Source organism: Taudactylus pleione, unplaced genomic scaffold (assembly GCF_031769625.1).
Source record: "Taudactylus pleione unplaced genomic scaffold, aTauple2 ptg000114l, whole genome shotgun sequence".
NCBI classification, from domain to species: domain Eukaryota; kingdom Metazoa; phylum Chordata; class Amphibia; order Anura; family Myobatrachidae; genus Taudactylus; species Taudactylus pleione.
The window spans coordinates 1,588,732-1,709,501 of NW_028284516.1; the positions used below are offsets into that span (position 1 = coordinate 1,588,732).

Genomic DNA, 120,770 nt, shown 5'->3' on the forward strand with positions numbered 1-120,770 from the left:
CATGCACACTTTAACAAAGCAATCATTTCAGTGCCAAGGTCTGCCACACGACTGTGGCTGAAATGATTGGTTCGTTTGGGCCCCCACAAAACAAGCTGGCAATTAATCTGTCCCTGCAGAAACTGGCTCTACGGAGGCAAGATGTCGTCCTCATCCTCCTCATCCACCGATTCCTCACCCTCTTCAGTGTTGTGTACATCCTCATCCTCACAGAGTATTAACTCGTCCCCACTAGAATCCACCACCACAGGTGCCTCTGTACGTTCTGGAGGCTGGTCTCCCTGGAAGAGTTGATAATTCATTTTGATAACATCATCTTCTCCACATTTTGTGGAAGCAACCTCCTACGCCTTTCGCTGACAAGGTTCCCGGCTGCACTAAACACTCTTTCGGAGTACACACTGGAGGGGGGGCAACTCAGGTAAAATAGAGCCAGTTTGTACAGGGGCCTCCAAATTGCCTCTTTTTCCTGCCAGTACAGGTATGGACTGTCTGACATGCCTACTTGGATGCTGTCACCGATGTAATCCTCCACCATTCTGTCAATGGTGACAGTATCATATGTAGTGACAGTAGACATGTCAGAAATTGTTGCCAGGTCCTTCAGTCCGGACCAGATGTCCAAACTTGGTCCTGCCTGCCCTGCATCACCGCCAGCGGGTTCCTTAGGATACCTAAGTTTTTTCCTGGCAGCCCCAGTTGCGGGAGAAAATGAATAAGGAGCTGTTGACGTGTCACGTTCATCTTCAGCTGACAGTGTGTTCACCAGCAGGTCTTTGCACCTCTGCAGGCTTGTGTCGGCCGGAAAGAGAGACACCACATAGGCTTTAAACCTAGGATCGAGCACGGGGGCCAAAATGTAGTGGTCTGATTTCAACAGATTGACCACCCTGGAATCCTGGCAAAGTGAATGAAGGGCTTCATCCACAAGTCCCACATGCCGAGCGGAATCGCTCCGTCTTAGCTCCTCCTTCACTTTCTCCAGCTGCTTCTGCAAAAGCCTGATGAGGGGAATGACCTGACTCAAGCTGGCAGTGTCTGAACTGACTTCACGTGTGGCAAGTTCGAAGGGCTGGAGAACCTTGCACAACACGGAAATCATTCTCCACTGCGCTTGAGTCAGGTGCATACCCCCTCCTTTGCCTATGTCATAGGTGGATGTATAGGCTTGTATGGCCTTTTGCTGCTCCTCCATCCTCTGAAGCATATAGAGGGTTGAGTTCCACCGCGTCACAACCTCTTGCTTCAGGTGATGGCGGGGCAGGTTCAAGAGTGTTTGCTGGCGCTCCAGTCTTCGGCACGCAGTCACTGAATGGCGAAAGTGGCCAGAAATTTTTCGGGCCACCCAAAGCGTCTCCTGCACGCCCCTGTCGCTTTTCAGAAAATTCTGCACCACCAAGTTTATTGTGTGAGCAAAACATGGGACGTGCTGGAATTTGCCCAGATGAAATGCCCGCACAATATTGGTGGCGTTGTCAGATATCACAAATCCCCAGGAGAGTCTAAGTGGGGTAAGCCACTGGGCAATGATTTCCCTCAGTTTCTCTAAGAGGTTGTCGGCGGTGTGCCTCTTACTGAAACCGGTGATACACAGCGCAGCCTGCCTTGGAACGAGCTGGCGTTTCTGAGATGCTGCTACTGGTGACGCTGCTGCTGTTGCTGCGTAAGGTGATACATCTACCCAGTGGGCTGTCACAGTCATATAGTCCTTAGTCTGCCCTGTTCCACTTGTCCACATGTCCGTGGTTAAGTGGACATTGGGTACAACGGCATTTTTCAGGACACTGAGGACACTTTTTCTGACGTTTCTGTACAGTCTCGGTATCGCCTGCCTAGTGAAGTGGAATCTAGACGGGATTTGGAACCGGGGACACACTACCTCCATCAATTGTCTAAATCCCACTGCACTAATGGCGGATACCGGACGCACGTCTAACACCAACATAGCAGTCAAGGCCTCAGTTATATGTTTTGCTTCAGGATGACTGCTGTCGTACTTCATCCTCCTCACTAAGGACTGTTGGAGGGTCAATTGTTTAGTAAAAGTAGTGGTGTTCCTACTTCCTCTTTGGGATGATGAACGACTCCCAGCTGCAGCAACAGCAGCAGCGGCAGCAGGAGGCGTAGCAATGCAGGATCCTCCGGAGGAATCCCGGATAGGAGAGTCAGTCATGCCAGTGACATGGCCTGCAGGACTACTTCCGATCCTGACTAAGGAGGAAATTGACAAGGAGGGAGTTGACGGTGTGGTTTGCAGGCGCTTGGATACAACAGGACAACGGGATTTAGGTGTCCCTGGACTGCTTACGGTCTTAGCCAAAGTTTCTGAACTTGACAGTAACTTTTTATGAACGCGCTGCAGGTGCCGTATAAGGGAGGATGTTCCTAGGTGGTTGACGTCCCTACCCCTACTTATTTCACCTTTACATATGGTACATATGGCAAGACAGTTGTTGTCCGGATTTGGATAGAAATATTGCCAGACCAAAGAGGTGGAATGTTTGGTCTTCTGCCCAGGCATCACCGTGATGGGCTTTTTCATCCCACGGACAACAACTGTCTCCCCCGGAGCCTGATTTAAACAAACCACATCACCATCAGAATCCTCCTCGCCAACTTCCTCCTCAGCGCCAGCTACACCAGTATCCTCATCCTGTTGTACTTCAACAGTGACATCTTCAATTTGCATATCAGCAAGTGGACTGTGGGTGCTCCTTTCAGCACTTGCAGGGGGCGTGCAAATGGTGGAAAGAGCCACCTCTTCCCGTCCAGTGCTGGGAAGGTCAGGCATCGCAACCACCACCACACTTGGACTCTCCTTGGGGATTTGTGATATCTTCTTAGAAAGCACAGTTCTTCGCTGTGCTTTTGCCAGCTTAACTCTTTTGATTTTTTTAGTGGGAGGAGGGCTTCCATCGTCATGTGAAGCTGAACCACTAGTCATGAACATCCTAGGGATCGACCTTAGCCGTTCCTTGCCACTCCGTGTCGTAAATGGCATATTGGCAAGTTTACGTTTCTCTTCAGATGATTTAAATGTTTTTTTCAAGGTCATTTTCCTGAACTTTGTCATTTGGGATTGTATGTGCCCTCTGCTATGACATTGGGCATCGGCCTTGGCAGACGACATTGATGGCATGTTATCGTCTATGTCATGACTAGTGGCAGCAGCTTCAGCACTAGGAGGAAGTGGTTCTAGATCTTTCTCTATTTTATTTTTATCTGAGAAAGTTTGGTCCTCCATTTATGTTATATCGATTTGATATATACGTGCGGCTAAACACAGAAATTTTTTTTTTATTTTTGCTGGAGAGTAGTGCACTTTGTGGGTTACACCACCCTTTAAGAAATGAGCCAGCCGGCTCTTTACTTATGGGACACAGACACACGCTTGGTGCTGCTCCTTTGTTGATGCACGTGCGGCTACTGCGCACACAATTCACAAACACAGAAAATATTTTTTTTTGAGGTTTGGACTGGAGTGTACTTTGGGGGTTACAGCACCCTTTAACGGTCAAGCCAGCCGGCCCTTTACTTATGACACAGGCGCACGCTTGGCACTACTTTGTTGATGCACGTGCGGCTACTGCGCACACAATTCACAAACACAGAAAATTATTTTTTTTTGGTTTGGACTGGAGTGTACTTTGGGGGTTACAGCACCCTTTAACGGTCAAGCCAGCCGGCCCTTTACTTATGACACAGGCGCACGCTTGGCACTACTTTGTTGATGCACGTGCGGCTACTGCGCACACAATTCACAAACACAGAAAATATTTTTTTTTTTGGTTTGGACTGGAGTGTACTTTGGGGGTTACAGCACCCTTTAACGGTCAAGCCAGCCGGCCCTTTACTTATGACACAGGCGCACGCTTGGCACTACTTTGTTGATGCACGTGCGGCTACTGCGCACACAATTCACAAACACAGAATATTTTTTTTTTTTTGGTTTGGACTGGAGTGTACTTTGGGGGTTACAGCACCCTTTAACGGTCAAGCCAGCCGGCCCTTTACTTATGACACAGGCGCACGCTTGGCACTACTTTGTTGATGCACGTGCGGCTACTGCGCACACAATTCACAAACACAGAAAAAATATTATTTTTTTAACACTTGGGGGGAGCACCCCTGATGGACAGAGCACCCCCTGGACAACACTACAGTACCCCTTTAGGACTGGGACACTGCACAGGACTTTGGAGTGGACACAGCCCCTATGGAGAACTGACTGCACAACACAGTCCAGCCAGCCCCTATGGACTTTGAAGTAGTGGACACAGCCCCTATTAACAACAGCAGCACAGCACAACACAGCCAGCCCCTATGGACTTTGAAGTAGTGGACACAGCCCCTATGGACAACAGCAGCACAGCGCAGCACAGCACAGCACAACACTACTCTGCACTACACTACACTACACTACACAGCCCAGCCAGCCCTAACTCCCACCCTCCCTCTTCACTGTCCACAGCCGAGTGAGAAAATGGCGCTGACGCGGGTACCTTATATAGGATCCAAAACCCGCGAGACCCGGAAGGCGGGATGATGACGTTTTGCCTCGATTTCAGATCCGAGTCAGGCGGGAAAAGTCAAGCCTGACTCGGATCTGCCTCAGATCGGGGGGGCTCGGGGGGGTTCGGATTTCAGAAATCCGAACCCGCTCACCCCTACTTCACACGCAGTATGAACACAGAGGCAAACGAAATATGATACCTGGTGACGTGCATAAAGCCACTCAGTTAATTAGTGAGACAACTGGCTTCCAAGTTTTAGTCGCACTGGATCCCACCAGGATCGCTCGGGGTACATTAAATTTTAGATATATTCAGGAATTTGCTAAATTAATAGATAATATCACTGAGATGTATGATGACACATTCAGGTATACAGGGAGAGAATTGCAAGTGTACAAGAAAGAACTGCTGTTACTAGAGGGTATTGCGTAACATTGGTCACTCAATTTGGAGTAAAGTGTTGCACCTATGTCACCAATGATACCAGCGACCCCAAAGAGGTGATAGACCAGAAGATGGACGAAATTCTGCAACTAAAATGGGAGATTCGTAAAAACCATAATGCTTCAGTGGCTGAAGTAGGGGAGAAGATAGAAGGATGGGTCTCATGGTTGAACCCAGTGAAATGGTTCTCAGGCCTAGGGGAATGGGTCCAGGAAGTAATCGCCAGCATAGACAAATTCTTGATCCTTATACTGATTGTCATCATAATAATTGGCATATGTGTCCGGTGTGTTCCTATTGTGTTGAAGTGTGGAAAATGTAAAAATAGAGTAAAACGAGAGAACGAAATTATGATGGTGGTCAGTAATGGCAATATGAATACTGAGGTAAATATAGAACTGCATTACAACCCTGAACTAGGAAATACCATCATCTAATGTATTATATTTAGATGTGCATAGAATGTATTATTGAAATATTACTTTTGAAACACCTCAGATAATGTAAAGTCTCAATTTCCCTTCAAGACTGCCTTTATAGGATTGATGCATCCCCACATCACCCCCATGATCTTCCAAGATCCGCAGTGTGCGTATAATAGTAGTTTTATGTCCCCACTCAGAGACACATTATTGATGGATTAAGAACCACCTTGTGCCATCCCAAAATATCATTAAATAATATATAAATGTAAGCCTAAATTAATTTTTAAAATCAGATTGTGATAGCATGTTGTTCGCTATCAAAGGGTGGACTGTCGAAGCTGGAAATTGGCTGAGACAAGATCAGCTTAAAATTAGATCGTAAAGACGCCATCTTACGACTGGCCGCAAGACGCCATTTTAGAAAATGAGATCGCAAGACGCCATTTTGCGAATGGCCGCCCAAGCGCCATTTTAGGTAAACTCACACTTAAGTACATATGGCGATATTACTATTAGCATCATGCGATTGCATCTTTCACCATTTCTCATACACACATTAATACGCACAATTGCACTGTTAACTAGTCGCATATTAGCAAATGCATAAGATCCTGTATAAAAACGCTGTTTATTAGCTTCATGCGCACGCATCTGCCCCAAGTTAACTAGCGTCTTTATATTAAACCCCAAATACTTACACAGTACATATTCACATAAAAGGTTTCATAAGCTTTAAAGTATAAGATTCAAGTTTGTTCATTTATTATAATTGCTGTGAAATAAGGTTATTTGGTAGCTAAGGTTTAATAAATGATAAGTAAGTCATGTTTGATATTATACTGATCTGCACTCTTTCAACAGCATTCTGGTATCGTCAGTGTGAAGATCGCAACATGCATTCTCAACTTATGGACCGCAGAGACTTAAAAGCACCGAAATGTACATTATATGACCAACTGTTAGGATGTGCATGAGGCAGGAAACCAGAGACAACCAGTTGTTAGAGGCTGGACTGTGTCTATTTGAATCAACCTGTTAAATGCTCTGCAACAGATGCATCCTCCTTGGGAACCAATGTCATCAGCGACAAGCCTCTCTATTGTGTTGTCTGTTTCTGTGAGACTATAAACGTGTGTGTTGTGACTCCAGTCTGAGTCTTCTTGCTGATTGCTGATTGACGGGGTTTTCTTGCTGATGCCTACATCTGGTCCAGAGCACTGCATATGTATAACTGTACTTGGGTCTGTATAATTCTTTGCGCTAAATTGTACTTAGATCATAGCGTGTAACTGACTGTACTTTTACTTGAAATATCACTTTGTGCTTTGGAACCACAGGTTCAAGGTCTGGAGTCATTATTTACTATATGACTGCATATGCAAAATAGCGTCATCCTTAGAGGTTTATAGGCAGGATATTAGAAGGTATAGGCAGGATATTAGAAGGTATAGGCAGGAGTGTATAGAGGTTCTAATTCAATATACTTAGGCTTGTGTCAACCCAGCGGCATAAGCTGCACAACAGCGACAACTAGCCAAGTCTTACCAGCCCTCAAGGCTGCTACATGCCCAAAGGCCGCATCTTGTTCTACGGCCCAAAGGCCACACCTAGCCAAGGCTTACCAGCCCTCAAGGCTGCTACACGGCCCAAAGGCCGCATCTTGTTCTACGGCCCAAAGGCCACAACTAGCCAAGGCTTACCAGCCCTCAAGGATGCTACAAGGCCAAAAGGCCGCATCTTGTTCTACAGCCCAAAGGCCACAATTAGCCAAGACTTACCAGCCCTCAAGGCTGCTACACGGCCCAAAGGCCGCATCTTGTTCTACGGCCCAAAGGCCACAACTAGCCAAGGCTTACCAGCCCTCAAGGCTGCTACACAGCCCAAAGGCCGCATCTTGCTCTACGGCCCAAAGGCCGCAACTAGCCAAGGCTTACCAGCCCTCAAGGCTGCTACACGGCCGTAGCTTGCCAAGTGTCCCAGCCCTCAAGGCTGTTGTGGGACTAATCCATGGAGGTACCTCTATCCATAACAATATGTAAAGGAGTACCCAATGCCTCATTACATCTCCAGCACAAGTTAGGCACCCCAGGTTGCATTTTAGCTACAAACTAGGACAATGGTACCAGCGAGATAAAGCTTTGTCTCCATCACCAACATATTGAGTGAGCTGGAGAAAAGTTCCATCCAATCGTCCTCCCCCAATAAACCCTGCAGATCGACCCCCTCAAACCTTCATGAACTTAGGAAAAGAGGTGTTCTATAAGTAATTTATAAATACAGGACAAAGGCTCGGGGATAGGAGTGTGATGTGCACATGTTTTCGAATGGGGTGAGCCCATGGCCATAAGCACTAGTGGGTCCCAGGCTTAAGAGAAAGTGCTTATTCTGTAGATATTTTCATATCTCCCTTTTAGGTAACTCCCATTTGGTCTGAACTAAAGGGAAACTCATAACACCAGAGAAGTCGAGCAATTGGCCTACTGTCGAGATCCCCTGTGAATGCCATATAGGAAATGAGTTGGACGGAAGCCCTGGGGAAAAAGACAGATTTCAAAACAGAGTTAAAGGGGAGGGGCTGGGTGAGAGGAGTGGTTGGAACCGGAAACGCCGCCAACAAGAAATAGTAGAGCCCAGCAGAGAGTGGCATAGTCTAGGTCAGGTATGTAGCCAGGGCAAAACAGGGGTCAGAGTAGAAAGAGAGGCAGCTTCAATCGCCACCCATTGTTTTCTATCATCAATTCTACACCATCCTATAACCCTTGTGAGCAGCACAGCGTGGTAATAAGAGAGAAAATGTGCTTTCGTCTAAACAGCACCTCATGCTTAAAACGTGGCCTACGACCCGCCCACACATAATCTTTAATGGCCCAGTGTAATTCCGTGAACCAAGGGCCTGAATCAGAGCCAGACGCTCTGACCAGAGCGCTCGCTCTGAATCAGGGCCCTCCTCCATGAAAATGGAGCGTCCTCCTGGACGCTCGTATAGCTGTGGGTGACCACCCACAGCTATAGCGAGCGTCCATGATGATGGTCGCGATGGTCAAGACCATCACGACCATCGGGCTTTCGACGGAGACCCTGCGGTAGGGTCTCGCTGCCGCAAGCCCTGGAGTGATTTTGGCTCTATCAGAGCCAAAATCACTCCCATTGACATCACTAGTGATGTCAGTGGGGCCGGCTTCAGACGGTAGGCGTTCCCATGGGAACGCCTCCGTCTGGCCACCATGCCCCCGGCACGCCCACCAAAGGGGGCGTGCTGTCAATCAACATCGACAGCACGCCCCCTTTGGTGCGAGACCCGGAGCAACAGCTTGGCTGTCGAAGTCCGGGTCTCGTGCATGCGCACGACGGAGCTCCCTCCGTCGTGCGCATGCGCAGTGGGGCAACATTGACCCATTTGCGAGCGTCCTTTGCTCGCGAACGGGTCTGAATGACCCCCCAAGAGTGCAGTATTGAAATGGGCAGAGTTTGCAGAAGATACAGGACCCTAGCTAGTGGGGCACTTTTATATGTGGTAACTACTACAAGGCTTGATAGTTCAGTAGCTTTGTCTCGTCTTTGTAGAGTGTGAGTAAACTCCGTCAATGAGGAGAGTACCTTAAACACACAAAGAACTTGAGCCTGATATTGTCAGCACAAGGTAAACTTGAATTGCAAGGAAATGTAGATGCAGATTGGGTGTCACGCTCCGGGCTATTAAAACCACTTTCTTTAGTCCCAGAATTATGCAGACTCAATAAACCTGTGTACGCTGTCCCCCGTAGTATAATAAGTATGTCAGTGTGGATGGCTGCGCACTGCTTTACGCCTATATGTATGCTGAATGGCAGCTGCATCTAGTTGGAGGAGGAAGCATCAGATGCACTGTCCTTTGTTGTTCTCTCTACTGATACTAGTATTGCCTGATTGGCTTTTTAGCTTCAATGCACTGCTATAGGCCCAATAGTAGGGGAATCAGAATCTATTAGTGTAATAACTCAGTAATCACAAATATATGTGATTCAGGAAAATTTCACAATCGGCCAAATCGATTTCCTTATCTATGTATATTGTGGGCTGTAATATTGGCAGGTGGTGATTGCTGCAAGTAACATGATTGGTGTTTTCTCATGGAAAGCTGAGGATATCTATAAACAGCATACTACCCCATCCACACACCCATCCAAAGACTTTATACATTACAATGTAATGCCATATGTCTTAAGAATATTACAAGATATGATTATATAAGTTAATGGTTCTCCCTAATGTATTAATATTTGAATATATTTACATGTACATTGCTTAGAAATAAAACTCATTAGAAAGCCTTTGGCCATATATTTGTGTCCCCTATATAATGTTTTTGACGGTAACTGTACTGTAAGAATTTAGAAATTATTTTATCGACATGAAATGATATGACCACACGCTGTATATAATTTATGGTACATTTTTGTTTACTTAATATTAGATGCGGCTGGTGCCAATGGCAGTTGGTGACATCGCAATGTATCACGCAAACATTCTAATCGCATGGGCCTGTAACTGCCACTTCTCAGCGCGAGTTGTACTGTAAGTATGTTTTCTGCTGGGCTCAGCTGCTGTCCTGCTATTTTCAATATTTTTCTAATTATTGTCCCCCGATATGTCTCTCCCATCTCTTACCTGAGGACGTTACCTGTGCTTCACCCCTCCCTTCCTTTATCCTTCAACAATTTTATCAATGACTTTAATTAAATAACTCATAGTACTTACCTTCTGGTAAAACCTAAGATTAAATACATGACTGTTATTCTGGGAAAACAGTACTTACAATAGTAGTATTTAAAATATGTAGAGCCTTTAAATAAATAAGAACATGTCTAATAAGCATCACCAAGATTTGGTCCTACAGAAAGTCTTGCCAGACAGGGATGTAATTCTTTTACATGTAGAAAGGGGTGCCCATGAAAGTAGCAATATACTTAATATATTTAATGTACTCCATTCATTTTTGTATTTAGTGTCTATGAACTCCACAATACATTCTTAGATTTTTACGAGTGAGGAACAAACCAAAAAATAAGTTTATATTTAATATAGAGAGATTTTTTTGTTTTCAAACAGAGCCTGTAAAGTGACAGGAGCTGATTGGTTGGTACTTTATCTCCGTCCACTTTATCTCTCTCCAAGGCTTAGTGCATAGACCCCTATACCATATAATAATGTATAATTAATGTCACTGCAGTAAGCAGAGGGCTGCCCTTATACTAAACTGCTTACCTGTTGTAGACACACTTTTTTTTATAAAACAATAAAACAATTACTGATACATCTATGTAATAAAACCCCAGCTGATACTAATGATACATCATGCTGGTGTGCAGTGACAGTTGGTCTGACCTCTGACCCCTCCCACCTGTGTCAGTGATGCACAGGAGAGAATGATGGGGTGGTGATAGTGAAAGACAGTGGGGGGGGATAAGGAGAGCTGGGTAGGAAGAGATGGGATTGGGGTAAGAGAGAAAAGGGGGGGTGGGGGAGAGAGAGAAGTGGGAAGAAAGTATTGGGGGCAGAGAAGCAGAGAGATGGAGAGAAAGAGGGGGTGGAGACAGAGATTCAAAAAAAAAAGTTATATTAATATTAAACAAAACTGCTGCATCTTCACCCAACTCAGGTGTTATTATACATGATTACTGTGTCTTTCCTACTTTTTATGTTACATTATTGGGCTTCATTTAGGAAGTATAGGATGCGTAGCACACAACACTTTCATCATGCCCCCAAGCACCTAGATGGTCCCCCCCCCACCAGTGTACATCAATGTGTCTGACTACTCTCAGTACTATGGGGTCAATCCAATTAGGTGCGAGTTTGCAATAGCAAGTTTGTTTTATGAATTGCGCAAACATTGCACGAATGCACGCTCCTGAGAAATGCGAGATCCAATTAGAAATGGCTATTCGCGCTGCTCGCGGTGAGTGTGTGCGAATTTTCTATAACATGCGACTTAAGAGAAGGGCATGAAAAAGTGGGAAAACCATCCTCAACCCCAAATAAATGTCAACTTCGTTAGCAGAATCATACAGAAGGCTGTTTGTGGGCATAAGGAAAGTACTGCAAGAGTAGTAGAGCGCTGATAGTATCAGTTACACCGGATACAATGTAGCAATGAACTGTGGCCCTGATTCAGAGCCAGACGCTCTGACAGAGCGCTCGCTCTGAATCAGGGCAGTCCTTCTTGTTTTTCAGAGCGGCCTTCTGGCTGCTCGCATAGCTGTGGGTGACCACCCACAACTATAGCGAACGGCCAGGAAGATGGTCCATCGCGACCATCGGGCTTGTGATGAGACCCTTGTGGTAGGGTCTTGTGGCCGCAAGCCCCAGAGAGCTTCTGGCTCTAATAGAGCCGGAAACTCTCCCACTGACATCACTTGTGATGTCAGTGGGGCCAGCCCCAGACGGTAGGCGTTCCCATGGGAACGCCTTCATCTGGGCAGCCACGCCCCCGGCCCGCCCACCAAAGGGGGCGTGCTGTCACTCAACATCGACAGCACACCCCCTTTGGTACAAGACCCGGAGCGACGGTTTGCCCGTCGCTATCCGGGTCTCGCGCATGCGCACGACGGAGCCGGCTCCGTCGTGCGCATGCGCACTAGGCCACCATCGACCCGCTTGCGAGCGGGTCTGAATCAGGCCCTGTGTGTTAAGTTAATTCATCAATGTGTGTAGCACAATACCTGCAATAAACTCAAGTTGGTATGATGTTATAGCTCTTTTGCCAGTTTGGGCAGTTGAGAAGTCATTAGTGAGGGCTCCGATGTCATGCCAGTGGTTTGCCTCTCCGGTGCTGCAGGGACTCTTATCTAACTCTACCTATTGCTGCCTCTCCGGCTGGTTCCCTTCTATGTAATCCTTTCTTCTCCGTTGTTGGGATCACGATTGCCGCTCCGATAGAGGTGCTGCTGTATCCGTGTGGTATCCGTGTGGCTGATGCGTGTGTCTGCTCCAACGCATTTCAGGCAACCAGATCTTTCCTCACGAGTGACTCTGCTTGCTGCAGACACCCCTCTAGGTGGCACTGAGACTGGGCAGTTGTGGAAGCTCTGCCAGGGTCCAGGGCTTGCTCTCCACGCCTGTCACTTTCTAGCACTGCATGCAGCCATTGCTCATCATATGTGTCACATACATGTAACAAGTTTCCAGCCCTTATGTGTGTGTCTGTCCCTAGATGCTCTGTTCCCCTGGGACTCACGCAGACACCAGTTGTAACACACAAGGAGAGGCATGATCACCCTATACCTTTACGCAGCCTGCATGGTGTTTTTAAATGTTGTCAAATGGCTGTTTTGTGCATTTATTTAAAAAAATTAAACCATTTGTTTAATCTCAAAACTAATTAAATGAAAAAATGCAAAAATAATAGTAGAAAAAAAAGTTGATTTTGAGTTAATATGAGGCCACTTTAAATTTTTATCAACAAAATGTAAAAATAAAAATGATAAAAACCAATTATTTTCAATTGCAAAAATACTTTAATTAAATTTGGGGTGCCTAAACTAACGAAAGAGATGATTTGGGGGTAATTTGAGGCCATTTTTTTAACATGTAATTATTGGGCCTACTAAGCTAATTGAAAACTTCTAAATGCTTAATTAGCATTAGGGGGTGTCCAAGGGGTTCTGCACTGTGGGCCTTATTCAGAGCCGGACGCTCTGACCAGAACGCTCGCTCTAAATCAGGACCGGGCTACCTAAAATTGGAGCGGCCTCTTGGACGCTCGCATAGCTGTGGGTTACCACCCACAGCTTATGCGAGCGTCCATGATGATGGTCGCGATGGTAAAGACCATCGCGACCATCGGGCTTGCGACGAGACCCTGCGGTAGGGTCTCGTTGCCGCAAGCCCTGGAGTGCTTTTGGCTCTATCAGAGGGAACGCTTCCGTCTGCGAGCCACGCCCCCGGCACGCCCACCAAAGGGGGCGTGCTGTCACTCACCATCGACAGCACGCCCCCTTTGGTGCGAGACCCTGAGTGACGGCTTCCCCGTCGCTCGCCGGGTCTCGCGCATGCGCACAACGGAGCTCCCTCCATCATGCGCATGCGCACTTGGGCACCATTGACCCGCTTGCGAGCGTACAGTGCTCGCGAGCGGGTCTGAATGAGACCCTGTGTTCCAACATTTTTACCTTAAAATAAAGAATTGACCTACTGAACCTTTTCACACCCTCAGGGGAATGTGCACAAAAAAAAGTGATTTTCTTCTGAGAATGGCCAGCACAAATCAACTTGCACTGAATTGGATTGCCCCCTAGGAGTGTGCCTGAGTGTGCAGAGGGAGACACAGAGACATCTAAAGAGATACAAGTGTAACTGTCTCATCACCATCCAATACTGACCACTGTACTACCTCCCCTTCCATCACATAACATACTGCTCGGTGTCACATGTTTGTGCTTTGCTATAACGACTATTTGTTTAATTTCAGTGTCAAAATAAGCAAAAAAGTTTCTTCAAACAAAAGTGATGGGAGGCTGCATCTCCCTGTGGTACGTACACATGTATAAGACAGAACTGGATGATGATGATTATATTTTTTAAGACCCTAATTCTTTTCTCCTTTTTTAACTCTCCTACATGTCTAATGCCTGAATAAAGAAATGTATGAATAGAGGTGGTTTAAACTCTTTGAACTATTATCTTTACTGTATGACTGGATATATATATATATATATATAATATAGGAAGCCTGAAACTGAACCCTGCACCCATTATATCTGCCACCCCTGAACATCTCCACTTCTAAAAACCAGCACGTTAGTAAATATACCCCTGTCTCTGAATCAGTCTGTACATACCCTGCTCAGAGTAAGCCGGCGCCTCTCTATGCCCACTGGATCCTAGATAGAAGCCTAGGTTGACTAATGAATAATTCAGTTCTATACATACCCTGCTCAGAGTCACACCATGATCATTCTTCTATACTTAGTGCAGAGCCCCAGCCAGGGGCATGATGTTCCTTTACTGCTGGGCAAGTACATAGGGGTCTATTTATCAAGCAGTGTAAAGTGTGTAGAAGTTTATCAAGTACAGTCTATAAAATAATAATAGGCATATGCTGATTGGTTGCTATGGGCAACTTGTCCACTTCTCCACACTTTTCACTGCTTGATACATAGACCTCTCTGTCACCAGATGTCACTAATTACCACAGACAGTCCCAGGTATTAGAGATTTGTCCTTGGAACTATTGATCCCTGGAAATATCCCCATATTTCATGGGGTGACCAACTACACAGTACAATTGCTGTTACTCTGTATAATAAATGCAATGTTGATAATAATGCAAGCAATGTCCCATATCCTATTAGTCTCAGTGATGTCATTGTAATATGCTCAGTACATCCTATTATACTACACAGGTCTAGAGGCAGCACGTGTGCACGTGTGTGTCTGTGATATCACTATATGTTCACTTGTGTTCATCCGACAACATAGTAAATGTAGCTGTATTTTCTGTTGTAGCATAAAGTCACAAGATGACGACTTGGATGAACGGTAAATACATTAATCTACTTGTACTACAGCCTATCTGGTAAAAGTTCTCCAAACTCCTGATAATATTAGGACATGAGGTTGTAATATACAATCTTTTTTGTTGTAGCAGGTTTCATATTTTAATTTTATCCACTTTTTTAGAAGGTCAACGACAACCATTTTGTATTGTACTTACTGTATTATGCAGCTTTCCTGGCTTTATTGTCCTGTGTCCCACTCTTGATACATCAAAAATTTTACTTTAAGACAATGGTGAAATGTCTTGCGGCTCCTGCAGTGGGTAATGGGAGAGACGTCATGTCGTCTCTCCCATAGTACAGAGCACGGAGAGCGGGAGGACGGAGGAGCAGACAGTGGCGGGCGCGGCAGGAGCGGGGATTCAGGTAAGTTAGTGAGTGTTTTGTGTCTGTCTGTCTGTTAATCACTACTGGCCGGGGGCACTACGGAAGGCACTGTCTAAGGGGCACAGCATAGGGGGAATCACTACTGGGGGTACTGTATAAGGGGCACAGCATAGGGGAATCACTACTGGGGGTATTGTATAAGGGGCACAGCATAGGGGAATCACTACTGGGGGTATTGTATAAGGGGCACTACTGGAGACCTTCATAAGGGGGACCACTACTGCGGGCACTGTATAAGGGGCACTACTGGGGTACTGTATAAAGGGCAATACTGGGGGCCTGAATAAGAGGGACCACTACTGGGGGCACTGCATACTGGGGGTACTGTATAAGGAGCCTGCATAATAGGGACCACTACTGGGGGCACTGCATAGGGGGGCACAGTATAAGGATGCATTACTGGGGGCACTGTATAAAGGGTACTATTACCTGGGGCACTGCTACTGGGGACATTGCATTAGGGGCACTACTACAGTGGCATTGCAAGAGGGGCACTACTACTCTGGGCATTAAGGTGCATATTTAATGGAAAGGAATGTTCCCAGAGTGATGAGAAAGGAGTGTGTGTCATGTTGACACGCCCCATTTTTCAGTGGCCATGCCCCTTGTGGCACGTGACCACACCTAATTTTGCCTTGGGCTCCATATACCCTAGTTGCGTCACTGATCTGGATCTCCTCAGGAGCTTAGAGCCCCGACTCAGATCTGTTCCAGATTCACGAAATTCAGGTGGATGTGGACTTCTGGAGAACCAAAAGGCAATGCCGCACACACAATATTGTTTGATTGACCGTACAGCATTGTCAATCAAACAATCTCATATGTCAACCGCAGGAAGCGCGCAATTGAGGGTACACACTAGACAATGTAGATGACTATCGTCCCAATATCATCCTAGTGTTTACCCACCCTAAGGTGTAGCTTATTTTACTATTACTTCGTACCATGCTGTATTCAAGCCGCTACACCTGGAGAGCATATTCTACTTTCAATGGAAATAAGAAAACATCTGCCTCTTCAGGATGGGCGTATTTAGATCACTGAATATCTGTATAAGGGACATAGTACTTGTGCGGCCATATACCCTGTTGCTGATAGCTGCCTGTCCCCACGTCTGACAGACACACATTTCCCATTATGCTGCAAGTCACTGCTCCCTCTCCCTCCATAACCACATCAAGGAGAGTTGTGTGTCTGTCTATAGCCTGACAACATATTGTGTATCATGCAGCGTTTCACCCCCCAATGTGTAAACATACATCACTATAGTTGTTCCTGACATTGCCTCTTTTGCTTAAGGGCAATTGGCTAGGGTAAGATACAGGGAAATGTGTTTCAGAGTATTTTGGCCGACAAGCATGCAATATTGGTCATTTTTGTAACTTTTTTGATTCTCAGATTTATTCAAACAGTCAAAAATTGTCCACCAGCATTCAGGTATGTATCCTTACCCCACAGGAATATGCTTCCTTGTCATTGCATCATCCTGTATTATCAATGTCCATTAGCAGTGTCCATAGAGATCATGCAAAAGTAGGGACTAGTAGTATAAGACATTTGGCACATATATGGGCCTACAGTATTTATCAAAAATAAATTTGCGTGATATCCACAATAAATGGCAGTTTACAGGTGATATGTGCAAATTTCTGGTGTCCCTTGGATGTATCTAGGGGGGTAGGGGGTTGGTGCAGCAGATATCGGAGATAAAAACAGTGGCCCTCATTCAGAGCCGTTCGCTATTTGTGGTCGCTCGTTTAAAAACAAGGGGTGGCTATTCAAATGATCCGTACGCACATTGCAGTCTGTTCACACCTCTAAGTCTGAACGAGCGAGCAAAACATACGCTCGTTTATTTGTTAAAAACGCCCCCTGGCCGCTCGCATCCTACGTCATGTCCGCTATTTATTAGATTAATCGAGTACATCGACCAGCGTATGAACTGCTCGCTATTCTTGTGGTTGGTGTTTGCTACCACAAATTTGCGTGCAGTTCTGGCTATAAAATAACCCAGCTGCTGTTTTAAATATACACACCCATAAAACGCCCGTTTTGACCTTTAAGCACGCCTGCGTTCGGATCTCCACTCCCCATTTTCAAGCACCTTCCCCTGTTACCACCCACATACGCCTCATTCTGTCACTCAAAATAGCAGGCACTCGCTATATAGCGTACAAAGGATTTTCGGCCGCACTGACTGGTTCGCGCATGCGTACTAAAAAGCGTACGCATGCGCAGATGTGCAAACATCGCTCGGAACGAGCGTACTGCCGCTAACGAGCGGCTCTGAATGAGGGCCAGTCTCCTGTTTTCTATCACGCAAACACCCCCAATAGGTTTCTATGGGGGTTACTATTTGTGAGATTTGCCAAGTTGGGCCCTGGTTGCTAACACCGTTCTTAGCTGGCATTAGCCATTGTAGCCTTTAGGCTAGAGATCGTACATTCATTTCTGTTGGACATATTACAGCTCTTAGTGTATTACAGTAATGGTGCCCTGGGACTCAATATATGTGGAAAATATACTTCTTTTATACCAAATTTCCGGGTCTGACCTGGGGGTTGGAACAGGGGGCCTGATTCAGAGCCGGACGCTCTGACAGAGCGCTCGCTCTGAATTAGGGCCGTCCCTCTTCATTTTTAGTGCGGCCTCCTGGCCGCTCGTACAGCTATGGGTGATCACCCACAGCTATAACGAGCGTCCAGGAAGATGGTCGCGATGGTCAAGACTATCACGACCATAGGGCTTGTGGTAGGGTCTCGTTGCCGCAAGCCCTGGAGTGCTTTCGACTCTATCAGAGCTGAGAGCACTCCCACTGACATCACTTGTGATGTCAGTGGGGCCGCCCCCAGACGGTAGGTGTTCCCATGGGAACGCCTCCATCTGGGCAGCCACACCCCCGGCACACCCACCAAAGGGGGCGTGCTGTCACTCACCATCGACAGCACGCCCCCTTTGTAGCAAGACCCGGAGCGATGGCTTGCCCGTCGCTATCCGGGTCTCGCGCATGCGCACGACGGAGCCGCCTCCATCGTGCGCATGTGCACTGGGCCAACATCGAACCGCTTGTGAGTGCTCAGCGCTCGCAAGCGGGTCTGAATCAGGCCCTGGATTCCAATCCGGATCAGACACGAAACTTAACCCTTTCATACTGCGGCGCTGACCCAATATATTACCGAGTCGCTGCCGGGTATGTAGTGACCTAGCTCTTCCTGCAGTGAATGCTTGGAGATGATGTCCTCTAGAAGCACCACTGAAACCGGCCAATGGGATGGCATGCGGCACGATCAGGGTCATCGTGACCCGGATCGCACCGTTTACACTGCAAGGTTTTCACGGGTTGTTACCTTGTTAAACCCTGCATGCTACCTGGGTTTGATTACTGGGTCACTCAACCCGGGAATCCAAACCCTGGCCCCTTTTACGCCCAGAAGTTAACCCTGCAATAACCCGGTTTTAGCTCTGGTGTAAAAGGTATAAGTGTACCACGTACGGCATTGTGCTACCACTACAATTATACCAGCACTGACACCCAGAGAGTTGGCAAGTATGCCCCTTATAGACACAAGTGCTTCCTTAGCATTCATTGTCACATTCCAAACTACATTTATGGACTTTACAAGTCATTATAGCATAATTATCATTTAGTCTTTAATACATTAATTACTACAAAAACAAATGTTCTGCAGTGCGTACTGTGAGTAAATGGGACATACTGTCTGTGCCAAAGCCAGCAGCTACTGTGGCCGGTTCTCCAATCAGGAATGCTGTGAGGTCTGCGTGGGGCCAAGCTGGTTCTCTAGTCAAATAACAATGTAATCTTAGTGGGACTTTAATGTGTTTAGACTTTTAGGACCCACCTACAGATCAGTGATGAGTTGGAAGTGACCAAATTGCCTGACCTGACTACATATTTGCGCTTCCTCATTATGGGCTGGGAAATATAGAAGAAAAAAAATATCAATTTAATTTTATCTAGTACATAATCTGGGCTAAGTGGTTCTTGTAGATTATATTGATACTATAGTAACTTTTTTAATTTTCCAAAGTGATAAAACCTTTTACAGAGTCTTATTTTATGTTTCTTTTTTATTATAGGAGACAACACGAAAAAGAAAGCTTGGCCCCCAATCTGTCTCCAATACAGAGCACTGAGTGAGTGTATAGCACAACACAACTGTTACGAGATTATGGGACGATTGCTCAAAGGATGAAATGTTTGGTGTTGTCTATGGTGATAGGGCTTATTTCATTTCACCACACACATCAAACCCATATTTCAAGGGTGACCACTAACATGGCACAATTCCCGGTCTTCTGTATACTGAATGCAATTCTCACTGTCTGGTTGGTTTCGGTGATGTCATCGCAATATGCTAAGAACACTCTATTATACTGCATAGCCCCTGAGGCAGCACATGTGTGTGATATCACTATATGTTACTTCATCCGCCAACATAGTTATAATAACTGTATTTTCTGTTGTAGTGACCGGTCCTCAGATAGAGAATCTGACTCTGAGGAGAGCATGCAATATTGGTAATTACATTATTCTACTTGTACTACAACCCGTCTGGTAAAAGTCCCCCCCAGACCTTATTAATATTGGCACATGGTATTTTCATATATATTTGTATGTAGCATGTCTCATGTATTTATTTAATTTATTGCAAATAACTTCAGATAGTCAGCTATGATTTATGTACTTATTATCCTGTACATCTTTCGTGGCATTATTTGTATCCCACTCTTTGGGCTAAGGAGCTCATTCAGAGTCTCTCGCTAGATGCGATCGGTTCGCTCGCATCCAAAAAGGGACCGGACATGCAAATACCAAGATCGCAAGGCAAAGCTAAAGGACGCCCTTTATGTGTTAGCGAGCGGCGCCTAAGCGATCGCAAGCTCGTGTAATACCGCCCCCTCTACTCTCGCAGCACACGCCATCTCCAGGAAGTGAATAAGACCATCGGTAACATCGAGAGACATCGGAAGCACTCGCACTGCTTAGGGTAGGCCTTGGCTCCCGCAAGTACATGCAAGTGCTTCAGTCAACAAAAGATGCCAGGTGACGTGTACAATGGCGATGCTTTGAAATTATGCACACCCATAAAACGCCGTTATGACGGCCAGACACGCCTGCGTACGCACTACCACTCCCCCATTTACTAGCACATTCCCCTGTTACCACCCACAAATGGCACTATCTGTCACTCAAAGGAGCGATCTGCCTTTGTGCTACGAGTGCTCTATTCCTGATCGCAGTGAGTGGTTTACGCATGCGCACTGCAACTAATACGCATGCACATTTTGTAACAATCGGCCGCCTGCGAGCGATCGCCCCTTAGCGATCGGGTCTGAATCAGGTCCTAAATGTAATAGGTTCCGATATTCTGCCGCTGCAGGGATTTATCTGAGTCACCCCATATTTTTAAAGTGGCAATCAATTTAAAGGCTAAACTAGCTTGGTTTAGCCATTAAAATGATTGCCTTTTTATAAATATGGGGAGATTCGGATATATCCCCGCAGCAGCAGAAGATCGGAATCTATTAAATTTAGCCCTCTGTATGACAAATATGTCACTTCTTAGACATTGCTGGAAACATTGCTCATCTGATAGCGCCTATGTGATTATCTGCTCTTGTAAAGACAGAATCCAGGTCTCAGTCCTGGAGGACTTAATGGGGCACAATATGTAAAACGAATATACCTATGAATTAACTACTAGCTGAATGCCCATCTTATTAGATGTCAGGGCCGCAACTAGGGGGGGGGGCTAGAGGTGCAAGTGCACCGGGTGCCGGAATGCAGGGGGTGAAAAAGGGATGACTCACGGTGGCTTGGGGGCTGTAGAGTCAGATAACGGCCATCCAAAAATGGCCGCCGCCAAGGAGGAGACAGATGCTAGAGGTGCTTACTGGATCTCTAGTGTCTGTCTCCTCCTTGGCGGCGGCCATTTTTGGATGGTCATTTTCAGCAGATTCCATACGAACTAGCCGTCCGCATGGACTCTGCTGAAAACGGCCATCCAAAAATGGCCGCCGCCAATGAGGAGACAGACACTAGAGGTCCTACTGGACCTCTAGTGTCTGTTAGGCCAGCACAAGTGACGGGAGAAGATGCTGAAAGCTGCATCTTCTCCCGTTAAACCCCATGGCAACGAGCATAAACCCCATGGAAATGAGCATGTAACCCCTGGCAACGAGCATAAACCCCATAGCAACGAGCATGAATCCCCCTGGCAATGAGCATGGAACTCCCTGGCAATGAGCATGGAACTCCCTGGCAACGAGCATGAAACCCCCTGGCAACGAGCATAAAACCCCTGACAACGAGCATGAAACCCCCTGGCAACGAGCATGGAACCCCCTGGCAATGAGCAGGTAATTTTAAAGTAATTAGAAGCCTTACTGTGGGGCATAAAATGGTGTTGGGAAAATATGTAAGTGGCACTTTGGTAATAGGCATTATAGTGTGTGGCATAATGTGTAATGGGCATTATTGTGTGTGGAATAATGTAAGTCACTATACCAGGGACGTTTGACTAGAGCCCTGCCTTATGGAGGAGCAAGGACAAAATCCAGGTACGGGAAGGGAGGGGGGCGCAAAATTGCTACTAGGGATTCCCTGTAGGTCAGCAGCCTGGGCCCCTGCCTGGATTAACTCAGGACCTGATTCAGAGATGTACGCTAATGCAATTGCCGAGCATAAGGACGCCCGCTGCTGTCTTCTCATATCCGCCTGACGAGTTACAACAGTGTAAACATCAGTAAAATCAATGCAGATTGGACAGCCATGCAGGATATGCGGAAAGTCTGACCAGCCGCAAACACTGCAGCTCTGCTGACATGCAGTGAGAGCTCTCGTGCTGTGTAGGAGATCGCACTAGCTCATTTATGCACGGCCATGAAACTGCATTTAACCAGTCAGACACGCCTGAATTTGCCTAACCACACCCCTTACCTAACTCCAAACGCTGGCTGCCTATGACTCACTTTGTGAATGGATCCTCTGTGCAGGTGTAATCGCAATGCAATCACTGCATGTGTGCGGTTTGGCTGACATGCATGCGCAATGGCATACTATCACTCAATCTGTGCAAAACGTGGTATTTTAATTACTTTAGCTTTTTCCTATTCAATTGCCAGGTAGAAAATCAGTCTATATATATATATATATATCTGTACTGAGATGGACAAATACATGATTTTTGCTCTGGTTTTCCCTAATTTAAGTAAGCAAATATGCTACAAACATGTTCCAAACAACGAGTAATATAGCGATCTGCCTTTGCTGAGCCCAGCTGGTAAGCAGAGTGGTGGTGGGTTCGGCTTGTATCTCCTTATGTTCTGCACTTTTTGAAACTAAGTTTTTGCACTTGGGGGCATATTTATTAAAGAATATCTGCGGGATATGCCCCGAAAACACACATTGCAGGGGGTCTCTGCAAATTTTAAGAATACCTTGTATGTAACAAGGAGGGACAGTAGCAGATATCACCAATATCTGCCGTGGTCTTCCTATTTCCTACCACAAAGCACATACCATATTTCTGTAGTGGCTGCTAAAATGTAGGGATTTACAAAGCATTCCCGGACTTGGCCCAAGCCACTAATGCCATCTGAAGATGGCGTTAGCCCATAGTATCCTATGGGTACTCCATCACCAATGTTTTGGAGAGGGATCTTCCGAATCACTCTCTGCATGCCCCAGCTGACCGATGTACACTGTGAGTGCCACGCATGTGCAGTACGCTGAGTGGACCCAAACCCGGAAGCAGAGTGATAGCCCATGTCCCAGCAAGAGTATTTTGCTATATTCACATGAAAATTAGAATTTTCACTTTGCGAATCTAGCCAAAAATATTAAATCCATACCGTATTTTAAATGCAGGATATAATAAATAGGACCCTTAATATTTTATGTTTGTACTGTATCTGTATATGCACTTTGTACGTTGCTGTGGACCCTTTGCGGCGCAGTATAAATAAAGAATAATAATAACAATGTATTATCGGTTGGTAGAGTAAGCAAGATAGGTGCTATATAGAGAAGCTGCTCCACTGTCTCTTCTCACTGTAGGGAAGGACCTAGACCCTCATTCAGAGTCGATTGCTAGATACAAGAGGTCGCTCTGAATGAGGGCAACCGCTTGTGGTTGCTCCGTAGCGACGGAGCACCCGTCGTTAGCCGGGTCTCGCGCATGCGCACGTCGGAGCCAGCTCCGACGTGCGCATGCCCAGTGGGCAGACATAAACCCAGTTTACGAGCGCTCAGCGCTTGCGACCGGGTCTGAATAAGGCCCCTTGTGTGTTTGCTGAGCTGTGTAAGGGATGCTCTCACTTAGGGGTAAATTTACTAAGATGGGAGTTCTATTTAAGAAGTGATGTTGCCCATAGCAACCAATCAGATTCCAAGTATTATCTTCTAGAAGGTGTTTGATAAATGAGAAGTAGAATCTGACTGGTTGCTATGGGCAACATCACTTCTTAAATAGAACTCCCATCTTAGTAAATTTACCCCTTAAAGTCTTCAAAATCCTTAGCAATTATTCAATGTATAATTCAGCCATTAGTTGGACGTCTTCTATCCTAGAGAAACGAGTCCATGCTACAGCTCAGAGTCCAGACTAATACCCCTGTTACACCAGAGCTAAAACCCGGGTTATTGCAGGGTTGACCCGGGCAGCTCCTTGGCGTAAAAGGGGACAGAGTTGGATTCCTGGGTGGAGTGTCCTAGCAATCCAGCCCAGGTAACTTGCAGGGTTTTACACGGGAATAACCCGTGAAACCCTGCAGTGTAAACGGCGCGATCCAGGTCACTATGACCTGGATTGTGCCGCATGCCTGCTGATTGGCCGGCTTCAGTGGCGCTTGGAGATGAAGTCCACTTCAACGCCAGAAAAACTGGGTCACCGCAGACCCAGCTCCGGTGTGAACGGCGCCGACTTGGAAATATCCTGGGTCAGTGCTGGCTAAATTCCGGGTCTGATCCGGTTTGGAACCCTGTTCCAACCTCCGGGTCAGACCCAGAATTTAGGTATAAAAGCAGTACTAGTTGTAGAAGATGGATTATAATGTGGGTAGTTGGTCAGCAGGGTGGAACATAACTGTGGTACTTTCAGCATAGGTTTACTAAATTCAACCTATCAAGGTTCCCAATTTAATATTGTATAACGCTTGGTGCATACTGTGAGATGTCAATTGTATTAAAGTTTGTAAATGTCTTCTATTATTATGCTGTGGCGATCTTTAATAAATTAGGTTGTTTTTTTGTGTTTTTTTTATAGCTCTGAAATTGAAGAAATCCCTTACTGGGAAAAGGAGATTTTTGTTCTAGAACTGGACGATGAAGGTAAAAAGAGGAAGTGGGAGAAAGGGGAATTCCCTCTTTATTTCACTTTACTATTAATTCCCAAATTTTGCGACCATTAGGTTTGTTTCAAGAGCTGAATTCTTACAGGAAGCCTTGGTTATTTCCTGCCCTTTCTCACACTTCAATCAACCAATCAATCACAGTTATCATTTACCAACATAATCCGCTATATTACAGTGATGTAGCTCATATCATATCTGAAAAATCTAGTACTTCAATTTTTTAAGAACACAGAGACAGAATGTTATAAAAGTGAATTTAATGGGCTAAAATTACTATGTGGTGGTTTGACGGTGGTTTCTATTCTATTCTAAACCCCGGCAGTTTGGTGGCGGGTTCTATTCTGTTCTAAACCCCAGGGGTTTGGTGGCGGTTTTGTAGCAGTTTCTAAATGACAGCCCTGTTCTATTCTATTCTAAAATGTGTTTTGACTGTGGTTGGGCGGTGGTTTTGCTATCTGCAGATTTACTAAGGCCAAAACCGCTGCAAAACTGCCATCAAAACACATTTTAGAATAGAATAGAACAGGCGTTCCCCCCGGGGTTTAGAACAGAATAGAACCCGCCACCAAATCGCCGCTTAGTAAATTTTGCCCAGTATGTCAAAATTAGAGATGAACAGTTTGGTTCTACTCAGTACTTTTGCCAAATTAGTGCACGTTCGGATTTATCTTATTGGCTATCCAAAACAGGTGATAGCCGGATAGCCCAAAAGATGCCGGTTTTCAGATCTGACCATAACAGGGTAGAACCGAACTGCTCATCTTTAGTGAAAACAGCCACAAAGCTTAAAGTAACAAAAAGAATAATAATAGTATAGAGATACAGTATTAAAATGCAAATACCTTTCTTATAGTCAGAGAAAAGCAGAGCATCTTTTATCTGCATAAAGCGAGAGTGCTACTGTTACATTCTTATGCCTATTACATCTGTGCATGAATAGTGTTGTCGTGTTAGTCAGCGGTGGACCGAGTCCACCCAGCCCGCTACTGCTTGTATAGGACAGAGCTATCACTGGATCCGTAAGGAAACTTGCCCCTTCTCAGTCACTTTTCTTACTTTACTGAAAAGCTCCTAATCTACAGTAGAACAGTGGTTCTCAATTATTTGCCACCTGGATACCCTCTGGCGGAACCGGTATGATTTCCCGGCGGTCAGGATGCCGGCGGTCAGAAGACCGACAGCGGCATTCCGATGTTCAACATACTGTCCCCATCCCCCTGTGGTGCCTAACCCTAACCCACCTCGTGAGGTCCCTAAACCTAACCACCTAATCCCCGGGCGAACCCTCATACTTACCCTCATACTTACTTTCAGGATACCGGCAGTATCCTGATCTCTTCGGGATGGCGGTGTCGGCATTCTGACGGGTGTCGAGAATCCGGCGTCGGTATGTTGACGTCCGGAATCCCGTCTGCCGGCATCTTCACTGCAATCTCCCCCGGCACACTATTTGCATTCATGTACAACATTTGACAATAAAACTGTAGTCCACATATGCTTTTCATTTTGTTATCAGGGTCCTAGAGATCCCTAGGACACTGCTATCCCTATGTGTCTAATTATGTCCTGCGCTGCCCCGCCATTACAGAAACCTTCTCAAGTACCACTGACATCACAGAGCGTACACCTGGGGGTATTATTGGTATGCAGTCAGGAAGCCGACGGTCAAAATGCCGACCACCGGCTTCCCGACTGTGCAATCTCGACAGGGAACTAATGATAGGCGTAGAAATCCCGACGCCTATCATTATCCCTACGCTGGGAGCCCGACGCCCGGCATACCGAACGAAGGTAAGCCGGGTGGCGGGCGTGGACAGCCGCAGTGGGGGGAGGGTTAGGGCTCCCGGGGGGACTTAGGGTTAGGCAACCCCCCGGGAGGGTTAGGGTTAGGCTAGGGGAAAGGGGGGTTAGGCACCCCCGGGGGGAGGTTAGGGTTAGGTAACCCCCCGAGTTAGGTTTAGGCTGCAGGGACGGGGGGTTAGGTTTAAGCACTAGGGGGGAGGTTAGGCTTAGGCAATCCTAAGGTTAGGGTTAGGGGGGGAGGGTTAGGTTAGTTACTTTACTTACCTGTCGGGAATGGGATCTTCACTACTGGCTATATAAGGGAATAAAACAAATGTTATATTTCCCCTACATACTTGGTTTAGCAAAGCACTCACCTGCAGCATTGAATTACACGGGTTCCAGTCAATAGATCTACATTAAAAATGTCAACAATGTCAAGATAGACAACAGATGTTAGACAGGCAATAGGTCGACAGGTACAAAAGGTCAACAGGGTCAAAAGATCGACACAAAATTATTTAATTTTTTTAGGGTTAGGTATTTACCGGAGCTTTAGGATTAGGCTCTAGGAGGGACAGTTAGGGTTAGACACGTACCCCGATGGTAAGCAGTAGGCACTGGGAGGAATGGTTAGGGTTAGGCACTTACCCCGACGGCTAGGGTTAGGCACCAAGGGAAGGGTTGGGTTTAAGATTAGGGTTAGAAAACAAAAAAATGTGTCAACCATTTTTTGTACCTGTCAACCTTTTCTGTTTTGTCCTTTTGTCTAAGGCGACCTATTGTCTGTCTAACATCAGTTCTCTATCTAGACATTGTCTAAATTTTCTCTAGTAGACAATTTATACCAAACCCGAATTACACTATGTATAGCCAAGTAAAATGAAGGGAATAGAAGCCTGACCATGTCATCTCCTCAATACCATCTTCCCCCTATCTAATCACCAAGGAGGAGGCCAGAGAGCTGCTTTGTGTCTTCGCTGACCCAACATCTCCTACCACTGACTTTACCTCCCTGTAAGGAGTTACTGTTACCTATGCACCTGGATGTATTTTTTGGGGGGTTAACTAATGTTGATTATAACAATTTAAACCATTTTTAATTAGAACAGATGAGCTGTATGAGAAAATATTTGATCATGTCAATTATCATTGAGCTGCTTTACTAAAAATTAAATATTGCATTTTCATTATATTTACAGACAGAGATGATGAAGATTAAAACCACCTCAGACACATAATAACCAATGATTGTAAATATTGTAAATAGTTTATTAAAAAATTTATTAAAAAAAATCTTTAATAGGTCTAATTCTTTAAAACTCACAACAATGCCTAAAAAGCAAAATATATAATAGTAAACATCTGTAAAATGAGGTTTCTGTACTCATAGCTGTAGTATTAGTGAGGGCAGGAGACAGCACAGGAGCTGGGCAGCTGATGCCCAGAGACAGTGGCTGGTGCTGGGCATGGTGCATGCTGCCCCTGACTCCTGCAATGTTCTGTGTTATTTCATTCCACTGTTCCCAGCTGGTGTTTTTGGGAAGTGCAAATTTTATAATGTATAAATCTTACTACTTTATAGTCTCCGTACTGTATTTTGTCCTTAATACCAATTCACAGGATACCACTATGGGAAGTAAGAATATACGCAGCGTCAGATATGCAGAAGTCATAGACTGTAGGCCTGACTCAGCAAGGATCGCAACTGCTAATATGCACGCAATAGGCCGATTGTTGCGTTTTGCGCATGCATCACAGTGCGTGAACTAGTCACTGTGATCGGGACTGCGATCGAAGAGACTATGCAGACCCATCACAGAGTGATTGACAGGTAGTGCCGTTTGTGGGTGGTGACGGGGGATGGTCGACAAAAAGCAGGCGTGCCAATGCGTTTGAATATCTTTGCATGGACGTGCATAAATTAGCCAGTGCGATGCCCTATGCAGCCTGAGACCTCATAGCGTGAGGACTGCCTTGAGCACTCATGGACACTTTGTATGTGTCATGTTACCAGGAAGTGCACTGCAGTGTTTAGAGATCAGAGCTCAGTCAGCAGGAGCAAGAAAGACACAGTGATGCAGGTAGGAGAATCGATGGACACTGAAGCTTATTGTAGTGAGGAGAGAGTTACAGTGAGTAGGGGATGAGACAAGCTCCCAGTATTCAGACCTAATGGTCTCCACATGATGTTCATAACTGTCATTGGTGGTAGTGGGGGTCATGATCAGGAGGCATGCAGGGTTAATGTGTATGCCACCATCCGGCGCTCACTGCGCGATGCACACCATAGCAACATTATATATAAAGTTGTTCATATCATTTGGACGAAAGATAATTTTCTATTAGAAGGGAACCTGCTCTCTGCTGCTCTCTATCATAATGTGGATTACTATGGACTGCAAAAAAACTGTTGAAGAGGGGTGAAGATTTGGGATTCTCACAATGTGCATTTTACATTAAAACATACTTGCCGACATTCCTCTGCAGCTTTCTGTGAGCAGCAGGACGGGACCTGTTGCTCACCTCTTCGGGGGGCGGTGCAGACAATAGACGGCATTAGGCCCGCCTCCTTAACAGAAAACGCCGGCTATTTGCGGGTCCGTACGGAGGGGCGGGGCTAAATGACACGATTTGCATCACTTAGCCCCGCCCCTTCCCTACGGACCCAAAAATTTAAAGTAAAATCTCCCCATCCTGCCCACTTCACTAGGAAGTAGGCAGGTTGTGGGATATATGCCTACTCTTCCGGGGGGGCAAGGGTTTACCCAAAAAATCAGGAGCCTCCCGTGATTCCCGGGAGAGTTGGCATCTATGCATTAAAAGGTTGTCTTGTGCTCACAGATCATACCTGTATTGTGAGGGATTTTCAGCTCATTATTGTATTGTGTTCTATGAAGCAAAAGCTATTACCATGAATGGACAGCTCTGAATCTGCGACAAGCTCCAGGAGACACATTGCCAGGAATTCCTAATTGGAAACTCTATTCTTCATTTTGGAGTTAATCCATTTCCTCCCTTCCTGACATACTGGGAACATTTACCTGGCAAAATTACTGACATTTCTGTATAATCTACTGTATATAGATAGACCTGCAGCAAGGAACATTTTATGTGGGAAGCTGTTTTCCCATGTATACTACTGTTTCCTACATTTATATGCACAATACAACCTGCTTCATGTCACATGAGCCCCAGTATGTCACCATGAGAGATACCCTGCTGGATGTCATAATAGCCCCATCATGTAACCATGAGTGATACCCTGCTGTATGTCATAATAGCCCCATCAGGTAACCATGAGTGATACCCTGCTGGATGTCATAATAGCCCCATCATGTAACCAGGAGCGATACGCTGCTGGATGTCATAATAGCCCCATCATGTAACCATGAGTGATACCCTGCTGTATGTCATAATAGCCCCATCATGTAACCATGAGTGATACCCTGCTGGATGTCAAAATAGCCCCATCATGTAACCATGAGTGATACCCTGCTGTATGTCATAATAGCCCCATCATGTAACCAGGAGTGATACCCTGCTGGATGTCATAATAGCCCCATCATGTAACCAGGTGAGATACCCTGCTGGATGTCATAATAGCCCCATCATGTAACCAGGAGAGATACCCTGCTGGATGTCATAATAGCCCCATCATGTAACCAGGTGAGATACCCTGCTGGAAGTTATAATAACCCCATCATGTAACCAGGTGAGATACCCTGCTGGATGTCATAATAGCCCCATCATGTAACCAGGAGAGATACCCTGCTGGATGTCATAATAGCCCCATCATGTAACCAGGTGAGATACCCTGCTGGATGTCATAATAACCACATCATGTAACCAGGAGAGATACCCTGCTGGATGTCATAATAGCCCCATCATGTAACCATGAGTGATACCCTGCTGGATGTCATAATAGCCCCATCATGTAACCAGGAGAGATACCCTACTGGATGTCATAATAGCCCCATCATATAACCAGGTGAGATACCCTGCTGGATGTCAAAATAGCCCCATCATGTAACCAGGAGAGATACCCTGCTGGATATCACAATAGCCCCATCATGTAACCAGGAGAGATACCCTGCTGGATGTCATAATAACCCCATCATGTAACCAGGAGAGATACCCTGCTGGATGTCATAATAGCCCCATCATGTAACCAGGTGAGATACCCTGCTGGATGTCATAATAGCCCCATCATGTAACCAGGAGAGATACCCTGCTCGATGTCACAATAACCACATCATGCAACCAGGAGAGATACCCTGCTGGGTGTCATAATAGCCACCGTATGTAACCAGGAGTGATACCCTGCTGGATGTCATAATAACCCCATTATCTAACCAGGAGAGATACCCTGCTGGATGTCATAATAATCCCATCATATAACCAGGAGTGATACCCAGCTGTAAGTCATAATAGCCCCATCATGTAACCAGGAGTGATAACCTTCTGGATGTCATAATAGCCCCATCATGAAACCAGGAGAGATACCCTGCTGGATATCATAATAGCCCCATCATGTAACCAGAAGAGATACCCTGCTGGATGTCATAATAGCCTCATCATGTAACCAGGAGAGATACCCTCCTGGATGTCATAATAGCCCCATCATGTAACCATGAGTGATACCCTGCTGTATGTCATAATAGCCCCATCACGTAACCATGAGTGATACCCTGCTGGATGTCATAATAGCCCCATCATGTAACCAGGAGAGATACCCTGCTGGATGTCATAATAGCCCCATCATGTAACCATTAGTGATACCCTGCTGTATGTCATAATAGCCCCATCATGTAACCATGAGTGATACCCTGCTGGATGTCAAAATAGCCCCATCATGTAACCATGAGTGATACCCTGCTGTATGTCATAATAGCCCCATCATGTAACCAGGAGAGATACCCTGCTGGATGTCATAATAGCCCCATCATGTAACCAGGTGAGATACCCTGCAGGAAGTTATAATAACCCCATCATGTAACCAGGTGAGATACCCTGCTGGATGTCATAATAGCCCCATCATGTAACCAGGAGAGATACCCTGCTGGATGTCATAATAGCCCCATCATGTAACCAGGTGAGATACCCTGCTGGATGTCATAATAACCACATCATGTAACCAGGAGAGATACCCTGCTGGATGTCATAATAGCCCCATCATGTAACCAGGTGAGATACCCTGCTGGAAGTTATAATAACCCCATCATGTAACCAGGTGAGATACCCTGCTGGATGTCATAATAGCCCCATCATGTAACCAAGAGTGATACCCTGCTGGATGTCATAATAGCCCCATCATATAACCAGGTGAGATACCCTGCTGGATGTCAAAATAGCCCCATCATGTAACCAGGAGAGATACCCTGCTGGATATCATAATAGCCCCATCATGTAACCAGGAGAGATACCCTGCTGGATATCATAATAGCCCCATCATGTAACCAGGAGAGATACCCTGCTGGATGTCATAATAGCCCCATCATGGGGCTATCATGTAACCAGGTGAGATACCCTGCTGGATGTAATAATAGCCCCATCATGTAACCAGGAGACATACCCTGCTGGATGTCACAATAACCACATCATGTAACCAGGAGAGATACCCTGCTGGGTGTCATAATAGCCACCGTATGTAACCAGGAATGATACCCTGCTGGATGTCATAATAACCCCATCATGTAACCATGAGTGATACCCTGCTGTATGTCATAATAGCCCCATCATGTAACCAGGAGTGATACCCTGCTGGATGTCATAATAGCCCCATCATGTAACCAGGTGAGATACCCTGCTGTATGTCATAATAGCCCCATCATGTAATCAGGAGAGATACCCTGCTGGATGTCATAATAGCCCCATCATGTAACCAGGTGAGATACCCTGCTGGGAGTTATAATAACCCCATCATGTAACCAGGTGAGATACCCTGCTGGATTTCATAATAGCCCCATCATGTAACCAGGAGAGATACCCTGCTGGATGCCATAATAGCCCCATCATGTAACCAGGTGAGATACCCTGCTGGATGTCATAATAACCACTTCATGTAACCAGGAGAGATACCCTGCTGGATGTCATAATAGCCCCATCATGTAACCATCAGTGATACCCTGCTGGATGTCATAATAGCCCCATCATGTAACCAGGAGAGATACCCTGCTGGATGTAATAATAGCCCCATCATATAACCAGGTGAGATACCCTGCTGGATGTCAAAATAGCCCCATCATGTAACCAGGAGAGATACCCTGCTGGATATCATAATAGCCCCATCATGTAACCAGGAGAGATACCCGGCTGGATGTCATAATAACCCCATCATGTAACCAGGAGAGATACCCTACTGGATGTCATAATAGCCCCATCATGTAACCAGGTGAGATACCCTGCTGGATGTCATAATAGCCCCATCATGTAACCAGGAGAGATACCCTGCTGGATATCATAATAGCCCCATCATGTAACCAGGAGAGATACCCTGCTGGATGTCACAATAACCCCATCATGTAACCAGGAGAGATACCCTGCTGGGTGTCATAATAGCCAACGTATGTAACCAGGAGTGATACCCTGCTGGATGTCATAATAACCCCATCATGTAACCAGGAGAGATACCCTGCTGGATGTCATAATAATCCCATCAAGTAACCAGGAGTGATACCCAGCTGTAAGTCATAATAGCCCCATCATGTAACCAGGTGAGATACCCTGCTGTATGTAATAATAGCCCCATCATGTAACCAGGAGTGATACCCTGCTGGATGTTATAATAACCCCATCATGTAACCAGGAGAGATACCCAGCTGGATGTCATAATAGCCCCATCATGTAACCAGGAGAGATACCCTGCTGGATGTCACAATAACCCCATCATGTAACCAGGAGAGATACCCTGCTGGGTGTCATAATAGCCACCGTATGTAACCAGGAGTGATACCCTGCTGGATGTCATAATAACCCCATCATGTAACCAGAAGAGGTACCCTGCTGGGTGTCATAATAGCCCCATCATGTAACCAGGAGTGATACCGAGCTGTAAGTCATAATAGCCCCATCATGTAACCAGGAGTGATACCCTTCTGGATGTCATAATAGCCCCATCATGTAACCAGGAGAGATGCCCTGCTGGATGTCATAATAGTCCCATCATGTAACCAGGAGAGATACCCTGCTGGATGTCATAAAAGCCCCAGTATGTAACCAGGAGAGATACCCTGCTGGATGTCATAATAGCCCCATCATGTAACCATGAGTAATACCCTGCTATATGTCATAATAGCCCCATCATGTAACCAGGAGTGATACCCTGCTGGATGTCTTAATAGCCCATCATGTAACCAGGTGAGATACCCTGCTGTATGTCATAATAGCCCCATCATGTAACCAGGAGTGATACCCTGCTGGATTTCATAATAACCCCATCATGTAACCAGGGAGATACCCAGCTGGATGTCATAATAGTCCCATCATTTAACCAGGAGTGATACCCAGCTGTATGTCATAATAGCCCCATCATGTAACCAGGAGTGATACCCTTCTGGATGTCATAATAGCCCCATCATGTAACCAGGAGAGATTGCCTGCTGGATGTCATAATAGTCCCATCATGTAACCAGAAGAGATACCCTGCTGGATGTCATAATAGCCCCAGTATATAACCAGGAGCGATACCCTGCTGTATGTCATAATAGCCCCAGTATGTAACCAGGAGAGATACCCTGCTGGATGTCATAATAGCCCCATCATGTAACCAGGAGAGATACCCCGCTGGGTGTCATAATAGCCACCGTATGTAACCAGTAGTGATACCCTGCTGGATGTCATAATAACTCCATCATGTAACCAGGAGAGATACCCTGCTGGATGTCATAATAGCCCCATCATGTAACCAGGAGAGATACCCTGCTGGATGTCATAATAGCCCCATCATGTAACCAGGAGAGATACCCTGCTGCATGTCATAATAGCCCCAGTATGTAACCAGGAGAGATTCCCCTGCTTGATGTCATAATAGCCCCATCATGTAACCAGGAGTGATAGCCCGCTGTATGTCATAATAGCCCAAGTATGTAACCATGAACGATACCCTGCTGTATGTCATAATAGCCCCAGTATGTAACCATTGATTGCTACCCTGCTGGATGTCATAATAGCCCCAGTATGTAACCAGGAGAGATACCCTGTTGGATATCATAATAGCCCCAGTATGTAACCATGAGTGATACCCTGCTGTATGTCATAATAGCCCCAGTATGTAAACAGGTGAGATACCCTGCAGGATATCATAATAGCCCCATCATGTAACCAGGAGAGATACCCTGCTGGATGTCATAATAGCCCATCATGTAACCAGGTGAGATACCCCTGCTGTATGTCATAATAGCCCCATCATGTAACCAGGAGTGATACCCTGCTGGATGTCATAATAACCCCATCATGTAACCAGGAGAGATATCCAGCTGGATGTCATAATAGCCCATCATGTAACCAGGTGAGATACCCAGCTGGATATCATAATAACCCCATCATGTAACCAGGAGAGATACCCTGCTTGATGTCATAATAGCCCCATCATGTAACCAGGAGTGATAGCCCGCTGTATGTCATAATAGCCCAAGTATGTAACCATGAACGATACCCTGCTGTATGTCATAATAGCCCCAGTATGTAACCATTGATTGCTACCCTGCTGGATGTCATAATAGCCCCAGTATGTAACCAGGAGAGATACCCTGTTGGATATCATAATAGCCCCAGTATGTAACCATGAGTGATACCCTGCTGTATGTCATAATAGCCCCAGTATGTAAACAGGTGAGATACCCTGCAGGATATCATAATAGCCCCATCATGTAACCAGGAGAGATACCCTGCTGGATGTCATAATAGCCCATCATGTAACCAGGTGAGATACCCCTGCTGTATGTCATAATAGCCCCATCATGTAACCAGGAGTGATACCCTGCTGGATGTCATAATAACCCCATCATGTAACCAGGAGAGATATCCAGCTGGATGTCATAATAGCCCATCATGTAACCAGGTGAGATACCCAGCTGGATATCATAATAACCCCATCATGTAACCAGGAGAGATACCCTGCTGGATGTCATAATAGCCCCATCATGTAACCAGGAGAGATACCCTGCTGGATATCATAATAGCCCCATCATGTAACCAGGAGAGATACCCTGCTGGATGTCATAATAGTCCCATCATGTAACCAGGAGAGATACCCTGCTGGATATCATAATAGCCCCATCATGTAACCAGGAGAGATACCCTGCTGGATGTCATAATAACCCCATCATGTAACCAGGAGAGATACCCTGCTGGATGTCATAATAGCCCCAGTATGTAACCAGGTGAGATACCCTGCTGGATATCATAATAGCCCCATCAAGTAACCAGGAGAGATACCCTGCTGGATATCATAATAGCCCCATCATGTAACCAGGAGAGATACCCTGCTGGATGTCATAATAACCCCATCATGTAACCAGGAGAGATACCCTACTGGATGTCATAATAGCCCCATCATGTAACCAGGTGAGATACCCTGCTGGATGTCATAATAGCCCCATCATGTAACCAGGAGAGATACCCTGCTGGATATCATAATAGCCCCATCATGTAACCAGGAGAGATACCCTGCTGGATGTCACAATAACCCCATCATGTAACCAGGAGAGATACCCTGCTGGGTGTCATAATAACCACCGTATGTAACCAGGAGTGATACCCTTCTGGATGTCATAATAGCCCCATCATGTAACCAGGAGAGATGCCCTGCTGGATGTCATAATAGTCCCATCATGTAACCAGGAGAGATACCCTGCTGGATGTTACAATAACCCCATCATGTAACCAGGAGAGATACCCTGCTGGGTGTCATAATAGCCAACGTATGTAACCAGGAGTGATACCCTGCTGGATGTCATAATAACCCCATCATGTAACCAGGAGAGATACCCTACTGGATGTCATAATAATCCCATCAAGTAACCAGGAGTGATACCCATCTGTAAGTCATAATAGCCCCATCATGTAACCAGGTGAGATACCCTGCTGTATGTAATAATAGCCCCATCATGTAACCAGGAGTGATACCCTGCTGGATGTTATAATAACCCCATCATGTAACCAGGAGAGATACCCAGCTGGATGTCATAATAGCCCCATCATGTAACCAGGAGAGATACCCTGCTGGATGTCACAATAACCCCATCATGTAACCAGGAGAGATACCCTGCTGGGTGTCATAATAGCCACCGTATGTAACCAGGAGTGATACCCTGCTGGATGTCATAATAACCCCATCATGTAACCAGAAGAGGTAACCTGCTGGATGTCATAATAGCCCCATCATGTAACCAGGAGTGATACCGAGCTGTAAGTCATAATAGCCCCATCATGTAACCAGGAGTGATACCCTTCTGGATGTCATAATAGCCCCATCATGTAACCAGGAGAGATGCCCTGCTGGATGTCATAATAGTCCCATCATATAACCAGGAGAGATACCCTGCTGGATGTCATAAAAGCCCCAGTATGTAACCAGGAGAGATACCCTGCTGGATGTCATAATAGCCCCATCATATAACCAGGTGAGATACCCTGCTGGATGTCAAAATAGCCCCATCATGTAACCAGGAGAGATACCCTGCTGGATATCATAATAGCCCCATCATGTAACCAGGAGAGATACCCTGCTGGATATCATAATAGCCCCATCATGTAACCAGGAGAGATACCCTGCTGGATGTCATAATAGCCCCATCATGGGGCTATCATGTAACCAGGTGAGATACCCTGCTGGATGTAATAATAGCCCCATCATGTAACCAGGAGACATACCCTGCTGGATGTCACAATAACCACATCATGTAACCAGGAGAGATACCCTGCTGGGTGTCATAATAGCCACCGTATGTAACCAGGAATGATACCCTGCTGGATGTCATAATAACCCCATTATCTAACCAGGAGAGATACCCTGCTGGATGTCATAATAATCCCATCATATAACCAGGAGTGATGCCCAGCTGTAAGTCATAATAGCCCCATCATGTAACCAGGAGTGATAACCTTCTGGATGTCATAATAGCCCCATCATGTAACCAGGAGAGATACCCTGCTGGATATCATAATAGCCCCATCATGTAACCAGAAGAGATACCCTGCTGGATGTCATAATAGCCTCATCATGTAACCAGGAGAGATACCCTGCTGGATGTCATAATAGCCCCATCATGTAACCATGAGTGATACCCTGCTGTATGTCATAATAGCCCCATCACGTAACCATGAGTGATACCCTGCTGGATGTCATAATAGCCCCATCATGTAACCAGGAGAGATACCCTGCTGGATGTCATAATAGCCCCATCATGCAACCATGAGTAATACCCTGCTGTATGTCATAATAGCCCCATCATGTAACCATGAGTGATACCCTGCTGGATGTCAAAATAGCCCCATCATGTAACCATGAGTGATACCCTGCTGTATGTCATAATAGCCCCATCATGTAACCAGGAGTGATACCCTGCTGGATGTCATAATAGCCCCATCATGTAACCAGGTGAGATACCCTGCTGTATGTCATAATAGCCCCATCATGTAATCAGGAGAGATACCCTGCTGGATGTCATAATAGCCCCATCATGTAACCAGGTGAGATACCCTGCTGGGAGTTATAATAACCCCATCATGTAACCAGGTGAGATACCCTGCTGGATTTCATAATAGCCCCATCATGTAACCAGGAGAGATAACCTGCTGGATGCCATAATAGCCCCATCATGTAACCAGGTGAGGTACCCTGCTGGATGTCATAATAACCACTTCATGTAACCAGGAGAGATACCCTATTGGATGTCATAATAGCCCCATCATGTAACCATCAGTGATACCCTGCTGGATGTCATAATAGCCCCATCATGTAACCAGGAGAGATACCCTGCTGGATGTAATAATAGCCCCATCATATAACCAGGTGAGATACTCTGCTGGATGTCAAAATAGCCCCATCATGTAACCAGGAGAGATACCCTGCTGGATATCATAATAGCCCCATCATGTAACCAGGAGAGATACCCTGCTGGATGTCATAATAACCCCATCATGTAACCAGGAGAGATACCCTACTGGATGTCATAATAGCCCCATCATGTAACCAGGTGAGATACCCTGCTGGATGTCATAATAGCCCCATCATGTAACCAGGAGAGATACCCTGCTGGATATCATAATAGCCCCATCATGTAACCAGGAGAGATACCCTGCTTGATGTCACAATAACCCCATCATGTAACCAGGAGAGATACCCTGCTGGGTGTCATAATAGCCACCGTATGTAACCAGGAGTGATACCCTTCTGGATGTCATAATAGCCCCATCATGTAACCAGGAGAGATGCCCTGCTGGATGTCATAATAGTCCCATCATGTAACCAGGAGAGATACCCTGCTGGATGTTACAATAACCCCATCATGTAACCAGGAGAGATACCCTGCTGGGTGTCATAATAGCCAACGTATGTAACCAGGAGTGATACCCTGCTGGATGTCATAATAACCCCATCATGTAACCAGGAGAGATACCCTGCTGGATGTCATAATAATCCCATCAAGTAACCAGGAGTGATACCCAGCTGTAAGTCATAATAGCCCCATCATGTAACCAGGTGAGATACCCTGCTGTATGTAATAATAGCCCCATCATGTAACCAGGAGTGATACCCTGCTGGATGTTATAATAACCCCATCATGTAACCAGGAGAGATACCCAGCTGGATGTCATAATAGCCCCATCATGTAACCAGGAGAGATACCCTGCTGGATGTCACAATAACCACATCATGTAACCAGGAGAGATACCCTGCTGGGTGTCATAATAGCCACCGTATGTAACCAGGAGTGATACCCTGCTGGATGTCATAATAACCCCATCATGTAACCAGAAGAGGTACCCTGCTGGGTGTCATAATAGCCCCATCATGTAACCAGGAGTGATACCGAGCTGTAAGTCATAATAGCCCCATCATGTAACCAGGAGTGATACCCTTCTGGATGTCATAATAGCCCCATCATGTAACCAGGAGAGATGCCCTGCTGGATGTCATAATAGTCCCATCATGTAACCAGGAGAGATACCCTGCTGGATGTCATAAAAGCCCCAGTATGTAACCAGGAGAGATACCCTGCTGGATGTCATAATAGCCCCATCATGTAACCATGAGTAATACCCTGCTATATGTCATAATAGCCCCATCATGTAACCAGGAGTGATACCCTGCTGGATGTCTTAATAGCCCATCATGTAACCAGGTGAGATACCCTGCTGTATGTCATAATAGCCCCATCATGTAACCAGGAGTGATACCCTGCTGGATTTCATAATAACCCCATCATGTAACCAGGGAGATACCCAGCTGGATGTCATAATAGTCCCATCATTTAACCAGGAGTGATACCCAGCTGTATGTCATAATAGCCCCATCATGTAACCAGGAGTGATACCCTTCTGGATGTCATAATAGCCCCATCATGTAACCAGGAGAGATTGCCTGCTGGATGTCATAATAGTCCCATCATGTAACCAGAAGAGATACCCTGCTGGATGTCATAATAGCCCCAGTATATAACCAGGAGCAATACCCTGCTGTATGTCATAATAGCCCCAGTATGTAACCAGGAGAGATACCCTGCTGGATGTCATAATAGCCCCATCATGTAACCAGGAGAGATACCCCGCTGGGTGTCATAATAGCCACCGCATGTAACCAGTAGTGATACCCTGCTGGATGTCATAATAACTCCATCATGTAACCAGGAGAGATACCCTGCTGGATGTCATAATAGCCCCATCATGTAACCAGGAGAGATACCCTGCTGGATGTCATAATAGCCCCATCATGTAACCAGGAGAGATACCCTGCTGCATGTCATAATAGCCCCAGTATGCAACCAGGAGAGATTCCCCTGCTTGATGTCATAATAGCCCCATCATGTAACCAGGAGTGATAGCCCGCTGTATGTCATAATAGCCCAAGTATGTAACCATGAACGATACCCTGCTGTATGTCATAATAGCCCCAGTATGTAACCATTGATTGCTACCCTGCTGGATGTCATAATAGCCCCAGTATGTAACCAGGAGAGATACCCTGTTGGATATCATAATAGCCCCAGTATGTAACCATGAGTGATACCCTGCTGTATGTCATAATAGCCCCAGTATGTAAACAGGTGAGATACCCTGCTGGATATCATAATAGCCCCATCATGTAACCAGGAGAGATACCCTGCTGGATGTCATAATAGCCCATCATGTAACCAGGTGAGATACCCCTGCTGTATGTCATAATAGCCCCATCATGTAACCAGGAGTGATACCCTGCTGGATGTCATAATAACCCCATCATGTAACCAGGAGAGATATCCAGCTGGATGTCATAATAGCCCATCATGTAACCAGGTGAGATACCCAGCTGGATATCATAATAACCCCATCATGTAACCAGGAGAGATACCCTGCTGGATGTCATAATAGCCCCATCATGTAACCAGGAGAGATACCCTGCTGGATATCATAATAGCCCCATCATGTAACCAGGAGAGATACCCTGCTGGATGTCATAATAGTCCCATCATGTAACCAGGAGAGATACCCTGCTGGATATCATAATAGCCCCATCATGTAACCAGGAGAGATACCCTGCTGGATGTCATAATAACCCCATCATGTAACCAGGAGAGATACCCTGCTGGATGTCATAATAGCCCCAGTATGTAACCAGGTGAGATACCCTGCTGGATATCATAATAGCCCCATCATGTAACCAGGAGAGATACCCTGCTGGATATCATAATAGCCCCATCATGTAACCAGGAGAGATACCCTGCTGGATGTCATAATAGCCCATCATGTAACCAGGAGAGATACCCTACTGGATGTCATAATAGCCCCATCATGTAACCAGGTGAGATACCCTGCTGGATGTCATAATAGCCCATCATGTAACCAGGAGAGATACCCTGCTGGATATCATAATAGCCCCATCATGTAACCAGGAGAGATACCCTGCTGGATGTCACAATAACCCCATCATGTAACCAGGAGAGATACCCTGCTGGGTGTCATAATAGCCACCGTATGTAACCAGGAGTGATACCCTTCTGGATGTCATAATAGCCCCATCATGTAACCAGGAGAGATGCCCTGCTGGATGTCATAATAGTCCCATCATGTAACCAGGAGAGATACCCTGCTGGATGTTACAATAACCCCATCATGTAACCAGGAGAGATACCCTGCTGGGTGTCATAATAGCCAACGTATGTAACCAGGAGTGATACCCTGCTGGATGTCATAATAACCCCATCATGTAACCAGGAGAGATACCCTGCTGGATGTCATAATAATCCCATCAAGTAACCAGGAGTGATACCCAGCTGTAAGTCATAATAGCCCCATCATGTAACCAGGTGAGATACCCTGCTGTATGTAATAATAGCCCCATCATGTAACCAGGAGTGATACCCTGCTGGATGTTATAATAACACCATCATGTAACCAGGAGAGATACCCAGCTGGATGTCATAATAGCCCCATCATGTAACCAGGAGAGATACCCTGCTGGATGTCACAATAACCCCATCATGTAACCAGGAGAGATACCCTGCTGGGTGTCATAATAGCCACCGTATGTAACCAGGAGTGATACCCTGCTGGATGTCATAATAACCCCATCATGTAACCAGAAGAGGTACCCTGCTGGATGTCATAATAGCCCCATCATGTAACCAGGAGTGATACCGAGCTGTAAGTCATAATAGCCCCATCATGTAACCAGGAGTGATACCCTTCTGGATGTCATAATAGCCCCATCATGTAACCAGGAGAGATGCCCTGCTGGATGTCATAATAGTCCCATCATATAACCAGGAGAGATACCCTGCTGGATGTCATAATAGCCCCAGTATGTAACCAGGTTAGATACCCTGCTGGATATCATAATAGCCCCATCATGTAACCAGGAGAGATACCCTGCTGGATGTCATAATAGCCCATCATGTAACCAGGTGAGATACCCTGCTGTATGTCATAATAGCCCCATCATGTAACCAGGAGTGATACCCTGCTGGATGTCATAATAGCCCCATCATGTAACCAGTTGAGATACCCTGCTGGATGTCATAATAGTCCCATCATGTAACCATGAGAGATACCCTGCTGGATGTCATAATAACCCCATCATGTAACCAGGAGAGATACCCTGCTGGATGTCATAATAGCCCCAGTATGTAAGCAGGAGAGATTCCCCTGCTTGATGTCATAATAGCCCCATCATGTAACCAGGAGTGATAGCCCGCTGTATGTCATAATAGCCCAAGTATTTAACCATGAACGATACCCTGCTGTATTTCATAATAGCCCCAGTATGTAACCATTGAATGATACCCTGCTGGATGTCATAATAGCCCCAGTATGTAACCAGGAGAGATACCCTGTTGGATATCATAATAGCCCCAGTATGTAACCATGAGTGATACCCTGCTGTATGTCATAATAGCCCCAGTATGTAACCATGAATTATACCCTGCTGGATATCATAATAGCCCCAGTATGTAACCATGAGTGATACCCTGCTGTATGTCATAATAGCCCCAGTATGTAACCATGAATGATACCCTGCTAGATATCATAATAGCCCCAGTATGTAACCATGAGTGATACCCTGCTGTATAATAGCCATAGTATGTAATTATGAATGACACCCTGCTATTTAGGCTGTGTAAATATCCCCTGCTGGCTTGTTGCCCACGGTTGGTCTGCGGTAACCTGGGTTAGGGCTCACTAGTGGTTGCTACTACTATCCCTATATAATATAATGTGAAACACACAACAAAAGGTCTCACTCTGTTAAAACTCATGTACGCAGATGGAGCAGTACAAATAGCTTTGAAGGGGAAGATGTTCTAAAGCAGCACCTATTATCATAATATTTCAGCTCCTGCTTCACCTATTATTGTTAAGCAAGAAGGGACCTATATACTGGGTATAGCACCGGCCGCTCATCCAGCAGGGAGCTTGTAGGCAAAAAAAAATTAAATGATCAAACCAAAAGGTAGATAATGTCGAAGATATAAATAGAAGAGGATTGGGTGAGAGCTTTGTACATGAGTGTGAGAAGCTTAAATTGGGTTCTGTAGGGGAGGGGGAGCCGGTGTAGGGTTTGTAGGAGAGGGGAAGCAGATGTAGTGCATTTGGAGAGGAGGATGAGCTGTACAGCAGCAGTGAGGACAGATTGGAGTGGAGAGAGGTGGGAATCAGGGAGGCCAGATAGGAGGTTACAGTAGTCTAATCCGGAGATGACCAGTGATTGGATGAGAGTTATTAGTCTCCAGGGTGACAAAGATTCTGATCCTAGAAATATTTCTGAGATGGATACAGCAGGACTGCAAAAGGTACTGAGTGTGTGGGTTGAAAGGGAGGGAGGAGTCAATAATAACTCCCAGACAGCACACTTGGGGGCTAGGGGAGATATTTGTGCTGTCAATAGATAATGATATTGTGGGAGGAGGTTATGTGGGAGGGTGGGAAGATCAGTCTTATGCCGGGTACACACTAGACAACTTTGTAAACAAATTTGGCGATAACGACCAATCGTTACGACTAATTCGTTAAATTGTCCAGTGTGTAGTTTATCATCGTTAAAATATTGACTATTTCTTCAACGTGAAAGGAAAATTGCACTCGTCCTGTTCAACCATCTACAATGTCATCCAATGATGGCAACATGCAGATTCACCCGTCACTTACGTTCTTGGAAATGGTCCGAGGACCCCATTACAGGAGACCTCCCCACAGAGCCATTACTCACAGGCAGGGACTTGGGGCCTGATTCAGACCCGCTCGCGAGCGCCCGCAAGCGGGTCGATGTTGGCCCAGTGCGCATGCGCACAAGGGAGCCGGCTCTGTCTTGCGCATGCGCGAGACCCGGATAGTGACGGCCAAGCCGTCGCTCCGGGTCTCGCTACAAAGGGGGCGTGCTGTTGATGGTGAGTGACAGCACGCCCCCTTTGGTGGGCGTGCCAGGGTCGTGGCTGCCCAGACGGAGGCTTTCCCTACCGTCTAGGGCCGGCCCCACTGACATCACAAGTGATGTCAGTGGGAGTGCTCTCGGCTCTGATACAGCCGAAAGCACTCCAGGGCTTGCGGCAACGAGACCCTACCACAAGGGTCTCGTCGCAATCCCGATGGTTGCGATGGTCTTCCTGGCCGCTCACTATAGCTGTGGGTGGTCACCCACAGCTATGCGAGCGACCAGGAGGCCTCTCTAAAATCAGGAAGGACGGCTCTGAATCAGGGCCTTGGTTCAGAACCACTGGGACACCCTCCTTAATGACTAATTAGGCAAGAAAATGTTTTAATTAGCTTAATTTGGCCTATGAGGACATGTCATTTCTGGGGTTAAAAAGTACAAAGCGCAGGAAAATGGGTTAATTGATGTGTGACAGGTACAGTATATGGGGGTGCTATATGAGTGGGACAGGTACAGTTTATGGGGGTGCTATATGAGTGGGACAGGTACAGTATATGGCTGTGCTGTATGAGTGGGACAGGTACAGTATATGGCTGTGCTGTATGAGTGGGACAGGTACAGTATATGGCTGTGCTGTATGAGTGGGACAGGTACAGTATATGGGGGTGCTGTATGAGTGGGACAGGTACAGTATATGGGGGTGCTGTATGAGTGGGACAGGTACAGTATATGGGGGTGCTATATGAGTGGGATAGGTACAGTATATGGGGGTGCTATATGAGTGGGACAGGTACAGTATATAGGGGTGCTATATGAGTGGGACAGGTACAGTATATGGGGGTGCTATATGAGTGGGACAGGTACAGTATATGGGGGTGCTATATGAGTGGGACAGGTACAGTATATGGGGGTGCTATATGAGTGGGACAGGTACAGTATATGGGGGTGCTATATGAGTGGGACAGGTACAGTATATGGGGGTGCTATATGAGTGGGACAGGTACAGTATATGGGGGTGCTATATGAGTGGGACAGGTACAGTATATGGGGGTGCTATATGAGTGGGACAGGTACAGTATATGGGGGTGCTATATGAGTGGGACAGGTACAGTATATGGGGGTGCTATATGAGTGGGACAGGTACAGTATATGGGGGTGCTATATGAGTGGGACAGGTGTTTTTAAGTTTGCAGGTGGGTGTTGGAGGCATATTTTGAAGATATTTTAAGTGTTTTTAAATTACACAAATGTATACTTCTAGGCATTTTTATGCACCTCCAAATCAAGTAGAACATTTATTTTGTCATAAAACACTTGCTTTCTACCATTATTTCACTGATTTAGAAAGATGCATATAACAGCTAATGTATTTGACACATTTTAAGAACCCTAAATACTTTTATTATGGCCACTAATACACTTTTATGTTGTTCTCCTATATCAGTTTGGCGTTTTTTTTGTGGGGAGGGGGGCCACAGGCAGATTTCCCCAATTTTATACCTATATTTATCGAGGCAAAATACACAAAAAAATTATTGCGCAAATGCCGCTTTGCGACTTTTGTAATAGAATTGCTTGAAAAACGCAGATGCGCATAGCTGCGATGTGATAAAAATCTTTCGAACGGTGCGAAAATTTAGCACACCATAAATGATTGCATTATCACAGCTAGTTGAATTCCCTCCATAGTGTTAATGTGTTCAATAGGTGAAACGTTTTTGAAGTGCTTACATTTAGATAATTACTATATTTAATAAAGCGATAAGCACAAAACACATAACACGCACTTCTATCTGGAAATATTTTATTGCGTCAGGAAATACTAACAGTTACATTTCAAATACATAAAAAAGATAGATCATGAAACAACATATGGTTTAGCATATACAAAGATATAAATAACATGGTAAAATTGTAGTGGTCCCAAATATTCCTATTAAAATTGCTATTCATAGTTAAAAAAAGAGTTTAGAAAAAATACCACATGTACTTTAGGTAAAAAAAACAAACAGTCTCATCACTCAGTTCACAAGTTTGGTTATATCAACCACAAAATTAATATAATACTAATAGAAAACGTATACATTTGGTTAGAATACCATCGTCTACACCTGTTAGAATTGCCATTTATAATACCAATGGCTAAAATGACAGGTTAAATACATTCACTACACTATATATAAAGGGTTTTCTTCCTTCAGATTCATTTAATTAATTGGCTTGTACTTATCATACTGCAACTTTCTTTGCTTAGCTGAAAAGTTTTCCATTTCCATTGACCTTGGATATGACACATTGTTGTCGTGCTCTGCACTTTATACAATAATATCAGGACGGTTTGTGTCACAAGCAAGGACAATATTAGACTACTCTGTCTGATGATATAAAAACGCTCATAAAGAAGCCAGAAGGACAAAGAAATTTAGTAAGATTTGCAGGCAGGCTTGTGCAAACCAATTAAGTAATGTGATGAGAGAACACCTATAAATAGTTGTCTCTGCTAATACTGATCATAGATTGTACATTTTGTACAATGTATTTAATCATTATGCCAGAGTTCGGAAAGGAGTAGCGTGGCTGAAAAGTAATTGATCTTGAAAGGCAGTGAATGAAATACTGTAAGTAGGGCAAGAGACCAGTGTTACTCAGCAGTGCCATCTGGTGGTGCCATCTGGTGGTAGGAGAACAAAGTTCTCTCAATGAGAAGGCAGCAAACAGTACAGTAGACTAAACAATAAATAGATATATTCTCCCCGCGATCCAAACTTAAATGAGGTGCAGCTTCAATAAATCTTTGTGACCTACACACGTCACACAGTGATATGTAGAATAATATGTAAAATAAAGCGCTCCTCTTCTGAGGCATAGGTAATAGTCACTTATATAAACATAGCTGTTAGATCAAACTCAATAAACATCAGTGAAAACTGGCTTCTTAAATCCTCCAATTAAATGATTTTTCTTAATTTCAATTGACTTTGATCTAACAGCTATGTTTATATAAGTGACTATTACCTATACCTCAGAAGTACAGTAGACTACTTATGGGTTGAAAAATGTAATAAAAGCACAAACACGGTGGTGACTGGATTCCACAATAATAAAATAAATAAAAATAATGACATCACCTATTGCGAATTAACGGTAAAAATGATGAAACAAAACACAGACATATACAATAATGTATCACACAGTAACCGTTCATCATTTTGTTCTATGTAGGGAAACTAACGTGTATAAAGCTAATAGAAAAAAAAAAGTAAAAAAAACAAAATAAACTAGTGTAATTTTGTCTTTAAAGATGTAACAATATGACAAACTTAGCAATAAATATAAAAAAAAATTGAAAGATCATAAAAATATTTTAGCTATGTACAGTACAAAAGTAACACTAACACCAATAGCCCATAGTCATCGGGGACCCCGGCTTCTGGCCATTATTAAAGCAGGAATCTTTCATCTACAAGAGTTTTGGACGCCAAGTTCTTCTTCCCTACAGCAGCACGGATCAGCCGGAAACACTATAAAGAAGAAAAGAAAAGGCCTTGAACATAGAAAAAGAAGGGGTGACAAATCAGAGTGACAATCGCCGGAAGTATTCTACATAAATCTGACCTCGTGTTGCAGGTAGGTGATGACAGCAGCCAAAACAAAGCTCTGCGATATGATATCAACAGTACAGAAACACAGGGCGTCGAAGATAAGGAGCGTTGATTCATGACCATAGAAGACAACGTCGCTGAAAGAATGATGTTCATCTATGGATACGATAGAGACATTCACAGTCACATCACTCACAATAAAGAACATTCCACATCTGGGCTGGAGTCAGGTTTTATCCTACTGCTATAAAGAGATGTGTCCACATACATCTAGGATCCTTGTGTGTTACACAGCCGTTATAGTCGTGCCATGCTGTGGAGCGACTCTGTAGCGCTGAGCGTCTTTTCGTGCAAACGTTTCCCCTTTATATACAGTTCCAGCCGCAGTTGCACACAGAATATAGGAATGCCACATACAATTTTAATCAGCAGAATATGCCTGTTCTATTCTCGTCCTAGACACAATTTAAAGGAAAAAGTCACACAAAAAGACGGTTGACGCTGAGTCACACGGCGCTAATGCCTTATGTGTAACGTGACTTGTAGCGCGCGGAGGATAGATGTATGTGGACACATCTGTATATAGGCATGTGAGTGAGTGGTAAGCGCAATTGGATGCCATTAGTATGGTTAATTGGTCTTTCCCTTATAATTTGGTGCTCTAGAATTTTGCATTACTTTAAAACTGGCCTCACACATAGAGACTGATTCAGAGGTGGAATCAGATGCGTCTGCGTCTTTTGGCAGCTGCCCGTCTGTGACTTTATGCTAATGCCGCTATGTAGTCCTTCCCTGGTGTACATCTGTGCGTCTCCATGTGCAAGGACTGAGAAGCCCACTGTCTGCGCCTGTGCACCATGGAAGCTTGCAGTAGCCATATGGCAGGTGCAGATTCCTCGTCCGGGCATGGAGCGCCTGTGTACAGAAACACTACAGCGACACTCCCATAACACGCCCATAAGACGGGCAATCTCTGTGCGTCTGTTTAGCCACCTCCCACTTACCGCCCAGCAGTTTTCCAAGACATTTCTATTACCGTACATCTCAAAATTGCTCAACTCTGTAAACATCGGGTTTGTGTGCGGTTCCAAATCAGGGCCATAGGTAGGTCTGGAAGGGGGGGGCTGGGCTGCACATGCTAATCTTAGACATAATAAGAGGTGCTACCATACTGAGACCTGTAGTTCTAATGCAGAAAAAAAGGAAAATGCAGGTGCACACAGTCTAAGCACCAGAATTGCCAGCGCTTATTGTACACCTGCATTGTCCTTTTCCTTCTTTTCTGCCATAGGTAGGTCTGGCTTGAGCAGGAGATGGCCGGGTGTGTGTCCATTGTGGCTATACACACAGGTCAGTCTTTCCATAATCCGATCAAAGGACCAGATCACCTGGGGCCAACTAGTATGATAACCACACACACACTTAGATCACAGTCTGCAGCCAACACATTTTTCTGGTAACACATAGATCATGGCCCGATCGATATAAAGAACTTTAGACTGAAATGCCTGATCACAGTGGGCCTGTACACAGAGCCATGTCTTTCTGGAAACATCACCAACTTGCATAGAACAATCAGTCCGTGTGCAGATGGCTTCAAAACAATGTAAATGGAACAACATAAGGCAAGGAAAAACAGATCATTAGCGGAGTCTGTGAAAATTATATTATTTGACTATAATGTCAATAGATTCTCCTATAGGCTTCTGCAGCATAGTTGCACACATACACTCAGCCCCACTCACATCTTCCTAGTATGAGCCAGCAGCTGTTCTTCCAACCACATAGTAATAATTGGGTGAGAGACACAGAGAAAACACAATACCATTATAGAAGATGCTTCTGTCCATGGGCTCCATAAATTCCATGTTGAGCACTCGTTCCAAAAGCAGCTTATCTTTCACAAAGTAATCCATGTCTTTAAAAGCCTATAATACACGAAGGAAGGTGCTCTTATTACTGTCTGAACGGGTCACTAATAGAAAACTATGCACTAGATTAAATCTCCACTTTGGAGCTTTACAGCTATCGGGTCTCATTTTCTAAAATTGTGTTATTTCACTTTCCCTACGAGGAGTAAACAGTCTAATCCATATCAATGGCACGATGGCAGAGTAGTTAGCATTGCTGTCTCACATCACTGGGTTCTAGCGTTGTACTTCAGCCAGGGTGCTCTCTGCATGGGGCGTTTTTCTGCCCTCCCCGTGTCAGTGTGGGATTTCTGCTCATGGACCAAAAACATACAGGTGGGTTAATTTTGTAACTAATCTGGAGTTCCCCTGCCCTCCTGCTGGGGGACTACCAGTTACATAAGTCCTCAGAGCTTCCCATTCTAAATGTGGAAGTGTTTAGCACAGGCCTGAACAACCTATGGCTCTATCTAAGTCCTGCCAGCTATAAGAGAGCGCTGCGGCTTGTAGTGCCTCAGGTATCCAGGCTTGGATTATCATCCTCATATTCACCTCACAGTGTTCACTTTTGGGTACGGATTTGGTCACCGTTAAGAGCCACCATAAATCAAAGGCTCAGAGATACACTGCTCTGCATAAATGTACGGCAGGCTGTCAATGAATGGTTAAACATGACTTGCCAAACACAGGTAAAAACATCTGAGAAACAGTGAAGGAGTTCCTCTTACAGTACCATACAGCATAGAGAAGATAGACAGTTTGGAAGGAAAAGGGATGGTCTTAGGTCCAAAAGAGGGACAGATGTGACTAGGATAAGAAAAGAAAAAGTCAGGAGTTGTCTACGGTACATACATGGTCAATGAAGGAACAAAGGAATTTATTCATGGTGTGGTAGGCCTTTGTGCTCTGTTCTGACATGCTTGATGAGCTCTGTATAAACCGAGAAGGTCCACGGTTCTGAAATTAAAACAAACCAGCATTAAAGTAAACCAGTTTTCCATGTTATGGTGGACTCTAGCAGGGCTGCCGAGACATCTCAATAGAGAGGGACATGAGCAGAGTTCGAAGCACCGGAAGCCCGACAGCGCTGGAAATCCCGATCGTGGATAGGTGAGTATCTACTAACCTAACCCCCTAACCCTCCTTAGGGGTGCCTAACCCTAACTTCCCCCCCAAGTGCCTAACCCTAATCCCCCCTCTAAGTGCCTAACCCTAACCCTTCCCCGCTGCCTAGACCTAAGTCCCCCGGGGGGGTGCCTAACCCTAAGTCCCCCCTGGGGGTGCCTAACCCTAACCCTCCCTCCCCCTAGCCTAACCCTAAGTCCCCCCCGGGAGCCCTAAACCTAACCCTCCCCCCCCCCGCGGCTGTCTGCTCGCGGTGCCCGGCATCACTACGATCGTCTCCCGGCGTCTGGGAAATGCGGGCGTCTACATCTAGACGCCCGGCATTTCACCCTTGCCGGGATATGACAGTCGGGAAGCCGGCTGCCGGTATTTAGGCAGTCGGCTTCCCGATTGCATACCTAGCAAAGTGTGGGCTGTAGCTTTGCTTGTTTGGAAAAGATTTACTGTGAAGACTGTGCAAGTGCCGACACGGCTGGCTCGGGCCCCTGTAGTCCTCCCCAGACAAACCTGGGTAATCAGTACCACCGTTCCCTCACCCCCCCTCAGCGCCCCTGAACAGAAGAGAGAAATCGCCACACGGCACAGGTTTACCTTTGATAAATTATCATGAATCCGGTCAAATTGTGCCCTGGTGCGGTTGGAGATGGAAATCTGAAATGTCTGAATGTCCGTGTTTGGTTGTAGCCCTCTCTGACTGCACATATTCTCCTACACATAGAGAAAGGAACACATTTCATAAAAACTACTGATAAGATGGACCTTACATATAATTAATATATATATATATATATATATATATATATATATATATATATATATATGCTAGCAAAATGAAAGATTTACTTTACAGGGAATGGGTCTCTTCAGTTATCTATTTCACGAAGCTGTAGCATAGATAAAGGTCTGCTTTTCTTGTCACTCAACTCTAGAGTTAATAGTAAGTAACCCCATGACATAATACAACTCTATGTTTCTCACCATATATGAAATGCATACTGTAGATAAATTGTATGGCTTGTGCCCATATATGACTTTCCATTTGATCTATGTGCCCTATAGAATAATAGTAGGGGTGTATAAATATGTATCCTAAATGATATGCAATGCATTACCATTCATCTTCATCTGCTGGCATGGTCACTGTCTGTCCATCTCATCACATATTTTGCAAAAAAACTTGGCTTAAAGTTATTCACTTGTTCACTATATATCTAAATATACATTTTATAAAACAGTAATGTTTCTGACTCCGTGATGACGGACGTGTGTATGATAACAGCACTCTAATCATGTCCGTCGTCAGAGTCCTCAGGATTTCCCATGCTATGTGCACACTGCTAGCAGACAAGACTTGGCTAGTTGTCCATAACTACCAATAAGCATCAAGATAGAAATACAAATGAGGAGGGGGGAGCAGTAAAACATCAGGACAGTGGAATTAAGCTTTACCTGGGCTTAGTTGTTATATTGTATTTTAGCCAATGAACCCCGAAATGACTGCTGGCACCTAGACTTGGGTGTAATGTCTGTAGAGGAGGATGGATGTACATCTTACCTCCTTACTAGACTTTGTGGTTCCTGGATGTCACTAACTGGCTCCTGCATCCTACATTATCATGTCCACCCCTGACATATCCCCAATATCACACAGTACAATTACCGCTTCTCTCTTTAAATTCGAATTCATCTCCTCCATGTTGGTATCGGCGTGTCCATGGACTGAGCGACCATGGATATAGTATCCATAGCATCGATGTGACAAAACGAACACAGAGACCTGAAAAGGGGACACAAATAACGTAGATATAAATAAGGATATTGGTACAAACCTACTATCATATATGGGGTTGTCCCTACAGTAACCGTTTCCTAGACCTTTATCAATGGATGGTGATGGGTTCATTATACTAGGTTGATTCTCATAATGTCGACACTGTGGATTTCAGGTAAGTGTATCCCTAACTACCTAACCCTTATTCTAATGTCGACATTTTGACAATTTCATATGTCAACATTTTCCAGGTATCAACATTTGAACCATGTCGATATCACACGTCGACATTATAGTGATGACATTATGATGTCACTGTCGACAAATTGAATAGACTGCAATGTACAACATCCATGCGCTCGAAAATAAAGGCACATCTTCGCCAGCATTCAGAGCTGTAGGCGTCTATGTGGCCGCACTGCTCCCTTCCACCAGCTTGTGAGAGTAGCCTTCATTACTATTGCGCCTGCCTTATCCTTCATCTCCTGGGCTCGGACACATTCGCAGTGTGAAAAAATTCAAGTTCCGTCCACAAAACTTAGTTGTGTTCTAGATCTGGTTTAAAGTCGGTCACTATTCAAACTGTGTAAGGAACTAAACATATCTGGGAATGTACTAAGTAAGTGATAGATACATCTGTATAAAACACGGCATTTTTACCTACTTCACCTAGTACCATCCAAATAAACTAATTACTATTGGGAAAGTCACCAAAAGGAAATCTTCTATATCATTAAAAATGAATACAAACTTCATGTGAAAACTGTACAACATAAAAGTTATGGTTTGCGTGGATTGTTTCCGCATTAGGTTGGTGTCACGTGCTAGAGCTTGAATGTTGACCAGGTATATGTACTAAGCCTTGGAGAGAGGTAAATTGGATGGAGATAAAGTACCAACCAATCAGCTCCTAACAGTCACTTTACAGGCTGCGTTTGAAAAATGACAGCTAGGTCCTGATTGGTTGGTACTTTACCTCTCTCCAAGGCTTAGTACATAGATCTCATAGACACAGTGTCAATAAAAGCTCATCGTCTGACACAGTGACAGACAGAAATAAACTCTGAATGTGCAAAAATATGGAAAAAGCTCTTTTGGACACTGCGCTGTCAATTAATATAAGAGCAGCATTTAAAGCTACCCTACCCCTAAACCTAGACCCCCCCCCCACCCCCTAACTCTCTCCCTAGCGCCTAACCCCAATACTTACCGCCGGGATTCTGAATGTTGTCGGGATTCCAGCGCCAGCCCTGATGTAAAGGGCAAGGAGCTAACATTCCACTAAATCTATTGCTAAATGCTAGCAATAAGAAAGACCCTTCATAGCTTCTTCAGGTTTAACATGTTAAAAAATCTAATCTATCCTTTTGTTTGTATGACAGTGCCAATCTTGTGCAAGACTACACATATTTCACACCTCTACACTCGGGATAAGAAGCAGACTCATTTCTGGGGAAATTTATGGGGTTTTATTAATTGCAGGAAAGAAATCTGGAAAAATATATATTTTGATGTCTTTTTTTCACCCTCATTTTGACTAGTTTCCCAATATAACACACTTCTAATTTTCTACTAATATAAACTAAGAGGCTAAGCTCAACATATGCGCTGGACATGAATTCTCATGTACTATAGGGGCATATAACTTGTTTTACATGGACAAAATATAATAGAGTAGGTGTACAGCGTTCTACGCTCTCCGAGCTGCAGCTATATCACATCTAATACTACTACTAGTCAGATCCTGTGCTCTATAGAAAACAACATACTTACTGTAACTTTGGCACTGAATGTTTTGCTATCTTATTTGAAAGCTACAATGCAGCATTATAAAGTCCTACTGTAAAGGGACACTAATATCAAGCACATCCTTTACATAGTGGTGCCTATTACAGCAGAAAGGATATGCTAACAATACTATGTTACACCTCTGGGTATGAGCAAACTTAAGGAGTTGTCACTTCTATTTTCTACATTTAATTTTGGTCCTGGATGTGACCCCTGGTAACATTATACACAGCCACCAATAATATCGCACTCTAAGTTATATCCCCACCTGTACTGTCTCTTGATATCATCATACACAGCCACCAATGTCACACAGTAAGTTATAGCCCCACTCGTACTCAGTGGCATAACTAGGGTCTTTGGTGCCCAGGGCAAGATGAAAAACGAAGCGCCCCCCCCCCCCCCAACTGTGTGCGCGCGCCTGTGGCCACATGCCACAAGGGGCGTGGCCACTGAAAAATGGGGGCGTGTCAACATTATACACGTCACTCTGGGAACATTCCTTTCCATTCCATATGCACCTTAATGCCCCCAGTAGTAGTGCCCCTCTTGCAATGCCCCCAGTAGTAGTGCCCCTTATGCTATGTCCCCTTATGCAGTGCCCCCAGTAGTAGTGCCCCTTATGGAGTGGTCCAGTAGTAGTGCCCCTTATACAGTGTCCCCAGTAGTGCCCCTTATGCAGTGCCCCCAGTAGTAGTGCCCCTTATGCAGTGCCCCCAGTAGTAGTGCCCCTCTTGCAATGCCCCCAGTAGTAGTGCCCCTTATGGAGTGCTCCCAGTAGTAGTGCCCCTTATACAGTTTCCCCACTAGTGCCCCTTATGCAGTGCCCCCAGTAGTAGTGCCCCTTACACATAAAACACACAGACACACAAAATGATACTTACCCGAATCCCTGCTCCTGCGTCCGCTGCCGTCCGCTCATCCCTTCCAGCACCATGGGAGAGACATCATGACGTCTCTCCCTTCGCCCACTGCGGGAACCAGAAGGCGGAGCTCATGAGTGAGCTCCAGCCCGGCGCCGACCCTGGATGCAGCAGCCAATAAGAGTCTGTCTGACTCTTATTGGCTGCTAAAACAAACACACCACTGCCGGTGTGTTTGTTTTAGTGTGTAGTGCCGCGGACCGCACTGCCCTGGACGACGGCGCCCCTTGCACTGTCAGGTCCGACAGCGCCCAGGGCACGTGCCCCGCTCGACCCCTCCTAGTTACGCCACTGCTCGTACTGTCCCCTTGGTAACATTATACACAGCCACCAATGATATCACACAGTAAGATCCTCACTCATACTGTCCCAATGGTTACATTATACACAGCCACCAATTATAACACATAGTAAGTTAGATCCCAACTCGTATTGTCCCCTTGGTAACATCATACACAGCCACCAATGATATCACACAGTAAGATCCCCAATCATGTTGTGACGGAACTTTTTCATATTTCAGATTATACTGACAGGAGACCTTTTGGAGGTGACAAAGGGATAATGGGGACATAATGCAAACAAGGGAACTGTACTGAATGAAGATCTCTCCAAACCCACCATCAGAGAACCTAGGTAAAATCCTGTAGTAAAACACATATTCATATAGTCATGCATTAATATTTACATTAGAGAAATACAAAATAAATATTTAGCAGTTAAGTCCCTTTATTAGTAAATTATTAATTTGCATCAAATCCAACATATTGTTAATTGTCAATATCTAACTAATAATTCAGCAGTGTTACTTACGTTACTCATGGAACATAAATCAACAAACTGTCGGATTTTATCTTCCACAAATCTTTCATAGATTCCAGAGAAAAAGAGAACCTGAAATGACATTATAAACAGCTTGTTATTAGAAAGTATTACTCTTCTGCTAAAGTAAAAAAGCTCCTGCCCTGTTAACCTTACCTGTAACCCTCCGATGGCAAGCCACAACGCAGAGGCCACGCCGTACCGCAGAATGCGGCTCCAAGGAGCTATGTAACCCTGGGCATCTCTGGAGAGGCTGGAGGAGGAATCCCGTAATGCCAAGTTTTCAAAACCAACAATCTGCAAGCAAAGCTAATGGTGGTTATATAAATGCCCAGCGCTCTCATTTACAATGGGTGCAGGGTACAGAATCCTGGGGGCCGACATTGCACACCCCGCACCCACAGACCCTAGCACAGTGCCAGAGTCTACTAGTCTCATGAGCCTATGAGGAGGAGGGAGGGGGGCACATATAGACTGCACCTGGCCCCCAGCTCTCTTGACCCTCCTCTGTTTTTTACACCTGGTGTATTGTTACTAGAACCTCCCTGTCTCATACACCTGGTGTATTGTTACTAGAACAACCCCATCTCATACACCAGGTGTATTGTTACTAGAACAGCCCCCATCTCATACACCTGGTGTATTGTTACTAGAACATCCCCAGTCTCATACACCTGGTGTATTGTTACTAGAACAACCCCATCTCATACACCAGGTGTATTGTTACTAGAACAGCCCCTATCTCATACACCTGGTGTATTGTTACTAGAACATCCCCAGTCTCATACACCTGGTGTATTGGTACTAGAACAGCCGCCGTCTCATACACCTGGTGTATTGTTACTATAGAGAGACAACATATACTGGTGCTCATTGTTGCTCATTCCGCTTCCCATCCATGTCTGGTAGTGCAGTGATGAGTAACCCTGTGGTGCACTATGTAGTATAGTAATAAATCATGTTTCTAAGCAAGAAGGATTAACAGCCCCTCACAGCATTGTTAAAAAGAAAACAGTTCCCAAAACTCTTTCTGACATGCTTGATGCAATATGTGAAAGCTATCGGTATTGGGGAGCTCTGCACTGTCCCTCATGGGACAAAGGCTTACCTATAAAAATGGAACTAGAGATAGTTACCTCCAGAAAGAAGAGCACAACGAGAACTTGAAAGAGAGGATTGATCTTGCGCACAGTCTGGATTTTATTCCATTCATTTGCTATAAAGTACGTTCTCCAGATACTCACAGGCACGGGACCAGTCTTTACACCCCCTGCACAGGAAAAACAAGTTCAAACAGCAAGTAACAAGATCTTCTGCTCACCAACATGTCTGATCATCGTCATTATATCATTGATACTATATGCTAGACAACTGTAGCATAAAGCACAATCACCCATTAAAGATAGGCAAATCAGATGCTTAGTGTTTCAGTTATACAAGAAACTTTGAATAAAATGATATTAAATTATTGTTTAACTAACAGATAATTTAGAATAAAGTACTGTTTTTACTCATGAGATTTACAAAGGTTTTCATTTCACAGCAGCATCTACTTTCCCTCTCAGTACAGAGAATTACACAGCAGGAGAACCTTCAGCTTTTATGTAGACTTTGGGAAATCTGGAGGTTAAATGTAGCTGAACAATTAGAGATGTTTCCCCTTGCATTGGTCACCAAAAGTTCATGAATTGCAAAATGGCAAATCAGACCAAAACGTACGGTGTGTATAATCCGAGCCTGCACAGTAGTAGCGACTGCTTCTGCCAAGACCATTTTTTTACTTCACTCACTGTTCAGATCGTCTCAGAGGGGTTTGGCACATTGTGTTGGGGTTGGTTATGGGATCCCGGCAGTCAGAATACTGACAGCGGCACCCCGACAGGCAGAATCCCGGCACCGTTAGGCAAGTACCCTAACCCTTACCCCCCCCCCCTCCCCTAGTGCCTAAACCCAACCTTCCCTCCTTAGTACCTAACCCTCCCCCTTCTCCTTGTGCCTAACCCCTGATACTCAACTTCGGGATGCCAGCGGTCGGGATTCTGGAGCTGGGATCCCGACACTGTCGGAATTCCAGCGATGGTATTTTGACCGTCAGTATCCCGCACGCTGGGATGCTGACTACCTCCCTTATGTTGACATTCATCATATCGACACGAGTATGTCAGCGTGGTCATAATTTCGACATGCAGCATATCGATATTGACCATGTCGACACTGCTGAAATGTCGACTTGATTAGGATTTCGACAAAACCTTCCTGGTCGTCTAGTGGTGACTTACCTGGTGCGGCAGCTCCTGGATCCAGCTGATGGTGATTTCCGGCTGTTCCTGGCAGTGAGTATTGCTAACCCCTAACCCTCTCCCTAGTGCCTAACCCTAACCTCCTCTCCTGCAGCCTTACCCTAACCCTCACCTTCCCTCCTGCAGCCTTACCCTAACCCTCACCTACCCTCCGGCAGCCTAACCCTAACCTCCCCTCCTGCAGCCTAACCCAGCCCTCTCACAGCTTAACCCTCCCCTCTCACAGCTTAACCCTAACCCTCTCACAGCCTAACCCTCCCCTCTCACAGCTTAACCCTAACCCTCTCACAGCCTAACCCTCCCCTCTCACAGCCTAACCCTAACATTCCCTTCTGCAACCTAACCCTCTCACAGCCTAACCCTAACCTCCTCTCCTGCAGCCTAACCCTCTCACAGCCTAACCTTAACCTCCTCTCCTGCAGCCTAACCTTAACCCTCTCACAGCCTAACCCTAACATCCCCTTCTGCAGCCTAACCCTCTCACAGCCTAACCCTAACCTCCCCTCCTGCAGCCTAACCCTCTCACAGCCTAACCCTAACATCCCCTCCTGTAGCCTAACCCTAACCTCCCCTCCTGCACCCTAACCTCCCTTCCTGCAGCCTAACTCTAACCCTCCCCTCCTGCAGCCTAACCCTCTCATAGCCTAACCCTAACCTCCCCTCCTGCAGCCTAACTCTAACCCTCCCACAACGGATAAAAAACAAAGAGTCCCTGCGCTATGTGGATAACAGCAGAACCAGTTAAAGGCAATTGTGTCAAAGGTAAAAATAAATGAGCGCTGTATGTTTGTGTGCAGAACACAGAAGTGTAAGGAGGTAACATAGGGTCAGCCTAGCGCACACAGACCTCCATATAACCAGCATGGGACAGTGACAAGAAAGGACGCCAGGGCATGGCACAGCTCCGATTTCTAACCCCTTAAAAGAGGGCTATAAACATCTATTATTGATTTTTTCGTATCAATATAACCTTGTGTTTTTATTTTATTTTTAGCCAATGCAGATGCAGCATATTACACATAGTAGTATCCATCGGCCAAAGCTACTGATCATCGGAGGCTTCAGGGAACTGCGCAATAGTAAATCTGGCCACTGGTCTAGTCTTTTCATATGTTCCAAAAAGTTTTAACTAGAACCAAAACATAACATACTGGAAGTTCCAGGATTTAGCACACATTACAGGTAGGCCTAGTAGTCGGTTACATACAGTTTTTTCAATTACTTCAGTTGAAAATGAAACATATTAGTAAAAGAGAGAAATCACATTATAGCATTTTCACCTTCAGATTTTACAGGTCTATTTTTGGGTCTCTCCCAGTCAATGAAGAAAATATCGATGTTAAGCTGCAACATGAGTGTGTGCAGGAACTGCAGCGCCTGAAACACAGAGAGACAGACTGAGTATGACTCGGCAGCATAACATTACACATACACTATACAAGCCCAGTGCCTTATGCTGGGTAAACACCTGAGCGACCAAGCGGCCGGCCGATCGCCATGCAAACCGAGCGGTTGATTTGGTAACCATACACACGGCCGCTCGATATTTCTGAAGACATCACAACTGGGCGGGTATTTCAATCTGCTGCCCAGTTGTGACGTCAGTGCCAGCGGTTCTTGCAACCAGTGTGCAGGACGGCAAGTGCGTCCCCTGTATACACGCGCATATGTCCAAGATATATCGCATCTGCCGTGCTGCACGGCCAACACGATATATTTGTGAACAACGTCATTCCCAGATATATTGTGTGTACACACGACTTGACACACTTAACAATATATTGTTAGTCGGCTGTACGAAGGATAAATTGCACAGTGTGTACCCAGTATTAGAGTTAGTGCTTCTGTACACGCTGATATAAATTGGACAACTAATGCGGTAGTTCCTAAACTTGGTTCTCAAAGAACCCTGACATCCAGATTTTAAGGATATCCATGGTTGAGCAAAGATAGTTGACTCAAAATGATTGGATTTGTACATCATTCACCTGTGCAGGGGCGCAGAGAGCCGCGCCGGGCCTGGGGGAAGAATGGGGAGTTGCCTAATCGTGGGAGGCGTGGGCCCACCTCCTTAAAAAAAATATGTTTTTGCGTGGCGCTGCTCGCTGGGGACGGGGCACTATGAGTCCCTCAGCCCGGTGCATAGCCAGTGGGGGGCGCAATCAGTGTGATCACTCCCCCACACAGGCATAGGAGACTGGTGTGGTTGCTACTTAGCAGCCGCGAGCAGTCTCCCAGTGCAGCCCAGCACACAGCAGCGTGTGCTGGGCAACTTTATTGTATGAGGGAGGGGGGGTGATTTGTACCTGCTCACCCCCCCCTCTCGGTACCCCTGCTAGCATGGATATCCTTAAAACATGGACAGTTAGGCTGCCTTGAGGTTTGGGAATCACTTATGTAAACAAATATCTTGTCCTCTTCCCTGCACCCCCACCATTTGCTGTAATAACAGGGGTCCTGTTGCTCACAGGACCCGTAATGGGAGAGACAGAGGCCCTGATTCAGAGCCGGACGCTATTAGCGCTCGCTCGTTCAGAAAAAGGGGGTGGCTATTCAAATGAACCGTTCGCTCTTTGCGGTCTGTTGCCGCCTCTGTGTCTGAACGAGCGAACAAAACATGTGGTCGTTTATTTGATAAAAAGCGTATGAACTGCTCGCTATTCTTGTGGTTGGTTTTTCCTACCACTATATTGCGAGCAGTTCTGACTATAAAACAACCAAGTGACGTGGTCAATGACGCCGCTGTATTAATTATGCACACCCATAAAACGTCCGTTTTGACCTTTAGGCACGCCTGCGTTCTGCATTCCACTCCCCGTTTTCAAGCACCTTCCCCTGTTACCACCCACATACGCCTCCTCCTGTCACTCAAAGTAGCAGGCATTCGCTATATAGAGCGAACAAACGATTTTCGGCCGCACTGACTGGTTCGCGCATGCGTATTACAAACCGTACGCATGCGCAGATGGGCGAACATCGCTCGGAACGAGCGTACGGCCGCTTACGAGCGGCTCTGAATGAGGTCCTTATTTCATTAAGATAGTTTTTTTATTGTTTAAAAGCCCAAATATAAGCAGCTGCACACTCACAGAAACCAATTAGATTGCAATTATAATTTTTCTAGTAAAGTTTTATAAAATGAAAGAAAAGTCTGATTGGATAGGAGTTACAGCAGTGGTTCCCAAACTTTTTTTTTTTAAATCCCACACCCTAGAGTATCAGCATTTTTTTCCACGGTACCCCAAGGGTATTAAATTGTGCCTACCAGTAATCCTTGGGTTCAGTTATGTGGTGGTGGTCAGGGCTGCACTTCTCTTTGTCCACATATTTTATGACTGGCAGCCACCATTGACCAAATATAATTTTATTTGGACCACCAACCCGTGGCACCCCTGTAAGTGCCTCGAGGCACCCCAATAAATTATGCATATATTGTATATTACATAATTATTGGACACTGCAATCTTTAGGGGATACAGCAATTTACTGATTTCAAATATTACTAAACAGAGACAGAGCTATAATGCAGTATAGAGAATATCACATACCTTCAGGGCAAAAGCACACGATACATAGGTTACAAAGCTTCTTTCATCATTAGGTAGCGGCAGCAGGACAGAAACATATAGCTGGCCCTGTAACACACACACATATGAGGCAGGCATTAGCACACAGCTACATTTATAGGCCCAATAAACCCAAAGTGATGGCTGATCTAACATGAAAAGGCGTCTAGAAATATTCACAGACAGATATGTACTAAAGAGAGACCGGACAGGATGTAAGAGGTTTCCTGCAGTACGTAACCTTGTTCTCTACCTCACTGCAAGATACTGCACTATCGGCCGGATTCAGAGATGGATGCAAATGCCTTACGGATTCGCGATTGCAAAAATATGCTAATGAGCGAGCACTTGCCGTTCAGTGCTTAGAGACGCCGACTGACAGCATCTTACATCCGCCGCACACGCACAAAACTGGAAACATCAGCCTTCTAAGTAAATGTAAGCTGTCGCAGACACAGCCGGTCTCCAGACACGCAGAGGGCTCTCCTGCTGCGAGCAAGCGGCTAATTTATGGATGCCCAGAAAACACTGCCGACACGCCTGCGTTTCTCTAGCTACCCCCCCCGCAACCTTCCCAAAACGCTGATTACCTGTCACTCACTTTGTGAGTAAATCCTCTTAAGAGTGTAACCGCATTTCAATAGCTGCGCCGCTGCAGTGTGACTTAAGGTGCGTACACACGTAACGATTTTGTAACCAACGATTTTCTGTCAGATTTTCCCTTGAAAAAGTGAACGATTTTTTGAAGTGTAATGAACGATTTTTTGAACGATGAACGAATAATGTTCCTTCCCTTAATGAAAATCGTCATGTTTTACAGTCTGAAATGGACGATGAAAGATAACTAGAAACGGGAGTGTGCGCATTTGTGATTATCGTTCATAGTTATAACTCATAAACTGAACGATTTTTTTTAGCGATTTAACGATAACGACGTCGTTATCGACAAATCGTTCAAAAAAATCGTTAAGTGTGCATGCACCTTTACTCGCACGCGCAACGGCTAACAATAGCTCAATCTGAGGAAATATCGGCAGTACATCCACATCTGAATCAATATTAGCAGCCATATTAGACACATTCACGGCTCTGTCCAGGCTCCTGCAGGATGGAGAGGTTCACACCCCAATATGAAATATCTGACAAGATCCTGATACTTTTACATAGTGGAAGTTGATTGCAAAGCGCATGCAGCCAGGATGAGGGCACATGAAGGTGCACAGCTGCCCTCCGCTCTGAGGTGGTACAGAATGTCATTTCTTCTGTGACATGAAAATGACCGTGTACTTCACCACACAGCAACACCACAACAAGTAAGAGCTCTACACCCCATTAGTTCAGTTCTATAGTCTTGCCCTAGAAAATAAAGTCTAGTTTCTGCACTGCTATGTAATACCAGGCATCGGTGGGCCTACTCCATTCTCTGCACGTAATACCCTCAAGTCTGCCAAACGCCTCACCCAGTGCAAAATGCTGCTCCTCTGCAAACGCTGCTATATTACAATCCCTAGGCACAGATATAGTGAGGAACAGAGGCCCTGATTCAGAGCCGGACGCTCTGACAGAGCGCTCGCTCTGAATCAGGGCCGTCCCTCTCAATTTTAGAGTATCCTCCGTCGTGCGCATGCGCTTGCCCGTCGCTATCCGGGTCTCACGCATGTGCACGAAGGAGCCGCCTCCGTCGTGAGCATGCGACCTGGCCTAACATCGACCCGCTTGCGAGCGCTCAGCGCTCGCGAGCGGGTCTGAATTAGGCCCAGAGCGCGAGCAAAACTGATTTTGCATTTCCCATAATCCCAAGTGAGTGTCGTAAATGAACTTAGCGTTTGTTAAATTGATTGTTATTATTTGACCATTGCTATGAAATGGTTTAGGTTTAAAAGTCATTTAAGTTGCTGGTTCATTTCTAACTTGACACAAAGTCCAATGCTTGGCTATGCTCTATCTCTATATACATTGTGTAAAGAGAATCTACCTCCCACTAAACTTGGATTTAGTAAAAGACCCAAGCTGGCTTGTGTGTTGGGCAGGGAAGCCATGTTCAGCAAGACAACAGTTACTACTACCAACGGTACTCAAGGTAGGTATATATAGTAGGTATAAGGGGACAAATGAAACTCAGCAAAGGTAGAGACCATTAGAGTGCTACAAGGAGTAAGAGAAAAGATGTGGAAATAAAACGCTTACTTTGAACAAGAGGAGCCAGTAGAGCCCAGTGCCAACCGTCACCGCCACAAACACATTGGCCAAGACTCCAGCCAATAAGATCAAGAACTGAATCACTGTCTGCAAAGGAACATTTACAAATTTATAGAGGGTTGCTATGATGATAATTGTGTATAATACATATTTATGAATAAAACCAAATCTTTGGGGGCAGAATCATGGGTGAAGTCACATCACGACTGTTAATTTTCAACTGCACACCAAAGCAAAATGGTGTGCAGCAAAATTTTGGTCGAAAACCTAATCTCCCCCTTTTACTCTTGTAGGATTACATTTATTGTATAAAGCTGCACGGCAGGTGTCTAACTGCTCCGCCCCCTAACAGCTCTCCCTGGCAGCTGCACAGCCACAGCGTCACTTCTCCCCCCATCTAGTGTTACAGGATGCACAGAACTATTCCATGTGTCCTGTCAGCACGTGGAGCTAGCGCTCCCTCCTACCCGAGGGCAATGGGGTGGAAATTAGAGAGATTGGGAGGAGGAGCAGTGTTCTCCCTAGAATTTTTTTCCAGGCGGGTGGCATCCAAAAAGTAGCCGGGTGGGGGCCTTCGCAGTAATGCGTGCGCCGGGAAAAGGGTTATCTCCCTTACCAATCCAGCCCGACAGGTTTCAGGCTGCTCCCCCCACTGGCTCTCTGTCAAAAGTTCCCATTATACAGTGCCCCCTGTAGTTTCCCCTTTATGCATTGCCCCCTGTAGTTTAACTTTGCCCTTATGCATTGCCCCCTGGCTGAAGTAGTTCCCCTATGTAGTGCTCCCAGACTGGTCCCTTATGTAGTGCCCCCAGGCTTAAATAGTGCCCCCAGACTGGCCCCTTACGCAGTGCCCCCAGGCCGGCCCCTTATGCAGTGCCCCTAGGTTTAATAGTGTCCCTTATGCAGTGCCCCCAGATTTAATAGTGTCCCTTATGCAGTGCCCCCAGATTTAATAGTGTCCCTTATGCAGTGCCCCCAGATTTAATAGTGTCCCTTATGCAGTGCCCCCAGATTTAATAGTGTCCCTTATGCAGTGCCCCCAGATTTAATAGTGTCCCTTATGCAGTGCCCCCAGATTTAATAGTGTTCCTTATGCAGTGCCCCCAGGTTTAATAGTGTCCCTTATGCAGTGCCCCCAGACTTAAATAGTGCCCGCAGACTGGTCCTGGCCCCAGCACCAGCCCAGCACTTACCTTTACTTGCTGGCCACTCCCGCTGCCTCGCACTGACTGGATCTAACTAGATTCAGCAGACGCGCGGGGCAGGCTCCTCACGTCGCGGGTGACGTCATGACGTCACCCGCGCAGAGCATCACTGGGATCGCTGGCCTCTGAAGCGATCGGAGGCTTCTTCAGCCTCCGGTCACTTCAGAGGCCAGCGTTCCACAGCGGGGTTCGGCGGGGTAAAGTGCCGGGCGGCAGGCTGTTTCTGCCGAGTGATGTGCCCGCAGAAACAGCCTGGGGAGAACACTGAGGAGAGAAACAGGGGTGAGAGAGATGGGGGGGGAAGAGGATGGCAGAGATAAAAAAATAATAGAGATGAAAGAGAGGCAGCAAGAGAGAGGGGGGAAAGGAGGGACTGCGATGAAAGACAGAGAGGGTGCGGTGTGTGGTGGGGAATAGTGATTGGAGCGGGTGTCCCCACTGTGCAACCTTTGCAAACACCCCAACAGCAACAACCTCCCATCCTTTATTTATATGGCACCACAAGTGTTCCGCAGAGCACAATACAGTGCAGGACAAGGACATGGCTTATACACATTGCTGCATTAACATAGAAGAAAAAGAACCTGGCACTAATTGAATGATAAAAAGTTACAAATTATTAAATATGAAGTTCTAACACTTCAGCAGCAAAGAATCAGTGTGCACACAAACAAACTCCTGTAAACCAGGAGTGCCACAATACCAACAGAAAAAAAAACCCTTGCACTAATTGATAAATAAACTAGTACAGAAATTATCAAAAATCTCAAAATAAATAAACACAATTATTATCACAAATACATTCAAATAATTTTCATTGACCGGTCAATAATTTAAAATAACATATATATTAATCTCCCAATAATATGGATAACAATTAGTATGTTTAAAAAACAATATAACCTCAGGATCCAAGTATTCTTAACCAATATATTGTGGATATGCATACCATTTTTTTTTATTAAAAAAACATATATTGGCAAATGATCACTGTGCCCACAATCAAAAACTCCTAGTAACATTGAAAAATGTCTTTTCCTTTGGATAGTAGAAAGAGTTTTTAGACTTTACGTGGATGCTGGTTGCGATTGATTAAGGACAAATGTCCGACGTATCTCCGAATAATCCGTATCAGGGGACCCGTATTGATGTAATTAGTAGGTCTCTTCTTTGCGTGATCCGCCCGTTCCCTCTAACACAGTTGACGGAGGGATATATCCGGGGAAGGAAAATGTCTTAACTCTAAACAGGGGACCTTCCAAGCTTGTACTTGTCCAGTGAGAGTATCCTTAGGGGACAGCAATGTAATCTCTGCCTCAAACCCTCCTTGTGCGGATCACGTCTGGCAAATGCAAATAAGCGTTCATATCTCCGGAGCTCCCAGCAGCAGCACACATACAGGTGTCACAGACTAGATCTTATGGTCCACAGATATCCACTGACGCGTTTCGCACCAATGATGAGGGCTTTTTCCAGAGAGTTTGAAAAGAGTTTAAAAGCCTATCGCAGCCTATCAGTGACTGAGAGCAACTGCATCATAGGACTCCATCTATTCTACGGGCAGCTTGGGGAGCCTGAGAGGGCCAGATAATGCGATAGGAAAGTAAGTACCATAGCACTGCTCCCGGCCCAATCCACAGTGTGTTTTGAATACCACAATACATGGGATTTAATGATTATAATCCCGAGTATTTTTGGGACTCATCTGGGAACTGCTTCCCTAACAATTTGTCACAAGCCGCCACACTGCCAATGCTGTGCAGGGTGAACGCCGGACAAGCGTTCGCTGAAGTCTCCTCCTTCCTCCTGTTTGGATCAGTGGTTAGCAGCATATTGTTGCAGTTCCACTCTTGGTTGCCGCTGAGCCTCTGCACTAATTACTGCCTGTCTGTGTGCACTATCAGGTGTACACTGATTGATTCTCCTGTCTGAATACAGCCCAGGTGCTCAATAATTTGTCATTAGTGAAACTTGCTCTGGTTGGGCCCTGCTCCTGTTATATTCCAGCCAGCCCTTCAACTCCTTGCCGGTGATAGCGTTCACGTGTTTCCGGTTGTCGTTTTGGTCTCCTATATCACAGTCGAGTTCCCAGAACCTAGCCTGCTTCCCTGTTCCTGCCGTTTGTGTCATCCAGGCGGCACACTCTGCATTTGCTCCAGCTGTCGTTTGTGTCATCCAGGCAGCATGATCTGCATTTGCTCTAGCTGTCGTTTGTGTCATACAGGTGGCACGGTCTGCATTTGCTTCAGCTGTCGTTTGTGTCATCCAGGTGGCACAACCCGCACTCAGCGTTCCGAGTGCACAACCCAGCGTCTTGTGTCAATCCGGCGACACAGGCTGCACATCAGAGTACGCAACCTTGTGTATACCGCTGGTGTCTTCTGGGCGGCATTAAGCGCACCTCAGCATCCTGTGTACGCACCCTGTGTACAACCGCTGGTGTCATCGCAGCGGCACTAAGCGCACTTTAGCGTCCTCTGTACGCAACTCTGCATCCTTCTGCTGGTGTCATCCCGGCGACACTGTGCGCACCTCAGCGTCCTCTTGCCAAGTCATTCTGCCCTCAAGGCAGCAACCAGCCCAGAGGCTGCTACCGGCCCAAAGGGCGCACAACAGCTTATTGGCCCTCAGGCCTCAACCAGCCCAAAGGCCGCACCTCAACTCGTTTGCCTACAGGCTTCAACAGTCCTGGGGCTGCTACTGGCCCAAAGGCCGCACCACAACTTATTGGCCATCAGACCTCAACCAGCCCAGTGGCTGCGACCGGCCCAAAGGCCGCATCACCACTCATTGGCCCACAGGCCTCAACCAGCCCAGTGGCTGCTACCGGCCCAAAGGCCGCACCACCACTATACAGCCGCATCTAGCCAAGATACTCCGGCCCTCAAGGCTGTGCAAGACTTTTTTCCCCACTGTTTGCTCTGAGCCGTAACACAATTATAAAATAAAAGTAGTATATTTAAAGCAAACAAGTGTTAAAATGCACTTACTTAGAGATAGTTTTGTGTGGCCACATACACATATGATGAAAGCCAATAAACTAATCTGTGCAACATGTGTGTCTCACCTGCAAGTCAATGACTTGGCTACCGATCCTTCTTTTCCAGGCTGCAGTTTTGAGAAGTGACCACAGCATGGCCAGCCCGCCAAGCACACCTAATGCCACCTGACATATCAAGGAGAAGGAGGATATGTATGAAATAGATACAACATTAAAGATACTGGGAAGCTAATCAATGGTCACCTACATCTGTCTGGATGAGCGAGTCTGACTGATTCATTTCATACTGAACTGAAAAGGAAACCTGGAATGGAAAAGCAGTGTGTAAATTATTATATACATACAACACTGTGCCATACAATTCACAATGCCAAAAATATCATCCTTATGTAACTAGCACAGTAATACTACACATTGTACTTGTCACTTTACAGGTTTTAGATTACATTTTTTGTGGATTTATATTTTCAATCCCATATTTGCAGCTGGGGATAGTTCTAAAACTGGTACAAGTACGGCAATTAAACCGATATACACCAATCAGATACTAGTTGTAATTTTTACAGTGTGGTTTAGAAAATGAAAGCAAATATCTATTGGTGGTTATGGGTATCAGCACGTATGTTTGCACAGATAGCAGTTTTCTTAAAGGCCACCAAAAATGTAAATATTAAAACCGAGAACGATAATTATCTACAGCAATTATAGCTAAATACACTATGTAGACCAAAGTGATTGGACACTGACAGCAAATAGATCAACAAGATTTTATTGACGTCAGTACTTGTAGGTCCCCCACGTCTTGCAGCGATTACTTCTTGGCAAACTGTCCACAAGTTCCTGGACAACAGCAGGCGGTGTGTTTTGCCATTCCACCTTATGTACAGTTACCAACTGTGACACAGAAGGTGGTAAAGTCAGCCTAGAACGCACCCGTCACTCCAATTCGTCCCAGAGGTTCTCAATGGGGTTAAGATCTGAACACTGAACTGGCCAGTCCATCTGGGTTACCGAATTTTCTGTATACCCATCCAGTGTCAGGCTGGAAACATGACAGGTTGCATTGTCGTCCTGATAAAAACATTCGTTGTTTCCACAGAACTGCAAATACATGGGCCTCCCTGTGAGGTGTTCTTGTCGAAACCGCCACATTAGTGGTCATTTTGAGCTCGTGTGTAATAGTATGCATTTCGCTTGCGCTGAGGTGTCCAATCACTTTTGTCCACATAGTGTAGATACGTCCTTATGCGATTTCATGAATGCAATCTGTTCTGTAATACTTTGAAACATTCTCCACCTGGAAGCATATGAGGACCTAGCTTTACCTTACCTCTTGAAGGAGTGAAGCAAAGGGAACCCAGTTATTAAGCCTAATGATCAAGATTATTGTAAATAATGCTGTACCTTTATAGTCTGGCTTTCTGGATTTTGCACTTGTATATCTGTGTATCTGACAGTCATCAAAGGAGGGTAGATTGTTCCTCTGTGTGTGCCGGGTACAAGGCTGATACTGTGAAGTGTGCAGATTTCTTCAATTAATTCTAATGTTGTTATTACTAACAAGCTTGATATGAAAGTGCACTTGTTGACTACAGACAGTGAAGGCAGCCATTTTGTGGAGCTAAATGCAGGCAGCCATTTTATGCCTCAGTCATGTCACTAGTTGCTAGGGAAGTGATAGGTAGCATTCTTAGAAATATAAAGTTCAGACCACAAAATGTCCTCCCTCACAATGTGTAGGTGACAGCTACACCTTAACTTTAATCTTCTGAGAGAATATTCATTTACGTTACCTTATTGCCATTTCACTGGCGACTCGGATTACACGAGGTAAGCTGTTTAAAGTATTTTCTCGCCCGCTTAGTGTGTCAACCAAGAATATTCGACGGGTCAGGAGCCAATTGTTAATGTTATTTTCTTGGGCAGTAAATATAAAACATATCATAGTTAGAGACACAATAAGCAGGGCTGGATTCATTAACAAGGTAGAAAACATGTTACAGACCCATGTGTTATAATTATCATCATCAATATCATGCCAGCCATAGCTGCATACAAGAAACATTGGCATACATGAATATGCGTATACAGGCGTAAACATGTATGTATGTATGTATGTATGTATGTATGTATGATGCAGGTATATATGAGAATTTATATTATAAGGTATGTTTACACATCATTTTATTCTTGCACACCTTTACTAACACCTTAAATATGTTTACAAATATATTTTTCCCTCTGATTATTATTATTCACACTTGAGAACATATTGGGTGACTTTAGATGTGTAAAGGTATCATTGTCCTCTTTGTTATTCCTATTTCAGTGGCACAATTTGTTGTTCCAGGATTCAATTACTCCTGTCGATACTATATATCTTATTTCCCTCTTTTTATATATATATATATATATATATATATATCTGATATATATAATTTTTATATCTTATGATACCATTCAATATGTGATCTATTTACATTTTCTATTTTGCAATTTTTAAAAAAAAATTTCTGTTGTGCTCTTTTAAAAGAAACTTAATTAGGACACTGCTATTTGATAACTATGATGTCAGTCATTTATAAGTCTATAACAGGATAGGCTCACTTGTGCTTTTTCAGCCTACGACGCTATTGGCTAAATCGGCCTGCCACTCACTGAAACTTGTAATCAAATTGGCTGAGTATAGCTATTTCAGCCAGGACTGAGACACCAGCAAGTTAAGCTAATATCTGGTGAACGAGCCCTGCTGACCAAGGTTAAAACGCGTGTACAGCTTCACTCTGTTTGGCATTTCGGAGAAACTACACGGATACCGCGAATCCAGCACCATATAGGTATTTCCCTTCTTTTAACTAGTCATCCTCTCATCTCTTCCGGTGGAGGTACCCTGCAATATTTAATATCAGGGACCTCACCGGTTAACTGCTATCCAGACAGCAGAGGTGACCTATTCTTTCTTCTATCATGTATATTGCCGGATGTTCGACCCCTTAAAACTGCAGGTTCACTGCTTCAGGCAAACATCCAGTATTGGGGACCCTGACTCCGGCTATACAATCCTCTTTTCTTTTTTCTATCCAGACCACGTTTAGACATTATATTATTATTCTTTCTGAGCGATGCAGAGACGTCTGTACCTCATGGTTTTACAATTATGTCTTATTGATTTTTGAGTCTTCAAGAGGGATATTTATACCACAGCAACACACCTTGCTGTCTTGTCTAATATAGATATCTCGCATAACAACTGAGGTTAGGATTTATCTACTCTTTTACTTAAATCTCTGTGCATTTTTAATTATGCAATTAAGAGTGATAATCTCTTACTAATATACATTACTACAATATTCCATGCAACACGATGTGTGTAATGATTATATCACACTATCTCATCTTATTAGAATGAGGTAGCACCACAGAGTGTAATGGTGCATACACATGGTCAGATCAGACAACGATATCGATCATCCAGCATAGCACCAACCTCCAAACTACTATAACGACCCGCGTTCAACGATAGTGGGTCCCTACAGTAACCTGGTCGATATCGACCAGGTTGGACTGCAAGCACGGGTATGGTTGTTATCGTCCATGCGTGCCCGTGCATCGTCTGTCGTTTAGGGGTTTGGAAGGGGCCAAAAAATGGACGATATAAACAATATAACGATATCGTTATCGTTAATATCGTCCTGCTAAATCTGACCGTGTGTATGCACCAATACACTCTGGGCCTGATTCAGAGCCGGACGCCATTTGCGCTCGCTCGTTCAGAAAAAGGGGCCGGATATTTAAATTGAGCGCTCGCTCTTTGCGGTCTGTTGACGCCTCTATGTCTGAGCGAGCGAACGAAACATGCGCTCGCTATTTTGTAAAGACGCCCCTTGGCCGCTCGCATCATACGTCATCTCCACTATTTATTAGATTAATCGAGTACATCGAAAGGAGTATGAACTGCTCGCTATTCTTGTGGTAGCATTTTCCTACCGCAATTATGCGAGCAGTTCTGGCTAAAAGACAACCAAGTGATGTGGTCGATGACGCTGCTTTGTTAATTATGCACACCCTTAAAACGCCTGTTTTGACCGTTTGGCACGCCTGCGTTCGGATCTCCACTCACCGTTTTCAAGCACCTTCCCCTGTTACCACCCACAAACGCCTCATCCTGTCACTCAAATTAGCAGGCACTCGCTATTTTGCGAGCACACGATTTCCGATCGCACTGACTGGTTGGCGCATGCGCATTACGACCCATACGCATGCGCAGATGTGCGAACATTGCTCGGAGCGAACGAGCGGCCGCTTACGAGCGGCTCTGAATCAGGCCCTCTGTCTATTTGTAAAACGTTTGTAGCTATCATCTATGAAACACTGGCCCTGATTCAGAGCCGGATGCTCTGACAGAGCGCTCGCTCTGAATCAGGGCCGTCCTTCTTAATTTTTAGAGCGGCCTCCTGGCCGCTCGTATAGCTGTAGGTGACCACCCACAGCTATAGCGAGCGGCCAAGAAGATGGTCGCGATGGTCAAGACTATCACGACCATAGGGCTTGCAACGAGACCCTTGTGGTAGGGTTTCGTTGCCGCAAGCCCTGGAGTGCTTTTGGCTCTATCAGAGCCAAAAGCACTCCCACTGACATCACTTGTGATGTCAGTGGGGCCGGCCCCAGACGGTAGGCATTCCCATGGGAACGCCTCCGTCTGGGCAGCCACGCCCCCGGCACGCCCACCAAAGGGGGCGTGCTGTCACTCACCATCGACAGCACGCCTTCTTTGGTACGAGACCCGGAGCGACGGCTTGCCCGTCGCTATCCGGGTCTCGCGCATGCGCACGATGGAGCCGTGTTCCAATAAGCCTGAAACAACACCAATAATTTTGTTTACGTGGTTTTGTTTTCCTTATTTTGAAACATCAACCAGTATTTATAAACAAAGGTTGCTGTTCGTACATATATGTACATTATGTGTATAATTTTTATCATTATTTTCCAGGTGTGAGTCTCTACAAAGGATGCTCACTGTGCCAATTATGTCTTAATGGGGTATATTTACTAAAGTGAAGTTTTTTAGAAGTGGAGATGTTGCACATAGTTACATTCTAAGTAGAATCTGATTGGTTGCTATCACCTAGAAGATAATAGCTAGAATTTGATTGGTTGCTAAGGCAACATTAGAAATCATAGCCACTAAATTATAAAAAAAAAAAATCACATTATTCCTACTAAGAACTTATTGAATTAAAACAGAAACAGATCAGATCGGTGTCACATGGGCATGTTATAACGCCACATTTTTCGCAATGTGAAACGAGTAAGACGCACAAGTGGACTTTGATTAAAATGATATGAGGCATGTGTATGTCCTGTGTGTGACTGTAGCTGTATCTGCATACAAAATGCTACGTTACAGAGTCAGTGGCTGTTTTCCACAACACATTCCGTTGTGATGATTTTACAAACAGCTACACTTCTAAAAAAAAAAAAATTAAAGTGCCAGGCTCCACTCTCTCACCGTCTATACCCCAGTGTCCCCTATGGAATCGGTGAAAGGGTTTTATCGGTAAGTACCAAAATCCTATTTTTCCACACCACGTTTCGTTGTGATGATTTTATAGACTCGACCGCACAAATAACATACACATTGCGAATAAGACATATATGCTGTGAAAGAGACACACAGCTCGGCCGAGTTGCATGGGAACCGGCGGCTCTCACGCGTCTTGTGTAACGCGACTCATAATGCAGAGAGGATGGACGAGGAAGGACATATCTGTATTTCTAAGAGCACTTTGCTCAATGTAAAAACAAAACTTCAAACACAGAATACAGCCACTTGTAATAAGGTGGCAATAAGGTTGTTTTTCTCCTAAAAATTGCTTTCATTAGCCTTAGGTTGTCAGCTAGAATAACCTTGGTGCACTTCCCATGGAACCTGGGCGCGCTTCTAACAGAACCTAGACATACTATACTTCTCATAGAACCTGGGCGCTCTTATCATAGAACCTAGACATACTTCTCATAGAACCTGGAGCGTTTCTCACAAAATCTAGACATACTGCTCACAGACCATGGGAGCGCTTCTCACAGAACCTAGACATACTTTTCATAGAATCTGGGCAAACTTCTCATACATCCTGGGCTCATTGAACCTGGGTGTACTTCTCACAGAACCTAGACATACTACTCATAGAACCTGTGTGCGCTTCTCATAAAATCCTAGACATACTTCTCATAGAACCTGGGAGCGCTTCTCATAGAATCCTGGGCTCATGGAACCTGGGCGTGCTCCTCATAGAACCTAGACATACTTCTCATAGAACCTGTGTGCGCTTCTCATAAAATCCTAGACATACTTCTCATAGAACCTGGGAGCGTTTTTCATAGAACCTAGACATACTTCTCATAGAACCTGGAAGCGCTTTTCATAAAATCCTAGACATACTTCTCATAGAACCTGGGAGCGCTTCTCATAGAATCTGGGCACACTCCTCATACATCCTGGGCTCATGGAACCTGGGCTCGCTTCTCATAGAACCTAGACATACTTCTTATAGAACCTGTGTGCGCTTCTCATAAAATCCTAGACATACTTCTCATAGAACCTGGGCATGCTTCTCATAGAACCTAGACATACTTCTTATAGAACCTGTGTGCGCTTCTCATAAAATCCTAGACATACATACATAGAACCTGGGAGCGCTTCTCATAGAATCTGGGCACACTCCTCATACATCCTGGGCTCATGGAACCTGGGCGCGCTTCTCATAGAACCTAGACATACTTCTCATAGAACCTGTGTGCGCTTCTCATTTGAGATGATGACTCCTGAGACCAGAAAGAAGGCATTTACCTTAAAGATGTAAATCTGGATAACGTCACTAGATGAATGTTGGATAATAAACCTAATGGTGTAGTATAACTGTGACTGAATCCAGACAAAGAGCGCCAAATATACAATTTATTACATAATGCATAAAAGACAAAAATATAAAATATCTAAAAATCACACACAATACAAAACAATAACATACAGACTGGTTCAATGTAATTATAAAAAGGCACAACAGATAACCCCTGCAGAAGGTATCTCTGGTGTCTTATATTGAATGTAGCACTGTTCCAATGTAATTATCGGCCTCCAAACAAATAGTTAATACAAATCGCCTGTTGTTTCAAGACTCCTTAACACATATATATGCAGGTTCGTCAGACGAAACCGCAAGGACTTACAGTGGAGAAACACGTAAGGGATTCCATATTCACCATCAGCTGGTTCTTAAAAAACTGAAAGAACGGACGGCCTTAAGACTGATGAGCGGTTCAGCTACAGCATCGGGAGTGCATGCATGAGATCAATATCAGCCAGCAGAGCCAAGACACCTGTGGGAGTAAGGTCCGGGACATTTCTCTATACCTGACAGATCAGTATATTTACCATCATAAGCCGGCCGGCGGTAATGTGTCATTATTGAGATCGACTTATGTCAAGTAGTCTCTATCATTCTCCCACCTTTGTGTACATTGACAGTGCTGTTGCTATTATTAGGACTGTGAGTCCTTATTGATGAACCAGTGTTCAAAAGACTTTTAAATGTATTCAACATACCAGTCTCCATCCGGTGCTAATTGAGCATATCAGCACAAAATACTCATTTTGGTGAGATTACGTCAGTGTGTGACTCTGAGTTAAAATAAAAGTGGAGACCATCTCTAGTCAATTGGAGCGGGGATTGATATAAACCTGCATATATATGTGTTAAGGAGTCTTGAAACAATGGGCGATTTGTATTAACTATTTGTTTGGAGGCCGATAATTACATTGGAACAGTGCTACATTCAATATAAGACACCAGAGATACCTTCTGCAGGGGTTATCTGTTGTGCCTTTTTATAATTACATTGAACCAGTCTGTATGTTATTGTTTTGTATTGTGTGTGATTTTTAGATATTTTATATTTTTGTCTTTTATGCATTATGTAATAAATTGTATATTTAGCTCTCTTTGTCTGGATTCAGTCACAGTTATACTACACCATTAGGTTTATTATCCAACATTCATCTAGTGACGTTATCCAGATTTACATTTTCTGGCTGGTTATAGGTGTGTTTACAGGTACTACCTTTTAGGAGCAACTTATGTATAGACACTATATTTAGATTTATTCTTTTTCATTTCATGCGCCTGAATTTCTTTGTTCTTTCATTTACCTTAAAGTGTGCTGGCCAAAAGTGATTTGGGTTGAATATTCAGCGTGCTTTTGTAAATTAGACCTACTGTACTATGGCATAAAAAAAAAATATATTTTGGTACTCACAGTTAAATCTGCTTCTCTTAATCCATCTGGGGGACACTGGATACCATGAGTGTAGAGGGCGCTGTTCAAGGAGCAGGCAAAAGTGCAAACTAAACCAGTTTGTCGGCAACCTCCTCCCCCCTCTACATCCCATAGTGCCCTAGTTTGAACCTTAATAAGTCCATAAGAGCTAGACATAACAAAAACAAAACTCAAACAAGAGAGAATTAAAACAGAGTGTAACGCAGAATGGGAGGGAACTCAATATCCCCCAGATGAATTATGAGAAATGGATTTAATGGTCAGTACCAAAAGTCCTATTTTCTCTGGCATCCTACACTCAGCTATGGTTGTGCAAAAAACTTTTTGCCCAAAAATGGTGTCTGGCTACAAAAAGCATTCAATTTGTAGAACTTCGTAACAGTATGGATCGAGGACCAGATGGCTGTCTTGCATAATTGCTCCACAGAGGCACCATGTTATGCTGCCCAAGAGATGCTCACCGTTCTGGTAGAATGGGCCACCAGGCGATCTGTAATTGGGGTCATGGTCGCCATGATCCAGCTGGCCACTGGCTATTTATTTGCGAGCCACCCTCTCTTGTGCGCATCATAGAGCACTAGGTAGCTGTCCGTTTTACGGTAAACAGTAGATCTCTCTACATAGATCCGCAAGACTCTGACAACATCCAGGCAGGCCAGAGTATCCCTGCTGCCAGAGGACGAATCATCACTCATAATATCCTGGTTAAAATGTAACCTGGCGATGACCTTAGGCTCTTTTAGGTACAATGGTGCCAGATCCTTGGCACAAAAAATATACTAATCTAAAACTAAGGCAGTATGGGATGTAGAGGGGGGGGGGGGAGGCAGCCTACAAACAAGTTTAGTTTGTGCTTGTGGCTGGCCCTTGAACAGCGCCCTCTACGCTCATGGTATCCAGTGTCTCCCAGATAGGATGACAGAGAAGGTCACGCTAAGAAACAAACACTAAAGCCATATGTATATACATTCTAGCTTGATGACTTACCTGTATTAACTAATAGGTCATTGTGCTGCAAATTTAGATTCAGGACTGGCACAGGCCAGATGTTCTGCTGTCTATCACTCCCCCGGAAAGTCAGATACACATCATAGAACAAAGGCTCGGGGAAGTCTTGCAGGATCTTGGAGACAGATAATTCACACTACACAAGATTAAAAGAAAACATTTCTAAACAGGACCTTTTTTTTTTTTATAGTTATTATTAGCTATTGTACCGGTAGATGGTTTTAAGAAAGAGATGTAGCACGCCTCCTAAAGAGTGGAGAGGTGGAGAACTCGCTGATAGCAACCAATCAGCTTTGAGGTAGCACTTACCAAACACATTCTATAAAATGATAGGTAGAAGCTTATTGGTTATAGGGGAATCTTCTCCACTTCCCCACTTATTGGGAAGCTTAATACAACTCCCCCTAAAACACTATGGGGTCTATTTACTAAGCAGTGTTAAGAGACAAAGTGAAATGAGATAAGGTGCCAGCCAATCAGCAACTAACTGCCATCTCACAGGCTGTGTTTGCAAATGACAGCTGGGAGCTGATTGGCTGGTACCTTAACTCATTTCACTCTGTCTCCTAACACTGCTTAGTAAATAGACCCCTATGTCAGCACTGAGGTACTAACTGAAATTTCCCTGACTACAAGGGACATTTGACTATGGAAATGGAACCCTACAATAATACAGTAATATACCATCACCACAGGCAGGTGAGCAATATCATCCCGTTCTTACATTTTGTTCATATGTTGTTCCAAAAGTGAACGCATCATCCAACCGTTTGGCAGTGTCAGGGCAAAGCTGTGTAGAAAATTAACTGCATTAATTATAGAATAAACTTTCAGATTATAGTCACAATACCGAAAGTACAATACATGTGAGATGAAAAGTACAAGTAAACTAATTTTTTTTTTTTAAGAAAACACATAATTCTGATTTTTTTTTCCTTTTCAATAAGCCAGAAATAAGCTGCTGTTATTATCACACAGGCATGATTACTCGGCACCTCTGCTAGTCACTTGGAGGAGCACTGCTAGATAGCTGAATAGCTGGGAAATATCAGGAGCAGTGTGGGGTAGACTATAGTGAAATGTCATAGCCTAAATCATTCTGAATTCCAGATGCCATATCTGTATACAGGACTAACAACAGGACTTAGGGGTCTACTTACTAAGCTTTGTTAGGAGATAAAGTGATAAGGTACCAGCCAATTAGCTCCTAACTGTCATGTCACAGGCTGTGTTTGAAATATGGCAGTTAGGAGCTGATTGGATGGTAGTTTATCACCGTTCACTTTATCTCCTAACACAGATTAGTAAATAGACCCCTAAGAACCGCAATGAAGCTTACTGAAGATATGGGTATGACTAATTAGAATGTCAACAAAAAGAAGAAGAGGGACAGTGGTATGTCCAACCAATTATGCTAGTACCTCACTGTAAAGCAGTGTAACTGTGTCGGCTTTGGAGTTTAAACATGATGGCACACCATGTTTAAGTTTGTAAAGCGGAGATGGTCACAATGCTGTACAGTGCAGTGCTAGCATATCTGCTTGTCAACACTCTAATTAGTGATTAGCTCACTACATCCCCTTTCTGATAACTTGTGTATTTTTGGAAGGACATTGGCCCTCATTCAGAGCCGCACGTTAACAACAGTACGCTCGTTGCGTTCCGATGTTGACTAACCGCGCATGCGTCGGTGTTACACCGCGCATGTGCGTACGGCAGATTGCGAGCTTTTTTTCTCTCGTTCCTAAAATAGCGTACAGGAAGTGACATGTCAAATGTGATTGACAGAACAGGGCGTTTTTGGGTGTTGACGGGGGTGGAGATGAAAAAACGCAGGCGTGGCGAGGCGTTTTTGGGGCGTACATACATTAGCAGATGCGAACGTCAAATGTGTTCGGACCGTCTCATACGTCACTGGAACATCCGCTTTCCCTTCAAAATGCTCGCACAGCTTAGGGTCAGGATTACTCGACCACATTGGCGATGGCCTTCTCCTCCGTCCCGGGACTCCACGATGGTGCAGCGATTAATCGTGGCTGGTCAGTAAAGTAATTAGTGTTGGATTGAAATCCGGCTTGGTATGTGTTTGGAAAGCAGTTTATTGGGATAGCACAAAAGCGTACGCAGGTGGAAATCAGAGCTGCTAATGTCATGATTACATAATCAATTAGCGTACATTTTTGGGCTTTTATTTTGGCCACAATTTGGTGGTTATGGCCTATTGTAACAATAATGTCATCATCTTTTAATTAGCTCCCCTTTTTTTTTGTTTACTGTGGAATTTGCATCGCTATGTGTTTTTTTAAACGTTCCTTAAAGAGGCCTTTTTTTTAAAAAAAGAGGGTCAGTTTTTGCGTTTAAGGCCAGGATTAAATGTAACCCATTTGTACAATAATGTCACAATACAATGTCAGTGTTTTGTTTTTAATTTATTGTTTACACACAAACAAATTGGCATAATATTGTATTGCCTTTTTTTGTGGCCAAGATATTTGATCAAAAAAAAAAAAAAACATAACTACTAACATAAGCGTAAATACAAAATTTTAAAACATTTCACAAGAAAGGAGAGGGAAGTTTTGACCAGAAAGGAATATGAGCCAAGCACAGAAGGAAAGTGGGAAAAGTCGCCATTGCTGTCACCGTTTTCTCGCCCGTTTGGCTGGGTGAGGGTGGGCGCCAGACCGGGTCCGGGATGCCATCGGGCTGGCCTGTCCAGAGGCAGATGTTGTGGCCTCTGGACTAGGCACAGGGCTAGGCACATTTGGAGGATTGCCTGATGTTGTGCCAGAGGTAGAGGATCTGGATGTTCCGGCAGGAAGGGAGGTCGGCTCCACCATGTGCTGGCGAACGAGCTGCTCCAGGGCATCGGCGATGCGGATGTTGGCCCTGGTATTTTCCGCCAGGGCCTGAGCAATGGTCACGTTGGCCGCAGCATTTTGCTCCAGGGCCTCAGCCACCCGTATCAGACTGGCGTCCATCCTCTGCAGAATCTCCGTATGGCAATCCGATTTAAAATTGAGTTCTGTGAGGAGGCCCACTGCCTGCGAGGGGGCACGCCCTGGACTGGCTTCTGCAGGGTCCTCAGCCGGATGTACTGGTTCCTCCCCTGCAGAGTCAGCAGAAATTCTGCGGCCAAGGCTCCCCTCTGGAGCAGACTCATCCGCCTCTGTCTCTGTTAGGAAATTGGAGAAAAGACTCACATTAGAATCTACATATTGGCACAATAGCATTTCTGAGTTGGTGACATCACAAGACTTACCTTGGCCAACATGAGGAGCCGCAAAGTCTGGCATGTCCGTATCCATGTTGGACACGCCAAACACCTCCACAGCCTGCACACACCCCTGTGCCATCTCTTCTAAGTCTGTCAACTCCAATGACACAGGGGTGGGACCCCCACCTGTCCCCCTTGCATGCCTAGCCCTGTCGGCAAGTTTTTGTTTTAGACGATATTTGAAGTCTGCCCATCTGTGGAATGAATTTGGAACCATTATCCTTTTTTTTACAATGGGGTTTGTTTATAGGATGGGAAAGTGTTTACTTACCGCCGTTTGACATCCCGGGCTAGACGGACATAATCACCCACCCTATTGACAGCAACGGCGACCTCCTCCCATATTCTCCACTTCTGGCTTTGGCTCATATTCCTGGCTGCCTGGGGCAGGATGTCAACGCACTTCTGGATCAAAACCTCCATCTCCTTGCTTGTGAAATGTGGCTGCCTTTTTTTTTTTGCAGCTTTGGCGGGTTGACTGGGGCCAGCAGTCTCTTCCATGTCATCCTCCTCACCTATTTGGGTAAATATGCAGATTTAGCCACTTCACAACTTGCACAATATTATGTTTTAAAATACTCATTGACACAAAATGCATGAAGGCCTTACCGCCGCAATTTTGACCATTGTTTCCCTGGTTTGAAGCCATGTCTCTGCTTCCAGCATGAAATCATCCAGAAATTCTATGTGATTTCGTGACGTATTTATACATGCGTCGTTAGTTTGCGGCCGCATCATTGATTGTGCGTCCCTATGATTCATCCTTAATTTGTGCGGGAAAATAAACACTATTTATGGCTTGGTGTGTGTGGATTCGAGGTGGGGTTGTTGGAGTGTTGTTGGTTAAGTGGTTTGGATTTGGTTGGTTGGTTGCGTTTGGAGGATTTTGGAGAGTTGTTTTTTTGTTTGTTTTTGCTACATTTCTTTGGTTTTTCCGTTCGCATTTTTTTCATTTTATCAACATCCTTTCCTGATTTGGTAAGTTTTGTGCATTCAAATTTGTGGCCAATTGGTGTATTCTTCTGTTTTGTGGTTAGTTAATTTGTTTAACACTCATTTCATCTTTTTTAGTTTTTTTTTGTTTTCGGACCCAAAGAAGTTTTTTGACGACATCTTATATATTCGAGTTGGGTAAGTCCATTTTTTGTCTTGCATTTGCGAATGAATTACTGCATTTTTGACTGTTGGTGTAGCGCCTTGCATTTGCGAATGAATTACTGCATTTTTGACTGTTGGTGTAGTGACTTGCATTTGCGAATAATTTACCGCATTTTTGACTGTTGGTGTAGTGACTTGCATTTGCGAATAATTTACCGCATTTTTGACTGTTGGTGTAGTGACTTGCATTTGCGAATAATTTACCGCATTTTTGACTGTTGGTGTAGTGACTTGCATTTGCGAATAATTTACCGCATTTTTGACTGTTGGTGTAGTGACTTGCATTTGCGAATAATTTACCGCATTTTTGACGGCTTATTCATCATATAATCCAGTTTTGCTTTTCCCTTTTCCATTTTTTGGGTCCATTTGAACCCTATTTGACGTACGGTGTGCAATGTAGTTTTCATCGATGGCCAAATGTGTTTTTCCGCTATTTTCTGTGTTGGCTTGCAACAATTTTTAAACAAAAAAAACACCCTCTAAATTTTTGAAGTCTCATTGTTGCCTTTTTTACAGTTTATACGTATCATGACAATACCCCGGCATGTAAGCAGCTATGGATGGTATCAGAAAGCTAAGTTGTTTTTTCTTACTTTTGGGGTGGGTCAAAAGCCTTACATTGTAAACTTTGAATTTCAGGTAGATCTGGGGCGAATTGTTCTGGCCCTGCTCCCGGAAGACGACCAACCTCAAACTCGTCCCAGGCGTAGGCATCGTAGGCATGCAAGGCCCCAGATATTTCGAACACGTGTCACCCTTTTTGGAATGCCCGATGATGAGGTTTTAAGACGATACCGTCTACCTCCCAAAATCATCATAGACACTCTCTCATTAATAGAAAGTGATCTTGAGCGGCAAATTGACAGTCCAACAGCAATACCACCACTGACGCAATTTATGGCGGTGTTACATTTCTGTGCCTCAGGATCGTTTCAAACAACGGTGGGAATAGTGGCGGGCATCTCCCAATCCTCCTTTTCCCGGATCCTGAGGGCAGTGATGGAGGCACTTTTCAAGCACCTCCATCATTTTATTAAAATGCCTTTGGATATGGGTGCCCTTAGTGTGGCCAAGGCCAATTTTTACCAAATAGCTGGCTTCCCACACATCATAGGGGTTGTGGATGGTACTCACATACCACTTCAGCCTCCAGCACGGCTGGAGGCAATATTTAGAAACAGGAAACACTATCACTCCCTGAATGTAATGGTGGTATGTGATGCCTCCCTCCAGATCCTGTCCCTGAATGCTAAATTACCAGGAAGTGCACATGACTCCTTCGTCATCCGGCAATCAGGGATATGGCAGAAATTAACCAACCTACAAGCTGGTGATGCGTGGCTTCTGGGTAAGTGGAGACCTTTAGTACATAACAATGTTAAGCTTGATACACAGTGTTCCTGATGTGGTCTATTTTTGTTCACAGGAGACAGTGGATACCCTTGCATGTCCTGGCTGCTCACTCCTTATTTGGCTCCCACACCAGGGCCACAAAGTGCGTATAATTCCGCACTTACAGCCACCAGGCAAGTGGTGGAGCGCTGTATCGGCCTTTTAAAAGGCCGATTCAGATGCCTCCACCGCTCTGGTGGCGAGCTCATGTATGTGCCGGATATGGTGTCGAAAATTGTGGTCCTGTGTGGGATATTTCACAACATTGCCATAAGGAGTGGTGTCCCAATGCAGCCAGAGGATGCCTTACCTGAGGATGGCCCCCCCGAGGTTGGTCGAAGGTCAGTATGTGGGGGGGCCATACGCGATGATGTGGTGGCCAGATTTTTTAGGTAAGTTTGTTCAAAACTCCAGTGTTTATACCTAATGTGTTTGTTTTTTTTGGCAAACATCTAATTTTTTTATAATTTTCTCACCATCTTCTGTTTGTTCACATAATCTTTGGCACTCCAACGCTCACTACTTCCTGCTACCCTTACCAAACCTGGATCTGGTCCTTTTGGGCATATATTCTGGAACCCATATCGCAACGCCATGTTTGTGGAATCATGTTGGCATGGTCCTTCGTCAACCAGTTCTTGATTTTGTGTTTTTATTTATTTTTTTCTTGGTATGTGTTGTATTTGAATTTATCACTGTGTATTTTTTTTGGGAGTGACCACTTTGTTTTCTCTGTTATGTGGTGAATAAATGTTTGAAGAGTGAAATGGTCTTCCTTTTTTGGGACGTTAACAGCAAGTGTAACCAGGTTAACACAAGTTACATTTGACTAAGGGGTAAACCAGTACTGACGCCAGTTGAGCAAAACTGAAATATGTTTTCAGCTTTCCAATCCACACCAAAAGGAAGCCTGGCCCAACCTTGGGATTTGTAAGATTGGCCTAAGCAGCTTGCGCACCAAGTAGGAACCTGGAAAATGTAGAAATCTGAAATTGACACTACACCCAAAAAGGGAAATTACATTGTTACTGTTATGTGTTTCTGGTGTCTGTTTGACATACAAAGACAAAACACAATCTAACTTTTAAAAAAGGGAAATCCTTGCAGGAACTTATGTCAGGCTAAACTATCTTGGTTTTGGTTTTTAAAAATGAGCCACAACGTATATTTGTCTTTAAAAATTTATTTGGCAAATACAACAAAAAAAAAAAAACTAATGCCGAAGGAGGCCAGACAGCCGGTCGAGGGCCACCAGAAGGCCGATTACATGGTGGCGCATCTGCCCCACAACATCCGCCACCTCTTGCCGACGCCTCTGTTCCTCTGTGGGTGAGAAAAGTGTGTGGGTTAATACAACAATAGGGACTCCACAGAAAAACATTAAAAAAAAAACAAATCACTCCTAAACCCAAAAACATAAATAAAAAGGGTGGGCTGGCAAAAATACAAGGCCTAGGTACAAATTCCCACAGGTATGATATGTGTATGCTTAAATCACCAGGAAGAGGTAAAGGCAAACCTTCACAATCAACAAAAGTCAAGCCACAAAAACACGAAGAAAGGCACGACACATGATTACATACAAACAGTTTGTGCTTTTAAAAAAAATAATAAAAAACATACCGGGAAACAAATCGGGAGTTCCGGCAAAACCTCCATGATCCTCCTCGGAGGATCCGTCATTCCCCAAAGAATGGGGCGGAGTTATGCTGGACTCCGGGGAGGGGGTAATTGGAAGAGGGGTGGGTGGAGGAGAGGGGGAAGTGGGACGGAGGGGAAGGAGGCCCGACATTTCCGGGAGAGGGTCTGGGAAGGATGGGGAGGAGTGGGGAATAGGCGAAAGATTTGGGGTGGAGTGTTGGCTGGGGGTTGGGGAGAGTGGGCGGGAACGCCGACGTTGACGGCGGAGTCTTGGCTGTCCCCCTAAAATATGTCAAATAAATTGCGTTTAGTTTATGGACAAATCCGGGCAAACAAACAAAAAAAAAAAAAGAAAAAAGAAATAAAACCAAAAAAAATAGCAGTAGAATTAAAAATTCATAAAAAGAGGGAAAACATGCAGACGCAGATATGAGTACAAATAATAAATAGAACAGACAGGAAAACATGCACACGCAGATATGAGTACAAATAATAAATAGAACAGACAGGAAAACATGCAGACGCAGATATGAGTACAAATAATAAATAGAACAGACAGGAAAACATGCACACGCAGATATGAGTACAAATAATAAATAGAACAGACAGGAAAACATGCACACGCAGATATGAGTACAAATAATAAATAGAACAGACAGGAAAACATGCAGACGCAGATATGAGTACAAATAATAAATAGAACAGACAGGAAAACATGCAGACGCAGATATGAGTACAAATAATAAATAGAACAGACAGGAAAACATGCACACGCAGATATGAGTACAAATAATAAATAGAACAGACAGGAAAACATGCAGACGCAGATATGAGTACAAATAATAAATAGAACTGACAGGAAAACATGCAGACGCAGATAGGAGTACAAATAATAAATAGAACAGACAGGAAAACATGCAGACGCAGATATGAGTACAAATAATAAATAGAACAGACAGGAAAACATGCAGACGCAGATATGAGTACAAATAATAAATAGAACTGACAGGAAAACATGCACACGCAGATATGAGTACAAATAATAAATAGAACAGACAGGAAAACATGCACACGCAGATATGAGTACAAATAATAAATAGAACAGACAGGAAAACATGCAGACGCAGATATGAGTACAAATAATAAATAGAACAGACAGGAAAACATGCACACGCAGTTTGCCCCACAAACACAAACATTAAAACCACAATACATAACACTTACTTGCCAGGATCTGCATGCGAAAGCATGCCAGCAAGCGGGGCGTTCACCGTTGCAGGTCGGACCACCTGCGCTCCAGCTGCCCGATGTTGCGGCGTGATCCGAAGGACCGCAGGCGGGACCGTACCTCCGCATACGCGGAGCGCTTCTGCCGGTTGGTCATGGGTTCTGGCTGGCTGGTGATCCGGCGATCCATGACCTCCGTAAGCACCAGCAGCTCACGCCTGGTGAATGCGGAGGCTCTCATGATGGCAATGGTGTTTTTCTTAAAAATCATTTTTGATAAAGTGTGTAAAAATTTTCTGATTGGCTAATGTATTTTGGAAATTAACAGGAGCAATTTTATTGGTTAGTGTATGAGTCATGTGTTCGACAGGGCCAGAAATCTCTGGAGAGTTAGGATAGGCTTGATGCAGTGACATGCGTAAGCAAATTTAAATAAAGAAATGAACCCAGGGAAATATGCGGGGATACACAGCAATAGTACAATTGTTTAATTGTGGTTCACATGTTTTTTAAACAATAAAAGCGAATGTTTCATCCGTACGTATTCTGCGGGTAAACACAAACACAGACAAGAGTAAAGTTTCTTGCATTGTGTTGAAAAAAAACAAACAATTAAGCTAATTGATACATTGATTGTCATGATACGATTGATGGAGGTAGGCAGAATAAAGGAGCAGGTAATCGACATCTGACAAGGCCACTTCCTGTTTATACTTGTGCGTGCGTTCCTTTCAAGCCATTTCGGGGATGTACGCTCGCTATTTCGTACGCTCGTTAGTTAGAGGAGGGGTCGTCAGAGTTTAGGGAGGAATTTTAGATGCGAACGAAAATACGAGCGAGCCATTGAATTTAAATATTTTTGTACGTACGCCTAACGTACGTGCGCTCGCTTGCGTGCGGCTCTGAATGAGGGCCATTGACTACTATAAAAAGCAACAGGAAACTCAAGTCCAGATCTTATATTATATTATAGAACATATACTGCCCTTGAAAGGAAAAAATTAAGTTTACCTGTAAATAACAAATGCATTTTTCTTTTCACTTAAGATGTTACCTGCAAAAGTCCTCCACTCAGAGACTTCCATCCAATGAACTTTCCTCTCACATCGTAGAGAGCTGCTGAGAATGACATGTCTGTGTTCTGGGTCTAGAAGACAATGCAGATTTATGTCCACTACATCACCAAAGTTATATCCGTCTAATACTCCAGTCTACGTCAGTATTTGGCAACACGTGTAATCCAATGTACGTGATCTGATAAAAGTGTGAAGAAATATACGTCACACACACACGCACATCACACTATATATATATATATATATATACATATAATAAATGAATGGACACAAATGTCCTATTTTCCCACTTGCAGCATACACTGGAGAATGCTCCTACCACTTTTTCATAGTCTAAAGCTGGATAAACACAGAGACAAAGGGCATTTGTTCCCCCATGGGAACTGTCCACTCTTGAACGAGTTAATGAATGATGGAACGATCACTATTCCGTCCTTCATTAACTTACCATTGGTCGCTAGCGATATCGTCAGGTTTGATGTGCAGCACATCAATCCTGCCGACGTCGCATGCGACCGCGGGATCGCGTATACTGAGCGTACACACTGAGCGATGTAGGCGATTTGTCGTTACGAAACGGCAAACCGGCCCGACATCTCTCCAGTGTGTACTCAGCTTAAGTGCTGTGCAAAGTGTTACAGATCCGTGGCCCGACATCTCTCCAGTGTGTACTCAGCTTAAGTGCTGTGCGGTGTTACAGATCCGTGGCCTGACATCTCTCCAGTGTGTACCCAGCATAAGTGCTGTGCAAAGTGTTACAGATCCGTGGCCTGAGGCTTCCAAGTGCACCTCTGTAAAAGGAAGTCACCTGAAAAACAGCCAACTGGCACATTGCAGCTCTATTCTAATTACAATTATATTAGTATATAACTCAAGGGCAATCCAGATTCCCTGGCTGTCATATCTCCAGTGTTACATCCTCATTTCTGTACCGGAGAAGCTGGTACAGAAATGAGTTCACACACTTCCCATATACAGTGACCTCAGCAGAGAAAACAGCATCCAAAATGGTACCAATTACCGCTGCCTCTGAGCTGATGGTAGCTCTGTGACCACTTACAGTGTCTGCCGGGAGAATCAGACAGAACTACGGAAATTGATCATCTCAAAATGATGCCCATCATTACTGTATGGCCTCCCGCAAAATACATTTGTGAACATAAGAGAGAATTTTCATCTTTTATTTCAAATAAAACACCTTGATCCTCCAAGGTTTGCCAATCATCTGGAGCAAAGAATCATTTCAGGCCCATTAAAATGGGTACAGCAGCGAATGAGGAGGTGTGCGATGTTACGAGAGCTGCGCTGAGCATTTACATTTTTCAGCTTTTGCAAATAGCCAGTGATAGAACCAGTAGCTGCGCCTTTTTCGGCCAGCATATCCTGCTAAGATCACATTTTGTGCTTTCATTTTTTATCACCTGCAGTACAAAAAAAAAAAATCTCTCTCACTAAAGAGTTGTTATGGGTTAAAACAGCATTTTTGTCTGTCTCTAGTTTTCAAAACTGTTAAAGTTGCAAAAAAAAAAAAGTAACAAAAAATAGATGTATATTTTTAATATATCTCCCTACAAAATTCTTGGGGAGCCTGTGGTTCTCCAGCTGGATGTTATATTGCACTGGCATTTCTGCATATTTCTAAGATATATATGATACAGTAGGAGAGTGGCTGCCATTGCTGTTTCTAACTAGGTAAGATATCAACAAAATGGCAACCAGTACAGAAACCATCTTTATAGGAGAATGGCGAGCATAGCAAAACCTCTTTGAAGTAGGAGTGCAAGCACAAAAAAACACTAAATATGGACCGATTAATTATAAAAGCCATATTGGGATATTCACAAAATGTTTATGTGAAAGACCCTGTATCATGACAAGTGTTAAGATATTAAACAATGTATTTAATCTTCTTACCTAAGTCAATGAAAGCTATTACCCACTGTTATCAGTTATTTAATCCCTGGCAATTAAGTTTAATAAAAGACAATACATTACAGGTTCCCTGAATGCTCCAAACTGTTTTCCTGACTCCTACGTTACCAAACCAAACATAATTGTTCTTGTCGACACCCTTCACCTGTGTACTTCTCAATCATATATATAGGGAGTTTGTGGGGGAGGGGCTTCGACAACACTGCTGTTAGGAAAAGATGCACCTTCGTAGGAGTAAAAGGATCACAGCACTAGACCAAAAGGAGCCTTCAGAGAAACCCATCAGAATAAGCAGAACTTGGATTTTGGAATCATCTTTTAATCATAATTACATCAGTATATTGCCAAGGCACTTGAAACCAGTATAATATTAAATATTATATTAATATCATTGTGCCAGTGCTGGAAATGGCAGGAATAGGATCAAATCTCAAGAACACAAAATGACTTGCAGCAACAATTACATAATAACTTTGCAATCTATCTTTGATGACCTATACCCACCTGGTCACTGGACTTAAAGCTGAAGTTTATAGGGAAAGGAGAAGCTGTAAGTACCCGTGCTGCCAAGCCTGGCTGGTCGTCATAATACAGCCAAGGGATATTTGGCCTCCTGTGAGACATGTGTTGGACAGATGAAATACATTATAGAACACGGACCACACCCTTGCCCTGCTGATGAGAATACGATATGGGCTTACCAGAACGAGATGGAATGTACCACTCCCAGCGCAGCTGTATTCAGGAATATGTATCGGAATAGGCCGCAGGCATCGGCACTCTGGGGACTTGTAGAATGCATGTTCAATACACACATGTTCCCCAGGGCTTGGCACGCTGTTTGATTGGAGTACAGCTGCAGAAAGGGTAAATATTGCATGGCTATAAACATGGTATTTACCATGTATGTACAGTACATATATGAAGTATAACAAGTATATACAAAAACAACTGTATCCATAAGGGACTCATATATAAGGGGTGTACGAGTGAGGGGCAATTGTAAGGAAATTACCAGTCACATTCTGCTTCATAACCTGTATAATAGCACTTGGTGTATATCAATATAGAAGTCCAAAGATTTATTTATTTTATTTTAACAGTAAGCAAAGCTGGTCGTAATCAGGATGAGATGGTAATGGGTACCCTGCACAATAGTCACTGGTACAACTAGTTGCAAGAATGCCGCTGTTTACAAACCAACATCGTGTAATGAGCCTGAATTGGAGTGACAGGTTACATGGAAAAGCATGCCCGTGCACGTACAGGTGAGGGCGGACAGCATGGCAAATAGAAGCAATGTTAGAGGCGCTTCAGTCCGGAACTGGAACCTTATGTTATAGAAAATGTGACCACAAAAGTTTAAACAAACAATTGGCTTTAAAAAGAATTTGAGGTCACACTTTCTCAATTTCCCTAATTGTAAGCCAATTCTTGTCAGTTAATTCCCCAGGTGGCAATTAATTGATATACTTGGGGAGGTTCCATCTTTATAAGCCTATGAGCTAGTAGAACTGAACCCATGAACGTTTGAACAATAACGATATCGTTCAATATATTGTGCAGTGGACATTGAGCCTATCAGTGCCGACACCCTCCCTCATCCCCGAACCTGCACAAGCTGAGGATATCGTCAGGTTGGACAACATGTTCGGGCGATGAACGACATCATAAACGACCAGCAGGAGCGCGTATCGCTGGTCGTTGACGGCATATCCACTGCACGATATAATGAGCGACTGAAGGATAATGATGTCACTATCGTTCATTATATCGCCTAGTGGATACGCGGCTTGAGTCAGTCAGTAGGGACTGGCCAGAAAGGAAGACTATGACGCAGTTGTCCAGCTTAACAATTTTCTGCAATATTTTGAAGCCAACACTCCATGATTTTAAATGAAATGCAGTTTGAAGTGTAATTAGGTGAGTGCAGAGCATACTATATACTGTATATATATATATATATATATACATACATGGTATATATATATATATATATATATACATACATACACACAGCTTTTATATATATATATATATATATATATATATATATATATATATACACACACACACAGCACATATATATATATATATATATATATATATACACACACATACACGGCATATATATATATATATATATATATATATATATATATATATATATACACATACATACACACACACACACACACAGCTTATATATATTATACACACACACACATATACACACAGCTTATATTTTTTTTTTCACAGACATTAGCTGTTGCCTGCGGCTTTGCTCATGATGAAGTCTCTTCTGACAACATTTTTTTTTTACTTGAGGTGCTCTAGTTATATTGCTTTGCATAAGGGTCCTGTCCTGGGAGTGGTCCACATGACCAGCAGCGCTATATAGACTGGTGGCAGCAGCGCCTTCATCCACCACTCACACCAACGTCACTGTGTGCCCTGTGCACAGACTGCTATGTGGCCTATCCTATTCACCCATCACTCACACCAATGTCACTGTGTGCCCTGTGCACAGACTGTTATGTAACCTATCCTATTCACCCACCACTCACAGCAATGTCACTGCGTGCCCTATGCACAGACTGCTATGTAGCCTATCCTATTCACCCACCACTCACACCAATGTCACTGTGTGCCCTGTGCACAGGCTGCTATGTGGCCTATCCTATTCATCCATCACTCACACCAATGTCACTGTGTGCCCTGTGCACAGACTGCTATGTAGCCTATCCTACTCACCCAGCACTCACACCAATGTCACTGTGTGTCCTGTGCACAGACTGCTATGTAGCCTATCCTACTCACCCAGCACTCACACCAATGTCACTGTGTGTCCTGTGCACAGACTGCTATGTAGCCTATTCTATTCAAGTGACCGCACGTCCAAAGCACCTCTCCCCCCACCCCTTAACGGCTGCGCACATGGTGTCACACCTACGGTCAGGTGCATAAATATTGGGACATTGACAGAATTTTCATATTTTGGCCTCTATTCACCACCACAATGGCTTTGAAATGAAACAAACAAGATGTGCTTTAACTGCAGACTTTCAGATTTAATTTGAGGGTAATTACATCCAAATCGGGTGAACGGTGTAGGAATTACAACGGTTTCTATATGTGCCTCCCACTTTTTAAGGGGTCAAAAGTAATGGGACTATGAACTCAAAAGTTATTTCATGGACAGGTGTGGGCTATTCCCTCGTTATTTCATTATCAATTAAGCAGGTAAAAGGTCTGGAGTTGATTCTAGGTGTGACATTTGCATTTGGAATCAGTTGCTGTCGACTCTCAATATGAGATCCAAAGAGCTGTCACTATCAGTGAAGCAAGACATCATTAGGCTGAAAAATCAAAACAAACCCATCAGAGAGATAGCAAAAACATTAGGTGCGGCCAAATCAACTGTTTGGAACATTCTTAAAAAGAAAGAACGTGCCAGAGAGCTCAGCAACACCAAAAGACCCGGAATACCACGGAAAACAACTGTGGTGGATGACAGAAGAATTATTTCCATGGTGAAAAAAAAAACCTTCACAACAGTTGGCCAAATCAAGAACACTCTCCAGGAGGTAGGTGTATATGTGTCAAATTCAACAATCAAGAGAAGACTTCACAAGAGTGAATATAGAGGGTTCACCAAAAGATGTAAACCATTGATGAGCCTCAAAAACAGGAAGAACAGATTAGAGTTTGCCAAACAACATCTAAAAAAGCCATTACAGTCCTGGAACAACATCCTATGGACAGATGAGACAAAGATCAACTTGTACCAGAGTGATGGGAAGAGAAGAGTATGGAGAAGGAAAGGAACTGCTCATGATCCAAAACATACCACCTCATCAGTGAAGCATGGTGGTGGTAGTGTCATGGCGTGGGCATGTATGGCTGCCAATGAAACTGGTTCCCTTGTATTTATTGATGATGTGACTGCTGACAAAAGCAGCAGAATGCATTCTGAAGTGTTTCGGCCAATATTATATGCTCATATTCAGTCAAATACTTCAGAACTCATTGGACGGCGCTTCACAGTGCAGATGGACAATGACCCGAAGCATACTGCAAAAGCAACCAAAGAGTTTTTTAAGGCTAAAAAGTGGAATGTTATGCAATGGCCAAGTCAATCCCCTGACCTGAATCCGATTGAGCATGCATTTCACTTGATGAAGACAAAACTGAAGGGAAAATGCCCCAAGAACAAGCAGGAACTGAAGACATTTGCAGTAGAGGCCTGGCAGAGCATCACCAGGGATGAAATCCAGCGTCTGGTGATGTATATGCGTTCCAGACTTCAGGCTGTAATTGCCTGCAAAGGATTTGCAACAAAGTATTAAAAAGTGAAAGTTATGCTGGGCATACACAGCCAGATAAAATGTCTGTCAGACCGACAGACATTTTATCTGGCCGGCTGCCAGCCGCAGATGTCCGCGGCATACACTGTGAGAGAAATCTCACAGTGTATAGCCCGACATCCGCGCTCCGCCCCCGGAGGAAGGAACACAGGAAATGTCTGTCTGTCGGTTGCGCTGGGCATACACTGCCCGATGCGGCCGACAGTTTACCGGGTAATATCGCATCGGACGGGCATGCTGGACAATTCAGCATGCCCGACTGAGCAATATTTAACCCTCGGTCGCCCCCCCCACGCTACAATTATTGCGGCGATCTGCCGATATCAGGCGGTTCGTCCCGATAATTGCAGCGTGTATGGCCAGCATTAGATTTAGGATTGTTTAGTTTGTCCCATTACTTTTGGCCCCTTAAAAAGTGGGAGGCACATATAGAAATTGTTGTAATTCCTACACCGTTCACCTGATTTGGATGTAATTACCCTCAAATTAAATCTGAAAGTCTGCAGTTAAAGCACATCTTGTTTGTTTCATTTCAAAGCCATTGTGGTGGTGAATAGAGGCCAAAATATGAAAATTCTGTCAATGTCCCAATATTTATGCACCTGACTGTACTGTATCTCTTACATTGATGATGTAAATACATTTTGTTTTTGTTATTGCGCAGCTTTAACTTGACGGATCGAGATGAAAAAGTGCAGATTATTTCTAGGAGTTTCCACTACAACATGATGCAGTTTTCATGAAAAGCAGTTCAGTGGTTTTTGCGCCAACTTGGAACAAACAGACAGACACCACATTCTTATTATATTAATAGTATACATACATACACACATATTCCATATAATGCAATGCAGTATAGCTTAGCTCTTTTCAGCCAAGATTATTTTATTACTACTAATAATTTCTCTACTGTCCATATTAGAGCAACAAACAATCAATCCCATACGGCCGAAAGCAAATAGAACAGATATGAAATCACAATACGCACCAAACAAGCTGCCGCAGACGCCTGCAAATGAATGGTAAAAAACTCTGACCGTAATAAAATGCCCTGAAACAAAAAAAAAATACACATTTAGATATTTATATAATATAAATAACAGGTAAAATCTGGTGTTAAATGTGCAATATGCAAGGGCTTACCAGTTGCCCATAACGGACAGTTGGCAGAACTCTGGACAGGATATGACCAGCTCCATTGAAACATATACCATCAGCCTAGGAAATGTGGGAAAAGAAAGTGTAATGGAAGAACTAATAAACCCTGTTTATCAGCAGTATTTGTTTCCACTCTGTAGTTTTATACGATGTCAGTAGAACACAAGCAAATGTAATTCACAACAGGAAACTGTATACAGTATGTCACTGTATTGGAGGGTACACACGGGTCAGATAAACTGCACGATTTTAACGATAACGATCATACAATCGTACAGTTTCTGGCCCCTGCAAACGACCAAACGATGGTCGATGCGCGGGCACGAATGGTCGAAGACGACCATCGACCGTCGCCCATGCATGCAAGCCAACCTGGTCGATATCGACCAGGTTAGCCTGTTTACTAAAGGAACCCGCGATCGTTAATCGTGGTTCGTTATAGTCATTAGAGGGTTAACGCATGTGTTGGATGCTCGATAACGATCATCCAACACATGCAGGACAATCAGATAATGATCGTTATCTGATCGTGGTGCTGTATGACCGTGTGTACGCACCATAAGTCTACATATTTGAATGTTAAACATGATCTGAATCAAGTTTTTTATCAATATTTTATTTTTTTTGCCTAATTTAGCATTCCCTGTAGATTTATGCAATCTTCCCTAATGTATATGAGAAACTTTTCCCGCAGTGCTAGTCCCTTGTGTGACACACACCACTGCTGGATAGGACTTATTGTTGTTACATTATAGCCACAAGCAAAGGAAACTCTGCAGACTTGTTTGCACTTTAAGTAATTATAACTGATGGCAAAAACACTTCTAAACGATCGGCAATGTATAAATTTGCTTCAGATATGTGAGCGATGGATGTATGCGATATACTTACCAAAATATTTGGTTGATAACAGTTGCACGAGTTGTTCTTACTGATAAATGTTTGATGGCATCTCTCACACCTAGGGATAGAGAAAGTATTAGGTGATAATAAATATGAATGGAGCTCAGCTGATTTGGACGTAATTGTCCAAGCGACGCTCGCAAAAGAGTTAGGAGGGCCCTATGGGAAAGCTTCGGATGCGCTGATTTATCATCTTCTAACACTACACAATTCTTAAACATTACATATTTATGGTATAAAATGTGTGTTACATAAAACATGTTCTCTACAGTGGGCATGTAAGCAGACCCGCTGAGAGCCGCGGCGGGCCCGGGTAATAGGGGGCGTGGCCTAATTGCGGGAGGCGTGGCCACGCCCCCTTCCCGAAAAAAAAAAAGATTTGCAGGGGTGGGGGGCGCTCTGGGCCCCCTCAGCCCTGCTCAAAGCCAGGGGGGCGCGATCAGTGTGATCGCTCCCCCCCACAGGCATAGGAGACTGCTGTGGCTGCTGCTCAGGAGCCACAGCAGTCTCCACTGCAGCTCAGCACACGCTGTGTGCTGGGCTGCTGTGAGGGAGGGGGAGCGGCGCTGGACCCGGGCCCCCGCCGGGCCCCTCAGGAAGCCCAGGCCCCGGTAATCTGTACCCGCTCCCCCCCCTCTCGGCGCCCCAGCATGTAAGGGCACTAGGAGGATTGGGATTCGGAGCAGGACCCCTAAAGCTGGATAAACACTAGGACAACAGCGATCCGCCGTCCTATCTGATGATTGGCAAGTGCATACACACTTACCAATTGTCGGCCCGATGAGTCGTACCTGACATCACTACTGGGCGGGCATTTACATGTGCCCGCCCAGTTGAGATGTCAGTCACCTGCGGTCTCTGCAGCAAGTGCACGGGTGGTCGACTGATATTTCGGCCATCGGCTGTTCTGCACAGCCGACCGGTTAGGTCTGTGAACGACGTAGTTCACAGACACAACGCTTGTACACACCTGTTGATGCACACACAATATATCAGCCAGTGTGTACCCAGCAGAAGGCCAGTTATAGCAATTGGAATTGAGGCGAGGTTGATTGGCCGGACAATTCAGGACTTATACTTACTGATGAAGATTCCCAGAAGATGATGAAGCCGGTGGCTGCAGAGTGGACTGTCGTAGCAGTGCAAAATACTGCAGAGTGTAGCAGGACTAGCGAGAAGCTGCATAGGCGATAATAGCAATATTCTGTGATTATGGTATTCTCAGTGAGCTGGTAATAACACCGGAAACTTGGAAATCACAGTGAGCTGGTAATAACACTGGAGACTTGGAAATAGCAGTGAGCTGGTAATAACACTGGATACTTGGAAATAGCAGTGAGCTGGTAATAACACTGGAGACTTGGAAATCACAGTGAGCTGGTAATAACACCGGAAACTTGGAAATCACAGTGAGCTGGTAATAACACGGGAGACTTGGAAATAGCAGTGATCTGGTAATAACACTGGAGACTTGGAAATAGCAGTGAGCTGGTAATAACACCAGAGACTTGGAAATCACAGTGAGCTGGTAATAACACTGGAGACTTGGAAATCACAGTGAGCTGGTAATAACACCGGAGACTTGGAAATAGCAGTGAGCTGGTAATAACACCGGAAACTTGGAATTCACAGTGAGCTGGTAATAACACGGGAGATTTGAAAATAGCAGTGATCTGGTAATAACACTGGAGACTTGGAAATAGCAGTGAGCTGGTAATAACACTGGATACTTGGAAATAGCAGTGAGCTGGTAATAACACCGGAAACTTGGAATTCGCAGTGAGCTGGTAATAACACTGGAGACTTGGAAATCACAGTGAGCTGGTAATAACACTGGAGACTTGGAAATCACAGTGAGCTGGTAATAACACTGGAGACTTGAAAATAGCAGTGAGCTGGTAATAACACGGGAGACTTGGAAATAGCAGTGAGCTGGTAATAACACTGGATACTTGGAAATAGCAGTGAGCTGGTAATAACACCGGAAACTTGGAATTCGCAGTGAGCTGGTAATAACACTGGAGACTTGGAAATCACAGTGAGCTGGTAATAACACTGGAGACTTGGAAATCACAGTGAGCTGGTAATAACACTGGAGACTTGGAAATAGCAGTGAGCTGGTAATAACACGGGAGACTTGGAAATAGCAGTGAGCTGGTAATAACACTGGAGACTTGGAAATCACAGGGAGCTGGTAATAACACGGGAGACTTGGAAATCGCAGTGAGCAGGAATCCTAGAAGTACACAGGATTCTGGAGCCAAAGCACTAAATCCACTTAGTAGAGTAGTGATCCTTTACCAGCATTGGATGATCTATAAAGGGCAACCTGGCTGCTGATAGGTCTGGCCAATCATATGACTAGGACCCGGATGTTTTGGATTGGCAGGCCGGCCAGGTGATGTAATTTAAACCGCGCTAGAGGAAACAGACCTTGTTCCCATCAGATACCTAACATGTAAGTGGGGGAACTTGGGGGGAGGCATCATACACTGCTGGACCCAGTAAGGGAGCACGGGGATCCAAGACTTCCTCGGTCACATCTGTCTGTAGTGGATGTGTATGTTAAGCAGTTTCTATCTATGGTAAGAACAATTATATAACACTAATAGTAGTAAGTGTAGCTGCTATTTATGCAGTCAGAAGATATTACTGCTGGGCTAAATGAGTAGTCATGTAGCCTCTTCTCTGTTTGACTCACTGCTGCCGAATCTCACAAGCAGAGATGTTCATTGATAATATTGACCATCAATGGTTTTCCGTCATCGATGTACATGATGGACCATTCTAAGGCCATTCTTACGTAACAGTGATTTCTCTACATTTAGTTTAATATATTTGTTTTGAAAAAAAAACAACTGCATTGTAAATCTGTGAACTTGTTTTACTGTGTTTATCACAACCAGAGGACCAAAGCCTGTTACATGACTAGGCAGAGAAGATCTCAAGAGTCTGACTAGTTCATACCTACCATGATTTTTATTTTTACACATTAACACATTTTGAAAAGTGAAAAGTGAACAGTGCAGCACTGGGGCCCCAACTGGTGAGCTGTCACATAACGACTGGTGCATTGTACCTTATTCCCCTTGAGGCCGATGCAGTGCTAAACACAAGTCAGCCGTAATTGCACCCATGCTCGGATATAAATGAGGATATTCACCCGAATGCTGTTGTACTAAGGGCTGGAAATAACTGCACCTGAATAGCGTGCATGAAACAAAATGCGCAAATTCACCTGTATACAGAGTTATAGACATCTCTACGGTCAGGGGTCCCCCCAGATCATATGCTTCATCATAGCTGACATCATTAGCACTGTACACTTGCATCAGCCCTATCTTTGGTGTAAACCATCAGTGTGAAAATAGACGTAATTACGGGTAAGCACAACTCTACATAACACGGCCTTAAGAAGTGATGTTGCCCATAGCAACCAATCAGATTCCATGTATTATCTTCTAGAAGGTGGTAGATAAATGAGAAGTAGACTCTGATTGGTTGCTATGGGCAACATCACTTCTTAAATAGAACTCCCATCTTAGTAAATTTATCCCACAGACACATAAAGTCTACATGTAGGCAACAATGATTGTGAAATGTGGGATATAGGAAGAAATAATAAGTGCCGTTTCCAGCACAGGCATAAATGTGGGCTGGTGCAGTACATATGATAGGGCTGATTTTTAGCCTCATTTTGGCAGAATATAATTTTTGGGAGAAGGGAACAAGTATATTAATGTAGATTATGAGCGATGCATTGTGAGTGCTGCAGAGCGCAGTAGTATCACCCATTTAATAACGGACTTACCGCATTCCCGATGCATCTGGAGCTGTAAAGGACGGCTCAGACCCATCGCAGGGGACACATCCAGCCTCATGCAGCAAGGTGCCGTTTACATCCCTTTCCACTAAAGTGAAATAATTCTATTTAATTTGCTCAGTTACATAGTGTGTACATTACTTACCATATGTTCTTACAGTACAAAAATCAGGGAATATTACAAATTAAACTTACCTAAAATGTTTCCTAATGAGCACTGGCAGTTACCATCTGAAGACAACCCGTAGGGACACTTAATACAATTCCACCCATCCGTTGTAACACCCTGAAATAGATTATTGGCAAAATAACATGGATATTATGGGGCTCATCCTGAGTCGGACACGATGCAAATATTCACGTAAATGGACAATGATTTAAAAGATGCGCATACGTCTAAGGCGCTATAAAGTCTCACAGCGCATGCGTTTTATGGAGGCACAGTTGTGGAGAAATGTATTGGGAAAGTATTCGGCGTTCCTGGTTGGTGAATGGGAGGTGGCTATTCAGGCACACAGAGTTGCACTATGGAAGTGTCGCGGGCGTGCAACTAAAGTGGCTACGTACTCAGACGCTTCATTTTTTACGATGGAGGCCATACTTTGACAGAGAATCTGCATGGCTGTACTTTGCTGTATATACTAAGCTAGTTCCTATAATGTAAGGATATGTTTTTGTTTATAAGGTGTGTGTGCTGCTGCATTCAAAGCTGCTAACAGCATAGCTTATTATGTCCTAGTCAAGGATTTGGAGTGTTTTAATTTTATAGAAATATGGCACCGGACAGTGAGCAACTTCTTTTCTGTATACACAAATATGTACTGATATTTTACAAATAAAAGATAAAATAGTACAGTTCTCTGTAAAGCGCTGCATTAATATGTGAGTGCTATATAAAATACTGTTAATAAATAAATGTCAGACAATTACTACGTGTAAACACACATAGCTAACAGCAAAAGCAAGCGTTTAGCTACAGACAACAGCTATTGTATGTGACGTACTCTGCAGAGAATATCTAGGTAGTAACATCGTGCATTGTTCATGAACATTTCCAGTACATGCGGTTATTCCTGCCCTTTCTACAAGAGCACTTTCTATATGTTGATTTACTATGCAAACCATACCTATATAACTGCTGTAAGGGGTCAATCCAATTAGGAGCGAATTTGCAAGTGCGAGTTTGTCCCATGAAACTCACACACTTTGCAGGAATACTCTCTCCCGAGAATCACACAATCCAATTAGCCATGCCAACTCGCACTACTCGCAGTGAGGGGGTGCGAATTCCCCATAGCATGCGACTTGGAAGAAGTGCATGAAAAAGTGGGGAGACCATCTTGGACCTCCAAAAATTTATAATTTCGTTAGCAGATGCATACAGAAGGCTGTTAGTGGGCACAAGGAAAGGACTGGAGGCTTTTAAATGGTGTCAAATGGCTAATTTGTGCTTTTTTATTTATATATATATATATATATATATATATATATAAAAACAAATGATCAAACGCAAACTTTTTTCATTTAATGTCAAATTAATTAAATTAAGATTTAAAAATTTAAAAAAATGTAGGAAAAAAAAAACGTGATCTAGGGGTAATTTGAGGCCACTTTAAAAATATTTTTACAAAAAAAAAAAAAAAAAAACTGATAAAAGCAATTATTTTTCAAATCACAAAATATTGTAATTAAATTTGGGTTGCCTAAACTAACAAAAAATACGATTTGGGGGAAATTTTAGGCCATTTTTTTTTAAACATCCAAAAATGACAAGTAATTATTAGGCCAATTAAGCTAATTGAAAACTTCTAAATGCCTAACTAGTCATTAGGGGCGGCTGTCTAAGGGGTTCTGCACTATGTCCTGACAAGAATTGACCTACCTTTTCACACCCTCAGGGAGGTGCGCACAATAAAACACGTGTTTCCTCAGAAACAAAAATGAAAGTTTGGAATTGTATTGCAAATGCAATTTGCAGTGTGAGTTTGCCCTGAAAACAGCTTGCACACGCCAACTCGCACGTAATTGGCTTGACTACCAAGAGTGCTGCCAAAATTCAGATGTACCACTTGGTGTATACAGGAAGAGTCTGGTCAAAGCTGCATACTCAAACATTATACAGACAACAATCTAGATATCTCTATAGACTTTATAATTCTTGTTTTTGTAATATGAAAGCAGTGGGAAGATTGTAGCCATCAATATACATATTACTATTTTAGCAGTGCCTTATTGGACTGATGTAGGTATGCTTGTAAAATGTAGCCACTCTTACATTGATTATATCAGAGAAGCATATACACAGGGCTGCCATCAGAAATTGTGGGACCCAGTATAAATGTAAAAGGCAGGGCTCCCCACCTCCTCGATCCCATGCCCCCCCCCCCATCCACAAAAGCCTGGTGGATTAAGAGGTGTGGCATTGGCACCCAGAGCAGGAACATGCTATGAAGCCCATCAAAATCCAAAAAGTACCTAATAGGAATGCAGTGAAGTTGGCCATCTTGGATTCAACTCTGATTTTTTAATTGGGAAGGTAGTCATGTAACATATCAAACATATGCAGAATTTCCGAAGAAAAACAATGGTGTTCTTCGTTTTAACATACCTTTATTCATTCTCAAGTTTTAACAGAGTTTTCTTTTGCAGGTAGTGACATTAATGACAATGGCACTAACGTGTTGAGATTGTCCTGATATCTGGAGAACGAAGCACACATGCTATTGCAAATGATTTTAACCAACATTACCCAAATAGGCCACCCATTACTCACAGTGCAGTAGCCAAACTCCTTGCCATATTTTAGTCTTATGGCCATTTTGAGAATTTTGTTCACACATAAATGGCACCCCTACAAGATTCAGATGTTGCAACACCTGACTGAGGATGACCCAGACTATCAGGTGGAGTTTACACACTGGGTAACACAGCAACTTCAACTGAACCCTCATTTTCCACACCAGTTATGGTTTAGTGATAAGGCAAATTTCTTCGTCAATGTTGAGGTAAACAAACAGAACCACAGGTACTGGTCAGAGACAAACCCTCACTGGATAGATGCCTGTAGGGTTGTAGCCTCGGCAAAACAGTTGGTATGGTGTGATTTGTGGGGTACCCGTATTGGGGGACCATTCTTCGTTGATGGAACATTAACAGCAGCACGTTAAAAAAGGTTGTTAGATGAAGAGATTTTTCCCTCATTGTTATTAGAGGATGGGTCATATCCTAATTTCTTCCAGCAAGATGGTGCCCCACCTCATTATGGGCTCATTGTCAGAGAATATCTTGATGTGCACTTTCCCCAAAGGTGGATTGGCCTGAGAGTTTCAGTCCAGTGGCTACCAACATCCCCAGATTTAACTCCGTTGGAGTGGGATTACCTTAAGATCATTATCATCTGCAACAACGAATTGTTGATGCTTGTGCTCAGATTCAGCCAGATATGTTGATCAAGGTTCATAGGAATGGGAAAAGAAAATAGCGTTAATACTGCAACATGGTGGACATAGTGTTCACTCTAGGTCCAGCGCCGGACCTAGAGAAAGGGCACAGCTGTGCGTGCCTAAGGTGCGCGTGCCCGAAAATTGGGCGTGGCCAAGGAAAAGGGGGGGTGTCTTTATGACGCATCCCCTTTTCGTCACTCTTGGGGGGCGTGCCCGGCACTTACGGACATGCCGAGCAGCCCCCAAGTGCTGCGGTCGCTGTGAATGGATGCCGAGTGCATGCGCCCCGCTGAAACAGCATAGCGGGAACGCTATGGACAGCACTTCGAACACTTTGTTTTAAGATGAGAGAATGAAATTCTGCATCTGTTTGATATGTCACATGACTACCTTCCCAATTAAAAAATGTAAGTTGGATCCAAGATGGCCGTCATACTGGTGACATACCCTAAAAAGTTTTCCCTTCACTCCGATATCATATGTATAGAAACTGGATTAATATTTACTTACTCATTTCCTTTTTATAAGGGTGTTTCCACACTTATGAACCACCCTGTATCTATAAAACCTATTTTGAACTTCTGGTGGTCGGAGCATCGTGATGGCCACTTTTTATGGAACTCTCTGTCTCAGCCCAGTATAATCCACCTCCATTTGCGGCTCCTCTGAAGATTTTGCTGCCAACTTCTCTCCTGCTTACTTGGTAAAGTTTGAGCCCTTAGACACTGCAGGCGACTTGTGTGGATGGACCTCTTGGGACTGCCCCGACACTCCAGTGCTGTTTTGTACCAAACAGAGCTGGTTTCCCGTCTTCTGGGCTGACTACTGCTCGTGACTGACCTACAGGTGTGGTGGATCCTGCAAATACCGCTCTGGTCCGCACTATGCAGCCTCTCCTGTCAGATCACGAATCTCCAGCTCCATCTCTTCCCCCACCCTCATCTGCCTCTAAGTTGCGGATTCAAAGACCATCTTGTACCTCCCTGATTTTCCCCTGAGATCTGTTGCCGACACTGGGGTTGAGGATCTGACGTTGGGACTCGGAGTGCACTACTGCGCTGAGGAGGGCTACTGCTCTACAGCTCTGTTCTCCTTGACCAGTCCTCCTTCCCCCACTACAATGCTCCAGTGGATTAAATATATGTTGCTTTCCTTCTAATTTATCTGCTGAAGTTTATTTAGGATACTCTATAATTATCTACAGTGATTCTGCTCTCTCCTAACTGTCCATTGTCCTGGGACACTTTCTTTTGTCTCCTACAAAATACTGCAACTACAATACCAGGTCGTTTGTTCTTTGGGATGGGGTCAACATCCCGGCACATGGGATGCCGGCGCTTAGAATACCTGCGCCGGAATCCCGACACCGGCATCCCAAAGGTAAGTAGCGGGGTTACGGGGAGGGTTAGGCATTAGGCAGAGAAGGTTAGGCATTAGGGAGGTTAGGTTCAGGGTGCGGGGAGGGAGGGTTAGGATACCTACCGACAGGTGTCGGAATCCTAATCCTGTCGGGATGCCAGCGTTGGGATTTTGACACACCCTCAAGAGTGATGAAAAGGGGGCGCGTCTTAAGGATATGCCCCCTATTAAAGTGCGAGCGCCAAAGGCTAGTGTTCTTTTTACGGACCTAGAATGATTCCTACTGCTGTAGGCACCGATGATCCCGGCCTAGCAGCTTGTAGTCAGGATCATTGAAGCTTATGAGTCCCCCACCCCATCTTCCCCATATATGTGTACCATCTGTACACACCTGATGGCAGCTCTGTATATACAGTACCTAACAAGAAGCATTCCTTAGGGTCAATTCAATCATGGGCGACGCTATGAGTAAGTGCGTTTATATATGGTCAAGGCCGGCTCTTGGGGTGTTCAACCAGTGCAGTTGAACAGGGGTGCCACCACATAGAGGGCGCACCCCTCCCCAACATCACGATTTCAGCGGGACAGTACAGTCCCGCTGTTCCACCCGTGGGCCAAAGTGGCCGGCGGGTGGTCAAATCAGGAGGATGGGGGCCCCCACTGCCGCAGCTGTGCCGGACCCCGGAGCAGCTGAATGGATGCTGTGCACATGCGGGCACGCCTCCAAATAACATCACGTAGGGGGCGTGGCCTGTAGTAATTAGGCCACATCCCCCATTTTCGGCCACAAGTATTGGGCGCTATTAACTGAGCGGGCACAGAGTGCTCTGACCCCTGGAGCTGGCCCTGTATACGGTAATCCAGAGATTGTTCATTCTTTCTGTGTAGCCCCATGGGGCTGCAAACAGCAGTCTGTGATTTCGGAGCGATTTGGTGTGCTGTTGTAACGGCACATAATGTGCATCGCCCACAGTTGAATTGACCCCTATATTTGACCAAAAAATGCAACAAATGAAAGAACTTACCATGGTGTCAGGACATTTCTGGCAACTGACAATAGGGCCATTCTTGGAAATATATTTAAATCCAGGGAGACACTCACATGAAATACCTAATGAAACACAAAGGATGTCATGAAATATGGCACTGTACGTTTTCATAGACACTTTAGTGAATGGAACAGGCTTACAGACATCAATGCTTTATTACTAGGAGGATTTGTTAGGGGGGCGAGTAAACATGACAGAGTTCCTGTAGGAAATGACTTGCACTACGCTGCTTCTTTTCAGGACCAGGAACTGACAAGCCCAGTGTTCTCCCCAGGCTGTTTTCTGCGGGCACATCGCCCGTCAGAAACAGCCTACCGCCCGGCATTTACTCCCGCCCCACCCTCAATGTGTCCTTGTTGCCACGGACACGGATGCCAGATGCGACGCCGAGCCGACGTCACGTTCTTCACATTGGAGGCTCCGTGTCCGCCGGCAATAAGGACATGCTAGTGAAGGTTCCAGGTGACGGGACACAGCGCATTGGGGCGGTGGGAGGTGCCGGGCAGGGGACGCGGCATTGGGGCAGGGGGAGGTGCTGGGTCAGGGAAGAGTGACGAGCAGGGGATGTGGCATTGGGGTGGGGGGTAGTTGTCATCACAGTGCAGGGGCGGTGTCAGGCTGGAGGGCAAATATCCCTCCTCCTGTATAAAAGTTCAGACAGGAACAGTCACCTGAACTAATTAAAGAGAGCCTGCAAGTGGGGCCAGTATCTGATGAGCTGTATAAAAAATATATTCTGTGTAGCCTGCAAGAGGGGACAGTATCTGGGCCTCTAAGAAGAAGAGAATTAATATATAAATTGTTATTTCAAGTTTAAATCATTATAAGGTCAGGATTTAAAACATTTTATTATTGCTAAGGCCCCGACCTGGCTACTTCTTGATGCCACCCGGCTGGAAAAATTTTCTGGGGAGAACACTGAAGTCCATATGTGTCCATGTTCTCAGCGGCTTAAGTCACATCTATGTGAATTTGCCATTACTGTACTTGCCCTACACTTACACGCCCCCTCCCTCTACCCTAAGCATAAGGAGAATTTAGCGCAAAAGGTGCCACTGAATCTGCACAGATTGAAGCATATCACTTTTTGTACAGATGCGCAGTATTAGAACGCTTATTTTATATCCAACTCAGGCCCAGTAATTATACAAAATAAAAGCAACCAGGTAGCATCTAGTCCAGTAACTGTTACGTGGTCAGAATATAACAATGCACACAAATAGCGGTGTTCTTCAAAACGGATGCACCTGCTTGCCTGAATTAAGGGCCAGTTGTTTACGTGTGTGTCTGGACAACATTCACATTCCAAGTATGCAGTATTCTATGCATTGGCACACTAACAGAATAATATACATATGATAAACCCGATACAGTGAGCATGCTCACGAATCGCTCATTTGTGATTATGTCAACTGAGACATCACAACACAGTATCACATTTTTATGCTTAGATGATCATATTAAGACGTTTTGGGTGCCATAGACATAGGACTTCCTTAGAGTGCCCATACACATAGGACTTCCTTAGAGTGCCCATACACATGGAGAATTGCGGCCAGTTAGGTCTAAAAAGCTCTAATATTTATTCTTTCAAATCCTACTAGCATTTCTAAGGGGCCTATTCATCATGGTAAACGGTTCTATTATATACCTGGGAACAGTAGTTTCCACATGGTAAATCAAGTGTAAAACTATTGCGATCCACGTTTAATAGGGCAGCCAGGGACCAAAGTGATTATCACAGATCACCAGAATAGCATTCAATACAGAAAAAATGTGCTCCCAAGCGCTCCTAATGGGAATTACTCATCTACGAGTAAAATAATTATTTCTCAAAGCCACATAGATTATGTATAGTTATAAATAAGTCTAGGCAATTCTCTTATACAGTCACACTATTTCGTTTATATACAAACGCTGAATCCAGATGTCAAATAGTCACAATATTGCGTTATATTATATACCACAATGTTGCATATATATGCAAACGCTAAATCTAGATGTGGAATAGTCACAATATTGCGTTATATTATATACCACAATGTTGCATATATATGCAAACGCTAAATCTAGATGTGGAATAGTCACAATATTGCGTTTATATACAAACGCTGAATCCAGATGTGGAATAGTCACAATATTGCGTTATATGCAAATGCTGATTCCAGATATCCAATAGTCACTCCAAATCCTTTAGTATTCTTCCTTCGCCCTGGACCACGTCTCATGCATGCGTAATTCTCAGTATATGTTCATGCAAAACAAAAGAGGAGTACCAGCATAGTGAAAAACCTTCAAAATGTATTGAAATTAGGGATGTGCAGGCTCGGATAGGTTCGAGTTTGCACGTGGAGTTCGGATTTTTCCCTCCAAAAAAACGGAACTCAGAACGAGGCAAAACGTCATCTTACATGGACGAACATCATCATTCCTGGACAAAAGACCAGGAATGATGATGTTCGTCCATGTAAGATGACGTTTTGCCTCGTTCTGAGTTCCGTTTTTTTGGAGGGAAAAATCCGAACTCCACGTGCAAACTCGAACCTATCCGAGCCTGCACATCCCTAATTGAAATATAATAAAAATGAGCAAATGGATGCGTTTCAACCTCCTCACAGGTCCTTATCAAGGTGTATAGTGATAGTGGAGTGACTCAACTTATGTAGGGTTAGGGCGATCCCTCCCCTTACTTGTTATGTGAATACACATGATAGTGTGTTATGAGACATTACTTAGTTTCCTACTCACTGAGCTGTCTCCGTGCTGGTGGGTGCTGAGGGACCTCGTGATGCGTTCCACGTCCCTGGAACGCACCACGTGACTATTTTTAAAAACAGTAAGTAATCTTTCTTATGCGCTGCGTTCCACACACTGGAACTTCCTGTTTAGAAAAATAGTGATGTGGTGCGTTGCGGGACATGGAACGGATCACGAGGTCCCTCAGCACCCACCAGCACTGAGACAGCTCAGTGAGTAGGAAAGTAAGTAATGTCTCATAACACACTATCATGTGTATTCACATAAGTAAGGGGTGGGATCGGCCTAACCCTACATAAATGGAGTCACTCCACTATCACTATACACCTTGATAAAGACTTGTGAGGAGGTTGAAACGCGTTGGTGACTAGCTGTATAGTGATTACTACTTTGTACCCAGACTGGGAAGGTAATGCTCTATAGGGGGAGCATAGTAATACCCCTATATGCTTAACAGTGTGCCTTTCCCAAAAGGTTACTAATGGTACGAATTAATTTGCTAATTTTTATTATATTTCAATAAATGTTGAAGGTTTTACTCTATGCTGGTACCCCTCTTTTATTTTGCATGAACATATACTGAGAATTCCGCATGCATGAGAAATGGTCCAGGGCGAAGGAGGAATACTAAAGGATTTGGAGTGACTATTGGATATCTGGAATCAGCGTTTGCATATAACGCAATATTGTGACTATTTAAAAACATCTGGATTTAGCATTTGTATATAAACGCAACATTGTGGCATGTAATGCAATATTGTGACTATTTGACATCTGGATTTAGCGTTTGTATATAAACAACATTGTGGTATATAACACAATATTGTGACTATTTGACATCTAGCTTCAGCGTTTGTATATAAACGCAACATTGTGGAATATAATGCAATATTGTGACTATTTGACATCTGGATTCAGCGTTTGCATATAAACGCAATAGTGTGACTGCATGAGAATTGCCTAGACTTATTTATAACTATACATTAGCTATGTGACTTTGAGAAATAATTATTTTACTTGTAGATGAGTAATTCCCATTAGCAGGGCTTGGGAGCACATTTTTTCTTTACTGCATGCTATTCTAGTAGTTTCCACATGTTTTCTGTAACGAATCTAATCACATCTAGTGCAGCAATGTGGCTGCTGTAAATTCATCTAATAACAGAAAGTTTTCAGGGCTTGACTGCGGAAACTCAGACACCGTTCGTTCCTACTGGATTGAGATCTGGGGGTATATTCACTAAAGTGATAGTTTTTAGAAGTGGAGATGTTGCCCATAGCAACTAATCAAATTCTAGCGATTTGTAAGAAAATAATGTATAATACCTGCGCTCACAAAGTACAAAAGGGCAGTTCAAAAATCATGCGGTCCCCACCACATATCATGCAACAATACAAAAAATATACAATATTCCAAGCGCTCCTTTTTCTGAGATATAAATGAGTCTCTTTTTAAACCACGGTCTATTAGAATGGCAGATTTCTCTTCTTCTATTGTATATCTTCCTTCAAGAATCCCTCAAAACAAGCAGAAAAAAATACAGTTGGCACGCAATTTTAATTTAAAGGTGTAGATTTTCTACTCCTACTTACATGTAGGTATGGATGGTCCGTCTTAACACAGCGTACGGGGGATTGACTTCTTTCTCTTTAATAGATATTGTAAGGTCCGCACCCAGCAAGGTGTGTCAAAACCAGATGGGGCCTTCCAACCAAGGCAAGCATATACACATACGATAGTGAGTGAAATACCCGGGTTCAAATCACCTCTCCGTGGTACTCCTTGGTCACCTCTACGGTCGCGGTCTCTCCAGTCACACAGACGCGTTTCGGCTTCAAAGCCTTTATCAAAGTGTGTAAAGTACTTTGATAAAGGCTTTGAAGCCGAAACGCGTCTATGTGACTGGAGGGACCGCGACCGTAGGGGTGACCATACCATTTCAAGGAGTACCACGGAGAGGTGATTTGAACCCGGGTATTTCACTCACTATCGTATGTGTACATGCTTGCCTTGGTTGGAAGGCCCCATCTGGTTTTGACACACCTTGCTGGGTGCGGACCTTACAATATCTATTAAAGAGAAAGAAGTCAATCCCCCGTACGCTGTGTTAAGACGGACCATCCATAACTACATGTAAGTAGGAGTAGAAAATCTACACCTTTAAATTAAAATTGCCTGCCAACGGTATTTTTTTCTGCTTGTTTTGAGGGATTCTTGGAGGAAGATATACAATACAAGAAGAGAAATCTGCCATTCTAATAGACTGTGGTTTAAAAAGAGACTCATTTATATCTCAGAAAAAGTAGCGCTTGGAATATTGTATATTTTTTTCAAATTCTAGCGATTATCTTCTAGATGGTGCTAATTAAATGTTAAGGAGAATCTGATTGGTTGCTATGAGCAACATCTCCACTTCTACAAACTCTCACTTTAGTAAATATACCAGTGATAAGAGGGATCCATTAGGATACCTCTGCTCCCTCTGGCTACGCTGTGCATATGCGTGAACTAACTTCACGCATTGTGCCCAGTGTAATTGAAAGCAGCAGTGGTAGAGCTCGTGGAACAGCTGCTTTTCGGATCTGACACCAGAGCAATACTGTGCATTGGTGTCCACCATAATTTACATGGGGCCATCAGGTGCTGAAGAATAGAGCCCTAAATCACAGAATGTGCCTTAAAACAACGGAATCTGGACAGAGAAAAAGTGGATGGAAATTGGCACTGAAACACTCAAATTACAAGGGGTGGCAGTGTCACTGCCACAATGGCACCTGTCACAAGCTTCTGGAGTGCCTAGAAAGGCACCCTCTGCTTGAAGAGGTACCTGCAAGTCCTTAGGACGCTCCCGGATTCCAACCCCTCTTTTCTATCACATGAGCAGGAGAGCAGAACGGTTAATGCATACAGTATTTTTAGACTTGCTTTCATGGATGCATGGGTTCCAGCATGCTGCTGGCAGGTGTCTGCTTAGAATCCTAGACACAGCAGATGTGTACTGCAATCATACCAGGAGCAGTTTGGATTGGATAATAAGCCCAAATGATGAGAAGGAAAGTTGAGACACAGACGCAGAGCTCATTATGGCAGTTGTGCTAAGTGCCACTGCTGGGCATGGCTGTAATAGGGGGAAATTCAGCCCTGAGCCAGACCCACCTATACAACCTTGTGATAACATGATGTTACAATGAGGGGCAGGGTCGCGCAGAGCTGGATGGGGCCCGGGTACTGGGGGGAGTGGCCAAAGCAGGAAGGCGTGGTAATGAAGCCTCCCCAAAAAATACTATGTGAAGCAACTCCTCGCACTGCAAAGGAGGACATTTGCCCCCCTCACCAGCGCCCGGGTAATCAGTAAACACCACCCCAGCCTCTCAGCGCCCCTGATGAGGTGGGGGGACACAGGGACTAGGAAAGGTGCTGAACGTCTGCAGCATAATAAGGATGTTCTGGGTGGAGACAGGAACATTCTAAGGACAATCTGGATGGCTCACTAGGTTACAGTTCCAGGCACCCTGCAAGCCAAATGATGATGCTACAGAGGAATGCCGAACGTTACAAAAATATCTGTATAACACTGGGCAGCCTGTTAACGTAACAAATTGAACTTCAGAAAACATCAGTGTTGTATATTTCTTTACTCTTGGATTTTTATGAAAACTGTTAAATCGCTATTGTTTTACATAACATTGAGTGCGACTGGCGTAAAACAGAGGTTCCCAAAGTCCATCATTACAGTCCAGGTTTTAAGGATATCCATGCTTGAGCACAGATGGTTAAATCAAAATAACCGTGGTACTAATTAAGACACCTGTGTTCAAGCACAGCGATCCTTTAAACCTGGTAAACTCAGTTTACTGCTATTTGTCACTGCATCGCTCTCGCCATCTTTAGCGAGAGCGATGCGGTCCCCATTGCTGGCAACGGGGACCCGGCAGCAGCCTTCCGGCTTCAGTGAAGGCTTCCAGGCAATGCGGGGTCCCTTCCGGGTTAAACAGTCATGCACATGCGCCGACTGACCTTTACACATACGCATGACATAGAAGTCCCTCACTGGCAGCGATACGCTGCCAGTACCTGAGCCTTGGACCCACCACCAGCGAGGCCTCGTTGGACCTCACCGGCGCAGTAAGTACTAACGAATACCAGTGGCATATTCGTTTGTATCACTGCGATTCTAAACACAATATGCACCTGATAATTAGTTTTGTTAATAAATGGGGCATCTCAGTCCTTTGATTTAATCATCTGTGTTCAACGATGGATATCCTTAAAACTTGGACAGTCGGGGTACCTTGAGGACCGTGTTTGGGAACCACTGCACTAGAATAAAAATGTATCTGGATGCTCTGAAACTGAAGCATGGTGCTAGTTTCCTGCATTGGGGAAGATGCACTAAGCCTTGGAGAAAGATAAAGAGGAAAGTGATATAGTACCAACCAATCAGATCCTAACTATCATTTCAAACAAAGCCTGTAACATGACAGTTAGGAGCTGATTGGCTGGTACTTTATTACTCTCCAATGTATCTCTCTCCAAGGCTTAGTGCATTGAAAACTTATGTTCTCTACCAACAAAGCGCTCCATACTACACTGGCTCCACTGAAACAGGTGGTACTGTTCTCATCCCACACTGGTGCCCCCTATAGCACTCACCCTCCCGGCTAGGCCTCTGTGTCTCCGGGCACTGCACACAGGACAGGTTGCCGGCGTCGTAGTACTCCTGCGCTGAGCAGTCCTGTGGCCGCTGCAGGGGTATGGAGTAGCTGTGGCTGTGGCCTGAGAGGCAGCAGATCACCGTAAGACAGCAGCAGAGTAATCGCAGGCCTCCGAGCAGGGACCCCGCAGTGAGCAGTGTCCCGGGCTCCACGGCACCCGCACTCATCATACAGCGGGCCCCGACACCCAGAGCGGCGGCGGCGGCTGCGGACAGAGAGGGAGGAGGGAGGATGAGACGAGTGGGAACATGCTGCAGCGGGAGAACGCAGGCCCGGACTGGGCATAAAAGCCGCATATGTACTAGGTGAATGCTGATGTACTGAGTGTAACATGGCTGCTGGCTGTAATCTCAGCTCTCACATTGCATTATATATATAGAGAGAGAGAGAATGTCCTACCCTATACATTTACACTGACAGCTCCAACATTAATACACGACTGCAACACAACTCCCATAGTGATGACCAAATGTCCGATTCCTCACTACTCCGTTTGCTGCCCCCTCATTCATTTCCTCACTACTCTGTATGCTGCCCCTCATTCATTTCCTCACTACTCTGTATGCTGCCCCCTCATTCATTTCCTCACTGCTCCGTATGCTGCCCCCTCATTCATTTCCTCACTTCTCCGTATGCTGCCCCTCATTCAATTCCTCACTGCTCCGTATGCTGCCCCTCATTCATTTCCTCACTACTCCGTATGCTGCCCCCTCATTCATTTCCTCACTACTCCGTATGCTGCCCCCTCATTCATTTCCTCACTGCTCCGTATGCTGCCCCTCATTCATTACCTCACTACTCTGTATGCTGCCCCCTCATTAATTTCCTCACTGCTCTGTATGCTGCCCCCTCATTAATTTCCTCACTGCTCCGTATGCTGCCCCCTCATTCATTTCCTCACTGCTCCGTATGTTGCCCCCTCATTCATTTCCTCACTGCTCCGTATGCTGCCCCTCATTCATTACCTCACTGCTCTGTATGCTGCCCCCTCATTCATTTCCTCACTGCTCCGTATGCTGCCCCCTCATTCATTTCCTCACTGCTCCGTATGCTGCCCCCTCATTCATTTCCTCACTGCTCCGTATGCTGCCCCCTCATTCATTTCCTCACTGCTCCGTATGCTGCCCCCTCATTCATTTCCTCACTGCTCCGTATGCTGCCCCCTCATTCATTTCCTCACTTCTCCGTATGCTGCCCGTCATTCAATTCCTCACTGCTCCGTATGCTGCCCCCTCATTCATTTCCTCACTGCTCCGTATGCTGCCCCCTCATTCATTTCCTCACTTCTCTGTATGCTGCCCCTAATTCAATTCCTCACTACTCAGTATGCTGCCCCCTCATTCAATTCCTCACTACTCCGTATGCTGCCCCCTCATTCAATTCCTCACTACTCCGTATGCTGCCCCCTCATTCATTTCCTCACTGCTCTGTATGCTGCCCCTCATTCAATTCCTCACTACTCAGTATGCTGCCCCCTCATTCATTTCCTCACTTCTCTGTATGCTGCCCCCTCATTTAATTCCTCACTACTCCGTATGCTGCCCCCTCATTCACTGCTCCGTATGCTGCCCCCTCATTCATTTCCTCGCTACTCTGTTTGCTGCCCCCTCATTCATTTCCTCACTATGCTGTATGCTGCCCCCTCATTCATTTCCTCACTGCTCCGTATGCTGCCCCTCATTCATTACCTCACTACTCTGTATGCTGCTCCTCATTCATTTCCTCACTGCTCCGTATGCTGCCCCCTCATTCATTTCCTCACTGCTCCGTATGCTGCCCCTCATTCATTACCTCACTACTCTGTATGCTGCCCCCTCATTCATTTCCTCACTGCTCCGTATGCTGCCCCTCATTCATTACCTCACTACTCCGTATGCTGCCCCTCATTCATTACCTCACTACTCTGTATGCTGCCCCCTCATTCATTTCCTCACTGCTCCGTATGCTGCCCCTCATTCATTTCCTCACTACTCCATATGCTGCCCCCTCATTCATTTCCTCACTACTCCGTATGCTGCCCCCTCATTCATTTCCTCACTGCTCCGTATGCTGCCCCTCATTCATTACCTCACTACTCCGTATGCTGCCCCCTCATTAATTTCCTCACTGCTCCGTATGCTGCCCCCTCATTAATTTCCTCACTGCTCCGTATGCTGCCCCCTCATTAATTTCCTCACTGCTCTGTATGTTGCCCCCTCATTATGCCCCCTCATTAATTTCCTCACTGCTCCGTATGCTGCCCCCTCATTAATTTCCTCACTGCTCCGTATGCTGCCCCCTCATTAATTTCCTCACTGCTCTGTATGTTGCCCCCTCATTAATTTCCTCACTGCTCCGTATGCTGCCCCTCATTCATTACCTCACTACTCCGTATGCTGCCCCCTCATTAATTTCCTCACTGCTCCGTATGCTGCCCCCTCATTCATTTCCTCACTGCTCCGTATGCTGCCTCCTCATTCATTTCCTCACTGCTCCGTATGCTGCCCCCTCATTCATTTCCTCACTTCTCTGTATGCTGCCCGTCATTCAATTCCTCACTGCTCCGTATGCTGCCCTCATTCATTTCCTCACTGCTCCGTATGCTGCCCCCTCATTCATTTCCTCACTTCTCTGTATGCTGCCCCTAATTCAATTCCTCACTACTCAGTATGCTGCCCCCTCATTCAATTCCTCACTACTCCGTATGCTGCCCCCTCATTCAATTCCTCACTACTCCGTATGCTGCCCCCTCATTCATTTCCTCACTGCTCTGTATGCTGCCCCTCATTCAATTCCTCACTACTCAGTATGCTGCCCCCTCATTCATTTCCTCACTTCTCTGTATGCTGCCCCCTCATTTAATTCCTCACTACTCCGTATGCTGCCCCCTCATTCATTTCCTCACTGCTCCGTATGCTGCCCCCTCATTCATTTCCTCACTGCTCCGTATGCTGCCCCCTCATTCATTTCCTCGCTACTCTGTTTGCTGCCCCCTCATTCATTTCCTCACTATGCTGTATGCTGCCCCCTCATTCATTTCCTCACTGTTCCGTATGCTGCCCCTCATTCATTTCCTCACTACTGTTTGCTGCCACCTCATTCATTTCCTCACTGCTCCGTATGCTGCCCCCTCATTCATTTCCGTACGCAGCTGCTCTGCGAAAATGAATGTATTGAGACGCCCACCTGCGGCTTTAAGCAGCAGCGTACAAAGACGCAGCATCAGTTGTAGATCATTTGATCATCGCAGTTCTGAGTTACCGTATGGCTACTCAGAATGGCCGCGCGATCCGAGACGCCGGAGACACTTCCACTGCCTACGGGATCAGACACAGGGTGTGACACACCCCGAAAACACACCTGCCTCTCCCCATTACCTCCCACAAATGCTGCCTGACTGTCAATCACACAGAGTAAAGCTGGCCACACACTAGAGCAATTTACATCCAATCATCCAACTAGTTGATTGGTTGGAATGAAAACCTGGTAAGGGATGAAAGCAAATGACAATCAGCAATTTGCTCCCAATTTGCCGTTAAATGGACTAAAAACTATTGTTTGAACAAATTGTTTTAATAAAACATTTAACAAACTTGTCTGACGACCATTTTCATCTGTTTTCTGGCATTTACTCCCATACGTTACCAGATTTTCATTCCAACCAATCAACTAGTTGGCTGGTTGGATGAAAGTTGGTCTAGTGTGTGGCCAGCTTAAGAAGTTGCTGCGAGCAACCGCTAATATAACAAACTTACACTGTGTGCATTTTTGCTATTGCGTACTAACTAGACTGATTACAGGTCAGCGATGTAGAACTCTATTAGACAGACTGTCAAAGTCTGATGGCATTTGGGGGCAGCAACAGCTTCAGTTTCTGAAAATGAAGGCGTGTGTCGTTACTGTTGTGTGGGAGGGACGAGGCCAGGATCTCCGTCAGAGGACGGATATTTCCTGGCTTCTTCGTTGTATCTGCTGCGTCCGGCTCTCGCTGATGTCACAGATGAGTCGAGGCTGCATCCTAGGACACAGCTCGGATCACGAATGTAAGCTACATACCATATTAGAGCTATTGCTGCGGCTTCCGTGTAAACAGCAGTGATAGCAACTCCGTCCAAATCAGGCCCTTTGTCTGTAGAGCGTTCATAGGTATTTTTGTGAGTCGCACAATCTGGCCAAGTTATGTCTCTAGGGTAAGGGACACCACTATGTTTATTACAGTATTCTTTATTTTTACCAGTTTGTTTTTATACTTATTGATGATTAAACTAGTCCAAAGTGAATTATTTGAGTTTTTCAACATATTCGGTACAATAAATGCAATTCAAAATGTGATCTGTTTGCCTTATACAGGTTGAGTCTTACATATCCAAATATTCAGAAATATGGAATTATTTTGGCATGACCTATGATTTGACGGTTCAATGTACACAAACTTTGTCTAAAGCACAAATTATTAAAAATATTGTATAATATTACCTTCAGGCTGTGTGTATAAGGTGTACAGTCAGGTGCATAAATATTGGGACATTGACAGAATTTTCATATTTTGGCCTCTGTTCACCACCACAATGGCTTTGAAATGAAACAAACAAGATGTGCTTTAACTGCAGACTTTCAGATTTAATTTGAGGGTAATTACATCCAAATCAGGTGAACGGTGTAGGAATTACAACGGTTTCTATATATGCCTCCCACTTTTTAAGGGGCCAAAATACGCAATATTCCGTTATCCAAAATACCTGGTCCCAGGCATTTTGGATATGGGAGACTCAACCGTATTTAGAAGCCAGGAATATACATGACAATTACTGCTAGCAGTCTATTAGGAAGTCTCAGTTTTTCTCTGGTAGTTTTGATTCTTGGGATTTGGCACATTCCATATTAAGTGAGGCAGTTATAGTTGTTCATCTCCACTTACTAAAAAGACACTTATCGGATGAAAACAAATACCTATAATGTATGCATTATACTCCCCTTTGGTTTAAACTTTCTTGGACACATTAAATATGGGAAGATGGTGGTCTTGATAAATTCTAATGTACAGTTCTCAAGCGGTGGACTACAAAGACAAGTATACAAGTTGTGGCTGCTTCTTTAAATTGAATAAGTTACACCTTGTAGATCAAGCCCAACAGAAATATGGAACTACTGCCGTCTTCTTTCCACTTGCATTTTATACACTCAGACAGGATTATAAGATTTCTGATCGTGCCCTCCACGATAAAGTTTCATGAGATGAATATGGTAATTGTTTATTGTGTAGAGTTATAGAAGCTAAAGTATCCTATATATTCTTCAGGGACTTACATGTGCCCCTTGGCCCACAATGGAGCAGTCAGTATATTACCTTTTGTGATGTGTTAAAAGATCCAAGCACCAGCGTGAAACCATAAAGTAGCAGAAATAGGATAACCCATAGCTGGCTAGTCAGGCTATTACCATTCAATCACCCATAAATCAGGGCAATTCACTTTAGGCAGCAGGAACCTATAGTATGTAAGGGCCATTGTTACAAAGCACTGATGAGAACTCATTTTGGTTCAGCTGCATTAGACCAAATATTTTAGATGCAGAGTATGATTTTCAATTCAGGAGGTTTCTTTTGGATAACATTCACTTACTGGAGGACATGGGAAAATGCGAAGGATTTTTTTTTCTGCTCCATACACAGAGGTACATAAGGATTATCCCAACCGTCCGTGGCTCTCAATCTCAAGTTTTGCCCCTGCTTTAAATTTTTTTTTTTTTTTAAATCAGACAGGGGATCCGCCCATTCCTGAGTAATTCCTCCCAATTCAGGGTTTTGCCTAATTAGCCCCAGCTTTAGTCTCCATGATCAAAGCCTAGGATCCTCCAAATCAACTTCTTAGGATATTGTACAATAGAGAGAAGTCTAAAGCTGGCCATACACGCTACAATTATAGGGGCGATCCGCCTGATATCTGCGGGTCGCCCCGATAATTGTAGTGTGTGTGCGGGCGACCGAGTGTTAAATATTGCTCGGTCGGGCATGCCGGATTGTCCAGCATGCCCGTCCGATGCAGTATTTATAGGGAAAACTGTCGGCCACATCGGGCAGTGTATGCCCAGCCGCGGCCGACAGACATTTCCTGTGTTCCTTCCCATGGAAGGAACAGGGAAATGTCTCCTCCCCCGGGGGGGGGGGGAACGCGCAGATGTCGGGCTGATACACTGTGAGAGAAATCTCACAGTGTATGCCGCGGAGTAAGGGGTAAATGTAATAGCCTGCGACTTCCAGACTACGCCCGACTAATATGCCCAATGTTTTATAGGGGTTATCATTTAAAAGGCAAAACCAGTTCCGGTCAGACTTGCCAGGAACTCAATGATGCCTTACATTTACCCCTAAGTTGGGTGATCATCTCAATACACAGTTCATCACCAAAGCAGGACATAAATACCTGCTTGATCAAGGAGTGCAGCGGTTACAAGTTTGATTACAAAAATTAAAGTGAAGATGTAATTGAGGATCTCCGAGATGGCAAGGGAGGGGTAGACAGGGATCCCCACTGTACAGGGGAAACCCATTTTGCGGACTATAGTAGATAAAAAAAACGTGCCCTTAATTTTTATTTATTAATTGTTGAGATGCAAGACAGCAGCCACCTCAATTTCTATGCCATAGACAGGATGGGAGGAGTGGTAGCTAAGTGTGCATTTTCCTAAGTGATCATTACTGCCTTGTTCTGTTCTGCATAAAGCATTTATTATGAACGGTGGGTGACCAGGAACCAGTTTATTACAACTTCTTACAAATACATTGTGCTTCAACTAGACACATACAAATGATACACAGACACAGTAAGTAGACAGGCACACAGTTCCGATTTCCCTTCAGCATGCAGTTACATTGTGTCAGATAAAAAATAAGGCATACACAGAAATAGAATACTGTAATATTTATTTATAAAACTTTACCATAGTATGTTAACGAATATAGAACCAGACAAATGGTTAGAAAACAGTGGCATGTAATGAGGTATGAAGATGAAAGCCTGCTTTTACACCTATCAAGAAAAGGTAGACATTGGTTAAGAAAAAGACAGAAGATACATCTTTAATATTGCTATACACATGTAGACATAATAAAGGGCCTATTCAGGTCAGTGTGATGTTCGGCTGTGCACAGATCTGCCACATACGTACCTTGATCACAAATTGTGATGTTGCCAGTCTCTATGTGCACATAACAGCACATTGCAGCTATATTGCTGCAAGTAATGCCCTCCAAAGAGCCTGACATGGAGCGGAGCTTACTAGTTTTCAGAATGCAAAACTAGCCCAGAACATGCCCAGAAAACTGCAGCATATGTAGATTTATGTGAATCTTGCAACTACAGTAATAAGGAAGTGGAGTGAAGAGGCCTCCTGACGGGACGGGTACGGAATCCCGGCGGTTAGA

The 120,770-nt window shown here is 44.5% G+C and overlaps 1 protein-coding gene across 1 annotated transcript; it reads right to left on the bottom strand.

Annotated features, from left to right (window-relative positions):
- Positions 1-46,350: 46,350 nt before the first annotated feature.
- On the bottom strand, positions 46,351-113,556 carry TMEM67 (transmembrane protein 67). Its single transcript, XM_088471503.1, has 28 exons — positions 113,307-113,556; positions 105,872-105,957; positions 100,240-100,330; positions 100,033-100,132; positions 96,210-96,279; positions 95,304-95,378; positions 95,149-95,211; positions 90,495-90,649; positions 90,298-90,406; positions 87,840-87,932; positions 78,812-78,877; positions 78,067-78,223; positions 70,539-70,662; positions 70,150-70,255; positions 68,993-69,049; positions 68,812-68,910; positions 64,528-64,626; positions 62,323-62,409; positions 60,055-60,151; positions 57,611-57,744; positions 56,631-56,771; positions 56,466-56,546; positions 52,831-52,947; positions 51,762-51,878; positions 50,898-51,002; positions 49,961-50,063; positions 48,149-48,291; positions 46,351-48,054 (listed from the first exon to the last, which is right to left on the bottom strand). The coding sequence occupies exons 1-28, from the start codon at positions 113,536-113,538 to the stop codon at positions 47,974-47,976; spliced, it is 2,988 nt and encodes a 995-aa protein (XP_088327629.1). The 5' UTR covers positions 113,539-113,556; the 3' UTR covers positions 46,351-47,973.
- Between the last annotated feature and the right edge of the window lie 7,214 nt (positions 113,557-120,770).

What these genes read in the sequence shown, in the direction of transcription:
- TMEM67 (XM_088471503.1), bottom strand. Translation starts at nt 113,538, where the DNA reads ATGATGAGTGCGGGTGCCGTGGAGCCCGGGACACTGCTCACTGCGGGG. An exon ending in CTCATTAGGAAACATTTTAG is followed by an intron (nt 100,133 to 100,239) that starts GTAAGTTTAATT and finishes ATTTCACTTTAG; the next exon opens with TGGAAAGGGATGTAAACGGC. An exon ending in TGACCTATTAGTTAATACAG is followed by an intron (nt 70,663 to 78,066) that starts GTAAGTCATCAA and finishes TTACTGCCCAAG; the next exon opens with AAAATAACATTAACAATTGG.